The 144,179-nt window shown below is 39.9% G+C and overlaps 1 protein-coding gene across 3 annotated transcripts; it reads left to right on the plus strand.

Annotated features, from left to right (window-relative positions):
- Positions 1–9,895: 9,895 nt before the first annotated feature.
- PPIP5K1 (diphosphoinositol pentakisphosphate kinase 1) lies at positions 9,896–103,769 on the plus strand. Of its 3 annotated transcripts, XM_063448961.1 has the most exons (31): positions 9,896–9,975; positions 10,688–11,149; positions 16,237–16,432; positions 17,399–17,489; positions 18,110–18,195; positions 18,517–18,671; positions 18,775–18,876; positions 18,975–19,136; positions 19,882–20,003; positions 22,343–22,444; positions 23,230–23,316; positions 23,828–23,903; positions 25,496–25,605; positions 26,959–27,044; positions 27,384–27,509; positions 30,877–30,998; positions 31,690–31,872; positions 32,362–32,503; positions 33,484–33,707; positions 33,895–34,022; positions 34,737–34,851; positions 36,562–36,669; positions 37,687–37,803; positions 38,489–38,653; positions 53,292–53,441; positions 56,870–56,960; positions 61,975–62,103; positions 74,970–75,032; positions 94,492–94,629; positions 99,334–99,444; positions 100,266–103,769. In XM_063448961.1, the coding sequence occupies exons 2-31, from the start codon at positions 10,994–10,996 to the stop codon at positions 100,748–100,750; spliced, it is 4,128 nt and encodes a 1,375-aa protein (XP_063305031.1). In that variant the 5' UTR covers positions 9,896–9,975; positions 10,688–10,993; the 3' UTR covers positions 100,751–103,769. The 3 variants fall into 3 exon arrangements, with proteins under 3 accessions (XP_063305031.1, XP_063305029.1, XP_063305030.1); XM_063448959.1 differs by lacking the exons at positions 9,896–9,975; positions 10,688–11,149; positions 16,237–16,432; ... (2 more) ...; positions 61,975–62,103; positions 74,970–75,032 and adding an exon at positions 86,280–86,465 and having other exon boundaries at positions 18,587–18,671; XM_063448960.1 differs by lacking the exons at positions 9,896–9,975; positions 10,688–11,149; positions 16,237–16,432; ... (2 more) ...; positions 53,292–53,441; positions 74,970–75,032 and adding an exon at positions 86,280–86,465 and having other exon boundaries at positions 18,587–18,671.
- The last annotated feature ends 40,410 nt before the right edge of the window (positions 103,770–144,179 follow it).

A 144,179-nucleotide genomic window follows, 5' to 3' on the forward strand; every position in this document is an offset into this window, starting at 1 on the left:
AACTGCTATGTTTACATTGCAGGATGAATCCACCCTCTGTCTAGTGGCTGTCTTCCGGACAGCCGCTAGATGCGCTTCTGCGACGGTGGATGCGAAATTCGCATCCAGTGTGCAGAACGTCCATAGGAAAGCATTGAGAAATGCTTTCCTATGGACTGTTTGAATGCGCGCGCAGCTGTTGCCGAGCATGCGCATTCGGCTCCACTAGGGGAGGAAAGGTCACCTGCGTCAGCGGGGGAGGAAAGGTCACCTGCGCCGGCGCTGGATTAAGGTAAGTGGCTGAAGGGTTTTGACCCCTTCCGCACTTTGGGGGGGGGACCCTGAGGGTGGAGGGGTCCTAAGGATGATACACTATAGTGATTCTTTAACTGAACATGTTTATTATTTATTTTTTTGCGAATATTTTTTTTTATTAAGGTAAGTGCACAAAATATACATGCTAGTCAGAATTTGTTAGGTTTTCAAGAATATATGTGTGTGTAGTGAATGCAGTGTGTGTGTAGTGGATACAGTGTGTTTGTGTAGTGTGTATATAATGAATGCAGAGTGTGCGTTTGTGTAGTGTGTATATAATGAATGCAGAGTGTGTGTTTGTGTAGTGTGTATAGTGAATGCAGTGTGTGTGTAGTGTGCGTAAAGTGAATGCAGTGTGTGTGTGCGTTTGTGTAGTGTGTATATATAATGAATGCAGAGTGTGTGTGTGTGCGCATTTGTGTAGTGTGTGTAAAAAGGGGGGGGGGGCATTTATTATTTTTTTTTTAATTACATTTTTTTTAATAGTTTTTTTTTGTCCCCCCCTCCCTGCTTGTTACCTGGTCAGGGAGAGGGGATGTAGCATTCCCTGATAGTCCGGTGGCATGGACTGTGCAGTGGGGCCCAGCAAGCTCTTACTTTATTGGCTGATACCGATATTGCCGAAAATACCGGATATCGGCCGATAATCGGTCGATCCCTAACTTAAACCTGTCATTGCAGGTATACTTTACCATAATTGATTACACATAGACTCAGGAGACCTAACACATCTTCATGTTGGAGCTTTCATTTCTCAATGGTAGAGGTAACTGGTACCTAAGGCCCAGGTAAGTTGTCAAGCCGTTGGCAAATGGTTTGACTACGTTTGGGGTGCACTAGGGCACACCTATCATCATAACCACTGCAGTGCATTGTAGTGGTTATTCTGACCTTCTCAGCAAACGATTGAATGACATGAATGGCGTATAGAAGCTGTATTCTGTTGAGCCAGGATGAGAGGAAACTTGGCGACCCTCAGGAGACCCAAGTAAAATGTGTATAAATAATTTATTTTAATTTATTTATTTTTTTGTCACATTGCGCCAAACTCACAGAGAGCTCATATCGTAAGACTGGTGAAGTAAAAAGCTGCAGTATTTTCTAGCTACAAATATGTTTATAGCATGCCTGGATTAATTTGGGATGCTTTATATTCGTAAGATAGCAAAGTGGCTAGTTTACATTTTGATAATTTTTGTGTCTGAGTTGCTACCGAGAGCAGTTTATTTTTAGAAGACATTGTAATCTATCCAAATTATGTTGCTAGGAAACATTGGGTATGCACTTATTTATTTTTGACAAAAACATTTTTTTTTTTTTTTATAATTCATAATTCTAAACAAGCATAATGAACAAATAACATAAATATGAGCAAAAAGTACTATATCCAACATGAGCCCTATTTCATCTCCCGTAGAAGATGTTTGCTAGCATGGTGCGAATAGAACCAGATTAAGGTTGATCCTTCTGCTCTTTGATGATTATCTGCTACCTGAGTAATGGGATTTACTTTAATTGATTATTGCCTTACAGGTTCAGGTGCCCCATTCACACGTAAACTAATCCAAATGACCTTGCCTTGGAGATGGCCCTATTCAAGTAGCAGGTAAAAGGACGTTGCTAAGGGACCAATTGACGGCATTGTATGCATTCATTCTAATCTTTCAGGATTGAGTCCTTGGTCATTTGTTGTAATGAAAAGATAGAATGAGATTGCTTTTCATAATGTAGTGTGTGAGGGTTTAGTTGAAAACAATGACACCTAGTAATCTCAGAACAAATCCTGAAGGAAACTTCATGAAAACTCGGGTTATAGATGTGTATAGACCTTTCTGGGGCTGTATATACACAGTTTTTCCTTTGTGCTTTCCATGTTATATGTATTCACTTGCACACCTAATATGCTGACTCTTTTCTTTGATGATGCATATTGCTGCCAGTCCTTTGCTGATAGCTGGTCAATCTGAGCTAAATCACCAGGGTTTTTATTGGCATTCTTCCAAGAAATCCTTAATCATGGTGCTGGTGCCAAGAACCATGGAATTTAAGTCTAATTAAATAGCCCACAATATTTATAATCATTTCTCCTTTCTTGTTGATGGCAAGAAGCTGCCATAATGCAAGAGGGGAAAATTAACCTTCCTCTCCAAATGTGTCCTTACATTCCCTAGAAGTGGGCCGCCAGAGGACAAACCTGGGGCAGTAGGATAGTTAGCAGTGTGCTAAAGTCTGGTGGAACTAAATATATTTTACACAGCACGTTGATAATAGGTAGCAGATATTTTCAACTATAGATGACCAAAACCTAAAACAATTACTTTCTTTCAGAATAAAACAAAAAAGCAAGCGATTACTGAACATTTATTTGGAAAAATAAAATAATGTATGGCTAGCTTTTAAATCTGTGACAAAACAGTAATTGCTTGTACAGCGTTCTTAAAAAAAGTACAGATATGTTTTTGCTCCTAGGAATAAAAGTTGGAGTGAAAACACAAACATGTAAACGCAAACAGGTTTATTTACTACTTTATTTATTCAAAGTTAATTTCAAATTTAAGGCCAAAAAATTCAATTGGCTTGTGACGGACCGCCAGCCACCTCGACCGGGTGCCTCCGTCAGTCGATGTTCCTAGTGCTCACCGAGGACTCCAAGTACTCCATCAGACACCATCAGTACTGTAGCTCCCTGGCTACCGTAGCTTGGCTGGGGGTGTAGCCGTCCGTTTCCACTCCGGACCAAACTCCTGGATCCAGCTCCCAGTGGGAAGGCCTCTCCTCCAAGAGAGTATAGCAGGTATAGCTGTGAAGCTCTTACAAGAGCTAGTGGTTATAGCTTGTATAGCAGGTCCCTACAAACACGAGGCGAGGCTCTATGTTGAGGGTAAAGCAGGACTTGTTTAATGGTAGCCACACTGGCCTTTTATGCAAGTCCCCATGCAAGGATGACACTCACATGGACCTTGTTGGGGACAGGGACACAAACTGACAAACCAATAAGAACAGTGTTACGATGCATGACACTCCCACACACAATACAATAAGCCTTCCCCTTTACTTAGGAGATAATTGAGTCCAGCAATATACTAAACTCAAATATCTCCAAACACAAAAAAACACACATTTTTACAAAACACCCAAAATACCTTAAAAACCCCATTCCCTGATAGCCCTGATCTGGGTGACCAACATATCCAAAAATCATCCAAATCAGTTCATGGCTTCAGAAATTTTATGGAAGTCATAGTTTTTACCGAACGCAGGCATGGTCCCATAGCCGAAAATAGTTCCATAGAATTGTGGCTAAGTGCCGCTGGAGGACCAACCGGGAACTGCAAAGTCTTCAGGCCGAAATTAGTTCCATAGCTAAGTGCCGCTGGGGAACTGACCGGGAACTGCGCAGTTTTCATGCCAAAAATAGTTCCAGGGCATTCGCGGCTAAGTCCCCCTGAAGTCTATTCGTGGTTTTGGTCCATGCGAACAAGATGGCTGCCACCACGTGTTCGAATGGCTTCGGGAGTTCGAAGTGCCCCTTGAAAGTTCGAATGGTCCTGTTAGCAGTCCCAAGAGGCACAAATAGTGTTTTCAAACAGGGTTTAACACAGGGGCCATAGTCACAGGGTAGGAGACTGGCAGGTATGCCCCTCCAAGGACCCGTGATTAGGTTCAGTTCGTCACATGGCTATTTTAGCTTTAAATTTGAAATTTCGTTTGAATTCTCACTTTAGTAAGTAACCCTAAGTATCAAGTGTTGCGCTTTGTTTTAATAGTTTGACTGTAAGATTACTCCAGAAAGATCAGGTTAGGTGTTAAAAACAAACAAATTGCATCTCAATATTCAAAGTGTGTTAAGCAAGCATTATTGCTGTATCCAAATAGGATGATGAAATTGTCTTGCCTGCTTTTACTAGCTCAAGGTAACCTTGTGTAATTATGTGTGTAGTATTTTTCTCCTCTAGACTTGGAAGGCTGACACAACAGCTCACTGTCTGAAAGTTATGTAACGCTACAAAATGTAATACTGAAGCATAGATTTTTTAGATAAAAGCCAATTAGTTCATCTCATTTGCACACTTCCTATTTAAAACAGAGCTTTTATTCTTGATTCCTTCTCTGAGTACATTGTGTTTATTTTTTTTAACTGTAGTCTTTGTTCTTCTGCTATGTAGTATGTTTTGTAGGTTTACAAATATTTCTGTAAAAAATAAAACATTATTAAAGCATTAAATTATGGATTGTTTGCAAGTTTTATGAATAAAATGCACTGTGCTGCAGTAGGTACCAGAATGTGACAGGCAGTAAATGCAAGTTTGTATGGTTCAAATGATTATAGTTTCGTCTGAAGTTTTGCTTTGTTCTGTATCTAATCTCAGAGAAGCTGCTTTGCACTAGCAGGCAATTAACAGAATAACTTGATTAACACACACTTCTATATAGGTAGATATATATACACTGATCAGCCGCAATATTAAATCCACTGACAGGTGACGTGAATAACATTAACTAAATCATTAAAATGGGAACTCTTAGGTAGCAATTTTAACAGTCTAGACTGCTCTTGAATTTTCTGTGTTGTAAGCAGGCAATATGTGCAAGTGAAAAGATCTGAGTGACTTTGACAAGAGACAAATAATGATGGCTAGATGACTTTATCAGATGTTCTCTGTATGCAGTAATTCGCACCTACCAATAGTGGTGCAATGAATGACAACCTTCGAACCGTCGTCAGGGTCATTGGTGCACAGCGAGGTGCAAAGGATAGACCGTCTGGTCCGATCACACAGAAGAGCTTCTGTAGCTCTTGTTGAAAAACGTGATACTGACCATGATCGATAGGTGTCAGAACACACAGTGCATCGCAATTTTATTTGAGTATGGGGCCACCGTCCGGTCAGAATGACCATGATAACCGCTGTCCACATCTGAATGTGCCTTTAATAGAGAAGTGAGCGTCAGAACTGAAGCAGTTTAAGCATGTGTGGGATAGGCATAAGGCTATCCTAACTATAAGATAAGGCCAGGGACTAATGAAAGTATTTAGAAAATTGGGCAGACTAGATGGGCCGAAATGGTTCTTATCTGCCGTCACATTCTGTGGAGCAATGGAAGAAGGTTGCCTGGTCTGATGAGTCACATTTTATTTTAGATCAGTTGGATGGCCCGGTGCAGGGGCGGTGTTTACCTGGGGAAGAGAGGGCAGCAGGTTGCACTATAGGAAGAACACAGGCTGATGTTGGCAGGGTTATGCTCTCGGCAATGTTCTGTTGGGTCCTGGCATTTTTGTGGATGTTACTTTAACACTTGCTACCTCCAAGAGGTTGTTGCAGACTTAAGATTCTCTTCATGGCAATGGTGTTCCCTGATGGCAGTGCCCTTTATCAGCAGGGTATTGCATTCTGCTACAATACAAGAAAATGGTGTTGCCTCGGCCTCCAAATTCCCTGATCTCAATCTGATTGAGCATCTGTCTGAATCAGATCCATGGAGGCCTCACCTCACAACTTGCAGGACTAAAAGGATCCACTACTAATGCCTTGGTGCCAAACACCAGAGGACATGGTCAGAGATCTTGTTGATCAGAGCTGTTTTGGCAGCACTAGGGGGACCTACACAATATTAGGCATGTGGTTTTAGTGTTGTCGCTGATCAGTGTATATGTTTGGAAGCGTCATAATGGGTTTGATGTCAACAAAACAAAAGACATTCAAGTATTGAAGGTTGTGAGAGAAAAAGCTCCTCTAGTGGCTGTCGGTCTGACTCTGTTTATGGCCAAATGTAAATATGGCTGGACTGCAGGAACAGGGTCTGTGTTGCTGTTTTCTGTATAGTCTACTGTTCAAAAAAAAAAAATATAAACTGTCTGGCCCTTTTTTCACACAACTAGTGCATTTGACAGCATATCTCTGTAGGTAAATTAATATAACAGGAAGCACACAGTGTTACGTCTCTGCAGTAGGACCAAGACCAATTGGCAGATTTTGCAGATTAGAGGCAGCTGAACTAGAGATCTGATATAGGCAAATGCAAGGTTTTGCTTGTTGGGATAAAAAATATTTGCAATGTCTGATCTAAATGTGTCTTTGTTAGGGAAATTGTTAAAGGAGCATTTCTACAGGCTAGAGATGCCAACCATGCTTAATGCATTATATAGATAATGTTACAGTATTTATAATTTAAAGAAAAAATCCACACAATCCACAATGTATGTTCGATTTAGATGTACACTATAGTCAGAAGAACCACTACAGCTTAATGAGTGGTTCTGGTGTCTATAGCATGTCACTGCAGTCTTAGCACTGTAAACACTGCCTTTTCAGAGAAAAGGCAGTGTTTACAATATTGACTAGTAAGACGTCTAGCAGCAGTCCCTGAGATGTCCACTAGAGTTGCTTCCTAATCCAGTGCTGCACAGTGTGCATCTCTTTAGGAAATACTGATTGGGAAAGCATTGGATTAGTTGAGAATATCAAGATTTATGATCCTAGTCATGAAGGCGAGACGGGCATGTTGTGAGTGAAAAAGTGAGTAAAATCATCTTTTCACTGCACGAAGAGGGGGCTTGCCACCTAAACAGCCACTTCAGCACTATAGTGTCAGGAATGCATATTTGTATTCCTGGCACTATAGTGTTACTTTAATGTTACCTGTCGCCATTGAGATTAAATGCGTTGAATTTCTTTCTTTTTTTGAAAAATGAAATGTATTTTCAAATGTTGTGGTCTCATGTGATAAATAATTCAGTGACCAATTTGTGTTTATAAATGAAAAAAACCCACAAATAATGGGAAAGTGCAACCCCCACATTTGCTGGTACGCCTTCCGATTGACATCAGCCTTCTATTATTGAGAACTGACTTCATAGTCCTGTTCTCATACAATCATGTTTGTGGAATATTGTGCTGTACTGTCTTTTCTGGAGAACATCCAGAAGGCAGCTCTGTATTCTCTTAATCGGTCCGTAGTGAAATAACTCCTGGCAAGCAAGGCTGTCAGATATTATAGAGAGACCATGATAGCTTTGATGGATACTTAGAGGTAAGTGTAGAATAATGTATCTTTTTTTCTTATTCACATGGTTGACCAAGTACGCTTTAAGGTGCACTCCTTCCTTGTATTTTGTTAAAGTGCTTGTAGTTGACGTGTGGAGAGAATTCTGGTAGGAATAGTAAGAGAACAGAGATTTCTAGTTGTTCCTCATCAACCTCCTGGTTTAAGGGGCCATTGCAAGAATAGTATCCGAGCCTTGTGCTATACTCCTTGGTTACCCCTCTACCATACCTCCCAACATGTCAAATGGATAAAGAGAGACACTTTCATTTTAGGGATGTGAGTCGGGGTGTGGACAGGGCCATTCAGACAAATTGTACGTGACTTACTAATAACATTCTAAGCCGCTAAATTGTAATTTAAAATAAGAACAATGTGTCTTATTTTCACAGACTGATTTTTAAATTAATTTATTGTAGTTTGAAGACTCATTACTGTGGGTATTATTGCTGTGGAGCTCTGTTATACACTCAGACACAACAACAATATGGAGCGCCTAGAAAAGATGGCCATTAGGATAGAATAACGGAACAGAGGGATTTGAGTGTAAAATAAGGACTGTTCCTCCTAAATAGGGAAACTTGGCTGGTATGCCTTACTTTGCACATGTGCCTTTAAAATGGTAATACCCATTTTTTGTGAATTCTTTTTACATGCGTTAAATGGGTGGTAATATGCACTCAGGTTTTGCTTTTAGAAGTTACAGAGGAGATGGCCCTTGTCACTCCTCTGTTTCCTGTTAATTACGGTATCTCTAAGGACAAGCAGTCTAGATCCATTGTATTGCTCTTCACATGTGTGGAAGTTGTAGAATTTGGGACATTTTTTCATGCTCTCCTTCCTCTATCTGCTCTCTCATGCTCATGTGATACTTTGTCATTCCTAGCTCACAAACCCCAACAGGCAGGATTATATGAGATATTTTTCAGTCCTTTCTCCATGGAGCTGCAATAGCCATTTACATTTACTGTTAAAGACACAAAGAAGGCAATCAGGGTTATTCAATAAAGTTTGAATTGCCAGGAATTTAAGTCAATTTTAAAACTGAGGCTGAATTAGAAAAATTCCCAAGTCCGTTATGTTTTTGATTTATGTAATTTGACCTTACACTAAAAATTCACTTTGAATTTGAGCAGATTCTCTCTTTACTGAATAAACAATACTAACCAAACACATATGGGAACAGTCAGTGAAGAGGTGCTTACAATTTAAAAGGCTGAGGTACAAATACACAGAAGATTGTTTGGTACAAGGGAGCAGTAGATATGGGAGACAGCAGAGAACGTTCGTAAGGGATGAGGAGTTAAAGGGCGCGGTGATAAGCTTCTATAAAGAAGTGTGTTTCGAAGGATTTTTTTGATGGACTGCAGAGACGAGGATGATCCAATGTGGCGTATTTCATTATAATTATTCTAGTAGTTGTGGTGCAAGTCTTTGGGTGAGGTTTCACTGTCATATAAGCCATAAAAATCTGTCTTAATGTAGATGTCAAATTGAAGACCGCTTAGCCGAACAATGCACTGGCATTTGTCAAACTGCTCAGGGACTCTACCCAAACTATATAAACTGCAATAATTACCTTGCAGGGTTAAGTCTTCCTCTTTATGGCTGTCTATCAGAGGGACTTCTGGGTTCTTAAAACCTGAAAAGTTGTTTAAACGACGCTGGACATCCTTGCGCTATACATGAGGACCTCCAGCGTCGCCGGAATCCCCATAGGAAAGCATTGAATAATGCTTTCCTATGGGGAGGTCTAATGTGCGCGCGGCCATTAAATCTCCCCCACCGTCTGATTCAGGTAAGTTACTGGAGGGGTTTTAACCAGCAACATGGGATGGGGTGTGGGAGGGAGAGGGGCAAAAACGGATATGTTTTCCTGGCACTAGAGAGTCCCTTTAAATGTATTTCTCTTTAATTTGGTTGATAGTATTCATTTATGATAACAGGCTTTCTCACCCACGCTTTATTGACATGATTATGAGTAAATATAATAGTGCGGATGCACATACGGATTTATTTAAAAGGACAGTATCTATTTGGTGTTTCAGGATAGCTGATCAGATGCTCCCACTTAACTCTTTAGTAAAGCGTATTGCCAAGGTGTTACTTGAGATCGACGTGCTTCCTCCATTCTGCTCTTCCTGTGGTTATGTGTGCCTGCTGCTTCTATTTACAGATACATAGCTAGATGTAGGCGAGCACATGATACACTGATGTTCGCTAAAAAATAAATAAATATGCAGCATCCACAAAACTGAATTCTAATAATTACATTACTTTCAAATCCATGTTTGCTTTTTGAAACTGGAGTTTGAAACAAAGCACTGGTATATGTACTGTGCTGGAAAATAAATAAAGATTCTAATAGAGTTTAATGATCAATTCCATGTAATTGCCTCTTGGTAGACTTTGGTACAAGTCAAGCAATCTGCATGTCTAATGTACACACTATATGACTGCACACACAGCATTCTCTGGAGGTGGAGCTCAGAACGGTTCAAAACACAGGTTATCAGGAAGGGAGAACTTTAACTCACCTCTAAGAAAGCGTTTCTCCTTGAGCTCATGTTTACAGTGCTTAGGGCGCTGAGTGTGTTTTTATTTTATCTCAACTCTTGGATGGAGAAACTGTCCCTGGTAAGTAAAGGACACTCCAGAAATGTTATTCTAAGTTTTACCCTGCTATATCATTATAAGACATAGAGATTGCAGAAATTCAAAGGCCGATAACATGCTCAGTGCTGAAGCCAGGTATGTGCCAGTATAATGATCTAGTGTTCACTGTGAACAGCAGATTGTGTAAGGCTAGATCAGTCAGGAAGATGGAATTATGAATAGCTACAAAGAACATTTTCTCACCTCTCTATTGCAATGTTAAAAAATGTAGCAAACTATTCCTTAATTTAGTATATTGGTCCAGGTTTGACATTTTGCATCCTCATAATTAATGTAAGATGAGTTCTGTAATGTAGGTAAATGCACAGCTTAATTAATATTTGCTTATATTAGTAGAAATTATACACACACACACCTTTTTTTTTTTTTGCAAGATCAACAATTTGAGTATACTATTAGTATTATTCTAATGTAATACACGAAAATGAGTTGAATGTACATTGTTACTCTAGGAATCCTTCTTAAAAGTGCTATATACATTGCAATAGGATATTGTCAGCTGCTGTAATGTTGAGTTCTGTTTTAGTAATACAGTTGGCTTGTATGATTCAAACTTTTTGTTGGCTGAACTTTTTTACAAATGTTTATTTTTTTCATTATCCTATGTATTTAACATTTAACTCATTGATACTGATGTATTTCCTTTTTTTTAATTTTTTTTTTCGAATTTCAGAAATCAATGTCAGGCTTATGAAGCGAAAGGATTGATAGCTAACTCAAGTTTCATTGACATATCTTGGAATATTTAAGTTGGTACCAAGATGCATCAATAACATGCATGGGACACTTGGACAACCAAAGCATGTCAGTAACTGGTGTCTGTGGAGTAGATTTAAAGTTTTGGCATCCATGTGCAATTCCTTGCCTGTAACAACTACATTCTGAAGCTGACGCCTTACAGGTGGCTACTTCCCCTGTTTTAAATCTCATCTTTCTACGTGATGGTTTCAGAGCGGGATGTTAGGCTCAGATTTTTGTGATGTCATCCTTGACCCCACCCTGCGAGGGCGACAGCTCGACACCCAGATTTTTTGTCGGTGCCCGAGATGATGAGACAGACTTTGTGGAATCAAACATGAATCTAGACGAGGTTGATTTCTATGAAGAAGAGGAAGATGAAGAAGAGGAAGAGACGGTAAGGGATTTGGTTTATTTAAAAATGTAACAGAGTTAACAAATTCTGAGGCTTTCTGTATGTCCATTAAAAAAGCAAAACGTTACAACCTGCAAGCAGTCGAGGATTAAACTTGCATGTGTGGTGGTAAGTTGTTTAACCCCCCTAAGGACGGAGGCAATTGTACACATTCAAATCAAATCAAAACCTGGGGAGAGCGCTCACACATATTATATATAATTTTGTTCAGGAAAAACAGGGCTTTCATTTCACATCAAATATTCATATATGAAACATAATTTTGAGAAATAAAGACATTTTGTGATTTTTCAAAGCTCTGCGTGACATGTTAAATGTGAATGTCCTAATGTTAACAGCAGGCCTTTCTGTCTTTTTAGAATGTCACTAACCAGTAATATTTTATGTATATAACTATATATGGGAAATATATATATAATTTCCCATATATAGTTATATACATACACACACACACACTCTCACTCTCTCTCCCTCCCTCCCTCTCTCTCTCTCCCTCCCTCTCTCCCCCTCTCTCCCCCTCTCTCTATCCCCCCCCTCTCTCTCTATCCCCCCCCTCTCTCTCTCTCTCTCTCTCTATCCCCCTCTCTCCCCAACTAATTGCATATTATAACGAAAAGAATCAGAATTTTCTTAGAATCCACTGGTGTACATAATGCATACTTTGCTCGTTGACCAACCTGTAAGTTGATATCGAGGTGATAAGAGTGAATGCATTCCTCATTTCTATTGCTGTTAACTGGTTACCTGCAGGAGATGCTGACCCCTCTGAACTCATGTCGTATCTCTTTATCTGGGTTAAAAGTTTGTGCTTTTTTGTTGTTTGACCTGATAAAGTGCTAATTGGCTTAACAGACATTTGACACTTTCCTTGCCCCATTTTGTTTTCTTGACACTTGCTGCCAATTTTATGTAATATAAACAGAAGTTCAATTTACAGAACAAATGTGATCTTGTGTGACCCCCATGCTGATGCATTCTTTGTCGCATTTATAGTTGGCTGCAACTCTTGACCAAACCCACCTGTGCTGGAGGAGAGGGCTATAGTGATTGCAGTCCCTAATGGTTTGGTGTGAGTGAGCGGGGAGTTCTCTCAGCACTTGATATGTTGCTTTAAAAAGCAGGTGCCAGATATGACATCATGTTTTGTACTTGCATCTATTATTTTTTACCAGCAAGAGGTCTAACTGTTCACTTAGACCATATCTCCAGGAAAAGAGAATTAAAAAGTAAAGTATTTCATGTATCTACACACTAGATTAAAAAACAAAAAACAGCTGGGTAAAGCAGAAATGTTGGACTCTGGCCTCTGGTTTACTATTCCTAAAGAAGGCAGGAAAACTGCTGACAAACATTCCAACCTAGGGATTTACTAGCGGGAGACTGCAGAACACAAGCTTACCTTGTCTTCAGAACTCTGCACTGTTGTTACCGCTTACCAGAGACCTTTTTTTTTTTTTGTTGCTTCAAAGATGTTACACGTTGTTACATCCAAGCTTGGCAGTAGGTGGTACTTCCCAGATAAGGCACCTTTATCTCTAAAGGTAATATGCAGTAATATGGGACAAGGAAAGTAGGTTATCATTTCCATGTAGTTGAAATGCTTCTTATTTTCTCCCAGTTAGGATAGGCTCTGGTGGTTTATGTGTAAAGAGCTATTTTGGGGCAAATTACTGAAAGTGGGACAATTGACAGGGAAGCCAAATTATTCTCACTGCTGACTGCTACAATTTAAAATTGTGTCCAAAAATTTCTCTTCATATTCAAGCGGTGATTGCTTCTGTGCATTAAAGGACCACTCTAGGCACCCAGACCACTTCAGCTCAATGAAGTGGTCTGGGTGCCAGGTCCATCTAGGATTAACCCTGCCTGCTGTAAAAATAGCAGTTTCAGAGAAACTGCTCTGTTTACTTTAGAGTTAATCCAGCCTCTAGTGGCTGTCTCATTGACAGCCGCTAGAGGCGCTTCCGCGCTTCTCACTGTGATTTTCACAGTGAGAAGACGCCAGCGCCTATAGGAAAGCATTGAGAATGCTTTGCTATGGACTGGCTGAATGCGCACGTCTCTTGCTGCGCAAGCACATTCAGCCGATTACATCAGAAGAGGGAGGAGAGTCCCCAGTGCCGTGAGTCCCCAGGTGAGTGTTTAACCCCCTTCTTCCCCCTTCAGCTTGGCGGGAGGGGGACCCTGAGGGTGGGGGCACCCTCAGGGCACTATAGTGCCAGGAAAACAAGTTTGTTTTCCTGACACTATGGTGGTCCTTTAAAATCATGAAACCTTGTTTAACCAGTGTTCAACAGCATGCAGATGAGCACTTGTCATATAACATGTTTATAGTATTATACTACATGACAATTGTATATGTTTTGAATTTTTCTTTCCAAAATAAGGAAAAAAAATTAGATAGATATAGATTGTGGTTTTCACAGCAGTTTAGGGAAGCGGCCCAAAGGAACAAGTAGATGGTACAAAAAAACTTTCATTTACCAAAGGAATTCAACAACCATCCATTGATTAGCTACCGTAGGAGAGCTAATCTTAGAGATCTCTTGGTTCACACTGACCAATATACCCACATAAAACTACAACAAACATATACCAACGTCGAATGCTTCAGATTAATGTAATTCGATGACCACAGGCAGAAAGTTTTCTCTCATGCAAGATCGGGGGAAGGAATACAAAATCAGATATCACATCACATGTACTACAACACATGTGCTATATCGCATCGTATGTCCATGTGGGCTTATGTACATCGAGAGATCCTCAAATGCTATGAGGATGAGGGGCCACAGGTCCTCTATATGTGCAGCACTGGCTACCAATGACCAGTTTTGTTTCCAGAGATGAACCACTCCGTATCCTCATTGATATTGACGCATACCTAATCAAGACGCAGTGTAATCACATGTAGGCTTATATAGTCATATATACATTTACATATACGTGTAGTTTCTTAGATTATTTGGTATGAGTTTAGCAGTAAAGCCGCAGAGGTATATTCTGATTTGCAGTTTTTGTAAATAATTAACCATGTTTTCTCTACGTATTTCACTTTTATCCCTATTTCTTTGGGGGCCTTTTTCTTTAGATTGTAAATCGTTCCTTGTGTGATAAATTTGCTGTGGTATGGGGTGTGACATTATCCTATTGATGGATATCTATCCTTTCAATGGCTTTTTAATGATGATATAAACACTTGGTGCACTGCAGCATTGTACATATATAATAAAGATTTTATTTATATATATATATATATATATATATGTATGTATGTATGTATGTATGTATGTATGTATGGAGAGAGAGAGAGAAAAGAGTAATCCAGGATGCACTCACAGGTCTTTAAAGGACCACTCTAGGCACCCAGACCACTTCAGCTTAATGAAGTGGTCTGGGTGCCAGGTCCAGCTAGGGTTAACCCATTTTTTTTATAAACATAGCAGTTTCAGAAAAACTGCTATGTTTATTAATGGGTTAAGCCTTCCCCCTAATCCTCTAGTGGCTGTCTCATTGACAGCCGCTAGAGGCGCTTGCGTGATTCTCACTGTGAAAATCACAGTGAGAGCACGCAAGCGTCCATAGGAAAGCATTGTAAATGTTTTCCTATGCGACCGTCTGAATGCGCGCACAGCTCTTGCCGCGTGTGCGCATTCAGCCGGCGGGGCGGAATGGAGGCGGAGAGGAGGAGGAGAGCTCCCCTCCCAGCGCTGGAAAAAGGTAAGTTTTAACCCTTTTCCCCTTTCCAGAGCCGGGCGGGAGTGGGACCCACTCTAGTGCCAGGAAAACGAGTATGCTTTCCTGGCACTAGAGTGGTCCTTTAAGGCTGGTGAAATGGTGCTTTATTAATAAGAAAAATACATACAGAAATCGATCGACGTTTCGACCCTGCCAGGTCTTTTTCAAGACCATTTTCATTATATGTGTTTATGTGTGTACAAATGATACCCAGCTCACTCTCTCATTAACTAAACAGCAATTGAATTCAAAGTTCACAGAATGTAATTTTTTTAAACACCTCACCTAGACAAAAATAATAGAGGTTTAGTTTCAGTATATGATCATACATTGTGTAAGTCTTACACAACGTCAACGTACCCCATTCTTGGCAAGTCTTATCCTTGCAACTTAATACCTGCTCTTATGAGACACACACAGACATACACACAGACATACACACTGACAGGCATACATACACACACACATACACTCACAAATTGACATCTTTATTTTCATTTATGTCCACCCAGCCTCCCCACCTTAGGATGGTGGTCCAGTGGGGATGCTCTCTAATCTTCCTGCAGCTCGCTCTCTTGCGCGCTCTCTGTTGTGATGCCGGGGCCGGATTGACGTCATATTCTGGCTCCCAGCATCATTAGACAGTGTGAGGGAGCAGAGTGGAGCTGCAGAAAGATTATTACTCCCTCGCGTGCTGCCTTAGCCATGCTGCGGGTGGGCACCTGGCCCCACCTCCAGTGCTCCCCACGGCTTGCCGCCTACAGTGCTACCCCGGGGCCGGTGGCTACAGTGCTCCCCATGGGATTTGTCAAGCCCTGCACTATGGTCTCCAAAACAACTTTAGCTTAATGAAGCTGTTTGGTGTATAGATATTGTAACTTAAATAGTCTTATAGCAACATTATTTCCATGGCATTGCCCCTATAAATTATTACTCTCCACAGAGGGATTTTACTATCCCCCCTTCTGTGTATTTCATCATATGTCGTTCTGGTGTTCACCTGCTGAAATCATTTATTTAGTTATTGGATTTGTTATATACCCTAATTTACCAACAAGTTAGTTGGGTGACAGTATCCCATTTCATATATATCGTTATTTTATATGTTTGTCAATTTTAATTATTTCTAGGGATAACTTGCACTCCCAGTGAAACATTGATTTTCTTTTTCTTTTCTCCTCTTTTTTTCTTTTTTCTTTTTGAAAATCAACTTTTTAGGGGTTATCCCCCATTTCTTTAGTGTTTCTCATTCTGTAATATTGGCTCGTTTTCTGTTTGTGTTTTTTTGCCACCGCTCATAAAATAATCCTGATTTGTTGGTCTACTTCTAGCCTCCCGAGCGCCAGATTGTGGTTGGAATCTGCTCCATGACCAAAAAGTCAAAATCTAAACCAATGACTCAGATTTTGGAGAGACTGTGCAAGTTTGAATACATCACTGTAGTAATTATGTCTGAAGATGTCATCCTCAATGAGCCTGTGGAGAACTGGCCCATTTGTGACTGCCTGATATCTTTCCATTCCAAAGGTAACAGTGCTTGCACACTAATTCACAATTCTTATCTATGTTCTTGACAGGTTCCGTATCCTTATTTAGAGTGGGTCGAAAGATAAAATCACTCTTAAATTATTAAAGGCTTCTTGCCTTTCAACGAGCTAAATGAAATGTAAATCCAATAGTGTGTACCTGGTAAAAGGTATTGCCCTAGTAGATACTCATTGTTAATAATTATATTCTCTCACCCTCACTCTCATTCTCTTCTTCTCCCATTGTATTTTGCTTTTTCTTTTCTTTTTTTCCTCCTTTTTCTCTTGCTCTCCCTCTTTCTGTTTCTTGTTTTCGATCTCTTCATTTCTTTTCTTTATTCATTTTTTGCCCTCTCTATTGTACATTCTCATGTTATTTGTTCTCCTAAGTTTTCTCTTCTGAACTTTTTATTTCTACTTTCAACGTTCTATTTCTGGTCCACAATTTCATTCCTGCTTCTCCTGCACCTTTTGTCTGTCTGTCTTTATTCCTTTATTGGTTCTTCCCTATAGATGTCTGTGCATATGAAATATATAAATATATTTGTGTATTTGCATATTTTTTTTTTCTCTACTGGCTAACTATTTCATAATCCAAATTCACAAATACAACTTGAATGTGGTGAATAGTTACATATGTCATTTTGTCTGCAATCAGATTACATAGATGCCTACAATGTGCTAGTTAGTGCGTGGTAAACAAACCTGTTAAACATTACAATGTAATAGAATGTTAACTGCATGGAACCAAGTTTCAAGGGGTCACTAACAGCACATCAGGATAATACTGATGAAGTCCAAGTGGCTTTGTGTTATGAGTTCACTGTGCTAGTACAGAAGGCTTGTTTTGTGTGTCTTGTTAACCTTGCACTGTACATTACCGTGAGTGACTTTTCAGTGTCATGGCTGAGTCCTTTTTAATATCAGTATGTTAGCATTTTAGTTCTTGCTGTTCAATCCTCATTAGGGTTCCCTTTGGACAAAGCTGTCGCTTACTCAAAGCTGCGCAATCCATTTCTTATCAATGACTTGAACATGCAGTACTTCATTCAGGACAGGTAAGAGATTTATTGCATCCTGACTTCCTCTTACAAGCATAACTAGGTTACATAGGTTTTTTTTTTTGCTCTCTCTATTCGTTGTTTACTAAATATCTCTTTCTATCTTTTCAGACCTCCATTGGTGGTAGACTTGCCAAGAGGCCATTTTTAAAATGTAGATTTAATTTTTTCCCCCTCAAATCATATAGATCAAAAGCATCCTTATGACCCAGTTCTTTGTTCCAGAAACACAGGAAATATTTAAAAATATGAAAATCCATGCATTTAAATAATCCATGTTTTGTGTGACAACAGTTATTACTTACAGGCTGGACATCCGCAGTATGTGTACCACACATTTCCTTTAAATAGCGATAAGGGTTAATCGGGAATTGTTACTGGAGTTATTGTCTAGCTGTCACAGTGCAGTTATTGTAGTAAGATACATTTCATAGGATGCAGAGTCACCTGAATGTTATCTGAATGGCTGACAGACCATTATGGACAAGACAGTTCATTATGGCTGCAGTGGGAAAGATTTGTCATTACCGAACTATACATTTGTGTCTTTTCAATGAATAATTTTTTTGCAGTTCTAGTATTGATTTATATTATGCTACCCTTGTATCTTTTTATAGGATCGAAGTCTACCGGATTCTACAGCAAGAAGGGATTGACCTTCCTCGTTATGCTGTGCTGAACAGAGATCCCGATAAGCCAGAAGGCAAGCTTTATAACTTTTATACCTTATAGTATAGTAATACACTCTGCACTTCAATTGATTTAGACAACACTACAATGCAGCTCACAATCTTACGAATGGGACATAAGAATAATTTGCTGTCATATGACAACATTGGGATTTGGCAACATTTTGAGTCTCAATAAATATCATTTTAAATTTATGAACAAGGATTTGTTTGTCTCTTTGTGTACAACTTTGTCAGATTCATTTCTGATTTATATATTAAGGTATTTGCTTTAAATAATTGTTGAGGTCACATAAATTCAGTTTCAAAAAAGAAACCTTATCGTTAATCCATAGAATGCAGTCTAGTGGAAGGGGAAGACCAGGTCGAAGTGAATGGAGAGATTTTCCCAAAACCCTTTGTAGAAAAGCCTGTCAGTGCTGAAGACCACAATGTTTATATCTATTACCCAACATCGGCTGGAGGAGGAAGTCAGAGGCTCTTTAGGAAGGTAACAAACTCTCTGAAAAGTAACAACACTTACATTGTCACATACTTTTGCATGCATCATGCCTTTGCATATTAATGCAGTATATTGTGTTTGGCTGTTATAGATAGGCAGTCGTAGCAGTGTTTACTCCCCAGAGAGCAGTGTTCGGAAGACAGGGTCCTACATTTATGAAGAGTTCATGCCAACTGATGGTACCGATGTTAAGGTACGAGGGCACAATGCAATTCCTTATCATCCGGTTACCAATATCTAAAATAGAAAAGTGGCAGAATTTAATGACGATAAACATGTCCTGTTTCACAGGTGTACACTGTTGGTCCAGATTATGCCCACGCAGAAGCACGTAAATCTCCTGCTCTGGATGGGAAGGTGGAACGTGACAGTGAAGGAAAGGAGATCCGTTACCCTGTTATGCTAACTGCCATGGAGAAGCTGGTTGCAAGAAAAGTCTGCCTGGCTTTTAAGGTAAGGACAGTAATATTATTACATGAGCTGAGTCTATCAGTCGTGTTTATGATTATTTGTACTGCTGAATTATTCAGGAAGCAGAATAAGTGTATATTACTTTGTGAATCTGTGAGGGAAATCCAGAAAACACTGTCAGAACACTGCTTTTCATTTCCTTTTCCATCAATTGCGGTTGCTGTAATCATCTTCCACAAAACTTGGACATAGGTTTTGGGTTGTGTCTCTCCCTTTTATCCCGGTTCAGCAGTTGTATCTCTCCTCTTTACCCCGTCTTACTTATCTCTTTCCTCCACCATACTTACTTGCGTCCTCCTTCCTGCGTCAGTTTACCATAAATGGCTAAACACTGTGGCTGGCGCTGGCTGGGATGCTGCTGGCTTTGTTCATCTCTTTGCCAGTACTCCGGTCCCACATGGGCTCTGTGTGTAGGGGGAAGGGATACAACAAACCAAACACTTAAGCTTGGCTGACCCCCTTACTGAATAAAACCGTACACTTAAATAAGAAAATCTGGGAATTGTCCCCAGATGGGACATGTGTCCTGTCAATAAAATCAGTGATGGTAGCTCTTTGTATTTCAGCTGCCATCTTAACAGTCAAACAGCAGTCTGACCATTGTGGGTATTGCAGTCCATAAAAGATGCTGTGCTGGAACTTAGCATTGACTGCCCTATATATATAGTGTGATGCAATACTTTGTTTAAGGAAAGAACGGTCACGTGTTTACCATCCTGTATTTCAGCAAACAGTTTGTGGATTTGATTTGCTGCGAGCCAACGGCCACTCATTTGTTTGTGATGTCAACGGTTTCAGTTTCGTGAAGAATTCGATGAAATATTATGACGACTGTGCCAAAATACTGGGGTATGTTAAGCTGCAATGATGCATGTTGGAAAGCACAAGCAAAAGGTGCACAGCATATCATCACTTTTTAAGCCGTTTTGTCCTTGTAATCTACAATTACCTATGCCCAACTGTTTGTTTACCACCAAAATTCCACATTCTATGTATTCATTAGTGAGCACAAGGTAGGTCCATTGGATAAAACCTCACCCTTCGTGTATTGGGCAGCTAATGAAAAAATATCCATGTTTTGCAAAGCTGCTAAGAATATTTTTTTTTTTTTTATATATATATTATGTTTACTTAACTTCTATATTTAACATGTGCATGTTTGGTTTGGTTTGAAATATAAAATTTAGAAATCCACATCACTGTATTTGCTTCTGTACTTGCGCTGAATGCCTCAATCTTGATCTCCTGTCTTTTATTGTTCTAAGATTTGTTTTTATAATAGAAGCCTTTGCCTATGTTAGTGATATATAATTCATAGTATGAATAAATTGAACCAGGAATGAGTGCTTGGAAAACACACAAAGAGACATGAATTGCTGAAACTGGAGATGTGTGCACATTACCACTATTCTTGAATGCCCTTATTAACATCGTTGGGAGATTATTCTGTGTATCTACTCCCTATATGTAAAGTAGTATTTTCTCACACTGCTAAATTGTCAGCTCTTCTAATTTTCTTATTTGACTCTGTCCAGGCTGGAATATTTGAGGGCATTATTAACGATTCCAGTCATTTCTTGTCAGTTATGTCCTTAAAAACTATATTTTCCTCTGAAAATAACATTTAAACATTTTTTTTCCGTGTTTTATGCCAGTTCATACTTAATTTTCCAGAAATTAGCCCATTCCTCCAGTGCTCCATTTTTTTATGGTCTAAACAACCTCTGGCACTCCAGGTTTTGAGGACTACATCTCCTTTAATGTTCTTTCAACTATAATACTGGCAAAGCATCAGGGGAAATTTAGTCCACAACCTATGGAGTGCAGAGGGTTGCCCACCCTGGTCTCGAATATGACCGCATCTTTGGGTCTCTTTGACAGCTTTAGATTATTTTACATTCTTTTGAGTGTGGCTGTTCAGAATCTCCATTTATAGTTCAAAAAAATCTCCATTTACAATGTTGTACTCTTATACAGTTCTGAAAGTATTAGAATTTAGATAGGCCCTTTCTTCCTATATTACTTTCACTCCTATTCCTATGTATTGCTATCTAGCAGGCTATTTCAGATCTCTATTCAACACCCTGTCCTTTTCCAAAAACCTGCATAATGAACAAGTTGTGTGGGGTCACCGTCTCAACATCTGCCATTGCCAAAGTAATAAAGGGCACGGGATAGAGTCCTGTGATTTCCACTCACATACCACAACTTCCTCTTTCCATTTTCTAAATTATACTGGTGTTTTCCTTTGCTTTGTCTTGCAATCAAGTCTTTTAACCATTCCCTCCCAAAAAATGGGCTTTCTGGTGTAAATGTTTTTTTTAGTATGGCAAAACACACAAAATGAAATTTAACCAACATATAGACATTTTTTAAAAATGTTATTTTTTTCTTGTTTTTATTAAGCTGTGTTTAGCAAAAAGTACCAATAAATAGGGTATTTTACAAATTGTATTCCATTTATTTTTGTCAAACCTTCTGTAGATGACAAAAATTGGATTTCTGGTTCTATGGCATTTCAGAATCTTTGCTTAAACATGGGATAACATATCTCTTAAATGTTTAATTCCCACTCTAATATTTCCCTACAAGGTTAACAAATTGCAATTATCTACACAGTGCCATATTCCTCAACGCTGTACAATAGGTAAAACAAGACAAACAATTCAAACCAACCACGTTTGACATGCAGAAACTGTAGGTAAAGAGTTATCACTAAATGTAAAATTCTAGTTTTATACTTTATTGGCTATTATCTGAAGGTCCTTCATTTGCTGAAACTGTGCCGAGTCACGGAAATCTGGAAGTAGCCACTGTGTACGTCCTAATAAATCCTCACCCAGCAGGAGTTTATGGTATATGTAGGTCTGCAGTCTCAAGTAAGTTCCTTCAAGAAATGATTTGAGAGAAATAATTCTGCAACATGACAGAATCTGCAGAGTTGTTTCTCTTGGATTCCTGATGATTGTAATTCACATTGTGTTCATTAAGATATATGAGGCCGTTCTATAGTCCCTTACAGAAAACCACCATGCAGGTTATTTAGCTGAGTTGTAAAGAAATGTCTTCCTGCTTGCACAAACTAGAGTTTGTTTTGCAAACTGTCCTTTTCTAAAAACAATGACAAATTACGTTATAATGGAACATTCTCTTTCTCTAACGATTTTTACATTCTTGATTTCTTTTAGAAATATAATAATGAGGGAGTTGGCACCGCAATTCCACATTCCTTGGTCAATCCCCACGGAAGCAGAGGATATTCCTATTGTACCAACCACTTCCGGCACCATGTAAGTACAGTCAGGGATATATTCCTGTTAATATTATGTCCTATAGATTCCATTTAGGATGACGTAATGACTGAGCAACTGAGGCCTGGTTGGCATTCCTGGTTACAAATTTTCCGTGTAGCTTTATGTGTGTAAATACAAAAGTCATGATGCTTGTCTAGATGTAAAGGCTGTTGTGTAGTGGTTTTTTGTAGTTTGGCTGTCCGCTTTCTATTGTAATACCTGTTTCGCAACTGTTCAGTATAATCGAAGCATGTGTTGAAACATCAATACAGCTGTATACTTGAAACAAAAATAAAATGCTGCTTTTCGCTAGTGTGAAAGCTTTAACGTGTTTAAAATGTAATAAAAGAAGCTATGAAATGCTGCACATACAGAGTTTAACCCCTCTGCTGCAGAAAGTGTCACTCCACCTCCAGCCTTGTCATTGGGGCATCATTAGTCAGCCCTGAACAAGAGTTGTAGACTTGCATGTGTCAGTTCTGTGCATGTTTGGCTGCCACCCATGTCCTCTGCTCAATACACCCTCTCGTCTGTTGTAGTCTGACTTATGCACATTTGCTTAAGTCAGACCACAACAGGCAAGAGGATGAATTGAAACATAAGCCCAAACAAATATTTTTGTGTTTCAATTAATATTATGGAAAAAATACCCTATGTTTATTCAAATTTAGAGTGTTCCTTTAATTATAAAGTAGTCTTTGTAATGTGTAAGCTGGAGACGTTGTGCATTTGCAGGACATGGTATTATTAAAACCTTGCTGTTTACTTTTCCCATTCATTAGGATGGAATTGCGATGTGTAATTGCAATAATTCGCCATGGTGATCGTACCCCAAAACAGAAGATGAAGATGGAGGTTCGGCATTCAAGGTGAGGACAAAATGTATAATCATTCATAAGGGAAATATCTCAATATTGTTTGTTAGGACTGCATTTTTACAAGTTAACTAGGATGTGTCGTGAAATGGGCTGTTTCGTTTTAATGAATTCTTCAATACATTTTAAGAATGATGAGCAATGTGACTTTGGCTGTCTTTGGTGATAAATCTATAATTTTATAATGATTTACTATTTATCCAGCTAAGCGGTTATTTAAACCAGATTTGTTCAGTTATCAGATATCTACATTTTGTTACTTTTTGCATCTTCTTGCTGTGATTATGGCAGGGAAAGGGTTATGGGAGCTGTGTTCCTTACAGATGTATGTGAGGTACCTGAATAATTGTAAAAGATGTGTAGCTTTGTAGCATCCTGAGGCTTTGGCTAGAGAATTGAATTATGTCTTGCTACTCTATATGCCTTGAAATAATTTTTACTCTGTTGATTCTGATTTCTATTGAGAACGCTGCTTTGGTATTTGTTTCTCTCTTTTTACATTTAGGTTTTTTGAGTTATTTGAGCATTATGACGGTTACAAAACAGGGAAATTAAAATTGAAGAGACCAGAACAGTTGCAGGTATGGCTCTTTTTTTGATGTTTTATATATTTTGAGTCTGAATAGTTTTTAACTTGTTAACTCCGCATTGACCGGAAGTTTGATGGGGAAGGTAAGTTAAGAATAGTATCAGGATTTACTTTTACATTCATTGAAGATGGATAATAATTTAAACAGTAAAGATGTTCCAGACACTGCCCTGTACAAAATAAAGCACAGAGCTACGATATCAGACTAAATAGACAGTTTGTTTTTGTTTGCCATAAAAATACATGCTTGCATTACAGTATGTGTACTGTAGAATTCCCACTTGCATTGTGAGTGTCATTTATTTTCCAAATTGCTGATATTGATTGGCTAATCTTGACTGGGCTAATCTTTGCTCAAAACTCTACGCCGTCAGTACTTTCCAGTGTGGATGGAATTGATATTGACAATGCAGAAACATATATCCTGCATTATCAATGTTTCTGAGGAGGTGGTGGTCTGTGGTTTGGATCAGCGTGTTCCTAAAGGGCTTGATATTATAGTGAGGGGATGCTGTCTGAGCATTCTGGGCAACAAACCTCTACAACCAGATGTATTAGTTTTGTTGCTTAGAGTGTCTCTGATGTATTCATTTACTGTACTCAGAATAAAACAATACGGATTCCATGAACACATCTACAAAAATGAGTTGCATGTTATCAACAGCTTCTTCTCATCCTCCGCAATATCGGTCTACAAGATATTGCTCTCTCCTTGTGCTCCTCCTACCTCTCCCAGCCCCCTTTCAGTGTTGGTGTCCCCCAAGGTTCAGTCCTTGGTCCCCTACTGTTCTCCATTTATACTGCCTCCCTTGGTAAACTCATTAGCTCCTTTGACTTCCAATATCATTTCTATGCGGATGACACGCAAATCTGTCCTCTCTTGATCTCTCCCCATCCCTCTTGACTAGTGTCTGTGACTGCCTCTCTGCTATTTCTAACTTCCTTAAACTAAACTTGACCAAAACTGAAATTCTAGTCTTTCCTCCCTCAAGTGTTGCTACTCCTGTGTCTGTCTCCCTCTAAGTCAACGGTGCTAACATCCGCTCTACCTCTAAGGATCACTGCCTACGTGTTCTCTTTGACTCCAACCTCTCCTTCATGCCTCATGTTCAGTCTATCGCAAAATCCTGCCGCTTCCATCTCAAAAACATTGCGCGCATCCGCCCCTACTTAACGCCAGATGCGACTAAGGTTCTGGTCCATTCTACTATCCTTTCTCGCCTTGACTACTGTAATCCGCTTCTCAGTGGTCTTACGTGCTCCTTACTTGCACCGTTACAGTTCATTATGAATGCGGCGGCGAGGCTCATGGATTTCCTGTTTCTGCTGCTCTTCTTTTAGAATCTTTAGAATTGTTCTTTATACATAACTCCCAGTGCACAATAATCCAATATTACCAGTGCTTTTTTTTTTTTTCTATGAACCAATCTTCCATCGTGATACTGTTTGTTCTAACTCTTAGTTGTAGGAACAAATTTAATATGTGGCTCAATGAGAGCAGTGCTCTGTTTGACTCACTACTATTTACCTGTGGTGTCCTTGTCACTATGTATCTAATATAATCCCCATCCCCAATAATAACAGGAGGTGCTGGATATAGCCCGACTGCTCCTTGCAGAACTTGGAACTCATAATGACTGTGAGATTGAGGAGAGAAAATCTAAACTGGAGCAGTTGAAAACTGTCCTGGAAATGTAAGTAAATGGCCCATGATCATTCAGAAAACAATATACAGTGTTTTATTAGATTTTAAAGAATGCTTAGGTGGCTTCCATGCTCTTGCCGCAACTGTGTTTTGTGTTTTATTTCTGCACAATAATGTTTACAATGTGTTATTGGACACCTGCCTCCATACATAGACTTCTTGCCTGATGCTGCTCTTCAAAGCAGTAATCAGGAAGTAGCTGATCAATTTCAGCTGCTCTGTCATATAAAAAATATTTGGGCGTAAACTCATAGCTTACACTTTTACCTGCATAGCGCTGCTTCCACCATACATTTACATAAGAGCACTGATCACAATAAAAATCGCTTAAAATTCTTGAAAATGGAAATGAAAGTAGGATAATGACATATATGTAATAATTTAAAAAAATAGCTTTGCGAACACTACTTATTGGGTTAATCTAAATATAAATATTAAGTGAGTATTATGTAGTGAGTTATGTGCTCCTTCTTGAGGTACAATAGCAAATTGCAGTATCAATGAATTAGTAGCAGGAAGATAAGTGTGTTCAGTATCTCAATGTAACACTAGCATGAATAGACAAGGAATGTCATGTAATTATTTTGCAGAGTGTATGGGCTCTTGTGACCTGGTACAATAATAAATATATATATATATAGATATATATATATATATATATAGAGAGAGAGAGAGAGATAAAATGTGTATCTTGTAATACTTTTTTTATTGGAAGCTTGGATTTTTTTAATGACAAGCTTTCGGGAGAAACTCCCTTTCTCAAGTCTGAAGCATTTCTGAGCAAGACGACACATAGAATTCAAAGGCCACTCTAAAATGTGCAGTTTTATCACACAGCACAATGCCACAGATGTTGCAAGTTTTGAGGGATTGGCATGCTGACTGCAGGAATGTCCACCAGAGCTAATGCCAGTGAATTGAATGTTGTGGCCAGCCTAAGGCACACCTATGCAATAATCATGCTGTCTAATCAGCATCTTTATATGACACACCTGTGAGGTGGATGGACTATTTCAGTGCTCACTAACACAAATTTATGAACAATATTTGAGAGAACTAGACATTTTGTGTACATTGAAAAAGTCTTAGATCTTTGAGCTCACGAAAAATGGGGGCAAAAACAAAAGTTTTGCATTTATAATTTTGTTCAGTGTGTGTGTATAAAATATAACATGTTAAAGCCAATAATAAGAAATGTTCAACATCAGACACGCTTTGATTTGTGACTTGAGACTTGTCCAAGACTAAACCAGTTTAGTTTTAGAAATGAATTTGCACGTGTTTGACAAGAGATAACTCACATCATTGGTAATTTCTCTCCATTCACCCCTTCTTTGCCCAGGTACGGACATTTCTCTGGAATTAATAGGAAAGTGCAACTGACATATTTGCCCCATGGGCACCCAAAACCATCCAGCGAGGATGAAGGTGAGGATGCACTTACCATTAACTGCATTGGAGGATCACCTCATTTGTACATATATGCTGGCTTTCTAAGCAATGTATCGTCACACCACCTTGCACTAATGTGCATTCACCTACATCATTAATACGAATAAAGCATTTGTTATTTATCTAGTATTGCAATTGTTATATTCCTTCTTTTAGTAGTTTTTGTTGGTGTTTACCAAAACAACTTATTGTGTTTAAATTGTGTTTAAATTCAACTGAATTAAAGTTAAAATTGCTTAGTTGGAAAAGTAGCAAAAATTTAAAGAGAAAACTATTTTAGCAGATGTGTCCAATTACATTGACTTGTCTGTACAGATGCTCGAAAGGATTCCCCGTCCTTATTGCTAGTCCTGAAATGGGGTGGGGAATTGACCCCAGCAGGGAGAGTCCAAGCAGAAGAGCTGGGTCGTGCTTTTCGTTGTATGTACCCAGGAGGGCAAGGTACGTTGTTTTATCATTTCCATTGCTCTGCTTCATAGCCTTCAGCCGTATCATGATTTTCAAGTTTCATTTACCCTTCTATATTTTGCTCAACTTTCATTTATTGTAGCTTAAATTTTCTACTAAATCTGTTTTACACTCTTTCAGCAGTCTTACATTGTTTTTCTACAGCCTGTGAGATTTTTACTAATCTTTTCACATTTGTTATTTCACTCCGTCTGCCCTTTCTTTGTTCTTATAGCAGTCTCGCTTGCAGTATGTGTTTATTTACTAATATGTAGATCATTAACCCTTCGTCTTTAGTGAACGGTCTCTTTTTCCAGGTGCCCTCTCTTTCTTTCTGTATGGTTTCTCTTTGCCCCCTCCTGATATATCATGATATTGTTGATCGTATTTGGCAATAAACAGCCTGCATCTCACCGTATTAAAGTCCTAATTGATAGTTTCATTCTTTGTTGTCATTTCTTTATTTTATCAATCCATTTTAGTGGATGGTAGAATCCCCGCTTTGGGCTGTAGCTCTCCCGACTTTGGTAAGACTTATGAATGCCCGTGTGCTCTGAATAGTTCCACTTGGGAAACTAGCTGTAGTTAAATTAAAACTAAAAATCGAGACCTCTTTATACTTAACAGTTCCCTCTAACTGGTTGCATAGTCAGGTTTTTTTTTTCTAAATAGGGGCATGGAGGAGGCCACTGGCGAGTTTTAGAGCATGCTCTGTGAAATATGCAACTCCTTTGGACCAATATGCACACACTGATATTATTCAAGAATTAAAGGGACACTCCAGGCACCTGGACAATGTTCAAGCATATTAGCGCTCTAAGAGAAACTAGGTTATTAAATTCCGATTTTAAATGCCTTTAACTAAGGCCGTAAAAATATATACCCCTATAAATGTTGGCAGCTGATACGTTTTTGCAAATAAATTCTGTGCTGTGTTAAATTCTGTTTCTCATCTAGTTTCCAAAATGTTCCAGTATAATGGGAGTTGCATGCACAGTAGTAATGACAGCTTGTGTTTAAGTAATTTTTAACCCAAATGTAACTAGCACCCTGGTCTCTGCGCAGCGCTTTTCTTAAGGCTTGAATGCTTAGCGCTACCCCCATATGTATTGGAGAGCGCTGCTTAGCTAAAAATGTTCTGCCACTTTTCTATTGCCACCAAAATACACAGCATCAAGGGTGAAAGCTTGCAAAGTGGAAACTTTATCTTTTCCTCCTCCCCCCCCCCCCCCCCCCCCTTTTACGAAATACATTACGAAAATGAAGAGGTTTTCTCCAGCTTGGAATGTCCCTTTAATAATAGAGTTAAACAATGTTTCTGAGCCATACATAGTCTTTGTGTTTGCATATGTTATTTCCAATGGTATTGTATATTTTAATATTCACATGTTTGTAATTTAAAGGGAATGTAACCACAAACTAAAAATGTATAATCTATTTCCAAAACCATATGAGCATCATTACTACAACTTGTCCCATGAGTGTTTTTGAATGGTATGACTTACCTGCAACTCCCAAATACTCCAGGTTTGGCATTTTCACTGTAATGACTGGAGCATATGTTAATAGCAATTCATTAGCTGGTGCTTCCAGGCCACAGTGAATTCAGATAGGTACAGCATTAATAGAGACAACTCACACTTTAGCTCTATCCAAGATAAGGGCTGGACCGTGGGTGCCTGGGTGAGTCAGGTGAGTTTTAACAAGGTTTAGTGGCTATGGTACTTAGAGTGCTTTTTTAAAGGATCACTACAGTGTCAGGAAAACAAAGCGGTTTATAGTGCCATGAGGGTGCCCCTTATAGTGCCCTGAGGGTGCCCCCTTCCGTGGCGCTGAAGGAGTTAAAACCCCTTCTGCCACTTTCCTTAATCCAGCGCCGGGCTCCCTCGGCGCTGGTGACCTCTCCTCCCTGTCCGACGTCAGCGGAGCCGAATGCGCATGCGCGGCAAGTGTCCATAGGAATGCATTTTGTCAATGCTTACCTATGGACGCTCTGTGCGATGGAGGCGAAATGTGCCTCCAGCGTCGCAGATGCGCCTCTAGTGGCTGTCCGGTAGACAGCCACTAGAGGCTGGATTAACCCTGCAATGTAAACATAGCAGTTTCTCTGAAACTGCTATGTTTGCATCTGAAGGATTAAAACCTGAGGGACCTGGCATCCAGACCACTTCATTGAGCTGAAGTGGTCTGGGTGACTATAGTGTCCCTTTAAATCTATAAGACAAGAGTATATATCCACTGCATTTAAGAGTAATGCCATTTGTGGCCACCCATCCTACAGGCAGGACCTATTTTACTTGTTTTGTCCTTTTTTCCTAGTCTTTCTTTTTATATTCTAGTATAAGGTATTATTTGTAAGCATTTTGTTATTTACCAACAATTCAGAACACAGGTTATGGGAAAGCACATGCATAGGAAAGTTGGACCTCCTTTTGAACAGTAACACCTAATGCCTCTACTTGTGGTGCTAGGAACAGGGGGCAAACTGTTGTGTTTAAGGGCTTCCATTTTTTTGTTCTGCGGGCTACCAAAAATCCCTTGACATATGTATGACTTTTTGGGGATTTATTAAGTATCTGAATTCTACACTGTCCTTCTTGTGACTTTTTATCTATTTATGTATTTATACCTCAAGTTGCCTAAATTTTTTATTGCGTTTTGGGTATTCATTAAGGAAATCTGTTAAATTCTGAGCCTTTCTTTCTCCTAGATTCAGAATTGGTCATAGTCAGGGAATGTTCAAATTTGCAGTTATAGTAATTAGTCAAATGCAAATGAACATTTAAACTTGACAAGTATGCGGCAAAAGATAAATCTGTTTTGTGAATGTTCCTTTTTACTATATAGGATGTTTAATACATGTTCCCTATAAACTCGGTGCACTATATCCCAGTGTAGCAATGCAGTGTACTTCTCTTCATAAAAAATGCTATAGCATTGCATGTACATTTTATCAGCTACTTAGTAGGATGAAATAAAACAAAATAAATGAGCATATATTCGGATAGAATCATGTTTTTATTTATTTTGTATATAGTTGTCAAGACGTGCTATTCACAATGTGTCTGTTTTTTTTAGTCTGGACATGTTAGTGTTTTTTATTTTTATATATTGGTTTTGTTTTATTGTTACATTCCCTTTAATGTAAAATCTGCCGTGTCTCCCTCTCCCTGCCTGATGTATGATGTCTCAAACTATTTTAGACAATTGTTTTCCAGTCTTCCGTTTTCTGTTCTGTTTTTGCAGTGTTCCTATGGAGATCCAGCCAGGTTGTAGAACATCTAGCATGCAACCAGCTACCCTATAATGTTTCAATGATTTGTGCCACATGTAATTATGCACTTTCCTAATATACTTGCAGGAGATTACGCTGGTTTTCCAGGCTGTGGACTCTTACGATTGCATAGCACATACCGTCATGACCTCAAGATATATGCGTCAGATGAAGGCCGTGTACAGATGACTGCCGCAGCTTTTGCCAAGGTGAATATGAAATAAAGTATATCAAGATACATCTGGATTAAATCATTATAAGAACCATTGCATAGGCTATAATGCATAAAGTTGCTCTCTTCCCAGGGTGGCTTATAACAGCAGCGATTTGTACACTCAGTACTGTGTGCTATCTTAAATGAGAGAGCTCAATCTAAATTATGGATAGATTTATAGATAGCACATGCCTTTGTTTGCTCAGACTCTGGCTACATACACTAATAGCTTGCCCTTGGGTTAGTCCCTAATCATGTCTCAAATAATTTTAGTTGGTTCATGTGAGTTATTTCAGTGGGAAGTTATTCTAGCTGAATATCCAAATGATTGAGCCCACAAAGGCATTTGAAACATTTGTATGAAGTTATACCTGTTTCCATCAGTTCTCGCCTGTGTTTTAATAATTGATGGTCAATGGCAAAATAAGGCAAGCAGAAACTTGCTGTATTTTATACCTTTTGATTGAATTTAAATTACAACCCTAAGGTGGCAGTTACACTGTAGCTTTTACCATGCTGCAACCATATTGCTTAATCCCACCCACATTTGTATATCCTTTCCCATCCGTCATTTATGCTGCTCCCATAAAGATATTTTTTGTTACTTAGAGTGTAGTCATTATGCTGTTGTTAGTATCTTACACTCTTTTACAATGTAACGGCTATCATGTTTTGGGTGTTTGCAGGGACTTTTGGCCTTGGAAGGGGAACTTACTCCAATTCTAGTTCAGATGGTAAAAAGCGCAAACATGAATGGTTTGTTAGATAGCGACAGTGATTCTCTCAGCAGCTGCCAGCGAAAAGTGAAGGCTCGTCTCCATGAGATAATGCAGAAGGACAAGGAGTTTATCGAGGAGGACCAAGAAAAGGTAATTCATACTGAGCTCTAGGTAAATATGAAAACATTTCCCATGTTAAAGGCCTTTCAGAAAGGCCAGTTGCATATTCGTAGTGCAGGGTATAATGCAGCTCGTTTATTTCTAACTTAAGATAATGGCAGTAATCATTAATACTTTATTATTCTGACCTCCTCAACCTTTACTGCGATGGCGCCAGCATAACAATTATCACGTCTACGGCCATGTCTAATAATGCAGCATCCCACAAACTTTGATTGTCTTTGGAGACTTGGTGGCTGCATTGATCTTGTTGCAGGTAGAGGAGGCCATTTTTAGGTAAGTGTAAATTTAAATCTATACACGTTATGGTAATGGGACCAGCAATGTTTATAGATTTAAGGTTATACCTTCCTGAGTATGAACTTGTTATTCACACATTTTGTAGGTGTTTCACATTGTTTCAAGGTGAGAGCTGTGTTCTTCTTGCGCCAATCTATTATACGTTTCTGTTTATCCCAGCTTTCACCTACATGCAGCACATCTCTGCTCAGCTCTATGGAGTGCATCAAAAACCCAGTGAAAACATGCCACCAGGTCTTCTCCCTCATTGAAAATCTTACCGCTCAGATAAGAAAACGGCTGGAGGATCCCAAGTCAGCAGGTCAGCTATCAAGAGGCTATTTTTCCCCACCTGAGTTAAATAATGTCAGCATGCCAACCTCTATTGATAAATAATCATCTGATGGATGTGTTTAAGATCACAATGTCCTCTCATCCTACTTTAGTTTATGTGGTATAACTACTTGGACTATATGCTTAGTCGGTATGATATTCCTCTGATGTTCGGCATTATGTACATAAATGATATCTGTTTGCCATATCATAATGCATATTTTAAGGAGCGAAAATGTATACATTGAAAACATTTCAGCAGTGCAACAGTCAGAGTGTCACTGATAGAGGAATTGGAACACTGAATACCAGACTATGTATCTGACATGTCTTTATTTTGAATGTTGCTTTCAAGGTGTTTTGTCTTTGACACAATTGAGTAATTTCTTTCTGTTTTGTTTACTTTTTAAAGGAAGTTTAGTTCTGTCATTGATAAATGTTGAATGCTATGTGTTTCCCGCTATGTTTCACTGGCTGGCTAAGCATTCAGGGGAATGTAGTCCACATCTGAAATGTTGATTTTCCTTGGCTGTCATTGAAGACTTTGTTTGCTATGCAGCTCGATCTAATCATGGTGTTTCTGTATACATATGTAGAAACTTTTGTTTGTCAGCTTTGTGTCTGAATCCAAGAGAGGCACTAAGACATTGTGAACTAAAATGTATGGCCATTTTAGCAGCAAGTTGGAATGAAACACACTCAGCAATAGGATAGGTGCACCAAGTAGGGGAAGGGTGGGTTTCCAGCATTTCAATAGAAATAGAAAACCTGGACGTCCAAGTGGCAGAATTTATTTCAGGAATAGGTACAGCAATGTTTCGGCTCAATATTTTAGCTTTTATCAAGGCTTGATAAAGGCTCAGATATTGAGCCGAAACATTTCTATTTCAGAATGACAATATATGACATGACTCAATCCATACAGAGCTGTGCAATGTGCTGCATCCTAACTGGGTTGCCTTTTCTTAGATTTGCAGTTGTATCACAGTGAGACCCTGGAGCTCATGTTACAGCGATGGAGCAAGCTTGAGAGCGATTTCCGCATGAAGAATGGACGTTACGACATCAGCAAGATCCCTGATATTTATGATTGTGTCAAGTACGATGTCCAGCACAACAGCTCTCTCAAACTGGATGGGACAGAGGAGTTATTCAAGCTTTCTAAATATCTTGCTGATATCATAATTCCACAGGTAGGCTTCCTCCTCATAAGACATCAAAGAAATATATTTAAACTACACTGCTTAACACATATCTAATGCCTGTGGGATAGTAAGATGGCCTTGCACACTTTATAGTGTGATTTCTGAGCTATGTCTCTAATGTTTGTATCTCATGTTTAAGCTAACTGATGTATCTTTCCTTATGAATTCTTAACAGGAATATGGGATAACCAAAGAGGAGAAGCTAGAGATCGCGGTAGGATATTGTCTGCCTCTCATAAATAAAATTCAGCTGGATCTTCAAAGAACCCATGAAGATGAGTCTGTAAACAAACTACATCCCCTGTAAGATTCTGATGTCATACATTCTTTCACATATAAATAGAACAAGGAATCAAAAACTGAGACTGTATGTTGTAAAAAATATCTGTTGTATGTTGCAATAACAGCCATCTGCGAGTTAGTTTGCACAGAGGGACAGTGCAAAGTTTTCAGTTAACTATACTTTGTACCTATGTTTTGCTCATTACATTGTTAAATCAATAGACACACCCGCACATTATTGCAATAAAAACATGAACTGACTGATCTGAATATAAATTGATTTTGCAAATTTGAACTAATTCTGCACACAGTTGATTCAATCACATACAAATCATTTAATAATCATGTAATACTTTTAAGTAATGTTAGATAGAATTTGTGAATCATCTTATTGTCATCGTACGTACTGTTCAGATTACCCAATAAAGGCAAAGTGAAAGAAAAACAAGATTGCATTACATGTTCTTATCTGTGACCCTAATCTGTAATCTGTTTCATAAGCAGGTTTTTGTGTGTTCTGTTAGGTGACAGAGTCCTAATATTATATCACAAGGCCTACAGCATTGTAAAGTAGTAAGATGGCCGTAGAATTCTTTTGTTCTCTCAGATCCTGAGCCTACAGTTGATGGGCCCTTCTGTTACAATATTGTTTTGTATTTAATTTAATGTTTGTGTTTGTATACGTATCTAATTATTTGTGCTTTTTTACATTTAATTTTTTTTACTTTTTATTAGGTATTCAAGAGGTGTCCTGTCTCCCGGGCGACATGTCAGGACTCGGCTCTACTTTACTAGCGAGAGCCATGTACACTCTTTGTTAAGCATTTTCCGATATGGAGGTCTCTTGGAAGTAAGTGCGGTTTACAAAAAACATGTTTACCTCTCAAATATTCTGAATTCTCATGATGTTAACCACATGGTAAACATTTAGAACACTCACACCCGTCTTTCTTATTACTGTTCTGAATAAAGAAAACCTCTGTGCAAGATTCTAGAAGAATTACTCTACTTTTAGAGCTTTATCCCAGAATCATTTTTTATACATACTTCGTTCACCATATGTATAAACTCCTCAATAAACTATACTTTAAAGTTATTCTTCAAGGGTTTTCAGACCTGTCCTCATGCACGTCTATTTATTTATTTAAGATATACCTGCTTTAAAACTGCTAATAAAAGTGATCCTGTGCATTTATTTCTTTTATATTTATCTGTAATTGCTTGTCTTAATATGTGATTCTACAGTAAGTATTAAACTTTAACGTATCCTGTGTATGTGTTTTATTAAAACAACACAGGGCTGTATGATATTCGCACGTAAAGATGAATGGTGATTTGGTGAAACGGTAAAGCTGAGTCTTTACAAATATTTTGGTTGCATAAAGAGGAGTACCTCTTCGTATGTTTATGCCAGCTCATAGGTGGGCTCTGTGTGATAGAGAATCTTCTGTCCTAATGTTAAAACATTTGAATGTTGCACAAATAGAGCTATTGCACTATATCCACTACACAAAACTGAAGTGTCCTTCTAAAGAACACTCCAAACAACTAAGCTGCTTAGCTTGTTGAAGAGCTTTGTGTGAAGAGTGTCCACTTTCAATATTGACACACCTCTAAATGAAAACACACAAAATTTTGTTCTGCGCTCAAACTCCCACTACTCTTGGGGGCGACAGCAGCGGCTACTGTATACATTAGCCCAAATATATAGAACAACATCTAAAAAATAGTGTAAGCTCACCTGCCATGTTAAGGCAAACCTCCTGGTTAGTACTGTACTAACAAACTACCTTGCAGTTTTCAGCCAAAAAGCAAAATCTCTAACGAGGTAGTAAAGGGAATTTTTTTTCTCCACTGTTACACCCCATGGCTGTCAATCAGTTACCCGGTCCTGTTACTTTCTGGTGGTAAAGTTTAGTGGAGCTAAATTCCAGAGGCAACTATTTGAACAGAGCACCTGCTTTGCAAAGATCTTTCATTGAGCTGCATTAGTAACTCTGTGATTGGACAGCCACAGAAAGTTTTGACTGGGGAAGAAAGGGAGAGCTTGCAAAGGCAGACAACAGACATGGCAAAAATGTGCACTGCACATTGTCAACAGACGTATCTGCTTCTCCCTTGAAAGCTCTTCACTCTCCTTTGCCCTCTACCACCCTGAATAAAGCCGTCCCTTCTCCCAGTCACCTCTTTCCCTCCCATCTCCTTCCCTCTGGCAGCTCAGAAATGCGCATGCACCTTGAGCCAGTAAAAATAAGTCAGACGGTGGTGCGCCAGCAGATCTGGGGGGCTTTGCCCAGTGATGGGTAAAGTTAAGCAAACTTTAGATTAAAATGGACATTATTATACTATTAACTATTAAAAAGAATTGGAAAAACCCTTTAAGCTTTAACATATCTTCTGTGTAGATCTATGATTATTACCTACTATTACCTTCCTGTATATACAATATAACAGTATTTCTGAACTTTAACGATTGTTTTTGATTATATTCTTCATAAGCTCTTAAATACTGTATGTATGTTGTTTTACCTGGAGTTAATCTGTTTTGTGTCTCATGTAGGAGCAAAACGACCAGCAGTGGAAGAGGGCTATGGACTACTTAAGTGCTGTCTCTGAGCTAAACTACATGACTCAAATTGTGATAATGCTGTATGAAGATAACAATAAGGTAAGACATATAAGGTATGACATAATTAATCTACAGCTCTACCGTTTGGCAAAATGATATGCACATATTGTCATGGTGCCTGATCGGCACCTCAGTAAGGAGGGAGACCTGCCAGAGCCTCTCCCTCCATGTAGCTTGTGGATTCGCGGCTGGGTCCAGCGTGAAGAGGGCCGCCGGCCGCTGCTAGACGCCGCCCACAATGACGTCCCTAGTGACTAGAACGTGCGGCGTCACATTTTCGCTGTGCACGCACGTTCTGGGGTCATGGGACTCAAATTAGCCAATAGCAGGGTTTACTGGGTTATTTAAACCCAAACCTGTAGTTGTTCAGTGCCCTGTTGTGGTTTCCATCCTGTTGGTTTTCCGAGAGCGCGTTCCTGATTCTGATTATTGTTTTTTGATCTTGGCTTGACTTGACTTCCCGTATTTCTGGTATCTCTGACCCTTTTGTTTTTATCTTTTCATATTTGTTCCTTTCTGTATTCCTTACCTCAGCTTGTGACTGTTTATTCTATTACGTTAATTCCGGCCATTCTAAGTCCCGGTAATACGTTGTTACTGTTTGTATTTGTTATGTGTTTTACTTAATTCTGCGTGTTTGGCCACTGGTTCGTCCTGACACATATATTAAAAGGTGTCAGACATCTAATGCTCCTAATTTGTTTATTTAGCAAGTGCAGCATTATTCACTACATTGAGAATTGTCAGGAATTTGCCAGGGAATTGCAAATGTTTTGCCCAAGTTGCTTTGGCTATTTTGGAATTTGCAGTTTCATTGTGAATTTTCAGACATTTACTGTTTAGTGAATAACACTGCAGGTGCGAATCTATATGTAAACTGTCTTTTGTTTAATAGTATAATATAATGTTTTAAAGAGAATATTGTAAAGCTTTGTAACAAACTCCACTGATGTCTCTTTCTGCATGTTGTGAGGTGATAAGGAAGGATAATTGTCCTGTAGTGTATGATATATTTTGCCTTTCATGCTTAAAGACTCTGCATTTGTGTGTTTGCAGGATCCCTCCTCAGAGGAGCGATTTCACGTGGAACTGCATTTCAGTCCTGGCGTCAAAGGTTGTGAGGAAGATGAAAAAGCCCCCATGGGGTTTGGTTTTCGTCCAGCATCAGCAGAAGTGAGGCTGACTCCAGACTTGCTGATTAATACGTGCTTACTCATAAAACGTTTTAGCAGGATCCTCATTTCTTGCTTCTATCACGTGAACGTGATACGCTTTATTTCTTTTTTTAGATACCCTTTGCACAGTGCTGTGGAATATTATGTTGTCACTCTATATCTGTGAACTGTAGAAGCAAACTGTGATTAAAATATGTTATTGAATGGGCTATTTAATTTTATACAATGTTAACCTGATGTTATAGTGTTAAAATATCCAGACTAGACCATTTCACTCCTGAAGGAATATTAAACTCCTGCTTATACATTCACTGGCCAGACAGAATAATAGGTTTGTGGTTATTAAAAACTGGTAAAATGGTATCACCTCTGTAATAGGCACATCTGTTACAAACATACAGCAATTATAAGGTGCCACGTACCCTACAGGGTATATCTCTATTAGTAAAACCCACATTCTTTTTTTTGTCCTCCTTTCTACATAGCAATAACTGTTAAAAAACAAACAGATTTTTCAGTCTGCTTCATTGTAACTGTCTTTAGGCAGATAGCTCTTAGCTAGACAATTACACTCTCTCTTTTGTTACACTGTTTGAATAAGTGAGAAATGTCAGTGTAGCTCTCTGCTAAAAACCTTTCAGAATAAATGCATATCTTCCAGCTCATATATGTGGTTTCCACAGAATGAAGACAAGAAGACAGATCAAGGGAGCTTGGAAGACTTGTCAAAAGTGAAAAGTGTTGATGAGGTGGACAGATCCCTTCTGATGTCGCCCCTTCCAACAGAACCAGTAGGCGTTCATCGCAAATCACCGCTGACTCGCTCCAGGAAAACTGGTTCAATGGAGGTAAACTCGGCAGATAATCCGTATACATTCACTAAACTTTGAATTATAGAGAATTGAAATGGAAAAAAAAGCCAAATACAGCTATATAAGCTGTTTCTAAAGCTGAATTGGAGAATTTCTACAAGTCTCAGTTTTCTGAATACACGCATATGTTTTACGCTGTTCTATGTTCTTACATTTATTAGCTAGTGCAGGATTTCATATAATCGTGTTATAGTTTACTAAAAATATCCCACTTCATGCTAAACCTGTCATGGACATATGTGTGTATAGTTTGACTATTCATTTACATTTATAACATTTTCATTTTATTATTGTATCCCTTTTGTAAATATTTGATTAAGAAAGTAATTTATGAATAATTTTACTCTAAATCTAGTGTACGAATGCTTGCATGATGAGTTACGGTTTCCGAAACCCCTGAGAACCAAGATTGTGGTCAAAGTATAGGGTGCTGTTGGTGACTTATGGAGGCTTGTAAATACTTAATTGTGGAACCCTGGATGCAGTGTGGCAGGGCATGTGCACACCACCAAGAGTAGAACCAAAAGTTTTATGTGATCATTGAAAAAAGTGCTACCAGGAAATATATCCAACAGAGATGTCAGTCTGACACACAGACAATAACATCAACAGCAATAAATGTATAAGTAAGGTCAGTCAAGACGTGACCGGATTCTAAAAGTTCAAGTACAAGAGATCTGAATGGAATGTCAGAAAAATTAGCTAGAACAATTATGTATTTGCCATAGATTGATGGGTTTGTAATATACTTAGGAAAGGTACATTTCGTGTTATTTCTCACTATCCAGGGGAGCATATTCTAATGGGGAATGCTCACGCTTTAAAAAGGAGGAACACAGACTGTGTTGGTTCAGGAGCAACAGACTGAAGAGCTTGAAGGACTTGGTATCCAAACAGGTTATCAAGAAATGATCTCTGATTAGTTGGTAATGGTGTATAAATGTATCAAAATATTCCCAACTGCCAACTTTACAGATGCTTTTCAGAGAGGACTTTGCCACATGATAAGCCCTAGATATAGCTACAATGTCTCGATGAAGGGAAGAAAGCTGGTAATGCCATTTCCAGTTTCAAGTGGAATCCGTATACTAGTTTTAGGAGAAGATTTCAGTTCCAGATAAAGAACTACTTTGTCTTTGTTGAAAACACTAGATGGAGACTTGCAGGATAGAAACAGTTACTCACACATTCTTGTGGCTGAAGATAATGCCACGCACATAAAAAAAATCTTCTGAGATAAAATAGAGAAGTCATCTCTAAAGTTTGAAAAGGAGGGTTTATCAGAGCCTGCAAAACAAAAGCAAATCCTCCTGATTTCTGCAATCTAGTTCTGGACTTTAGGTGAGTGGATTGCATTTAATACTTTAACTGTTGAGTCCAGGTCTACTTCTGCCTGGTTATCCGACTGTATCCTGATCTGGGTTTCTTAAAAAAAAAAAAAAAAAGACTCTTGAAATAACAAAGGGCATTTGGCACATAGTTTCAGAACATTGAAGCGTAAGGACATCTCTCAAGGGGAGAAATACCCTGTACTGCATGTTGTCTGAACATGCTGTTATGTAGAACACATTACCTTCAGACAGCTCCTAATCTAGAGGTTTGCAGAAGAAATGTACGAAATTAAATAAGACTCATTACAAAGATCTCCCTTTAACCCCTTAAGGACACATGACATGTGTGACATGTCATGATTACCTTTTATTCCAGAAGTTTGGTCCTTAAGGAGTTAAATTCTGAACCCAATTCCACAATGGTTGGCACCAAAAACTTTTGAGCCATAGTATGATGCACCTCTGATCTTGCTTCTAATCGAAGATGCTTTTCTGGAGGTTATCTCACCTGCTTGAAGAATGAGAATTGAGACATTCATTTCCTAGTAAACACTCGTGGAGATACAAAGTATATTTTCCCTTCGTATAGTGGCAGTACTCACAAGTGGGATGTTCCTTCCGGTCTTGGACAAGAAGCTCCCCCTTCTTTGAGTTTTATAGCTGTGCTCCGCCTGCTGCCTCCATAAAACCTGCAAGCCATAATCACACACCAGTTCTTCTTGTCCCGGCAACGGGAAGGACAGGTTCCCCAGGTCTGGTGGAGAAAGGTGCGATCAGCACAGGCTGCTGATCGGGGAGGTGAGTGCCCGATAGCTCTCCGGGCAGGAACTGAGTGGCACAGTACTTCCGGTCTCGCGTTACGGAACGCGACCGGGTACTGCCTTTTTCTGTGGCTTCCACGATGATTTCCCGGGCGGTCCTCCTCGTTGGCATTACACATGCGCACAGCGGTGGAACGCACGCCCGGGAGGAGTTGCGTTCCACCAAACACGGAATCGCGCTACTGCGCATGCGCGAAACTGTGTTTTGGCGCCAAATTTTAAAAATTCAAATATAAAGCTGTGCAGAACTTTTCTGACTCCAAGGGTGGGTGTACAGTTCTGGTTCTCCATGTCACCAGCTCTCCTACACGGACCTTAGGTGATTTAAGGTGAGATTTAACTCTTTAAACTCTCCTTTTATTCACCTATAATTATGCATGCTTCAATTTATTTATTTATTTTTTATTATTTATTTTACTATTCTGGTTCCACAGATATGTCCAGTCCTATATCTCCGGATAAAGCAGATAAAGACAAAATGTCAACATCTGTCCCCAAAAAAGCCACAAGCAAGTCTAAGCACTTATGTTGTTGGAATGTGCTGTACCTTTACCTGATGGATGTCGCAAAAAGACATGTAATCAGTGCTCTACAGAATTGCTAGAGAAAGCAAAGCAGACGGATATGGCATCCTTCCTGGGCTGGTTTCAGGGAAATTAGTCCCAGACATTTGAGTCTTTTAAAGATGCTGTGAAGAAAGAACCGACTATTCAAGAGAATGCTGCTTAAAAAATGTAGGAGGAATAGATCTCCTTCAGTGTCTGACGTCTCTTCAGGAGAATGCTCTTTTTCTTCACCTTCAGATATTTCCAGCCTGGCTTCAAGTGTGGAGGAGGGCTTTCCACCAGAAGAGCTGAAGAAATTTATTAAAGAAGTGGCAAGGGTAAGGTTAAAGGTTTTCCAATGTCTCCTAAAATCTTGGATCTCCTTCATAGAGAATGGAAGAATCCGGAAAGACTTGCGTTTATTTCAAAGCATTTTAAACTGCTGTTCAAGCTACAGTCTGAAGAAAAATGGGAAGATCTTCCTAAAGTGGATATTCAGATTGCCCAGCTGTCAAAGAAAACCACTATACCCATTGGCGAAGTCTCAGGACTTAAAGACCCAATGGACAAACGAGCCGAAACTTCATGTAGAAGAATATTCCAAGCCGCAGGATATCAGTGCAGAGCCGAAATTGCAGGTTCAGCGGTTCTCAGAGCTCAGAGCATTTGGCTGCAAGCCCTGGAAGATTCCCTTATGGGAAAATCCAATACAGATCCTTCCCATCTCATGTTCCTACTGAAATTATCCAATGAATTCCTTTCGGATGCCTCTGATGAGTTTCTTCGTTTAGAAAGAATTATGGGGTTGTCGTCAGTGGCCAGAAGAGCGCTTTGGCTACGAACATGGACAGCTGATTCAGCGTCTAAGGCAGCCTTATGTGAATTACCCTTTGAGGAACAAACTTTTTGGTACTCCTTTGGAAGACATTATAAGACAGATGTCGGAAACAAAGAAAGCCCTACCTCTGGAATCAAGAACCCAGGGATATGAAAGATTTCAGTACAAGGGTCAGCGGTCCTTTCGTTACCAAGGGCGGTTTCGCAGGTTTCAAAAACATGGTGGAAACAGCAGCCAGTGGTCTAGACATGAATCCAACAGGCAAGACAAAAAGAGGAAGTTTTGACGCCAAAAGAGTGGGAGGACGCCTTCGGTTCTTCGCCCACGAATGGAAAAAGAGTACTTCAAATGGGTGGATTATAAGAACAGTTTCAGAAGGTTACAGAATAAAGTTTTCGTCAAGACCACATCCATCCTTCCTACTGTCAAGCTATCCTTCAAGGGTAAAACCAGAGGCACTCCTAACAGAAGCTCTTCTTCTTTTAAGAAAAGATGTGGTAGAGAAGGTACCCAAACATTGGGAATTTCAGGGAGTTTACTCACGCCTTTTCCTGGTTTAAAAACCAGATGGATCCTTTCGGCCGATCCTAGACCTAAAACAAGTCAACACCTGCATACCGTACCAGAAGTTCCGTATGGAAAGTATTCTGTCTGTAATGCACATTTTACAAAAAGGAGATTACATGGCAAAGTTAGATTTAAAAGATGCTTACCTCCATGTGCTGGTTTCAGGATCTTCCCGGAAGTTTCTCAGATTTACGGTTCTAACAAGAAGGCAAAGGATTCTCCATTTGCAATTCAAGGCTCTTCCCTTTGGCCTGTCCTCAGCTCCTCGAGTTTTTACAAAGATCCTGGCACCTTTCCTGGTACCTTTCGTAGAGATACGTCTGAAAGGTATCTCGATTGTTCCATACCTGGATGATTGGTTCTTGAAAGCCCAAACAAAACAACTGCTAAAACTTCATCTCAAGATTGCGATGAAGGTTTTAAAAGATCACGATTGGATCCTGAACCTGGAAAAATCCAAGTTGACTCCGTCACTGAGTCTAGAATTCTTGGGTCTTCGGGTAGAATCACAGTCCCTCTCTCTTTTTCTACCAATAGAGAAACAAATGAGGATTTTAAAAGACGTATCAAAGCTGCAAAAAAACCTAAGCTCAATCAGGGATGCTATGAGGTTACTAGGCCTCCTCACTTCTGCAATCCCGGCAGTAGCCTGGGCAAAGGCAGAATCAAAACCATTACAATGGGACATTCTTTCCCAATGGACACGAAAACAGGAAGATCTAGACTCTGCCTTCCATCTATCCGAAGTGGTGAAAAGACAACTGAACTGGTGAAAAGACAGAAGCAACATTTTAAAGGGCCTATCGTTCGCACAGAAACAGTGGATTACGATAACCACAGATGCCTCCCAGACTGGTTGGGGCGCCCATCTAGGTTCTCAGTTCCATCAAGGTCTTTGGAACAGAGAAGAGGCATGCGCTTCCTCAAATTTCAGGGAATTAAAAGCGGATTGGAAGGCTCTGGTTTCCTTCAGTTCAGTCATCTCCAATCAGACAGTGAGGATTCAGTCGGACAACTCCACTACAGTGGCTTATTTGTATCACCAAGGAGGCACAAAGGTAAAAGCTCTACAAGATCTCTGCTACCGCATAATGTCTTGGGCCCAAGCGAATCTTCTCGCAATATCAGCTACCCATATCAGAGGGTCTCTAAACATTATTGCAGACGACCTCAGCAGAAACCATTGGTCTCAGGCAGACTGGGCGCTATCAAACCAAGTTTTCTTGGAGCTGGCTTCACGCTTCGGCAGAAAAGTACAAAGAGTTGCTTCTCTCCAAACAGGAGATTACCCAGATGTCCTAGAAGGTCTATCGATCCCTTGGAACTTCGACATGGCTTATGTTTTCCCTCCTATCGCTCTTATACCACGGATTGTTCAGAAAATAAGATGGGAGAAGGCAAGAATTTTGTCAGTCCTGCCCTGCTGGCCGAACAGAAGTTGGTTTTCAGAAGTGGAAAACATGACCATATCACGTTGGCCTCTCCCAGTTTCTTCACACATATTACAGAATGTGACTCTTGCCGTAGAAACCCTGGAGATGTTTCACCTGACGGCATGGTTGCTGCAAGGATGATCCTTCAAGGTCATGATCTTTCAGACCATTTATGTGACGTTTTGTTGTCTTCTGTCCGCTTGTCCATTTCGAAATCTAATTCAGGGTTTGGATGAAGTTCAGAACCTGGTGTTCACTTCGAGGTTCGGATCCTGCCAAAGCCTCAGTCCCGGAAATTCTTTCTTTTTTGCAAGATGGGTTTAAAGCCGGCCTAGGGGTATCTACGCTCAAAGGCCAGATTTCAGCTCTTAGTCACTTCCTGGTTCGTGACATTGCCTCAAACATGCTTGTACGAAGGTTTATTAAGTCCATACGGTTGAAGAGGCCTCCCAAGTCCCTTTCCTACCTGGGATTTGTCTCTGGTGCTTCAAGCCCTTTGTGAACCACCGTTTGAACCGTTACTTCAGGTCCCGATCAAGCTGCTTACCTTCAAGACGGCCTTCCTGGTGGCTATCATCTCCGCTAGGAGAATAGGTGAGATCCGAGCTCTATCTTCTTCCCCGGAGTTCACCATATTTCATCAAGAAAAAGTGGTCCTGCATCCCAGGCCTTCTTTTTTGCCTAAGGTTATCTCTAGTGCTGCGATTAACCAACCTATTATTCTGCCGGCCTTTTGTCAATCACCTACATAAGATCTGGAAAGAAAGTGGCATCTCCTGGATGATAGAAGATCCCTGAAGATCTACCTTCGGAAGACTCAGGGGTTTAGATCCTCAGATCATCTCTTTGTCTAGTTTCAAGGCAAATACAAGGGTTGTGCTGTCTCCGGACCCTCGTTGGCTAGATGGCTGACAAATACCATCAGGTTGGCCTATCACTCCAAAGGGATTCCTCTTAGATTCCCGTTAAAGGCTCATTCCACTAGGGCTATGGCAACCTCCTGGGCTGAAAAAGCAGCAGCATCACCTGAAGACATCTGCAAAGCGGCTACTTGGTCTTCCTTACATACCTTTATCAAGCATTATAGGCTGGACATATTCTCATCATCTGAGGCTGCTTTTGGGCGTAAGGTGCTGCAGGCTGTGGCCTGCTGAGTCCCCACCCTTTATTTTGTTGCAGGGATCTTGCTATATCCCACTTGTGAGTACTGCCACTATACAAAGGGAAAAACAGTAATTTTGCTTACCGTAAATTCCTTTTTTCTTAGTATAGTGGCAGTACTGGCTTTCCCTCCGCTTTAATATGGATCAAATGAATTTGCATTATTCAGTCTCCGTTTGGTTCTTTTTTATTACTGGTGTGTGATTATGGCTTGCAGGTTTTATGGAGGCAGCAGGCGGAGCACAGCTATAAAACTCAAAGAAGGGGGAGCTTCTTGTCCAAGACCAGAAGGAACATCCCACTTGTGAGTACTGCCACTATACGAAGAAAAAAGGAATTTACGGTAAGTAAAATTACTGTTTTTTTATTTATAAATTTCGTGAATTATACCCCAAATTTTGCTCTGCTTTTCATAGAGTTTAGGAAGTGATCTCACCCATTCCTTGTCCTAAAGAAGATGGACAACTTTACATTTTAGATCTCATTGGATGCATTAACAACACTGTTTAATAGGGAAAACCCAAGAAACCTTTCTTTTTGATTGTCAAAAAAAAAGGAGAGTTTGCATTTAAAAGGTCTAGATTGCTCGAGGTACCCCCTGATATGCATTCAAGCTGGAAGAGTTGTCTTCAGATGAAGCTTGCTATATGAAGCATTAGACATTGAACACCCTTATGCTGTGCAGTTCACTGGACCAGTTTACATTCTGCTTTGTAAGCATCACAGACTTAATTCCTAAGCTTCTTGCTATGGATCATTGCATTTATGTTTCTCCCAGGGAAGTAAAAGTTAAATTTCTTACTTGAGAGTTTATTTTCTTTGCCAGTCCTCTGGCAGTACATAAGATTTAGCTCCCTGAATATGTTTGTGACGAGATTCTTTTATGAATTCACTGCCTATCTCTCTAGCAAGGGGATGTTCCTTAGAAAACTAAAAAGGACAAATCGTTTCAGGTAATACTTTATACTTTTTGATTGACTGTTTTTTAAACATTTTTAGAGCAGAATTACTTTGTGGTATTATGCTTTTATAACTGGTGCAGGCATAGTTCAGAGGATAAGTTATGTTTCAGACGAGTACCCAAATTGCCTTTGTTACAATGATGTTGATTTCTAAAATTACAAATATCTGACATGCTCTATTTTTATTTATTTGTTTTCCTGCTTTTGATTTGGTATAATTTTGTATGACCTAACTCTTACAGTTAGTGGATAATACCACGCTGAGAGTTTGAAATATAAAAACAGACAATAATATCCGGAATTACTCTTATGTCAAACTCTGCTTCCCTAGATGTTGCAGAACATCAACTCCCTTGATTCTTTGACAGTCTATTGCACTGAAAGACTTATAGGAGCTATAGACTATCAATATCTGGGGAGCCATGAGACCTATAGCAGGATATCCCTACTCTAAGCTAGTACTGGACACATTTTACACCATTACGACAGAATGCATCTCTATGGAATCAAAGCAAAAAACAGAGAGCATAAGAACTCTAAGAAAGGGCACATACTCCCTGACTTCCCCTTTGGTTAGACTCCATTCAGCTCTCAAATAAGATTATGCTCACTTGTGCCATAGTGAGAACCTTTACTGTTTATACAAATCTCCCGCTCATAAAGGCAGTCCAGATCCGAAATGCAAGCAGGTTCCCTTTGCACAAGGGATACAGCAGTCACGGACGATTGTATTCAAAATAGTGATGAATTAGGGCGGTGGAGCATAGAGTTTTCTATGGTTATCTTAAAGCAGTCCGTCCATTTAATTTTGTACGTGATTTGTATTATTGTTTCCAAGCACTGTCACTCTTTTAGTTTTCATTACTGTATTGATTTATGTGACTAGGTGCTTACTTAGTGCATTACTGCTCATTGTTTGTGGTAAAGTCAGTTAATTGATGGAAATGGATGCAACAAAGGAACCATAACAGGTTTTTACCCCATGTTATCTGCTTCTTGTAAACAAGGAGGTAGCTTGTGATGAAGCTTCTGTTCTCCAACTGAGTACCTCTGCCGAGTCAGCTTCCTCTCTGCTACCAGGGACTCTGGATTATTTCAGACCCAGTCACTGAAGCGTGATTGGGGTCTCTGAGGACCTCTTCCTCCAGATCAGCCTGCATGGTTATAGCTCTGGAGACCTTCTCTCCTGTAAAGCAGCCATTAGCTTTGTACCCACACATTAGACGAGACTGAATGTTGGAGGTAGAATGCTCTTTATTGCACAGGGCACAGCTATGATACAGAGAAGTTTTGATTCATCCTGCAGGAGGTTCCTCATACAATGCTATGCACAGTGCCACTCTGCCTGGGGGTAATTAAGTTAGCCCCAGCCAACACGATAAGTTCCCTACTATGTCTTCACAGTTCTAGAGGTACAACACACAAAATGTCCCCCAGAACTAACTTTCCCTGGACAACAATCTCACACATTATATATCTCTGGATAGCTAGTCACTGAGTGCCCTTGCTGTCTAAATAGCACCTTGATCGGAGAATCCGCACCCGAGCTACACCATGTTAAAGTTTAACCAGGAAGCGGTTATTCTCTGTTCCGTTGAAGAGGGCCAGGCGTGCAGCGGTTTTCCCGGTCTCAAAAAAGAGTTGCTGAGGCTCTGGGGAAAGGAAAGCTCCCAAGTCCTAGGTATCCTCCGATGCCCCATCATTTCCCCACCTCCCCTCGAAATAGCGCCCTATTTGGTGGTCAGGGGACCGAGAAATACACAATTAAATGTTCACCAGAATGCAGCCCAGTCCTGAACAGTTGCAGAGTGATTCAGGGTATCTCCTAATCAGGAGCTCGATGTGTAGGACGAGTTTAGGCGATTCCCAGAGGTCCTTAATTCCAGGCTGAGAAGCAAGATAAGCACCGAGGGCCCCCATATCCCACCCCACAGTGACAGTAGTCCTTTCAGATGTTCTTGGGATCAGGCCCATAGTCTGTGGGCAGCAGGCTGGTCTCCAAGCCTCTATAAGAGTCAGTGGCATGGGAGCTTCCATCACATAGCTCAAATTGAATTCTTTAACAGATAGCGGGACAATTTCAGGAAGCTATTTGGGCAGCAGTTAATCATGGGAGGTTTTGTAAGCTTTAACAATGGAAACTGATGTAAGACTTACATTTTTTCTCTGTTATATCTGCTTTGTTTTAAAGCCTAGAATCAAAACTCACAAATAGGATCAATTCTATGAACATCGAGTTGACCTGAAACTAAAAGGCTGAGACATCAACTCACTATTAAGTACTTGAAATTCAAAATGACTAAATATAAGGATAAGTCTTAGGGCAGCAAGAGCTTTAAAAATATTACCTAGATTCTAGCTCAGTTAAACTTAAGGATTTCATGCACCCTGTTTTTTGTTCACACCAGCTATGTAAAAAGTGACATGACTCTACACAGAATTGTTGAATGATAGAAAATGTTAAAATGTAATAGCACTTTATTCTGACTTGTGACCAGTATGGTACCGTCGTTCCAGGAACCCACACCTGGGGGGACTTGCCCAGCGCTAGAATTACATGGTACCATTGCTCTCTGCTAGGAGACTTTTTTTGATGTCTTAAGTTTGTCTTGCTGAGCAAAAAATATCAATAGAAATCTTAGTTACAAAAAGTAATAACACTAAATCTGTTTCATTTTTAGCATATGGTTTGGAAGTAGAAGCTATATATCTATAAAACATTTGTTTTAGTTTGTTAATTTCCTTTGTAGATTCCACTTTTTTCCATATCCTTGCAGGGTTTTTTTTTGTTTGATATATAAACTGTTTCCAAAGTCTCCTTTCACATCTAGAAATATGTATAATCATTCGCCGCCGTTATAGAATTTTAGAGCAGGCACTGATTTTTATCCAAGAACTTCAGATACTTTCTGCATTGATTTGCATCTTTATATATTTTCCTTTGGTTCTTGCATCAAGTGTACATTTTCCAATAAAGTGCCACTCCATCGTGGAATGTTCATATATCTCTGTGCTATTTAGAGCAAGTTAAAAGTAAGGAACTTTTTTTATTTTAATATATAAACAATTGTAAATAGCCATGTGAGTGGAGGTTTTATTTTTTATTAATTTTTTTTGTTACATATTTATTTTCTAGTGTGCTGTTGAAAATGTTATATATATTTTAAAGGATCACTATAGGGTCAGGAACACAAACATGTATTCCTGACCCTATAGTGTGGAAACCACCATCTAGCCCCCCTGGGTCCCTCATGCCTCCATAAATATAGCAAAATCTTACTGTATTCACGCCTGACGCTGTAGATCTGCATGCTTTTGCCTCAGAAAAACAAACAGTCTGCTGACATCATCAGAAGTGGTAGCCTGACCCAATCACAGTGCTTCCCCATAGGATTGGCTGAGACTGACAAGGAGGCAATAGATCATAGAGATGAATTGAATCAATGAATCTCTATGAGGAAAGTTCAGTGTCTGCATGCAGAGGGAGGAGATACTAAATGTTTGGATGCATTTTAGGCAGCCATGACCCAGGAAGCACCTCTTGCAGCCATCTGAGGAGTGGCCAGTGAAGTTATCACTAGGCTGTAATGTAAACACTGCATTTTCTCTGAAAAGACAGTGTTTACAGCAAAAATTCTACTCACCAGAACAAATTCGATAAGATGTAGTTGTTCTGGTGACTATAGTGTCCCTTTAATTATTGTTTTTCATTTTATAATTTACTACTACCCCAATAGTGTTCATACAAAAATATCCAATAAATAATAGTGTTGACACAGATTTGTCCAAAATAATGGAGCAGTGCATATTTCTCTTTTAAGAATAGCACAATAACTTGGGTCTTTGGGAGTCTTAGTTAAAAAAACATGGCAGTCTGCAGCAGCATTCTATGTGCTTAGTTTAAAAAATAAAATACGATTTGAAAATGATTACTCACTTGCTCTTGTTGCATATTTGCAGCACACCTCTCTCTAGGTGGTCTTTTTTTTTTTTTTAATGTATTTTGGAAGAAACAACCACATGTTCTCTATAGAACAAGGTTTTTGAAATGCATTTTATGCGCACATTGAATTGGCCAAGCAAGGTTTATTCTGGTTAATAATGGTTACCTTAAGGCTTGGAGATTGGCTGGTAGGTAATTGTTATGATTCACACTGCAAATGTTGAATCTCCGTCAGTGTCAAGGTAGTTGTATGTCAGAATAACTTGTATCACAATATGTGGCAATCATTAATTAGCCTGTTGATTATCTCTCCAATTTTCTATATTGAAGACTTTAATCATGACAGATAGGAAATCAGCATTGACTTCCTGATAGGCATCATAAGGCATCATATACAACAGATAAGTTTATCCTAAAAGTGCATTTGAAATTCACTTTAAATTCTCACTTTAATGAATAATCCTTATGGACTAAGCCAATACAAATTAAGAAACGTTTGCTAGTAGTAGTAGTAGTATGAATGCTGAAATTGGACAAAAATAGATATACTACATGACTGCTTGTACTGCAAGCAGTGTACTACATGCAAGCAGTGTACTACATACTACATGTACTGCAACGCATCTCACAGATTGGAGCAGCCCTATCAGAAATTGCAAGCCTCAGGCCAAGTATAACCGGTCTTTCTTAAAGTAACTAAATAAAACAGAATTCAGTGAAAAGGTGTAAATAGTTCAGAATAATAACCATAGTAGCTAAACTGAGTCATGTTTGCCACATCTCGGGTATGGCTGGATGAAAGTCCCAGTTGTTCCTATGTTCTGTCTCCCAAACCAGGTGCTAATAAAATCGGGTTTTACTATTTTTATCACAATATTAACATTACCCCAAAGCATTAGGGGCTTATATACTAAGCGCTTACATTTTTTTATACCAATGATATGTTGTTTGGCTTGTTTTGAGGACATCAATGTTGCCACTAATCACCTGAAAATGGGGCAATTCTTCCACAGTGACAGAGTCCAAAACTCACCTTATTTTAATGTTTTTCCAATGACCTTTTCATCATGGTTGTTAATTCACATGACAAGAGAAGAATGTTGGGTTTGTAGTTGCTAGACTGCTCTCTGAAGAGTTCAGGCTCTGCTTGATATCCATTGTGTCCTCCTCTGAGGCTTTAACACAGGTAGTAACTGCCTGTACCTCCGCAGACAATAAAGCAGTGTCAGCTGCAACCGTTTTTGATTGTCTGCAAATAAATTGTGGATATCTTGTTTGGTGGCCGGGGATGAACTATCTAAGTCCGTGTGGCAGTGCTTACTGTAGTAAGGATATCTGCTGCCAACTCTCCTTCAGCAGCCCTGTCATGTGACTAGGAATTGCAGGCTCCCAAGTTAACTCTTAGTACGTGGAGTTCAATATAGTAGGGTCCCGATATCTCTCTTCTCTTTTGCCATGGCTGATTGATGCTTCTGGGATCTCCAACCCATCTCTCCTACTATTATTTATTTATTACTTCCTATAAAATGCTGTCCTTTTGGACATAAGTTGTGGTCACAGCTTGTGGACTTGGCACATCCAAAAATGTTTACATGACGGCTCACTAAGCACCTTGAAATATCTTACATTTCTCTGTTGAAATTAGGTTGGATTTATTATTATATTTTTATATATTTTTTTAATATTTTCTCTATGTATTATTTATATATTATTATTATATTTTTATGAACACGATCAATTCTTTGACATGTGACAAAAGTTTACATTATTACAGAATACAGAAATCTGTACATGTTGTGTTAATGTTTGTTTTAAAAGGTTGCCCCAGGCACCATGACTATTTCAGTGATATGAAGTAGCCATGGTGCCTTCACTCTGTTTTGCAGCATTTTGCTGTGGAACTCTGCAGATACCGAGTTTAACCCCATGGGTGCTGGAGTGCCATTCATTGGCAGTCAGCTGACTCTGTCAGCCAAATTAATGATGACAGGATTGGATTCTGTAGCTCTGCAGAAGCCGGAAGCAGGTCACCCAGGAGAAGAGAGAGCTCAGAACTTGTCTGTGACCCAGATAAGATGGCAAACTGTTAACTAAACAGTTTACCCCATTACCGTGGAACCGGGCAGGGTACTCCTGGGATCATAACCACTACAGCGAGCTGAAGTGATTATGCTGTTTGTAGCAACCCTTTAATTATTATTCTTTTTTTTTCAGTGCTGTCTGCACTAAAAATGGAAGCTGTTACTTTGTCTAATGGTTTTTAACCTGCACTTCGTTCTGAATAGCAAAGTTTGTACTTTGTCTGCATAACCCATTGCAGTGACATTTCACTTGTGTTACACACTTGAGATTGAGACAGTTAAGAATACATTTATTGATCTTGTCTTTTAGAAAGAATGCTAATTATGCACAATTACCTGAGATATTGTTACCAGTGTGAATATAATGCAACATTGTTTTCTATTGACTGTCAATTGCGCCAGACAGACAGCAAACCAAAAACCATTAACACCATTACATTATGGTAATAATCCCTGCGAGGATTTATAACTCCTCTAGTTTAGTACATTGCAGCAATTTCATTCAGGTAAAGATTTAAATGAATCTTTACATGGTATAATAGTGCAGGCGCTCCTATATTGCTAAGTGCTGAATTTATATTTTTGGTTACTTGTATATGGTGTTCATTTACATTATGTAGGCTGTACAGTAGTCAGAGGGATGTTATGGTAATAGTTGCTGATTTATTGTGTTTACAGGCATCAGAAAGAAGGGAGATGGAACCTGTAGAGCTCCTTGCAAAATAACCTATGCGATGAGTAGAATTTTAGGTGCTTGGAGTATACTGTGTTTTATAACATTGTTATATCATTTCATATTTTACCAGTGTAAAGCTATTTTCATGTTGGTTCTAGAATGGTTTTAGTTGGCCTTATCCTGCTTAATGGAGGCAGTATTTGTTCTGGTTGGGTACAAGTGGACTGAAATGTTCTGTCCACAAATTTGATTACAGGTGGTGAATACCAAAAACACAGGGAATTTGGAGTTCATAACCAATAGAGGGCGCCGGAGGAGAAGATCGGGAGATACCCATCACTCCCCATGTTCCATCACTCTGCAATCCAGGGCCATGTCCATCACTAACCTGGCATCATGGCGACAGGTGTCTTTTTTTTTTTTTTTTTACATCTAGCTACCCACACTGGCCATCCCACCTTCCCACCTACCTTTCCATATCTTCCATCTTCTCTTCGCTTCTGGACTCTTCCCTCGCTTTTCCTTTTAAATCATTGATGGTATCTTTGGGGCTATCGGCAGTGTAGAACATAAGTATAGTAAATATATTATTTTTTAAAACATCACTTTTTTTTTTCCTCTCAATTTAAATATAAATTAATTTTAAAAGTAGTAATATTCAGTGTGAGAGGCCACTCTTTTGTACTTAAGCTTCTATGACTGATTAACAAGACTATAGGTCATCAAAATCGTGAACATTAACACCTTCGGTCCTGGGTCTAGAGACCTTACTTTTAACAGCACAGCTATTTATAATTTAAATGATGAAACTGGAGCTATCACAATATAAATTAAGCAGTAGATAGTATATAATTTGTTTATAGCTGGACATTCTTATAAAAGTTTTACACGCTGCCAATTGCCTACATCAAGCCACTTTTGGACCAGCAATTTGAGCTTACAAACATATGAGCTGAATTAACCATATCCCATATTCAGTAATGGACTCTGAGACCCACATTTTATATTTATGATTAGCATCTGTGATGTAGCTCTACCGTAACGGCAGCATCTACCTTCTTATTGAGTCAATTGGCCATGCTGCAGCTTCAGTGCTGAGGCATTATTAAACAATAAGCTTAACCCCTGTCACTGACCTGAAAGCTTTCGTGCCATTAAAAAAAACAAAGAAACGCAAGAATTTTCTGCATTGAATGGTTAATTTTACTTTAAAACACTGCAATTGATCATGAAGCTAAGTGTGGAGTGTTGCTAGATGCAATTAGATTGTTAGCACATTGATTTTGTACACTAAATACTCAATTTTAGAGATCGTTCTTTGCTAGATGCCCTCATCATCACTGGTACTGGCTATCCTTTTCAAGCAGTGTATGCTCTAGCCCAGTCATAGGCAACCTTTGGCACTCCAGGTGTTTTGGACTACACCCCCCATGATGCTTTGCCAACATTATGGGTGTAAAAGCATTATGGGGGATGTAGTCTACAACATCTGGAATGCCAAAGGTTGCCTATCCCTGCTCTAGTCTATCTCCTTTTTTTTGTTGTTTTTTGTTTCTTTTCTTCCCATTCCTTCTTTCTTTTTTGATGCTGTCTGCTTTGTCAGAGTATGCAATCCCTGTGCAGATTGTCAATGCCTTTGTTTTGTGTTGTCTGTGCCTCACGTTTACAGTGCTTTGGAAAATATGTATCATTACTGAATTAAAAGACAATACAACTGTACTAGTTATACTCGCTGAATTGTAAGGTTCATTTGTTTCTATTTTTAACATTTACATTTTAGGACTGTGTTCGAAATTACTTATGTCACCCTAATCTTCACTGACGAGACATGTTTTATGAATATCTGTGACTATTGATTATATTGGGTAACAAAAAATGACCATGTGCCTCGCAAGAATAATTTCAACTGCAAAACTAAAAAAATATTTCAACCTAAAACTTTCTTTTTTTAAGGGGTTTAAATAAATGTCAAATTATTAAATAAGGAAACCAACCAAAGTAATAAAAATATAGGAAGACATAGGCCTGATTGTATGGGAAATCTAAATTCAAATGGTTAATTACTCTTAATCTTATGCAACTATTTAGCCAGTATCTATACATTGTCTGATGGATTTCTAGAATGTTACTGTTAAGCAGCTATTTCATGGTTCCTTCTTATTGCAAAAAGTATTTTACTTTTGCCTTTATGATATTGCAAGCAGGGTCACCAAGTCCCTGTCTCTTTTTGAACATGTCATTTTAATGCAAGTCTGCACCCAAGCAATCAGAGTAAGGGAGTCCTTGAGTATTTCCACACTCAATGTACCAACCAAGCAGTTCTATGTTTCTGACACATACGTAATGGTTTAAACATATTCCAGATTTAAGAACCACCGTGCAGTATTAGCTAACGGATTATGTTAGTCAAAGCATTAGCAATTTATGATTATATTAAACTAGCCCACAGAGTATACAAAAAGTCCCTGCACTCAAGACCAAGGTCAAATAATGCACACGGGTAAAAATGTTTGTTTTATTTTTATTTCAAAACTGGGGGAAAGGAGAACAGGGAACAAAAAAGTTAGCTGGGCGAGTTTCGCAACAAACACTACCTTCTCAGCAGCACCTCTTTAAATGGTTTGCGTCTATTTGCTCATCTTCCCGTAATCGTGATTCATTAACTGACAGTGTTTAGTTATTCTTGGGGCTCGCTCCTTTGATTACATTTTTGCAAAGCATTCTGGAACTGAGAACAGGGAGTAGTGCTTTTCCTATCTCTTAATACAAAGCCCAAAAAATACTACACACAATTGTTGTTTTGAGGCCACAGTATGTTTTATACACATAATCGTGTGCCAGTTTGAACCTGACACACAATTGCCATTAATCGCGGTGGTTTTGACACTTAAAATTCATTTCATTCACTAAATTGAATCAAGCATAATGATATAAGAAGCAGATCCTTCTCTTTTCAGAGGCAAGCATAATATAGCATTTGGTAATATTTTCTCATTTTTGGAATTGTGTTAGTCATGATTAGTATTTTCATGAATCAGCCAGGCCTCCCATTGCTTCGTTCATTCATTCTTTATGCGTTCAACATATGGAATTTTATCTTTGCAGGGTTTTCACACTTACAGTTAGAACGTATTTTAGAGATGGTGTGACTAGTCCAAGACTCTTAGAAATGCAGTAATTAACTTTGCTCTAGAAAGGTCTGCATGGTAGACATTGCAGCCATAGAGTGCTTTTGGTTTTATCACAACACTTTTGTACTTCTGTAAAACTAGTCTTTGTTTGTTTCTTATGTCTTCTAATGAAGCAGTAGCAAAGGGAACAGTACACTCAGTGCATGCATATTTATTGTTTTAAGGATTCTTATTGTCTTACTTGCTTCTTGTGCGTATACATGTAATATTATTTTAAATACTGTGAGCTAAGACACTAACTCCTGTAAACGGTTTATATCTTAAGGTTTTCATACAGTACCAGAATTATGTCGTGTTTTGAAACGTGTTCCATGTCTCTCCTTTTCGTCCCAGCTACATAACACATTTAACATTTGATTTTATTTCCTGTACTGTAGCTGCATCGCTTTCAATCAGATGAAAAATCATTGTTACATTAATTATTTACTTACTTTTGCAGGTTAAGTATTGGGCTGTTTTATTTCCGACACATGGAAAGATATGAATGGCTATGGTCCTTCACCCAATAGTAAATAATGTTTCAGTCTTTTTGCTTTGCCTCTTTTGCCATTTACTTTGTTCTCTGTAGAACGCTATGACAATTTGCTGCAATGGCAAACGGTAGAATCTTTCTTTTTAAAAATACAACCTGTTTTCCCTCCAGGTTCTTTCTGAAACCTCTTCTAAATCTGGTGGTTATCGTCTCTTCACCTCTTATGCCAGACAACCTTCAGACATGAAGCAAAGCGGATTAGGTATGTCAGTCATGTCCTGTCTCATGTGGTCCTGTAATGTAAATGTGTTTTATTTTTTATTTTTGTGATCTTTTGTTAATATATTTTGTTTTATATGAAGTTCCAGCAATTTCCTTTGCTTAGTATAGGTAAGAATGCAATGTTTTGTGGACCCAGGACATACTTAAAAACAAGAGAAATCTCAATGTATCTTTCCTGGTAAAATATTTTATAAATAAATAAATACATTTATAACTGTGGTATGGTAAAACCTAATTTCACATAATAGTAAAGTAAGGATTAATGATCCTCTGTTTCACAGTTCTTGTCAAATTGATTTGAAAGCCGATTGTCACTTTTTGAAACTTCTTTAAATATGTAGAATTTGTTGCAGTGATTTTTAACCCCTATGTCTGCACTGAAAAATGGGTCCCCATATTGTTTGATTGGAGCCCATTGGTTAGAACAGGCATATCATAATCATGGGGCCCAAAACACCTGCTGATTATGAACTATTCACTGTAGCCATGCTAGTTTGGTTGGTGCAAAAGAACCCCCCGCCCCCACCCTTTTTTTTGATACTGGGAAGAATCCAATTAATGGGTTTTGCCAATTTAAAGGAACAATATAGCGTTAGGAATACAAAACTGTCCCTCTGCCCTGCCCCGGTGTTAAAAAAAAAAAAGGTTAAAAACCCCTTTAACACTTACCTTAATACTAGAGCCAAGATAAGTCTACCCCTCCAGCGACATCTAATTCATGGGGGACCTAATATGCATATGTGGTGAGCGCCATGCGTGCTTTTGAACCTTAACGTTGTCCATAAAAATGTAGAAAGACCCTCTAGTGGCTGTATGAACCCTGCGATCTTAAGAAACTGCAGTGTTTTATATTGCAAGGTTAAGGAGACAGGACAGTGGTACCTAGACCACTTTAATGAGTTGAAGGGGTCTGGGTGCCTATAGTGTTCCTATAGCTTTCTTGTTAGGTGAACACTCCAAGCATCATAACTACTACAGCCCGCAGCAGTAGTTTTGAAGCCCTCTAAGAATAAGTAGTCAAACTGTAGTTAAACTATTTAACAACTGTCCTGGGATCCTCTGGGCACCAGCCACATTTTCCTCCGGAGCCCAAAACCTCATGGTTAGCAGCTTCTGTTAATTCTCCTGTGCTAAGTCTGCAGAGTAGGGCCTGCTCATTAGCTTGAGAGCATTAGTGAGTTAAAGCCCTGCAGCACAAATGATGGGATGTGTTGCACAAAAGACAAAAAGGGGAAACACTGGAGCTCTGTGGCAGGGATCCGCAGTCCCCAAATACAAACTAGAAAAATTACTCCACTAGCACTCCTACATTGTAGGAAAGGCAGTCCATCCACAAAATTGGACAGCCCTAAAGCTTCCTTCCATTTGTGGATCGTATCAGTCTGTTTATATCATGCAGAAATGTGTCTTATTTGATCTGTGTGTATATTACATCTCATTACTGTGTGTTTATACATCCCCTTTCATTATTGCTTGAACATACATATTAATAGATATATATTTTTTTGCTGTCTGCTGTTGTGGATGTTCATTTATAGCCTTTTATAAGTTTCCTTCCAAATGTTCTCTACATGTAGGGCCTGAACAGAAAAAAAGACCTGAGTGAGGATCACAAACCTTGATGTGTGTGTCTGAAAATGATAGATTAGGGCTCCCTTATTTTAATCACCATAACTACTAAAGCTTTTTTCAGTGGTTATAGTACATGTATGGTTGCATTGCTTTCACTCAGGTTTTTGGAAAATAATTTTCAAGGGGTTTGACAGAATGATGGGGCTTATCTGTAACCCAAAAAGAGAGCTCACTTAAAGATACCTTGATAGATATAACCATAACCACTAAAATGAATGGTTTATGTGCCCAAGAGTGTCTCTTAAGCAACATTAAAACCAACAGACAGCTGTACTTAATTAAATCAAGGTATTCTGTAAGCATTTCTTAACCCCTTAAGGACACATGACGTGTGTGACATGTCATGATTCCCTTTTATTCCAGAAGTTTGGTCCTTAAGGGGTTAAAGGGACACTATAGTAAACCAGAACAACTACAGCTTAAAATAGTTGTTCTGGTGTCTATATCTGGTCCCTACAGGCTTTCTAATGTAAATACTGACTTACACAGAAAAGGCAGTGTTTACATTGCTGCCTAGGGACACCGCTAATGACAGTCACTCAGATGGCCACTAGAGGTGCTTTCTGTGTGACTGTGCAGCAGTCTCCACGGTCTGCATGGAGGTGCTGAATGTTCCCCATAGAGATGCATTGATTCATTGAGATCTATGAGAAGATGTTGATTGACGCAGTGTGACGTTTTGCCTTTCATGTGCAATAGCCTCCCAATGCATTCCTATAGGATAGTAATTGGATTGGCCGAGATCGTCATATTTTTGTGTGTGTGTGTGTGTGTGTGTTTTATCACAAAGTCAGTGTCAGAGTGGCAGGCTAATTGAGTTACATAACCTATATTACTAATTGCTGTATCTGTGAGAGCAACCTTATAGAGGTACTGTATTTATGGTGAATTTTTGGGAGGCTGCTAAATGATTCTCCCCCCTCCCCCAGTCATTCTTGTCTCATCTTTTGTACAGTGTGCATTTACAGAGTTTTCATGTACAGTCCTTTCATACCATAAAATTGTCTTGTTTCTGTTTTAGCATCACTATCACATCAGCTCACAACCCCCATTCGCCTTCTAGCTTATTATCATGCGTATTGTCCTATAATGTTTCTTTTGTTTTTAAACATGTTCAGTTTTTTATCACTATTGCCTTTTTTTTTTTTTTGACTGTGTGGCATATACCAGTTGACAGCAGTAACTAGTACCTGTGTGCCAATAGCTTTGTGGTTATATTACCAATTTTTTTTTGCATGTAATTTGTCAGACCAATTTTCTTTGCAAATATCAGGAACAGATAAGCTAAAATCATGTTACCAAGCATTTTTGGAATTCTGATTTTCCGTGCATTTTATGTTTTCATCCTATTTTAGTTTTATCATTCTCTTTCAGCTGGTCATTTTCTGTCCATGGCTTAGATTATTTTCTCTAAAATGTCACAAAGCACCATTTCTTTTGATTATGGTTCCTTTACTTATTTGTACCATTCATGTTTTAGTTGTTTGTGTCCATTGTTCGAAATTTTGCTTTTAGTTATGTAGCCCTAGTTATCGACACTCCCCTGCATCATCTATTGCGTGTTGCAGCAATTATCTTGTACACATTGGCCTGTCAGTGTGTGCCATGACCACAACTTTAAAATATGCTCATCACGAACCAGGAGGGAACATTGCTAAATCATACACTCATTGCATATTACTAACACTTTATTTATTAATCAGAAAACTGATTTTTTTTTTTTGTGAAGTCAAAGGCAAGTAGGTGATTCTAGCCTTAAACATGACTTTCAATATAACATACAATTTCCAAAGGCCCTCTAATGTGATGGCTTGGGCTACATCTACTTTCTTATTTATTTTGCTTATTAATTTGCTTAAACGTTTTTGGTCATAGTACACGGCTCCTGCTTCTTTACATGTCTTGCCTTGCGTAATCATGCATTGTTTTTATTTTTGTGTTGCTTTTTGCATCTCGTGTCTGGTTTGCTTTTTGCCGCCTTCCATTCAATTCTATAAATGAAATGAGAACAATCATTGGTTTATGGTTACCTGAGCTTCCTGTACAGATATATTTTTTCCAGTCGGCTATTTTGATTAATTGAGCAGATTTTATATTACTTTATCTTTATTACTTCTCTACCCGAATTTTACGCCAGTTTATACTTCTTGGAAAATCGCTTTATTGTTTGCAACATTAATGATGCTTTTCTTAGAAATTGTGCATTTTCATTTATGCGAACATTTGAGAACAGCATAATAACTGCTTAATATCAGAGAGATGTTTGTAAATGTGACCCATGTGAAGCATATCCTGTAAAAGGCTGAAAGTCTGTGGATCGATCCCCTTGATATTCAGGCATCTGTGCAGATATTTTTACAGGTTGAAAATAAAGCCATGCTAATACATGCAGTAACAGATTGCTTTTGGGGAAAAAAAGAGATTAAAAATAAAAAAAAACAATGCATGTAAATATAGTACCTTTATCAAAACTGAAAAAGTCTTATTGAGGTACTGTGTAATTTTTTTAAAATGCACTTTTATTGGATAACTGTTCTTATAGAGCAGGTTTTGAGATACCCCATCCTTAATCAAGTTTTAAGCATGCCTTGTATAACGTGGGCTTGAATTGCATGTTACTTTTTGTTCAAAAATGCGAAAGCCTTATTAAATCTATGACGAGATACTGAAATATTCTATTGATTCTGCAACAAATTTCTGAGACATTTTTGAGAAGCTAATGAATATATATAGATCTGTACAATTCTAAATTTGATACTCAAAAACCTAGTTGCCAGTAGCTGTGCAGTCTCAGAGCCCTGGGGTGGCTGCATTGACCTCCCAGAGATGCTCGTGAAGATAGGGAATGTTTGAGGTTTTTCACAACTCCGATGTAAGCCTCCTGTCCATAGCTTTAATCATTGAGAAATATACTTGCATTGCCACCTGAGGTCAGTGAGTAGAGATCCTAAAGATCATTGCAAACTACACTGCATATGAGCATTCTTTTCCTTATTATTATTTTGTAAAACATTTATTATGTTATTGTATTACCCATTTATGACATCCCTATGCTAGATGCCATTTTCCTTGAGATTATTATCCATAGTTTATTTATGCCAATGTTCCCATGTCTCCCTTACGAAACACAGTCTGCTGACATCGCCGTGGAGCTTTCTGCTGTGACCCTAACTGAGTTTCCTGCTAAATGAGCCAATAGTTTGCTGTGGTCCTAAATAAATCCTCAAGTAACAGTTTTATTTCAGAGTATGCTGAGGAAGCACAAAAATGAAGGTGGTCCATCATTAACCATGGTGATGTGTCTTTAATGGCATGATCTAGATCTGTGTGATTACTAATCCGCAATCCCCCCACCTTTCCAGGATCACAGTGCACTGGGCTGTTCAGCACCACAGTGCTAGGAGGCTCCTCCAGCGCTCCAAATCTACAGGACTACGCACGCAGCCACCGCAAAAAAATCAGCGCCGCTGCCAGCCTGACATACAAAGACGGTACGTGTGATTAAAAGCCACCTGCACTATGTATCCCAGCCCAGTGTTGTGATTTTAACTGTTCAGTCTATGGAAAGGAGGGAATCTTCTGCATGCAATTAATTCAGTCCTAGTGATCTTCGTCAGTCCTGACCATTCTCTAGCAAATGCTTTGGTAAATGGTGCACGATTGCTGATAAAACAGGTTCAGAAACTGCTGCGAAATTTTAGAGGCCAAAAGACTTTTCAAGGGTTGCTTTAAAATAAAGGCTGTATTGTATTATATAGAATAATCTGCTGTCTGTCGCTGATGTGCATTGGGGAAGTTAACATTCAAAGCAGAGTGAATATCGTCTATCAGCCTTATTGACATCTTGACATTATTTTCATTCTGGTACAGCTGTTGTCTTGTATGTGTAATCAGTTAATATTACCAAAATAGCAGGTGGGAACAGGTGTTTTGATGGTGCCTGAAGTTTCCTCACGCAGTGATTTTAGGCTTACATCTCTGATGAGCCACTTGACATGATATAATCCTTTGCATACACATGGAAATATGCTTTGCTTAAGCAAACTTTGAAAATCGTTTGAGGATGTGGTTATTATGCAGAAACACATCTTGGAAAGGAGAGGTTGCAAGTGAAATAAACCTCACAAAGGAGATGTAACCAGTAAAGAAATAATAATCCAATTTTACTGTATTTACTGTATTTTCTTCAGTCCAAACAGATAAACAACATGCAGAGATTTACATACAGATGTAGCATCTGATTTACCTGTACTTTCTTCTTCTGGTTAAACCAAAAGCCCCTTAAAGTCGATTTATCACCTTGAGATAAGTGCGTACATTTCACTAAGTTGCAAACTACAATACATAACATTGGTTAGCTTGCTACACACTTTTAAAAATATGAGAAGTAAATTAATTTCTTCTACTATTGCTCCTACCCCTGTCCTTGGCATGACTCATTTATTGGAGCGATTATAGTGTGCATACCTCAGAATGCTTACTATTTAGGCAGCAGTTCCCCACATAGAAATTTTTGGGAAACGTTTGACACTTTTCTGTTCTTTCTTTTAGGATTTAATGAGAATCACTTTCACATGTTCAGTGCTTCCCTATAGAAATTATTGGGAATTGCTTGCACATTCTCACCATTTCACCAGAAATTAAACAAATATGCCAGGGGGTAAAGAGGATGTCATTGGAGAAAGCCAGAGTCTTTAGTTTTGCTGGCTCAAAAACCGTCACCTAGATCAACAACATAGAAGCATTTCACATTTTTGCTTTTTGTTTTTTTGGGATTTTCAGTTTTATTTTCTACATGATTATTTTAATGTAAAAGTAACAGAATATATTCGTTCCTGCTTGTGTTTGTGAGATCACTCATATTGTTATCCCAAGCTTGGGATCAAAGTGACTTCATCCAGTGATAGTTTCAGTAGAGCATTATCTGATGACTCTGGTGACCATTTTCTGTCTCTACCCCATTAAGCAAATGCTTTGTCTTAGAGTATTACTCTCTATAGCAACTATAATCTCATTGAAACTGTTTGTGCAAGCATTACATATCTAAGTTGAAGAGGGTGTGTTCTTTTGCTAGGTGAAGTTTAACTTCATTTGGGGTAGATGCTGGCAACGTAGCTGGTAGCACAGCAGCAAATGTGCCAATTTCAATACTCTAACACACAGATTGTATTAGTATTGCTTACTGGCAATAACTTTAACTTAATTGTGTATACATGTCCTCATCACAATGGGCTCTTTAAAGGCTTGAATGTCTTACACTTTCCTCTCAACTCTACAGACTCTGGATATGTCAGTAGGACATTTCAATTCACTCTATGATCTTTATTGGATTAAAAAGCCATGTGCAGTGTATTCAGATATGTGACAATCCTACATTTTTATCCAATATCGTACTCCGTCTTGGGTTAACTCTAGACCTCTTGTATAGGTTACAGTGTGAGAATATTATAACTGCAGTGATTGTGGTATACTCATCCTGGGGAAGCTATGCATCCCTTGTTATATACGCAAAATGAAATGCATTATGTATTTGACAATAACAGCTCTTGGTGGACACCATTCATAGGAGATCAAATGCTGACAGAAGGTGTTTATATACCAGATTGTGATGTCAGAAATAAAACACTATTAGGAGTCAAGTATGCAATTTCTTTTTGACACAAATACACATTTATAATTTAATTTTGTAATGTAAAATTAAATGTAGGACATAAAGACATGATGTTCATTTTCACAAAATTTTGTTGTGTGTGCCAGGAGGCCCCTCTTATCTTCTCCAAGTCACATTTGAATTAGGACCCTTATTCATGCATTACAACAATCATGGATTTTATATGTGTAATACTTTAGCTCCATGTAACTGCAAAACACTATAGCATCTGTTGGCCAGGGTTGTTTTTGGTAATTTTTCTCTCTCTTCTTTAGTCTTTTTTTATGTTCATTAGTACTTTTGTGTTTTTTTAATATACCTACTCTTTCATACTACAGTGTTTCAGTTTTTGTCCAGGGTCATCTACCATATATACTCGAGTATACGTCGACCTGAATATAAGTCGAGACCCCTAATTTTACCCCAAAAAACAGGGGAAATTATTGACTCGAGTATAAGACTAGGGTGGGAAATGCAGCAGCTACTGGTAAATTTCTAAATAAAATTATATCCCCCAAAAATTATATTAATTGAATATTTATTTACAGTGTGTGTATATAATGAATGCAGTTTGTGTGTATATAATGCAGTGTGTTTGTATGAATGCGGTGTGTGTGTGTATGAATGCAGTGTGTGTAGTGTTTGTGTGTCTGATGCAGAGTGTGTTTGTGTGTCTGATGCAGAGCCTTGGTGGGGGGTGGGCATTTTTATTATTTTTTTTTAAATTATTATTATTTTAAAAAATTTTTTTTATATATTATATTTTATTTTTAAATTATTATTATTTTTAATATTATATTTGAATTAAATTTTATTTAAATTTGTATTTATTTATATTTTTTCGTCCCCCCTCCCTGCTTGTTAGCTGGCCAGGGAGGGGGGCTCTACTTCCCTGGTGGTCCAGTGGCATTGGCAGTTCAGTGGAGGGGGCTGGCAGAGAGCTGTAACTTACCTTCACAGCCGCTCCTGTCAGCTCCCTTCGCTCTCCTCCGGTCGGCTCCCCTATCAGCAAGTCTCGCGGCCGCGCGGAGCGTTGCCACGGTAACCTGTGGCAACGCTCTGACCCCGCGGCTCTCGCGAGACTTGCAGAGGGAGCCGACCGGAGGAGAGAGAAGGGAGCTGACGGGAGCTGCTGTGAAGGCAAGTTACAGCTCTCTGCCAGCCCTCAACAGGACTGCCGGGCTTGTAATGAGCCCGGCGGTCCTGTCTGTATTATGGCAATGTAATTTGCCATAATACAGACACTCACTCGAGTATAAGACGAGTGGGGGTTTTTCAGCACAAAAAATGTGCTGAAGAACTCGTCTTATACTCGAGTATATACGGTAATCCCTTTGCATTATATATACATACAACATTAAAACAGTGAAGTGTGTGTGTGTGTGTGTGTGTGTATATATATAATGCAAAGGGATTGAATAACATTGGTTATATCATTGCGGGAGTTATGCTAGGCAGTAAGTGAACAGTCAGGTCTTGGATTTCATATGTTCGAAGTAGGGGGGAAAAAAAAGGCAAGCAAAAAAATCTGAGTGTATTTGACAAAGGGCCAAATAGTGATGGCTAGACGACTAGGTGAAAGCATCTTCAAATTGGAAAGTCTTGTAGGGTGTTCCCAGTATTCAGTGGTTAGTACCTACCAAAAGTGGAGCATGGAAGGACAACCAGTGAACCACTGTCTGAGCTGAGCATGTTCTAAAGGGATACCTTGGGTTTTGACATTCACGTGGATATTGCTTTGACACGTAACACCTCCCTGTGGCTGATCAGTGTATGTATATATTTTTTTTAAGAATTGTCTATAGCAAGGCTGCGGAGATCCTACTGTTTTGGCAAAGGGACTGTTCTTGAGGTGATCTTGTAGTAGGTGTGATCACCAATGCATCTGTCTTTCCAGGGTTAGTCCTGTTAAGCTTTTATATATTTTGGCATAGAAACATAAAACTTTGCTGAGCTTGCTCGTGCCATGCAAATACTCAACCATATTATAGTTATTTAAAAAAAAAAAAAATGTTTTAAAGTATTTTGGAAACAAAATCAAGCCTAGTATTTACCTTTTGACCCACATAAAATTAATTCACATACTTGTGGATGAAGTGCGAGAAGTAGATTTTAGTTTTGGATGGAAGTACAGAAAGGAAGGAATCTTGAATTCTGGAGTGGGTGTAAAATGGAAAGAGTGATACATGTCTGAGTAGAGAGAATACATTAGTAATACACCAGGTCGGGTTTGATGCTCCCTAACCCTGAGATGGCCTCATGTGGTTTTATTTTCATTTTTAATGTTATAACATAACATCATAAGGGTTGGGTTCCATTAATCCTAGTGCAGCCACCAGTTCCTACATCTGACAGTATGCAGAACATTGGTGGGAGATGCAATCTAGAACAGCAGCAGCAGCTTTTTTTCAACCCCTCTCCCTTTATTGATATGCCAGGAGTGGAGCTATGGAGAATAATCTTACTGTCTCTACCTCCTTCTCCTGACATATGCTTAATGGGAGAAGGAGTAAATTAATTATATCAACTGCCCAGGGTTGTTTTAGCGATTTTTGTTCCCTCTTCTTTAGTCCTTCTTTTTTTTCTTTTAAATGTTCATTAGTACTGATTAGTTTTGCTTAATATGCCTAATCTTTCATACTACAGAAATTCAGATTTTGCCCAGGGTCCTCTTCTCCCTTTGCATCAATGTGCATAATTATAGATCTCTCTGCATGTTTTTTTGTTTGTGTTTTTTTTTTCATTGTAAAGTGTTCTGAATATGAGGCGCTATATAAGAACTGTTAAATATAGTACTTCTTTACAGGATGTAATGACTTTCTAGGTGATGTAGTTCATCTGTTTTCTATGTATAGCAGATAGCTGTTAATTGAACTGCAAATCTCAGAAAACCTTGCTGTACTTACAAAGCACTGCTATAGAAAAAGTAAGCTTAATTTACTTTCTGGTTTGTTGAGAGCTCGTTGCAAATCCTTCCTGACTTGAAATTTTGAAAGAAGAACATGGACGTAAGCATCTTTATTCAATGGTTTTGCTTTTTTTTTTTTTTTTATTGTACATTTTTAGTTGTAACAATAAATTTGACAATTATCATCAGAATCATACATCTTTTTTTTTACTAAGCATTTATGTTCAATACATATTATCAAAAATAATTTGCCTTCCTTGCTTTTTTTTTTTCAATATATCATTCATAAACAATATTGTGAACATATCATTTTCATAAATGGAAATAAGTAAGTTAATAAGGAAAAAGAACAAAAGAAAAGAAAAAGGGAGATGGTCAGAGAGTAATCATATTATACCTTTTGTTTATCAGGACCATTGAATAGTTCTTATTTAGTTCAGTACTGGACCGGGCACAGCTGTCGAAATTCAGAGGAAAATTTCGCTTATATGTTATCTGAGTTTGGCCAAATTAAATGCTTCATTCCATTTTCCCATGCTATTTTCCAAATTTTATTCTTTTGGTTTGCAGCTCGTCTAGCTGTTGTTTCAGATAACCTATTCACCTCAATAAGCTGGACACACTCATCCAGTGTTGGGGCTATGTTATTCCTCCAGTTCCGACTTATAACTGTAAGTGCAGCAATATTTATATGGTATAAAAGATAATTTTGTTATTTTTGGGGGATAATTTTGTATCAAGAGGGTTTCAGGATTATGCGGAATATGTATTCCCGTTATTTTGTGCAGGAAATCTGCCACTTTCTTCCAATAGTTTATTATTTTTGGGAATGCCCACCAAATGTGGAGCATGTCTCCACGTTCTTCCTGGCATCTCCAACATTTGTCAGCTATCTTGAAATTAATTTGATGTAAACGCTTTGGCACTAAGTACCATCTATATAAAATGTTTCTTGATAATTCTATATGATTACTGCATAATGTAATTTTTTTATATGAGGAGAATAGTTTTTGCCAAGTTTTTTCTTCAATCGTGATTTTTTTTTGTGGTAAATTTCTGTTTATTCATGGATTTCAAGTTGTATATGCAGTGTTAAATATGGACACGCAGGTCCGCTAAAATAACTTTTTAGAGTATTTCCTGAACATGAAGTAGGTGCAGAAGAAAAATAACAGTGGTGACGTGCAAGTCACCCAACATCTGTCAGCAATCGTTTCAAGTAGGGCTTGCAGGTCCTACAACATAAGTGAAGGCGGGCCTTGCCCCTTAGCGAGTGGTTGCGAAAGCTATTCAGGGATCTCTATTGTAGCGGGTGTTATCCCTGACCTGCGACTTGGTATTTAGTGAGTCAATCGTGATTTTTAAGTCATGTTGCCAAGCCCGTATAAAGGGTAATTGATAAAAAATTCAGGCCTGCATAAAGCTTTGATATAATTTTCATAGGTGCTGCCTGCTTTGTAAGTATTTTCTCGAGGCTCGTCAGCTGCTGCTCATGTACAGACTTATACACTGGAGTATAATATCTCAATAGCCACATTTTTAAGTGTAAGTACGAGAAATATGCTATATTTGGAAGATTATGGGTTTGTTGAAGTTGTATAAACTCTACAACCTTATTGTCTTGAATCAATTGCTAAACATAATATAAATTATGTGTTTTCCAAAGCCGAAAATTAAAATGTGGTATTATGGAATGGAAAGTAGTGATGGTCATTGCAGGAGAATAAAGATTATGTGTGCAATATTTGTATCTATATGCATTCCAAATATTTAATGCTAAGGCTAGGAAGCATAGGTATCTTTTTTGGCAGAAGATGGTTGGGAAGCCACAGCAAAGAAGAAAAATAACGGCCCTATTGTAACTATTGATTAAAGATTTACCCATTGTGGTGGTTTTCTCAGTATTTGTGCTATTACTAATGAGTTGATATTAGCTGCCAGATAATAATTTTCTATATTCAGTAGACTAATACCTCCATTTGAAAAATGACAATACAAAATAGCAGCAGAAACTCTCACCCTTTTTTAGCCCAAATAAATATATCATCTTGACAGCAGTCATTCGGCCTGACCAAAACATAATTTTGTTTCCCCAATTGGCCAAACGTGTTGTAATATGGGTTTGTAGTTCCATAAAATTTGCTTAATATAGATTATTTACTAAAGCCGTAAGTTTTATCCCCCAAAAAGTTAAATAATCAGTCCTCTAATCAAATTGGAAGGTATGTTTGAAGGGGTTTGTAAAGATATATGTGGTACATTTAAACTCAAAGCATGTGCTTTTGTAACATTTAATTTGTAATAAGAACAGTGGCTATATGTCTCTAAAGTGGAAACAACTGCCGGCAGAGATTCCCTTTCCCATTCATTGTTTTGATGAATTCATATTCTGTGTATATTAGGATGATTTTGAATTAGAATAGCAAGTGATTCTAATGCTAAAATATTTAATGTGGGGGGTAAGGGACATCCCTGTCTAGAGCCGTTGGCTGTATTAAACATTGGTGATGTAAAACTATTATTAATGACCTTTGCTACTTGGTTGCTATACAACACCTTAACTTTGGTGGAAATTGGAATTTTTCTAATACTGCAAGGCGGAAGGGCCAGTGCAACCTATCAAAGGCTTTTTATGTCTAATAATCTGTTGGATTTTTTTTTTTGTTGCAAATATATATATATTTTTTTAATTCTATTTTGTAGGTGCATGTTAACAAATCATGAGGTACATTGACATATATAATGTGTCATATCTGTATGCGAGCTTGGTGGTTATACATAAGTTGGCTAGATGAACTGCACCCATTTTATATTTTTTTGAACAGGTTGTGTTACAAGATCTGTTATTATAACCAGCACATACAGCTAGACTCACATCCCCGAGATAACTTAAACTGTCATGTGATATTCCTCCTTTGAGGTTGAGTCTTGGTGTCTACGCGTTTGTGGTATTTGAAAATAATAGGAAATAAAAATTGAGAACAGAGGGTAAAATCAAGAGGTATGCCAGTTGAAACCTTAGTGCTGCATCTACCAGAGGTCCCAAGGTAGGTAAGTAGGGCATTATAGGCCATTACGTGAGCCCCTTATATGTGTAACCGCTGTGGGCTGGTGCACTTTGAAAACTGTATTGCATAAACAAGGAGCACAACCCCATGAATATATGAAAAAAAGTTTATTACATGGGTCAAAATAATAATCTCTCATACATAGTATCAATGCATAGAAAGGACAGTGAATGCCCAGTAAAGAGTACAATGTAATAACAATAGATTCTTGAGTTACATGTAAGCAAAGTACATAATGCATGAATAATTACATATGGGTGTACTAAATGGTTGTATGAGATGCCAAGTTCAAAAAAACCCCAAAAAAGAAATAAATCCCACCAAAGTAACCACAAAAATAACAATATACCAGACCTAGTGAGAAGAAGGACAAGAGTCAACCAATAGACCAATTCAGTGTCTGCATGCGGTTGCTGCGTGAGCTTGGACACCCTGCTGGTTAGTGTGAGTACTCCACCCCACTCACTTGTTCAGTGATCTGGCGAACCTCCTTCTTCAGGGTGGCAATGTCAGCGTGGAGCATGTTCTGGAGTTCCTGCATCCTTTGCTGGAGATCCTGCTTTGTTGCAAGGTTATTATCCCCTGTTACTCTGATGGCTGGGAGCATGGTGTCGTGCTCACCCTTCGCCTGCTGTGCCGGTGATTGTACTTGCAGTGTTGGCTTTATCAGAGCGGTTATGGCCTCTGTGGCGGCCATCTTGGGTGGTTCCTGACACTGCAGTAGCATTCCGATGTCCGGCTGTTCATTTGATGAGCCCGGCTGCAGCTTTCGCTTCATTGCTGTGGAGGTGTCAGCAGGGGTCCACGCGTTGTCCTTCTCAGTGTAGGGGTCGTAGTACAGCAGAGTGCCTCCGAGGCCGAAGGGAGAGAGGCCCTGCTCTTGCGTTTGGCCTTTCCAGATCTTGGGGGTTGAAAAAAAGGCATCTATCTGCTCCTCTTGGTGCCCCCGTCGGTTTTCGTGCAGAGTCTGCCCAGATGGTGAATACGTTACGAAATTTTCACCACCACCAGGGCCAGGTGATTTCCCAAATGGAAGGGCTTTTATAACATTAAGAATTTCTTCAATTGTAATAGGAGATTGTAAACATGCTTGTTGATCAGTTGGGAGGTCTATTCTGGTGAAAAAATTTGAAATCTCAGTGTCAGTTGGTTGGTGAGTGTGTGCATCATTTTTTAAATTATAAAAGTTCTGTAAAGTATTGTGCTAAATTTTCAATAATATGTTGTGGGTTATAAAACAAAATTTTCTTTGATTGCAAAAGATAGGGTATTTCTGAGGATGCTTGCTGTTTACGTAAACGTGAAGCCAATAATTTTTCAGTTTTATTGCTATGGGCATATCCCCTGGTTTTTAATTTTTTTAAAATATATACCATTTTATTCATATGTAGTTCATTAAGGGATTTGTTTATTTTATCTATTGTTTTTTGTAATGCTGGTGTGGAAGCTAAATATTGTTGTGCAGTTGTATCTCTTAATGCTCGTAAAAGTGTTAGATTTTGAACATCTTGTGTTTTCTTAATCTAGGAAACTTGGTTAATAAAGATACCCCGCACGACTGCCTTATGTGCAAACCATTGTGTAAAAATAGAAGTGTCCAAAGTTGTATTAATATTAAAATATTTTTGTAGCTCTATTTTCACTTTATACCTACATTTTTCATTAGTTAACAAAGTTTCATAAAGTTTTCAGGGTGACGTCCCCTTGTAGGAAACTCCTCAGTGATTGTAAATAGGATTGGGGCATGATCCGACCATGCAATGTCGGCTATGGTGCAATGTGTCACTCTATAATATAGGAGTAGAAATAATTATATGATCGAGATCTGCCTTGGTTGTCAATTTTTGTCTTAAGCATTTCAAATGAGAGAGATTTATGGAGAACAATAGATAAGCCCCTTGCTTTAAATGTATGAGCAGAATGATATTGCATTGGGTAATCCCCAAAGGCAAATGTTGGTACTTTGAGTTTTACAAAGTGCGTTTCTTGGACACATATGACATCGGCTTTAGCTTCAACCCGAAGCATTCTGCTTTTATTAGGGGTATTTTTTGCTATAATCCAGCAGACATGTTTTAACGAATCAAAATACCAATTTACGAACTCAGATTTCCATGTATGAATCATCCCTATTACATCCATCTTTCTTAATTGAAGAATTCATTTTGAGGGGTCTTTTTAACGATATGTCCATATGGGTATACAAATATACTCTCTAGGGGACAAGGGAACGTAGATAAACCTTAGAGTAGGTATTAATTGAAGATTAAATACAATTCTGAGTACCAGTATGAAAGAAAAACAATTAAATAAATAAAGCATATACAAAAGCTCCATATGCGAGCAATTCGTGCAAGATGTATGCACTGTGGGTGAAATAGGACCAGTATGTCCTATTGTAGTAGCATGTCGGGCTCTAATATACTGTATAGAAGGAGATCACATTATTCCTAATGGTTGTATTCATTTTTAACCATATCCTATAACGAATATTTTTATACTGTGCAATATTATTTAACCTTAACTGAAATTACATCATATAAGAAATAAAAGAAACAAATTGAAATAAATGTAAAGTAATAATATAATAATGTAACATTATTTCCTTACCACCAAAAAAAACAAGTAAATATTATCAGTGAATATTTTTTTCCCATCTTAGTATAAACTTATCTCTCTTATTTATTTATTGAGCAGGGCCCTCAACCCCTCTGTTCCTGTGTGTCCAACTTGTCTGGTTACAACTACATATCTGTCCGTCCACCCATTGTAAAGCGCTGCGGAATTTGATGGCGCTATATAAATAACATAATAGTTTACATGTAAATGGTGGCTATATCACCATCATAAGAACACTTGCTTATTTTAATGCATTTATTATATCATTAATTTTCACTAAAAAAAACAAAACAACTTTTTGACTGTTTAGTAGATATACTCCCAAAGAAAATACTCCTATCCTTTATTTTTATTTATTTTTTTGCATACTTCTTGGGAGGTTATAAGAAAACCTAATTTTTCAATAGCTATAGATTTAGTATTTGCAGCTGTAGCAAACCCTTCTTTTTTTCACCTGCATTGATGAGGGTCATAGATATAGATATACGTGGCAGACCAACCAAGTATTTGCACAACTGCCCCGCCAGATTCTTCTCAATGAGCTGTGTTACCGTTATTGATAAGTCTAAAGGCTCAGAACAAGCACCTGTCCCTTTAGCTCCAGAGAGCTAAGCTATGCAGAAAAAAACAACCTCCTGCTGTCTGATAGACAACTGAGAAAGGTATAACCTGGAAGAATCTGCACTTTTGTGAATTGAAAAAAGGGAGTAGGCTTTTAAAATATATATATATATATATATATATATATACACAATTCATTTAATAGTGTAAAAGTAAACAAAACTATTAATGCTGCAGCATAATAGCATTAATATGTGATTACAGGAAAGCAATATTTAATCTATAGCAGAATTTTCTATATTATTTTTATTAGATGAAAAATTAAAAAATAAAGGTTTTCCTCCAAGGAAGAACAAGTTTTATTTGGTTCACTCCTACTTTATGATTGGATATCTCTGTAGCAAGTAAATCATAACTTCTGCCCTTTGCAAACATTGACATCCAGTGAAATCTTCAAGCACATTCTTTAACCAACTAATAGGAAATGTCACTGAGTAATTTAATGTAATTTAATACCTGGCTTTGTATGAGACCTGAGGGATTTTGGACCACCTAACAGCAGACTCTCCAGCCCAATAATGTTGTTGGCTCAATTTTAATGACGGGTTTGTTTGCAAAACACCAAAGTGTAGGGAATTAAAAATTGCTAAACAAAAATTAATAAATACAATAAAAAAAAATCTCTAGTATGGTCGCTTTTGGACAATTTTTATCTAGATTGTGCAATTCAGTTTTTAATTCTTTAATTCAATGTTTCATGAATAAACCCTACCTACACTAAATGTATACACTAAATGTATGCAAAACAGACCAAAAACAATTCATGGTGCGTTTCTTCTAACCTTGTTGTACTTCCGTTTTATGGTCTAAATCTGAAATCTAATGCTACCAAATAAAATTAAAGGATCTGAATTGAATTGTTCTGTCATAAAGTCCACTATTTTGTTTTGGGGTTTGTTATGCTGTTAAAAGTGATAGTAGTGTACTATGTACATCTGCTTTATGGGGGGGAATAGAATATGTGGATGTAAACCACCTCGCAAAAGGAGTAAGCAGTGTAGCAACAAAGCCTATGTTTAAATGAAGGAGTACGTGCGTCAAAAGTGGGAAAAAAAAACATACATGAATGATTTACTACAAAAAGAGGCACTTTGCTACTTATAAAAGCTTTTCATTTGCATTACTTTTTAAATTGAAACTTGAACTATACCAATAGACCTACAAGTGAAATTTACTTACCTTGCCTAAATGGTTGAAATATTTAATGCCGTTATGATGTACGACTGAGATTTTGGGTGAGAAGGGTATTTTGCATCAGTACAGTTGATGAGCATTACAGACACAAACAAGCTAACTCTTTAATCACGCTGTTCTTCGGAATCCAGAAGTTTGGAGTAGGAACGTCATGGAGAAGCTACGGATCGATTGTGGGCTGTTAAACAAGCTGTGCTTGCTATACATTGTCTCAGAGCCCTGTTGTGGTGTATGTTCTTGTCTTCAGTTTCCAAGGCCAGGATGTTAATGCCAATGCTTGTTTTTTTATTTCCTCAGAACTGTTGTCTATGCCAGCTGTAAAACGATTTTCTGTGTCGTTTGCAAAGCATCCGACTAATGGTACGTGCGCTTCTTTGATTTGAAGTGTTGCCTCACACTATTAACCCATTTTTTTTATCTCCTTATTTTTATTCTGTTGCCATCCCAACAACTCCTGTACATGTTGATGTCGTGATGTGGACCTTGCCTCTCCTCTTTTCTCCATCGTTTCTGTTACTTCTCCAAGTGATTTATTTTCTCTTTTATATGCCGTATTGTGTTTTCCTACCACTTCTCATTCATATTCCAATTCCTTGCAGTAGCAGATCTGCCCTGTTCTTACCGGGAATGATAGAACACTTGGTTAAATCAGTAAGCAGAACCTACAAACCATAAACAGGGTTTAGAGAATAGATAATTATTTAACGCAGCGCTGTCAACCCTCTTCCGCCTGAAAAATGGGTATGTCATAATTATATAATCTTATGAAATACTCATTTTGACTGTGTTGGCAGGGACTACTTTGTCTCTGTACATTGTCTATGCCTGACACTTCTACACAGTGCAAAGTTACCATTGTCTAGAAATGTAATTCCCCCCAGCCATCACCAGTCTATGGGATCCTCCGTAGACCTTAATGCTGCACTCTCGCACATGCGCGAGAGTACAGCAGTGAAGAGGACCCACTGGAAGATGGTCACGCCCATGAGAAACAGGCTCAGTTAAGTAGAACTTACCTTTTCCTGCCCCTTCGGCCACCTGATCCCCAGCGGCTATGTCACCGTCTAGGATCTTTGTAAATACTGCAAAGTCCCCAGATGGGACAGTGCCACGTAAAATTGGTTTTGCAAAGTCAACATTTATCAAACCAAGCAATTTGGTTTAACTCATAGTTTCTCTTTAATTTACAAACAATTGCACTACTAAAATATTTTTTTTTAATGATTACCATAAATAGCATTTTTGTTATACCTTCTCCTAAAACAGCTTCCCATGAAATATTATTTACCTTTGAATTTAAAGGTAAACTAGAAGTCATGCGCTTAGTCTCATATAAAAATTAGAATTTCTTGCACTTTAGGTGTCTGGAGTTTTGCCTAAGCAAGTTCTCCAGTAAATGGTATAACACACAATTAGACAGGTATTGGCTTCTGTCCTGCAATTTTTAGGGCTTTTGTTCTCTGTACTTAATTGTCTATTTTTCCATATCTTTCTGTTTTCAGGGGAATATTTCCAAACTAATGTTTGTTTGTTCGTTTGTATATAAAAAAAAAAAAAAAAAAACAACAATCAACATATCTTCTGTTTTTCTTCTTTTTTGTTTTGTCCATTTTATTTATTTCTCTTAATATTTTTATCACACTTTCAGTTTCAGGCGATTTTTTTATATACTAAGTGGATCTGTTTTACATTTCACTGAGCTTTTTTTTTTCTCTCTCATTATAGTATTAAATTAGACGATTATCTGACAGCGCTCCCAGTTTCTCTTCTCTCATCAATTGGTTTGTTCCATTGAGAACACTACTACAAAGCATAGTACACCACATTCCGTGGCTATATACATTTTAATAATCTAGTTTAATGTAGGCATCCCACTGAAATAACAGTTTAGACTTGTGATTGTTTTTTAATTACACTGGTAGTACATTAATGTGTTAAAATGCAATGGTGCCATCAATAAGTGTGTAAACTCACTCTTTGTAAAACATAAAAAATAAATAAAGTTAGCCCTTTAAATAAATAAAATACCAGGGGAAGGCTACTCATGGGGACATAAGTATAGTAAAAATATAACACATTTTATGCCATGAATCGTAATTACTGGTAGGCTGACTTAAATGTATTATAATCTACATTTATATTATATAATATACATTATAATTATTTAAAATTATATATAATATAATTTATTTCTTTGTGCTCTACTCAGGAGACTAAGTCTGAGACTTGGAGGAAGCATGTCAAGTCCAAAATTCACTAAAGGGACACACTAGGCACATTAACCACTACAGCACGCAGTTTGACACTTTGCTCGGTCCCTTGGCCCTTGCGGTCCTTTTTTTAACTCATATTGGCAATTAATAAATTAAGTCCAAACAGGGACAACATTTGTACTGCTAAAGTGGGACCCATTTATATTGCTTAAGCAGGATTGTTTAAAACCAGTTTGACCCCATACCGAGTGACGATGACAGGGGACACCCTGCAATCACATTTCAAACAGCAGATGGCCAGTCAAACTCAACATGGGTAACCTCTAAGATTGGAAGCTTGAGAGGTTTATTCACCATTACAGTTTTTATTACTCTTTAGGAGTAATCATACCTCTCAAGAGCTCCATTGTTAAAATGATTATGAAGGTAGAGACATAAATGAAACATCCTAGCATAGTATACGTTATAAAATAAAAAAAATCTAAACCAGCGACAAAAATGAGTTAATGCCTGTGGCTAACTAAATAAATGGAGACTTAGTCTTTCTTGTTTATTAACTCGATTATGAGTCATGTTTCCTCTTTTTCTTTTGGGAATATGGACGTCAATTTGTATTTTGTTTTCAACTCTCTTTATACATATCATCTTTTTTTTTTTTTTTTCTCATGTCAACATCTTCATTCAGCCTTCCATTTGTGTAGGCATGTTTTTATCTGCCTTTCTCTTCCCGATGGCAACTTGAGTCATGTCTTGATCTTCAGAATTAATATTGACCGTCTGCATGTGTATGCTAGTGCTTGTGCAATTATTATCTGTTAATACTCATGTTTAAAACTGCATGCTGAATGTTAAACAACTAATATTTTGACTAAACACAGACTAACACAATTACTAAGTATTTTTTGAAACCTCCGGTGTTCTAACCGTACCAAACTCAATATACTGGCAAATTATCGTGCCACACCAATATAATAGTTATCTTTAGGTTTTGGTTTATGTAAAGTTATATCTTTGTTCATGAAGCAATGATGGATTTAGGAAATAAACCATTATATTGCAGATATGTTTCTGTACCTGGCATACAAAATACCCATTAATTATAGAAAGTTTTTGTTCTGTGCCTTGTATACAAAGTGGCAAAAGTTTATTCGTGACATGCAAACAGAAAATCACTATGAAATATTTAACAATCCACTGCAAAAAAAACCCTGCATTTTTGGCATAAAATATTTTATCTACAGTCAGTTTGCTAAATCTCTAAGCCTAAGGTGATCTGCAGAGCAAAAAAAAAAACAACTGCATGTTGTCTAGATTGTTAGGGGCTTGGAGAGCCTGTTTTTAAAGTATTTTAATAAAATATATGTAGATATTTTGCTTGCCTATTTTGAATGTAAACATTTCTCAGCTTGCACTAGATCGACATTTCCTGATTATTTACATTTTTTTAATTTTTTTATTTTGTAACTTTTTTTCACTAAATTATAAAACTACTATTAGATGTTAGGACAAGTGTTAGATCTCTGGATGAATCTAACCAGATACATTAATAGACAAATACAAAGGAAATAGAAAGGTAGGCGGGGGAATATGGTGTCCCGCTGCCATTCAATTAAAGAAAAATGACATGAATTGGTTTCCGCATTTGGTGGTGACAATATACAATAGGGTAGAAGCATATGAGTGTGCCATAAGTGCAGAAATATATCAGGAGTTATATGTATAACCGTGGTATATGAAATTAAATCCAGATAACTTGGATTATCAAATGTGCATATGGCAGAAGGCGGTCAACCACGCAATCAAAAAAGAAAAGAAAGAAGAAAAAAAAGAGGGAGAGGAGTCACTATTGAAATTCTTTACTTATGTTGAATTAATTTTAAAGTGACATATTTGCAACTGGAGTCAGTTGGTTCTAGTACTTGCTAGTACAATTTGCTTGGGATACTTAATGTTAAAATGCGTTTAAGGTCAGGTGCTATTGGTGATCCCCAATAGGCTTTGACTTACTAATATGTATAGGTTTTCCCTGCTTCCCCAGCCCTGTGCAGGTGAGGGGGGATTATTGACTGACCGTGCACCTGTAACCAAGTAATAGGAGATCATTTTAGGTCTAGTAAACAGGCAGTATTGGAGTCGGGTACTGCAAAAAATATTGTTTTGATACTTGCAAAAGGAAGTCTGGTGGGAGCACTGGAATAGTGGGAAGTGATTTTGAGTGCACTCGCTCTTCCCAGCCAATTGATATGGGAAAGTTATCATCTGTGCAGGTCAGTTTGCACTCTTAATAGAAGTAGTGGGACGTTCAGGATGTGTAGGGATCTGTGTCCCTAGTAGGACAGGGCTTCATCACACCAGGGGAACAGGAACGAGACTTGAAGAGATTGCGTCAGTATATGTAGAAGCAAAATCCCAGAATTTTGGATTTAGTGTACGGTAATTAATCTTAAGAGAGAAGCCACCTAGCTTTTCAAATTCTGCCAGCACTGATGACAGAGAGATGGACCGGCTCAACAAAGTTAATACTGTAGCAGATCATCGTATCAATACTGTATGCTGCTATCTTTTGTTGCTTCCCCTTCAACTCAATGCCCACTACCCCTGTATTTGACTTTATCGCATTTATGAATGGTTCCAGGTTGAGTAACATTTCAAATAGGAAAAGCATGAGACAGGAATCCATTTACTGTGTCCCTCCTCCCGCCATGGAGGAGTACAGTGAGTCAATCCAGGCAAGCATGTGTATGCCTAGCGCAATTGCCCCATTAATGGACATGTTGCGTTAGTCTATCACCTCCTCAGTAGGATTCAGAGTGAATGTGGTTGCCCAAGTGAATCTTACTGGTGTTGGTTTTCTGTCTTTGGTCTCTAACATTTTACAGTTTTTTGGGCAAACTCGTAAAAAGGACCTTTAAGTGTCAATTGAACCCAAAGATTTAAGAGGTAATTCTGTTCAGAGCAATGGGAAGTCAGGCGTAGGAAGTTTGCCTAGCCAGATTTCCTTTGTGAGCAGCTTTAAGAGTAGCTATTTGGTTCAGTAGTGAGAGGATCCTCTTGTTGCATTGTTTTGTACAGGCAGAGGTGAGCTTCTTAAACTGTCTGCAAATCGCACACTTGTAGGCCTTCCAAATTACTGGAGGAGGGGGTGTTGGTCAGTACATTTTTCTGGAAGTACTGGGTTAGGCAAGTTTTTATGTCTGCTGCAAGTAAATGGTCGTCTATAAGAAATTCATTCAGTTTGCCAATTAAAAGCCTTTCAAGCTCCTTGCTTTTACAGTAAGACAAGTGAGGGCAACAGCCATTTGTGCGCTTAAAAGGGGTGAAGAGAGGAAGAAGATTAGGGATAAAGAGATGCTCCCCAATTTGCCCCGCCTCCAATGTATTAAGCCCAGCCGGGGAGCAAGAGCAGAGGAGCTATCCTTCCCCTGGTTGTACCCTGACAAGGGCCCCACAAACTGTCACCCATCGCCTCGTCCCATTAGTATATAGAGTACCTCCCTCATTCCTCCTTTACCATATGCGTAGTGCAGAACTGAAAATCGTAAAAAAATTAAGAAAACAAAATAAGAATTCACGGTCTCTTTTATGGATTGGTTATGCATCCGAGATCACGGGTAAGGGGCTGTGAAAGACAGGGATCCCATCCTTTCCTACCCAGTGAGCTATTAGAGCCCAAGCGATAGTCTCTATCCTCCCTGATCCCATCTCAACCCACCATCCCATATTGCAAACACAGGGTTCAGAACAAGGCTTGATGTAAATCTACAGGAAGATCCATTAATGTGTCCTCCCACGTCTTCCCCCTCCCATCTGAACACAGATTTAAAGAACAACAATATGTAAGTGTATCCAATAATAGTGATTGAAGTTCCAGGCTAACACATAGTATGTCAAACAATTACAGGATTTACACTGTCAATTCGAAAACCGTTCCCGGATGTCACCATATCCGTCTGTTGGCAAACTCACGAATAGAACATGAAGAAGTAGCAGCTTAAGGTTGCTGTGTAGAGGTCAGGGAGCCTCTATAGACATTTCACTGCAATAATATTAGGACAAAAGTGTGTGTGACGGGGAGGTGGTTTCTCCTCTTCCCTTGTGTCTTTCTTTTTTTCAGATTTTTCCCTTTTATTATTTATTTTGTGCAAAACAAACTATTACAGTCCTCTTACGCAAGTCAGGTGTGTTGGTCCATCAGTAGTAAGAGTTAAAATAAAATAAAAAAGGAACATTTTGTCTTGCCGTGTGTGCCAGGTTAGGGCACATAATCATAATCTAAGGGAGCCTGGTGACCTCATCTGAGTGTTGAGTGTGTCTGGAGTTCCACTATTCCTCTGGTAATATAGGGCGATTCACCTGTAGTGGGGTGTCTTGGCAAGATAGGTAACTGCGTCTGCAATAGAAAATGTTGCTGGTGTTTTTTTTTTATTATATATACACTTTGATAATTGAGTAGCTTGACTTAGAAAGTCACATGATATTCTCTGCAGAGTAATTTATGATTTTAGGTAAATTATTGATGTAAGTTTATGTTTAAGATTTTTGTTTCCTTTTTTTTTTTTTTTTTTTTTTTTTTTTTAAACTGGTTTTCTGGCCACTGTTTTGTAAAAGACTATTTTCCGTTTGTCAGTTCCCAAGAAATCAAGGTTTTGTTCCTTGACTCGAGTGACAGCTCAATAAAAAGTGAGAAATTGTAAGGGACAAGTAGAACACTTTAAGGAAGACATTGACAACTCAATACAAAGTGAATAATTGCATAAGACAATGAGAAAGCTGCAGGGAAAGGCAATATATGAGGCCAATATTGATTTATAGCCTTTCTTGCTGTTTGAAACTGGAAACTGGTTCTATTTGGTATTGAGAAATATTTAAGAAGCAGAATTTATGTATTTATTGGAAACCAGGCACTTGATTTCTGTCCTTTGTCATTTGCGTAATTTTTTTATTGCAGCACATCAGCAGATTCTGCAGTGCTGTACAAGGGGTCAACAAATTGGTTGTGGAAACACATATTTTTTTATATTGTTTGATTTTTCTTTTTTTACCGCATTTCTCATTGAAATGTTTAGTCACTGTGTTTGCTGTCTCTGAAGTCACTGGTTAAAAGAACGAATGTTCCATTAGAGGGCACGCATTCACATGTATTGGGAGTGCCATGGACATGCTACAATACAGTCCCTATGACAGCTGTTTACAGCATTCGACTTGCGTATTCAGTTATCGTTCCACAGAGAATCATGATTATAGTGCTGTAACTTAGAAAGTAACTGGCTAATATATAAGATTGCACACAAGAGAAAACCATGGACATGAATCAAAACTAGACTTGACAGTTTATTTAACTTCTTATATTCTTAAATAATGTAATGTCAGAATTGGTAAATGTTTGTATCTTATAAATACCCTGCCTCTATGTGCACTACTTAAGTTTGCAAACGTTCATTTTCTTTTTGTTTGTTTTCTTCTATATTATCATCCACTAATTACATATTACATATTTATTTGATCCATCTGTCACCTGTGCCAAGCACCACCTGCGTTGTCGAAGGAAATTACATTAAAGATGTAATAATAGATCTGTGTGTATACTCTATTTATATGCATTATGTGATAACCAGATTTTTGGTTATAAGATCAGAGAAAGGTGACCCTCTTAGAGATATTATCATCAACTTGCTTGCTTTATAAAAAGAAATCTAAATGTACATCGTAACCTAGGTGGACATGACTGAAGTCCATTGAGTTAAAGCTCCAGCCTTATATTTTTATGTGGTTGTTTTTTTGTTTTGTTTTTTAAAGAATGCAAAAAAAAAAAAAAAAAAACAGTTTGAAGATGTGACCATGTATGCCACAAAAAGGCAGCAAATATGTGTTAACTTTGCAATAATATGTTTGCTGTATCTACTAAACTGTACTCTTTTACTCTGCATGTTTAAAACTAAAAAAAACCCAATGGTGACTGAGGCGGGCAGGGAAAGGCAAGTTATACTTACCTGCACCTGGCAATCGTGGATGCTGCCATCTTCTTTTTGGCTCTTCAGCTGAGGGCTTAAGTAAAGTGTAGGAAATATACAACTTTTTCCCTTTTTTTTTTTATATGTTTTGACTGGGTTGAGATTTCAGTGAAATTCCAAAACAGTCAATAATGTGAGTATTTTATCTTTATGAAAAACTAATTTTGGATGGGAAAGTGACAAAGACCATTTTAAAATGTCAGACAAGAAATTACAGACCTGCTACCTTGAAAGGTGCTATTTTGTAATATTTTAAAAAACTGAAGAATGCAATTTGACTTAAATTACATTATAACATTGTCTCTTTCTTTGTGCATGTGAGCAACAGTATAAACCATGTGTTTGCAGTAAATTGATTAATTTGGCTTAAAGAAGACGATGGCTGGCCCTGTAATCTCAATCAGGATTAGAAGCTAGACCCCTTTTAATGTTATTTATATAACTTTTTAGTCTGTTGGCCACATGATCTGCTACAGAGGTAGTTGAGATTGACCCTGTGCTATATGAATGTTGTCTTGCAATATACACCTCCCCCTTGTAAACCTATAGGTGTGGTGCCTACAGGACTATTATAGTCCTAGACTACTTTACTAATCTGTGACTAGAGTGTTGTGTAATAAAATGCTATATGTCTGCCCTATTTTAACACAAACCCACAGGGTAACACTCTAGAAGAGTTACAGAGACAATGCTGTACAAGGTAAGTTGGGGAGAGGATTTAAAGGGACACTATAGTAGAAAATGGGTTACACTAGGGTAAGAAAAGGAGGAAGATTATTTAATTGTGGGGCTTATAGAGCTGCAAGACAAAGGGGGTTGAGGCATGGGGGGAGGGGGTGACTGCACAAATATATACCAAGCAATAAACTACAAGCTCAATAATAGAGATAGAATTCGCTTCATAGGAGGCTGGGCTGTCAATATAAATAATGTTATTACAAATGGTCTGAAAGATTTGTAAGCAAAGCAGGTAATATGAATTTTAATAGTATCGATGGCGAAATGTCCTTGCATTTTTGTTTGTTATAAATGTCATTGTTTAAATTGATCCATCTCAGAGGAGAAGGCTCTATTTGGCACAGAAATATTCTGTAGTAAAAAATAAAAAATTCTTAGAAAGTGACAGTTCCTTATTTCCTTGCCTGAGCAAATGCTGAGGTGAGTAGTGCAGGGGGTAAATGCACCCAATGTTGCACTTCCAAATTCAGGCACAATCATTAACCCTTGGTACTCTGACGGTGCTCATGCAAGCTCAGGCATCCACAGAGAAAATCCATACAAAAGCATCCGTGTTAAGGCATTTCTTCCACTATGATTGTTAAATTAATTTGGCTTTTGCTGTACAAACATCTAGGCATTCCATTTAAATTAGATGGTAAATAGAAGCAAGATTTATTTTCTTAATTTTTAGAAATGCACATACCAAAGCAAACTTTTAGTTGTACATGAGACAGGATCGCCTTAAGAATTTTTAATGTCATATTTGTGCTTTCTTTGCAACTTTTAGCCATTTTTTTTAGTAATGGGGCAAACAGCTTTACAATGCCCTCTTACCTGGTCCTGCCAGATGCATAGGTTTCCATGATGGTTCCTGCCAGGCCCCTAGAGTTCCACGAGGATGCCCATCCTTCTGCTCATTTATTGGTTGAGAACACCAGCTGACTGCATCCAGCCAATAAATAAGTGTATGTGCACTCCACTGCCGAAATAAAAAACAGAATCACTGTTTAGTAGATATACCCCAATGAAAACGTGCATGCATTTAATTATGCATTTTGTCACTGGGTGTATACCTAGAAACCACATGCAAGAGCTGCAGTTCTCTTTTCTGAAGCCTTTGTAAGCCCTCCCCTTCTGACCCAGCCCTGTCTTTCTGGGGCTGTCCAATCACAGACTTCCCAATGCAGCTCAATGAGAACTCTTTGCACGGGAATTGCTCTGGGCAATTGAGCTTTGCTCCACTGAACTAGCCAAACCAGGAAGTAACAGAACCAGTTGTCTGATTTGACGGCCGTGGGAGTGTAACAAGGTGCCAATTTTATTGCAATCTGCATTTTTTTGTAAAATGAAAAAAAAGAGTACACAGTCTTTACACATTAAGCACTTCGGCAAGCTAAAGTGCTTTAAGTGACCGGAGTGTCCATTTAAATATGCACAGAATTGATAGAGCTTTTGTTCCAGGATAGCTAATGATACCCTAATGACACTCTCAGAGTTGGAGTTACACCTCCGACAGCAAAGGGGTTTAACTCAGATTATATAAAATGACAAATGTTTTGCTTTACGAGCTTTCAGCGTATCTGATACCATATTTACTTATAGTCGTCAGGCAGTCTGAAATAGCATTTGTTTCCCTTTCCCATCATCCTCCCCTGTACATTGTAGCTTAAAATCATAGTTTTCTCAGTTGATATTCTGTTTTATTCCGTGAATGGTCACTTCCTTTGGTGAAATGAGCATTGTGAACAGTGGTTTTATTTGGTGTTAACTTGGTTTAATACCGTGTTGCATGGATATAGAACGTTAGAAGCACACAATACATATCTGGAAATGATCAGCTGAAAGAAACATGATTTTGCTTTAATAGCTAGATTCCCCCGTAAAGGTCTGCAATCCATAATGACTTGTGCATCATCTAGATTTTGATTAAATTAGTGCTTTGTATATTTTGTGTTAATTGTATCTATTTGTGTTTTTGTTTAGTGTTGTTTCTGTATGTGTGAGTTATACTAAATCAGAAATGTTGATGTGTCTAAGATTTTGTGTATAAATACAAACTTTGTCGGGAAGACCAAAGAATGCTACTGCTTTCATGTCACTGAAATGTCTTACATTGTTATGTATGTTTGAGACCTGACTTAGCATCATGGGAACAAAGATGGATTGTGACAAATGTTGGTAAAATCAAGAGAATCAAGCAGTGTGGCTGTAACCTTCCTTGCTTCCTTTAGGGATTGAGTTATTTAATTACACACATTACTTTGGGACCACGTTGGCTGGTCGAACAATTTTAGTTCTTCTAAAATAGAGGGACATATGTTGCATGTTTTTTTTTTCGGGGGGAGGAGGGATAGTTTGTTTGTGTGTGTGCATTCTGTAAAGACAACATGTTTCTCGCATTTAAAGAGACTCTTTATGTCAAAGTGAACACATTGCAAGTTGCTATGTTTCCTTAATCATTTACATATTTCTAGTGTCCTGGTAGCGTTTTCTATTTTTCCACTTGTAGCATGGTTTGCAAGGCTCACTTCTCTGGAATATTTCTCTTTATTATCGTTTTTTTATTTTATTTTTTTGGTTTTCTTTCATTCGTGTCTTGCTCCATTTTGCCATCCTCACGCTTATCTTTTTCCTTGTTGCTTGTTACGGAACATTTACTTTAGAATGCCTGGAAGAAAAGGAGGTCGCCCAACTGCTGCGACGCTTTTCCTCTGAGTACCCTCAGACTAGCAACGTCTGCCTGGATGGGGCTATGGCCCACCACCTGCGCCAATGCTACTATCACCTCCGTCTCTTCAGGAACTGGCTGATATCGGGCCAGGATGATTTGGATTTGGATTGCTTCTACGGTACTGCACGCTTGCAGCTGTACCTTATGCTGTGGTGGCCGAGACAGTTAGGTTGTCTGCTTTATGGAATGCAAAGAGCGCTGAAAAACTATACCCCCCCAAAGTACAAAATCAACATTATCTGTGTCCGTCTAGCCATTAACTTTCCTTCATTGTCCCTGTTTCCCTTCCATGCACTTTGCTGAGCTTCTGTGCATTATGTTGTTGCATTGAGTTATGTATGGCTGTTTAAAAGCTGCGTCTGCCGGGTTGCTGTATATTTGTACTGAAGCAAAGTAATTGGCATTCAGTGTAGAGTTTTCTTTGAGTTTTATTTTTGTGTTCTAAAAGCATTTTGCTAACTAAAACAGTTTAAAGCACGCAAATATTGGCCTTTACAATTTGAAAACTCACCTGGAATCAAATTCTTTTTTTTTTTTTTTTTTTTTTTTTTTTGTGTGTGTGTGGAGATACTAGCATAACTCTGTATAAACAACATTAACATGGTCTGAGACCATTTCAATTTATTTTCCTTTTCAATTTACTGTTACTATAACTTTTACATACAGGAAACCTATAGAGAGAGTATGCATAAAACAAATCATTCTCTGATTAAATAGACCTTTAATATGGATGTAAAAAACAAAAGAGGGGAAAGTGGAGAAACCCATGAGTCAAAATGACAATGTTAAAGGGAATCTGAAGGCACTGTAACTGCTTCATGTCATTGAAGTAGTCATAGTGTCTGGAATGCCCTGGCGCAGTTCTTCCATTCAGCATCAAGCTGCTTTTAATTTTTTAATTCAACAAGAGACTTCAGCAGCCCATCCAGCAGCAGTTGGCGGGTATGACTTGCTATGAGCATCAGCTGACAGCTTTCAACCTATCAGAATACCCATTGCTGATATGTATCTCTCCCTTACCTTTGTAGGGGCCAGGTAGTGGGTAGCCAATTCACTGTGATGAAATGGTTATAGTGCTTACAGTGTCCCTTAAATGATTTCTATACCAGTGAGTATCACTGCAGCACAAAGGTGGCAATTGCCATGACAAGATAACATACCTTCCAACATTTGGGGGGGGAGGGGGAGATCAGGATGGAATGGGTGGGCCCTCAGAAGCCGGCACTAGTGACGCAAGCCATGTCACTAGCGATGCCTATAATGGGCATGGTCAAGCCCATCCAAAAAGGAGGTGTGCAGATAACCTGGCCAGCCTTCAAGATCATGATGTTGCTGAAGTGCTTCCTGCATGTGCTGCCTGGGAACACTTGCCTTGTGTGCCCAGATGCTGGACACCACAGGAATAATAAAAGAAAGGTTCCCGAAATCGGGACTGTCATGTCCTGACTGTTGATCTCTGACTTCCCGAGATACACAGGGAGCGCAATAGGCAGACAGCCAGGATATAGATTGGCAATCATGTTGGTATATTCCTAATGGATTATCAACCAGGTAGCAACCTGGCCACTGGTAAGTAATGTTAAAATTCTTGGGAAGTGACCGTTTCCATTTAAGAGAACAGAAAATATAAATGAAATGGATTTGTTTTTCCGATACTGCTATTTCTCTCTCTTCTCCACTTGACAGTTTTGGTGCCATGTGTTACTTGGCATCATTTATTGGAGGTGGTGTGGGGAAGTTGGTTTGCTTGACATGGAACACTTTTGATTACATTCTGTATTCCATATTCCTCTTCATGAAATTGCACTCATTCTGTTAGTGACTACACATAGAAATAACTTGTTCTATATAAAAGTGGCGGAACTAATGTAGAGATGGCCCCGGTGCAGGAAATATTTGGTGGCCCTCTCTAGCTGTTACCATTGTAATGCAGTGGTGCATTTGTGTGTAGTGTTTGTGTTTGAATGCAGGGGTGTGTGTGTGTGTTTGTATTTAGTGTAGGCTTTTAAATACAGATGTGCTTTTGTGTGTAGAGTTGGTGTTTCGGAGGTTTAATACAGGTGTGTGTATGTAATGTTTGTGCATGCAGGGCTGTGTTTGAATGTAGTGTTGTCTTTTGAACATGAATGTGCATTGTTGTATAGTATTGGTATAGTATGAGTGAAGGGGTGTCTTTGTATATAATTTTGGGGTTTAATTCAGAGGTGTGTCTGTATGTAATGTTTGTGTTTGATGGAATGTATGCATATACATATTAACACAGATATAAATACACATTAACACACATATAAATGCATATAAACACACTGACACATGTGCACACACCTTGACACAGATAAACACTCTGACACAAACACACTAATGCACAGATAAACCCACTGGCACATACACACATACATATACTGGAACATCGATACATACACTTGCACCCACATATACACACATTTTGACATACACACAGATATACACACACTGACACATCCACACATACAGATAAATACTTACACACACTGACACAGGTATGTACACACACTCAGATACACACAGACACATAGGTACACATGCAAGAGTGTTTTTGCAAGCAGTGTTGGCATTGGGAGGCAGGGGTGTATTTGTGTGTAGTGTTGGCATTGAAATGCTGGGGTGTATGCATTGCCACACTCGTATACACACACTGACGCAAATATGCACACACACTCAGATACACAGGCACACATGCATACAGACACAAACACATGTAAACATACACACATATGGCCAGATGCACACAAAGGTATCCACAATCTCATATACTCAGACGCAGGTACACACACATATAAGTATAATTTTACATGTTTTAGCCACCCTCCTGTTTCCTTACTTTTTGGGTGCCTTTCTTGGGGTCCAGTGGGAATTGGCTGACTGAGGCTGATGGGAGTCTGAGGCCCAAAGTTTCTTCAGTACCTCTCCTCCTCAGTGTGTACCTCCTCCTCCCCATGCAGCGTCCTGTTAGTTGGGAGGATGCGATCTGAACTCACTTCTTTCCTGCAGGTCGTGGAAGAACAATCAAAGTGACAGGGACCTGGTCTGGAGCAATATTAAAGGGTGCCACAGCCCACCAGTAAATTTTCTAGTATCCCAGTGAGCTAGTCTGTACCTGGTTGTGGGCAGCGGGACAATGGGGCTGCTGCTTTGGATCCCCAGGAGTAATGGACCAGAGGCAGCTGCTCAGTTTGCCCTGTGTTAAAAACTGCCCTGGTCCCAGTGATTTTATATGAGAAGCATCTAATTAGACACACGTCATCACTAATGATAACTTCACCAATGGTGGATCAGAGTTTCAAAAAGTAGACTCTTAAGGTTCTGGAATAAGGATGTTTGCCTCTCTTAAACACCTTGAATGCTGACATTGAAAGGGGAATGTCAAAACTGTAAATATATGAAGAAACTTCTAAAAGTCTCTTTCCATATATGTAGAATTCTTTTTATTTATAATTTTTTAGGAGTGTTTCTTGAGTACCATCAAAGCTGCCGTAGGCATTAGTGGTGAAGCTCAGGGGTACATTACCTCCGATCCCAGAACCATTTGGGAATGGTCTCTTCCTGGCAGCCTAAGAGCACGCCTCCAAGGCCCTATTGAATTTGCTCTTTAGTTCCATTAATTCCCGACCGAGCCCCCTGTGATGACATCAGACAGAGCTGGGAGGAGTGACTGCCCTGCCCGTCACTCCTCCCAGCTATCAGAGAGCCGCGTGGGAGGAAGGAGGGAGTCAGAGTGGGACTGGACCCCAGGGAAAGTCACCCTCCTGCAAAAGGTAGGAAAGCGGAAACATTTTGTATATGTGTGTGTGTCTGTGTGTATGTGTCTCTGTATGTATGTGTGTGTGTCTCTGTATCTCTGTATGTATGTATGTGTCTGTGTGTGTCTGTTGGGGATGTGTGTATATGTGTCTGTATGTGTGTCTCTGTATGTATGTGTGTATGTGTTTGTTATTGTGTGTGTGTCTGAAGGTATGTGTCAGGGGTGGGGGAGGGGGGCATGTGTTGTGGACGCCACTGCCAGAAATCCTCACTTTAATAAATAACCCTGTAACTGGTCAGTTACATGGAAATCTTTATCCTGAAATGTAGAATTTATAGGCAGTAGATAATTATTTTCCACATGCAGTCTGATTTGTTATTTTTTTCTAAACTAAAGAGAAACCTCATTTATCTTAAAGGACCACTATAGTGCCAAGAAAACAAACTCGTTTTCCTGGCACTATAGTGCCCTGAGGGTGCCCCCACCCTCAGGGTCCCACTCCCCCCGGGCTGAATAGAGAGGAAGGGGGTTAAAAACTCACCTTTCTCTAGTCCCGGGCTCCCTCGGCGCTGGGGACACTCCTCCTTTGGCCGCCATCGGCTGAATGCGCATGCGTGGCAAGAGCCGCGCACGCATTCAGCTAGTCCATAGGAAAGCATTATCAATGCTTTCCTATGGACGCTGGCGTCTTCTCACTGTGAAAAGCACAGTGAGAAGCGTGGAAGTGCCTCTAGCAGTTGTCAATGAGACAGCCACTAGAGGCTGGGTTAACCCTAATGTAAACAGCAGTTTCTCTGAAACTGCTATGTTTACAGCAGGCAGAGTTAACCCTAGATGAACCTGGCACCCAGACCACTTCATTGAGCTGAAGTGGTCTGGGTGCCTATAGTGTCCCTTTAAACCTGTGCTCCTTCTGCTGTCCCTTGAACTAGACTAAAGCCACAGTTAGTTTCGTAACATTCGTTATCTTTGTTTATGTTCTTGAATATTTTTTGTGATTCTCTCATTCATGGTATAAATTCTGCAAACTCACACCCCACTGCCATACATTACCTGGTTTTTCATTAGTCGTGTTCCTGGCATTTTGTCATGAAAGGGACAAAACTGCTTTAGTCACCAGGTGGAATTCAGTTCTGCAACCATTATATACTTCTGCAAAAGATCTGCTTTATTTCATATCTAATTTTCTTGCTCTGAGTGTCTGAAAACAGGGATGGCTCTGCAGCTATTATACCATGTCTGCTTGTATGCAAGTGGAGCTCTTAATCTGAGAGACACTAAGCACCAACATCTATTGATCTTAATGAAATGATTTGGATACATAGAGTCTGCCCCCAGCACTGAACTTTTCTTATTAATGCCACTGTTGTTTTTTTGTACTTGTCACACCTTCTAGTGTCACACAAGGGGCTCTACACTGAACTGGATACACTAATTAGATCATTTCAGTCAACATTTATCTATGTGAGCCATCATCAAGGCTGGGGTTTGTCATACGTTAAATCGCCTCTGTTGAATGGGAAAGGGGAAATGACAAAAGTAAATATTTTTCCATATACATGAAAATGGATCACTGAATTGACTTAATCCACTTATGACTATTCATTTATTTTTTATTGTATAAGATCTCGCTAAGTAAAACGTGCTTTCCACACTATGCCTTATTAGGTATCAGCTGCACGTCACTGATTCGCACCAACATTCACTAAATGCAAATGGTATATTTACTCTCTGTAATCGCACGTGAGCTAACACGTGTTGAGATCTGAGCAGGGACTAACCAAAATCATATAATTTGTATCCATATTTTAACACGATTCATTGTCTGAGTAGATCAGGTGGCAGGGTTACTAATTTACATACTGATATGATAAATAACTGCAATTAATATGTAATACCATTCAGTATATTTTAAAAGCTGTGGTAAGGTAATTTTCCTGGTCATATAAGGAAGAAAGGATTAAGACCGTTTACTCACTAAAGTGATAATTCAAAATAAATTGCACATTTAAGGCAAGATTAGCCAAACTCAAAGCACAGCTTATTTAGATCAGCTATTGTGACATTAAATTCGAAGTTCACTTTGAATTCTCACTATAGTAAGTAATCATGTGTAAGTACAAAATATACTGCACATTTCTCATTGGCATTGTGTGTAAGTATCTATTTTAGACAATTTGATCATAGTGTTTTTTTAAACATAGAAATGTAAAAGTAAAAAAGCATTTTATTACACTGTGGGAGTTTTTTTGTTTTGTTGCTGTTTTTTTAAAATTAGTTTTGTCCTTGTTTGCTCTCACAAGCCGTCTTAGTTAATTATTTTTGCCTTTGTTCTGTTCTGACAAGTGTTTGTTTAATAATAATTGCTTGCTTGCATTTTTTTTATACATTGTTGGATGAGATAAACCGTTTGTTTAAATTTAATGAATGGTGCAACAGACAAAAGCAGTTAATTGTTGCAAGGCAAACGTCTACTCTCACATCCTATAAATGCACTGTAAATCAGTAATTAGATGTACATTTGGGATTATGTTTTATAGATGCATGTGAAAAGATTTCTTTTTGAAAAGTCTTATACTAATTTCTCAACCAGTTATTTCTTTTAAGGATTGTGTGGGAGGAAAGATCTACAGTGTGTGTATTATGACAGTGGCTATAGTGCTCAAAGTCGTTGGGTGCAAATCCTCTTAGGGTTATTAAACATCCACTTTGGGAGTTTTCAGCGGGAGCTACTTGTAAAACAATTTAATGTTTATTATTTGTTTTATTTTCATTTGATACCCTCAATGATGTTTCAGTTGCAGGGGAGGGGAACTTTACAACTTTGCATACTGTCCATTTAACAGATACATCTACCATTTAATGGGCCTGGCATCTTTTCATAAACTAAATTTTAATCTTGCCGGAATCTTGCCTTTTGAATTCAAATAGAACTTTAGTGATTAGACATGTCCTTACTGACCAGATCTACGTGAGAAGTGACCCTTGAGGCATTGCTAAAGGGTAAACGTAGACTGGATGAGACCACTGCTTAACTCTCTTATCCTTTAACCCCTTAAGGACACATGACGTGTGTGACACGTCATTATTCCATTTTATTCCAGAAGTTTGGTCCTTAAGGGGTTAAACACAGTAATACAATATTAAAAGTTGAACTTTTCTTTCCATTGCGCTGTTCTATTTATGCTGATTTTAAAATGTATTTTTAATGGAATGGTTTGATGCAAGTTTTATTTGTTGCAAGTCCAAGACTAACCTGCGCAGTATTTAAATTTCTGTTTTGTCGACAAACTATTGGTTTATTAGCACTATATTCTGTATTTGATTTATGTATAATAGGTAAAGTGACATTATCACTAAAAGGGCACAACATGCGGGTACTGGACAAAAGTTTGTGAAACATATTCTTAGCACCAGTGTAAATTGAGGACTAAAAATGGTAAACGTAGTAAGTGCCAAAAGTGAAAATGTGGCGGCACTGAAAACTCTTTGTACCATAGCCACTGCAATAAGCTATAGTGGTTGCCATACTTAGAGTGCACCTTTAATTCAAATGAAAAATGTTTTATGTTGGGACATATTTATACATATTTAATTAGGGAGGATTGCTTATCTGCATGAAACATTCTGAAATATCTATAATGGCACATCACATTTAAACTGGTGGGATGCTAAACATCCAAACATCCAAACATCCAAACACGAGACACTGAATCATTGATATTTAAAAACTGAAACGTGCATGTTCCAGATTTGTTGTTTTCTATAAATGCGGTATGTATCCTATGCATGTGAAATGCTGCTGTCTCCAAGGAATATAGCTGAATGTGAAATGGAGTATGTTTCTACATTGGCATAACCCCTATGAGTGAAAAATGTTGATTATTGAAGGTGTTAAAATAGACTGTGGCGTTTTATGGCTCCTTCTGTTCTGTTTATTTTAATTGATTGTCTGGTAACCTACTCCAAACTGTGACACTTCAGATAAGCAAAGCTTACAATCGGTATTGTGTATATTACACAATAAAATATTAAGTCAAACCAGTGACTGTAATGGGTAATTGTCAGTAGCTGAACTAGTTTAGAACAAATACCAGGTGCACAAATAGGAAAGTAAATGCAAATCTTGCTAAAATAAAGAAAAATCTACCCATTACATAAAATATACAAAATATGAATGTGCGCCCACAGACAGAAATCGGGAATTGAACAAATGCATAAAACAACAGAAAAAATTATGTCTATAGTTTATCATGAAGGAATTACACTGATGTGTGCTAAGAATGAAGGACGTTTCACAGAACGTTTTCTTTATTGGTGCGTAAGTGGAGTGGCGTTGACATGGTTCTGCTGTTTTTGGCAGGTTTTGAGGGTTGCTCTATGGTGCCCACCATCTACCCATTGGAGACTCTTCACAACTCCCTGTCCCTCAAACAAGTTAACGAGTTCCTGTCCCTGGTTTGTGAAAAGTTTGCAGAGACCCATTCAAGATCATCTTCAGGTATGTGCTAATGCATAGTTACTTGAAATTATTGTTCTTATTGAAGGGAAGACATTTATATAAAAAGTCCAATGTCTATTTGTCAGAGAAGGAAACTGTTTCTTGCAGTTCAGGTGTGCTCTCTTATAGCCTTCTGTACTATCATCATTTTCTCATGTTCTTTTAGTTTGTTGGGAGTGGGTAGAGTGGGATAAATGCTCATTCTTTACATAAAGGTATGAAATGGTACAAACAATTAATTAATAATTCTAATGCCAAAAAAAGCCACAAAAAAATATATAATTCTCCATATTTTCCATATTTAATCATTTGTACATTCAGGTGTTTATAAAAGTGCTGCGACTAACACCAATAAACAGTTGTAGTATTTGGTAATAGTTTGTACATGTCACCATGCGGGCCGACAGATTGCCTGAACCTGCTGTGAAGATAAGTTGCAAACGACCGTCAGAACCTACAGAGCAGTAGGTAGGAAGAGTTTCTTGGAGTATCTAACCTGTCTGAACTGATGTAAAGGGAGTTGTCTATAAATGAGGTGCTATAGCTGAATGTTTTGTAAGTGACTATTATAGTATAGTGAACTGCCATATTCTGAGCTGTTGGCATGACATAAAAGTAAACATTTAAATAACCAAAATAGTTTAAAATCATTTAATGTATTTCTAAAAAGAAATTTTAAAGTGGGACATACAATTATCAGCGACAATATTAAAACCACCTGCCTAATATCGTGTGGGTCCCCCTTGTGCTGCCAAAACAGCTCTGATGCGTCAAGTAATGGATTACACAAGACCTCTGAATGTGCCCTGTGTTATTTGGCACCAAGATATTTTATGTCCTGCAAGTTGCTAGTTGGGGCCTCCATGGTTTGGAATTGTTGTTCTAGCACATGCCACATATGCTCAATTGGATTGAGATCTGGGGAATTTGAAGGCCAATGCAACACTTTGAACTCTTTGTCATGTTCCTCAAACTAATCCTAAACACTTTTTTTGCAGTATGGCAGGGTGCATTATCTTGCTGCAAGTGGCCACTGCCATCTGGGAACACAATTGCCACATTTTTGCCAGGACTCAAGGTTTCCCAGCAGAACATTGCCCAGAGCATAACATTGTCTCCGCCAACCTGCTTTCTTCCATAGTGCCATCTCTTTCCCTAGTAAATGATGCACACACAGTCGGCCATCCATCTTATCTAAAAGAAAATTAGATTCATCAGACCAGGCAATCTTGTTCCATTGCGTCATGATCCTTTCCTAACACTCCCCTCATTGAAGGTGCTTTGACAGGGGTCATCATGGGCACTCTGACCTGTCTGTGGCTGCAAAGCTCAATACACAGTAGCTTTGTGTGGTCGGACAAGACAGGCTTGCCTTCGCTCCATGGGTGGATCCAGAGTCCAATCTCAGGAGCGGCACTCTGCCAGGCTTGGTTAACATGAGATAATCGATAAAAGATGTTGTGTTGCTTAAAGAACTGCCAGCTTACAATTAAAGACCCTTGGTTTAATTTAAAGAACAGACAAGAACAATAAATCTCATAAAAGTGCTCTTTGTAAATTAAGAATCACATACAATTCATACCTAGTAAGTTTAGCAGCTCACGTATTTTAAAGGGACACTGTAGGCACCCAGACCACTTCTGCTCATTGGAGTGGTCTGGGTGCCAACTCCCACTACCCTTAACCCTGCAAGTGTAATTATTGCAGTTTTTCATAAACTGCAATATTTACATTGCAGGGTTAACTCCACCTCTAGTGGCTGTCTATTAGACAGCCACTAGAGGTCACTTCCTGGGTTCTAGCACAGGTTTCCTGTGCTAGAGCGTCGCTGGACGTCCTCACGCTGTGTGAGGACCTCCAGCGTCGCTCAAAACCCCATAGGAAAGCATTGAAATGATTTTTCAATGCTTTCCTATGGGGAGATGTAATGCGCATGCGCGGAATTTCCGCGCATGCGCATTAGGTCTCCTCGGCCGGTGAGCGAGATCAGTCTCGCCCACCGGCCGACGTAATCACTAGGAGGAGCGTCGCGGAGGCGGAGACAGCGGCGAGGGACATCGCCGCTGTCCCAGGTAAGTCACTGAAGGGGTTTTCACCCCTTCAGTAACCGGGGATTGGTGGGTGGGAGGGAGAGGGACCCTCCAGTGCCAAAAAAACGGATCGTTTTTCTGGCACTGGAGTTTCCCTTTAAAAGAACACTATAACTTTAGGAATACAAACCTGTATTCCTAACAATGTAGCAATGTAGTGCCCCTGTTCCTGGATATATATATATACGTCTCCCTTCCCCTTTTCCACTAAAATTAATAAAATAAAGCTTTTTACTTACCTTCCAGCTCTAACAGTCCCTTGGTGCTGCGCACCTCTCCAATGCTTTCCTATAAGCTTCCATATTACGTGGCAGTTTTACTCGGTCAGTGCAGTTTAAGTGCATTTAGTGGCTATTAGAAAGATAGCCACTAGATGTGAATTTAACCCTTGCAAAGTAAACATTGCAGGTTCCAAAAACAAACAAACAATATTTTACATTGCAGGGTTAAAATGACAGGACCACTGCACCCAGACCACTTCACCATTTGGGTGACTATAGTGGTCATGGAAACAGTAAAATGCTGTACTAGTAACACTTTTTCCAAATATGGTGCTTGGAGAGTTCCTCTAAATAAATTTAAAAGTAAAGGAGCATTCTCACTAACCTTTGCTGTCTTCAGCTGATGATACTGGACTGTCAGATGGCTGCTGGCTGGGCAGGTGGCTGGCCTGTCTTTCAGGATGCCAGACGACTGGTTCCAGGTCCAGAGTGCTGTTACAGTTTTGGTAAGTACCATGCCCAGATATCAGCAGGTGCAGTATGGCTGGCCTGAGTGGGCACAGGCAGCTGGCTTTCTTGGCAGGCACTGGATGGCTGTTAAATGTCAGATAGCTGGCATGAGTGGCCACCAGGCAGGTGGCTATCCCCTGGCCTTGGGCTCAGCATGGCGGTTAAATACCAGATGACTGGCCTGAGTGGCTACTGGGCAGGTGGCTATCCCCTGGACTTGAAAGGCACTCAATGGCCTTTCTTATGCCAGCTGGATTCTGGATGGCTGGTCCCTGGGCTGGGTGGGCATCAACTGGCAAGGCAGACACCAACTTGTTGACTTGGGTGGGCAGTGACCAGCTTTCCCCTGCTTAGGTGGCTGTAGTCACTGGACAGCAACTGGGCAGAGCTGGGCAGCCTGTTCCTGACCTGACTGGCCACATGCTGGTCACATGGTGACAGTAATGAAGGCCTGTGTAGTGTGCAGGCTGGTGGCTACTAATGCATGCCAGCAGGCAGTTGCACTAGGCTGGAGCTGAGTGGTGGGTTAGGGCTGTGCACTCACTGTGCACTGTGACTCACCAGGTCCTTTGATGGTCCCCATTGCCTCCCTTACTTTTAGTGAAGGGAGGAGGTCTGCTAGGCCAATCGGAGGAGTGAAGTCGGGACTATGACTTCACCACCATAGCTCCGCCTCCTGCTCTGATTGGCCTAGCAGCGCTGAGCATGGGAAACTCTGCCATTGCGCCCATCGAGAAGGAGAATAAGAAAGTGAATTTTCTCCTTCTCGGGCTGGGGACTACCACACACTGCCACCAATGGTATTAATATATGAGCATATTTGTTTTACCCCCCTTGTAGTTTCTCCGGCAGCTGAGAAGTGCTGCTGTAAGCTGGAGTAAACTACAAGGGGGTAAAATAAATATGCTCATATATTAATCCACTAAGATCCTCTTTATGCTTTGTGCCCCCCATTTGACAGCCAGCTCAGGGGTGGGCAATTGCCCCGTTGCCCCCTCTCCCTCCAGGATCTGCCACTGCTTCGCTCCCCATGTGCACCAATGAACCTTGGGCGCTCATGATCCTAAAGCTAGTTCACCAGTTGTCCTTCCTTGCACCACTTTTGATTGGAACTAACCACTGCATACTGTGAAAACCCCACATGACTTGCCGTGTTGGAGATGCTCTGACCCAATCATCTAGCCATCACTATTTGGACCTTGTCAAAGTCACTCAAATCTTCTCACTTGCCTATTTTTCTTGCATCCAACACATGAAATTCAAGAACTGACTGTTCACTTGCTGCATAATATATCCCACCCCTTGACAGGTGGCATTGTAACAATACAATCAATGTTGTTCACTTCACCTATCGGTGGTTTTAATGTTGTGGCTTATCAGTGTCAAGTGAATGAACCTATTTACTGTGTCAAGTGAGAGGACTTTTATGGATGCCAAACCTATAAATACTTCCAGTATGCATTTGGCCATAATATGCATCTTTCTCATGTTATAGTTGTGCCTCATTTATACATAACTACCATAGTTTCTTCTAAAAAATATAGATACTTTCTAAACTTGGTTATCAACACTCCTCCTGATTAATTATTAGGTATGAAGGTAGTGTGTTTTACTATGTCTTCCTTTTAAATTTTTAGTTCAAATCTTTCTTTATTAACCTGCTATAAACATTTATTAATATCAAATTCTTAAGGGCCATTTGCATGGTTTTAGCCCACCATTTATGTAATTAGAAGGTTAAAGAGTAACCCTGTAGAATATGTGAGAAGCTATTGCAAAACCTGATTGTGTCAGATTAGCTCAAGGTTGGAAATACGTTAGTATCACTAAGTAGTAAGGAATTTATCTACTGATAATAAATATGCCGGTGTTTTTATTATCAGGTTGTGACTCCATGAATTCACGACGTACATCAAGTGATGTTTATCTCCCCCAAAGAATCCTCTCCTCCTCATCGCTTCCCTTGCGCCAGCGCACGGAAAGACCTCCATGGTGTAAGTAGATTGGATTTAATTCTTCTTCCACACTACCCTAAATTTAGCCTGAAAGCTTTCCAATTTAACATACTGAATGGAATTAATTAGTGAAACTCTATAATTCATTTTTGTTTGGGTTATTTTACACTATCCACTGTAGGGATAGAGACTTTGACATTTATTGGGAGGGAAATGGGCCAAGGAATGAATGGATAGGTGAACAGATTTTATGGGAGTTGCTGAAAGTGATAGAAAATTACATGTGGGGTACTCATCAATCAGGTAAGGTAACACTGAGTCTATGCACATTTCTGCGTACATACAATTTGTTCTAAGCCTTCATCTAATTTCTCCATCCTATTTACTTTTTGCCATTCCACACTATTTCTGTTTTTTCCTTCTAACACGTGTCCTTTCTCAATCACCTCATTCCAGTGTCTACTCCTTACATTTTGTGTGTGATTCCATGGTCTTCTTTAATTCTTAGGTACTCTACAAAATCTTTTGTTTGTAATGTAAACGTAAAACTCTTTATTACAAAGTGACCTGTTGTGTTCTCGGACTACATCTCTGATAGGCACAGCCAAACTTCAGTGCTGGCAGAACACCATAGGAGTTGTAGTTTGGCAACTATTGAACATTCACAATCACACATCACTGTATATGAGTTAATTATGAGATATTATAAGTTCTATGTTTGACTTAAATTTGTATTTGGTGACTAGCATTTCTTTTTCCATTTTGGTATCCTGAAAGTTTCCATAATGTAAACCCAAATACATAAAATATACAAATGTTAGCAATAACGATAACTAATCAATTTGAATTTCAATTTGCAGATAGCAGTGGTCCTTCCAGCACTGTGTCAAGTGCTGGACCCTCATCTCCGACAGCTGTTTTGACTGATTTTGCAGTACGCTTTAACTTTATCGATAAAACATCACTAAGTGAAGAGCAAAGGAAAAAGCTAAATCTTGAAGATCTAGTTCAGTCACATACACCAGCAGGAGAGGACTCCAACGGTGAAGAGTTGTGTCATGAGGCTACTCAAGGAGAAGAATGCTATTGTAATGATCCTGCCAATCTTGCACAGTTAGCTTCTGGTGAAGTACCAGCAACATTTCAGAATTTTAATGCAGATCAAATGCATTTAGGTCTAGAGCCACCCGGAGAAGGATCGCTGCCAAATCTTGAACATTCAAAGGGATTTTGTAGTACCCAGCACATGACTTCTGACAGCCAAAGGATTCCCAAAGAGCAGTCTCCAGTGGCCGAGCAATCTTTAACAGAGATAACTATGCAGGGACAAGAGACCTCACTATAGGTTTAATTCTTTAACACAACTGTTCTCTGTTTACGATTACGTGATAATTTTCTTTTTCATCCAGATTCCGTGTCCAGATTGTGAAACCAAATTATATCCGTAAATATGCTTCAACTTGCAGACATTATGTAAAAAAAACCTCAAAGGATGTTCTAATGTCTTCTGACGATTTCAGTAAATATGTAATTTACTGCTCAAATAACAATTGAATCCGTCTTTAGATGGGCTACTGCCCTACCAATTCTATTAACATCTACCTATATGTTCCCTGGTTTCTTGCAAGGTTGATTCACTATGACATTTTTCTCAGACTTTAAGGAACTGTCTGCAAGATGAGTAGTCCGTTCAAGGCCACAAATTAAATGAATGTGTGGCCTAAAGATGTTGGTCATCCTTCACAAATTGAAGGTTCCTGGCTTGTCAGCATTGTGTTATGCATCCCATTGCATCGTTTGGCCAGAGGAGGTACTACAAATTATTTGTGAACAGCTTATTCAGTTTTACCATGCATATATACTTGCTGTGTGACAAACCGCTTTATATGACAGGAAACTGGGACATTGTTGCTCTTCATTGAAATCATTTTCATAGAAGCCTAGATTTGGTGAATGGCATTCTGGAGAAATACGTTTTCCACATATATACTATAACAAACTGAAGACTCGCTGAGTGCTTCCTGAGCTCAGCACGGAAATGGGTATGGTTTGTTTTTGGGTTTTTTTCTTATTTTTTTTTTTCTTGTTGTTCTTTATTAAAAAAAAAAAAAAACTTTGTTGGACTTTTCACTTAGTCAAAAAAAAATCAAAAAAATCTTGGAGAACACAGAAGATGGCAAAAGCAATCACTGACTTTTTGTAAGCTTTGTAATTTTTATTTTTTACATTTTTTAATGCCGTGGTCCACCCAGGCATATTCCTTTTGGCATTGGAAGTGCCGTTGCCTCTGTCTCGCCAAAGCATAGAAAATGATGCTGTGCACAAAGCGAATACATGTAGGGGGTCTAATGATGCACTATGTTTAGCTGCTTAACATGGTCACTCTAACATTATGGCCACAGTAAACTTGTATCTGTTATCAATGGGCTTCTACTTTCACAAGTCCAACAGATATATTAAGACAAGTACTAAGTAATGTACACTGGTGGAGATAATTAATAGATTGTCTGTTAATCAATGTCAAATGCTACTCTTAAAACAAACCATGTCAAGATGTTAGCAATTATGATTTATTTTTTTGAAGCAGTGTTTGAGTTGAAATGTTTTTCTCGGACTGGTCTCTTGTTTTAATTGCCTACAGAGATGAATTTATTACAGTGAGCAAATCCATTTGCTTTTACCACCCCTATTTACACATACTTTATGCTCATGGTGTTGTTGCATGCAGAAAGCCTATTTTGTATCCATCATGGGTTATTTATTTTTTTATTCTAGCAATATGCTAAGTGGTGCAGCAGCAGGATCATTCTGTTGGTTTCCATGGTGATTGCTAAAGTTTTACAACTTTGCCCTAGAATTAGACTTTATAAATAACTCTGTTTTTTTGTTTTTTTTCATGAGGGTATCTAGTCACATTCAGGGTACTGGTCCAGCTAAACATTTAATATTAACTTTTTTGAGAATGTGTTTTAAGGACAAATTTCGTATTTTGGTAGTAAAGCTGGGCTTGGTATTAATATAAAATGGTCAGGATATTCGGAACCAGCTCATTTATACTGTGATTTATACCACTTATGCCATATTACAGGATTGCCTGTCTTTTTGGACATCCGTCCAGTAAACGATTACATTGCATTTGATTTGAATTGCAAATAGTACTTTATTTGTTACGAGAGCATTATTGACCGAACATAAATGTAATTTTAAAAGGTCTCAAAGCCATAAACGGACATTCGCTCATATAGAAGTCGACTATACTGCCAAGGGGACATCTCTTACAGATGCAGACATGTTTATATTGAGTAGTTTAGGGCAGCTAATATGATTATTGTGGGGATAGGGGAGTCTCCAAAGGCTTCGCTTATTCAAGTCGTATTTAAATACTTGAAAACACTGCAGATTATTTTCTTATAACTCAGTGGCCAGTTGAAGGACAAAGCTAAAAACTTGGGTGCCAAAGCAAGCCGAGCTTTCTTCTTCTTTTATTATTATTATTATTATTATTATTATTATTATCATTTTTATTAAGCCCCATTTGAACAGGTACGTATAATGCCTTGCAAGGATGGGGTATGGCAGTGGATTGGTTCTGGCCATTTTTGGAGAGCTTAAGACACTTTGCTACAAAATTATTAACTCTATTTTTTGGGCATATTTATCAGCTCTCTTCATTGCTATAAGCCAAGCTCTGACATCATATCTCTGCGGCAGTCTCCAATGCAGTATTGCCAGTGAGAGCCAACTGTAAGAGAAATTCCCTGCTATGCTGCTAAACACCAGATATAGAGTGGGTTCCGCGGCTCCTGGAATTCAAAGGCTTGATAACTGCACTTTTTATAGCAGTACTTTTAGGTTTCTCTTGCAGGAAGTATTTCTGTAACTCACGCAGAAAAATATTGATCAACATGCGACACCTGAATCAATAGAATTTGCAGTGCAATGTCAGCATTGTTTGCATTTGAGAACCATATTGATTGTTCGGAAAGTCTTTATCTAACCCTGTACGTATTACAGTCTACTTAAGAGAATAGGTCTTGCCTTTTACACTTCATAAGAAAGGGAAAAAAAAAATGATGGCTACCGGTTTTCAGTCAAGATTTTAGAAGTACATTTGACCTTGAACTTTCCTCTGAAATGTGGTGAAAATCAATGTTCAGATTTTTTTTCTATAAAAAACTTGTTTACTCAAATCAAAGAACAAAAAGGACAGCCTGAAAATAAGATGTTTCACCCCAAACCCCCGTTTGCCCTGTAAAAAACGGAAGCCTTAATTGAGAGCTGTTGTTAATTTGAACAGATATTGGATGTATATTATTAAAAAAAAAAATGCTATTTTCAGAATAAACTTGCTAGTAAAATTTAAATGAGATTAATCTATATTATATATAAAAATATAAAACTATATACAGAAACATTTGTTTTAATTTATATGTTTATCCAAAATTTACAGACCATTTGCCGCTGTGCTGCATATACAGAACGTAGTGTCTGCTTTCATTGTATACCTATTTGTGACCAGTCGATGTACTGTCAACTTGCAAACCTCTAGGGGGATTGAGCTTTGGTGAGCCATTCATCTCCACTATGGCTTTTACATCACTTAATATTGGTGCAGTAGTTTCAAGTAATTTGTCACTTTATATTGTGGTTGTTACTGCGAATTCTGAAACAGTGTAATAACTCTGTGTGTGTTTATGATAAATGTTTGTTTTATAAACTGTGTCAGATGATCATTAGTGGTTACATTGAAGAATATAAATCCAGAAGGGAACTTTATTGAGAATATTCATCCATCCATATATTGTGATATTGAGTTCAAACATGTTTAATTGATTTCTTTTTCATCTCTATTACCTCTGTAAATGCAGACCAGCATACGTGGAAAATCTTTAGGGTCTTATCTTTTTTTCACAGGTAATTGCTGCCCTTTAAGCACTCCACCTCCTTTATCAAGAATGTATTTTGGTTCAGTAGTCATTTCCTCTTATGTTTAACCCCTTAACCCCTTAAGGACACATTACATGTGTGACATGTCATAATTCCCTTTTTTTCCCAAAAGTTTGGTCCTTAAGGGGTTAAGGACACATGCCATGTGTGACATGTCATGATCCGCTTTTATTCCAGAAGTTTGGTCCTAAAGGGGTTAAAATGGCAAATGCTTAGCAGCACAGGTTGTACCAAGCCTCGAGGACTGCTGATGAGATGGGAATACAAATTTCGCCCCATGAGTAAGAAGTTCTACTGTTGTAGAACTATCTAGGACTCTGTTTCTAACGAGTCTGCAAAGTGAGTTGTTTATCAGGAAAATGTTATAGTTCCTCTTAAATTTTTAATAAACTTTCTGGGAATAACAGTGCATTCTGCAAAGCATTTCTATCCTGACATGGAATTATTTTGTTTCTGCAAAACAGTCATGGTTCCTTATTAATATGAATACAGGTTCTTATACTGTCAAAATACGGTACGCAGTACTTGCTCGCGCTCTCTCTGTGATTGGAAAATCTGTTTGGTATTTTTTTTTTTTTTTAGTTAAATGTTGTAAATGTCATTAGTCGTCATATACCTTCTCTTAAATTGTGTTTGTGATCAGGATTTTATCACAAAAATTAGGGTTTTTTCATTCTAATTGCTCTATATTTTCATGTTGAGTACATTCTAAATTACTCAATAGCTGTAGATATGTCAATTAGCTTATTCACTGTTATCAATATATTACAATGATACTCCAGCAAAATGGTTTTTAAACTCTGCTTCTATTGCTACTGCACATTCTGCGTTGTATTGGCCACTGTCCTCGGAGGAAAAACCGCGTTACTAAAAGCATTACGCTTTCGAAAATATTATCTTTGCCACATTTTTATATTAATTGTTTCATACTGCATTTTTTTTTGTTTTATAAAACAAATAGAAAACAATTGTCATCTAAATATACAAAATTTGAAAAAGTTTATTAAGCAGTTTTATTTATAATTGTACAAACTATAATTATATACCTGTAAATTAGGTTTTAAAGTAATGTGACACTATTTTTTTTTGTTTGTTTGTTCATTTTTATTTTACCGGTTCATTGGGATCTCAGCTGACTTTGTTGATATCTATTATCCTTCAAAAATAGCCGTTTGTCAAGCCTCCACATTGTATACTGTTCTGGGAATTGGAGACTCATCTGCTCACATACTGGCTTAGAATAAGTAATTGACTTAACTCGTGTGAACCATAGGAGCATACAAATGGTTTTATTGTGTATTGATTGAGTCACAGCACTCCTGTGTAAAAGCAATAAAGTTGTTTTTGGAAAATGAGTAAGATATATATATATATATTTTTTTCCTTTTATTTTTCTTCCTAATGACATGGTGTATTTTATTGTTTTTTGTTAGTTTGTTTTTTTCTTTTTACTGGATGGGTTAAATACTGCTTTGCCTTTTTTGTCGTTTGTTGCGTTATGTATGTAACAAGTCAAATACACATAATTCTGCAACCCACTATAACTCACTGCTGAATATGTTATTCTAAAAAAGAACACATTTCTAGACCGCCATACTGTATATAAAGTCTTTATTGATCTGCTTTAGGCTGCTCAATGAAACAAGTATCAAAGAGATACTGCTGTGAAAATGTATGTTAATTCACCTAGATGTTTTGTTTGTTTTTTCTTCCACAATTTTAAGAAACATAATGCATATCATGATCTGGTCACTCTATAGGTAGCTATGGGAAGATTTTAGTGGAACGTGCTGTCAGCAACAAGGTCTAGACTAAGAGAGGACATAATGCCACGATTAAAATAATGCTGGGGTCGTAGAAGAGAAATAGACCACCATGGACAACCAAAATTTATAATGCAGAAAACTTGTGTGTCTCAGGCCACAGAAATAACTTGCTCAGTATGAGCCTGGAGGGCTGAGTGAGGGATACGAACTCCAGGCCCTAATGCTAGGTATGATGCTTAACCTATACCCACCAAACAATATAGTGTACTCAGCGGAGTAGTTCTATTTAGGATCCATGTAGTGGTGCCCCACCAGCCCCAGATCTGCGGTGCGGACGTGTACCTGGGTCTCCCATCCTCTTCAGGGTGTGACTGTGTCGACAAAGAAATCTACAAAATTGAGATATGACAGAAAGGAGATGGGATTTAGCTCAGCATAATGAGGGTAGGGATCAAAGGAGGTATGTAATAGTAAGAAAACTTCACATAAAGTACAAGAGACTAATGATAATTATTAAATGTTACTTATATAATTACTTATGCAAGGAGTCTAAATAACAAAATGGGAGAACTAGATTCTATAGCATAGACTAAGCAATATGATATAACAGGCATAATGGAAACATGGCGGGATGAGACACATGACTGGGCAGTTAACTTAAGGTTAGACTTTTAGGAAATATAGAAATAACAGGAAAGGAAGTGGGGTATGTTTGTATGTCAACCATGAGTTAAAGGCAAGTGGAATGTAACAAGAAAAATGTGGAAGCTTTATGGGTAGATAACTGCTTGGGGCAAAAGAAGGGGAATCCATTATTGGTTGGGAGATGTTATAAACCACCTAATTTTAATATTGATGAGGAAGAAAAGCTGTTAGAGCAAATTGAGAAAGCTGCAAATCTGGGTAACACATTAATTATTGGAGATCTTAATTACCCAGACATAAATTGGGATAGAGGAACTAGTAGTTCAGCAAGGGGAATCAGGTTTTTGAATGTGTTAAACACCTTCATGTCACAACTGGTACAAGCATTAACTAGAAAGGATCGGATTATAACAAACAATGTTGATCTTTTGACAAACTTTAATGTAGGGGAAATTGTGATCACAATATATCTTTTGAAATAAACTCAAAAAAGTAAATGCATATGGGGTATACTAAAACCACTTTAAAAAGGGTGAGATTAGGGCAGCTTTACAACATGTTGACTGGCATAAACTCTTTAGTGAAAAAAACAGGAAAAATTGAATATCTTCAAACAAATATTAGAAAGGTACACTTCTCAGAATGTGCCATTGGGTAATAATTATGAAAGAAACAAATTGAAACCAATGTGGCTTAGTGGGAAAGTAAACCACAAAATTAAAAATAAGAAAATTGCATTTAAATCCAAGAAATCATAGGCATCCTTTACAAGATATAAGGTAACCAATAATGCATGCAAAAAGGCGACTAGGGGGGGCGGGCCGCCGAGCCGCATGGAAGCAGGCCATCAGAGCTCCAGGCCTGAGCCGCACTAAACGGCACTAAACCCACATATGCACTGCCTCAAAGCTGGATATCAGTGCACGACTAAACGGAGAATCATCTCCGCTCCGGTTCAACACCAAATATGACCTTAACAATGCACAGGGAACGCTGAAACTCGGTCTACCAGCCTCCATAAGCAAGTGCACATGTGCGATCCTAAAATGGATGTATTCCCTGCCAGACACACATGCCAGAAACATCTGCTGCTCTGGAGGGAAATGCCGGCTCGGGACACGGCCCCGTCCCCCCCCCCCCCCCTCCTCGGCCGGCAGGGGTAATCCCGGCCACGCGGGGACCGCGGACACCGAGGAAGGAGCTCCTGACCGGTGCCTGTGATGCTGCCCAGCAATGGCAGAGGCTATTTATGTGGGACCCGCCAGCAGACAGACGCAGGGAAAGGCTAACCCATGCGTGGGGACACACCCTGCACCCACCCTTTGACCCGTGGTGGTCGGAGCTGCGGACGGTCTGTCCGGATGGCCTGGGAGCCAACACCAAGGCCGCTCGACATCCGGATGAGGTGGGCACCCGGAGGAACTTGTCCCCACCGCTGTGAGCCTGACGGGGCTGGGGGGTACGCGCCTCCGGTGGACCGGTGGCTGCGGGGCCGTGCGGCTCTGGCCCAGTAGCAGCGGCCGGCGATGGGAGAGGCACACAGAGCGGACCTTGAACCTGCCGGGGTACTGGAGGTAGGGGGGAGGTGCAGGGGACACTGGGCATGTGGACTCTTTGGGTGGAGGGGCCGCAAACTTCAGGATGCCCCCGAGTGCCCACCGGACCAGGGTGCGTACGGGGGGAGGCCTGGGCCAGTCTGGGGGGCCGTCCAGGGCCGAGCGCCCGGAGAGATGGAGGGGCGCTGGTTAAGTCCTGACCAGTGTGGGTGACCCGGACACATCCACATGACTAGGCACTGTTCCCACACAGCCAGCCAGACTATGCAACACTTCCAACTGCACACAAAGTTTGGATGGAACGGTCAAGCACCTGATAATGCCACTGGAACTCATTCACTGAATCACAGGATGCTGATAAGGCCCTGGATAATTTTAATTCTGCAACTCGAATCAGTCTTGCTAAGGCTACTTATGCCATTGTTTCCTTTTGTTGTTTCTGCTCCTGCTATTTACATTTCAAAGCCACCCAGGGCTCCTGCTTAATGCCGTTTATTTTTGTTGTTGAATAAATAGCCAGATGGATGTACAACATGATGTAGGTCAAAAGGCTAACACTTTCCATTAGGAAGACGCACGCTACACATGTAGCTACACGACACTAGTACTGCGGTCACAACAGCTAACCTAAGGATTAGGGCCTCTTCATACCTAAGCTTACGTCACCATTCGGGCCTTACTCCGATTATAATGCAGCAAGGTATTGCTAATAGATGAGTGTATGACCTCACAGATTAAGCATATACTACAGCTTACTTTACATTAACCGCTCCTCTACACATCAACGCCCTAAGCCCATACTGGTTTAAGTTAGCAGTACAATTCTGTATTCATAAAATGCTGTTAATTAAATCAAAACAAATAGCGCATTAGCTCAGTCTATAAAGCTCATGTTGTAATGCCTACAAGTGTATCCGTACAAAGTTTAGTATGTGTTTAAGTCTATGTTTTGATCAATATGCCTCTGCACAGGCGATAATCTGCATTTCTCCTCATACGCTAACAATTAAGCCTCTACGTAGGCGACTGTTCACCTTAATGTTTGGTATAAACTACTGCTTAAGCCCCTGCGTGGGCAAACGCTTGCCTTTTTCGAACCAGTTTGCAATATGCATTCCTATGTGAAACAATAAAAATATTCAAAACAAAAAGGCGACTAGGTTAGGTAAACTAAAAAGTGAAGGCAAAAGACCGCAAAACTAACCCCAATTTTTTTTTTTTTTAAGTATATACATTCTAAAAAAAAAACTAAAGATTAAAGTGTAGTTACACTGAAAACAGATATAGGTGTGATAGTTAATGAAGACCAGGAAAAGGCAGTGACTTTAAATAAAAAAAAATTCCTCCGTATATACCAAGGAGGAACCTATGGCAAGAGATAGGCAAATTATTGCTTCAAAAAACTTGCAGAAAAGTTGTGATTGGATGACAAGATGCAGACAAGGTGCTACAGCAACTAAATAAAATTAATGTAAACAATGCTTCGGTGCCTCACGGTATTCACCTACAAGTCTTTAAGGACTCTTTAAAGGACCACTATAGTGCCCTGAGGGTGCCTCCACCCTTAGGGCCCACCAGGCTCTAGGGGGTGGAAGGGGTTAAATTTACCTCTTTTTCCAGCACCAGGCGGGGAACTCTCCTCCTCCTTGTTGTCGTCATCGGCTGAATGCGCATGCACAACATGAGCCGTGCACGCATTCAGCCAGTCCCCAGGAAAGTCCTATGGACGCTGGCGTCTTCTCACTGTGAAAATCACAGTGAGAAGCTCGGAAGCGCCTCTAGCGGCTGTCAATGAGACAGCCACTAGAGGCTGGATTAACCCTAATATAAACATAGCAGTTTCTCTGAAACTGCTATGTTTATAGAAGAAAGGGTTAATCCTAGCTGGACCTGGCACCCAGACCACTTCATTAAGCTGAAGTGGTCTGGATGCCTAAAGTGGTCCTTTAAGGAAGTGTGGAAATAAGTGAACGTCTGTTTTGAATCTTTCAAGATTCTTTTCTTTCAGGAATTGTACCGGAGGATTGGAGGAAGGATGATGTGGTTCCTATTTTCAAAAATGACTCAGAATATATGCCTGGGAATTATAGACATGTGAGCTTTACTTCTGTAGCTGAGAAAGTATTTCAAGGGTTATTAAGAAATATTATTCAGAAATTATTAGCACAAAACAGCTTGTTTTTATGAAACATAGGTTATGTCAAACTACCGTAACTTAATTTCATTCTACGAAGAAATAAGTAGAAGTATAAATCAGTGTGTTGCAGTGAATCTGATTTGATCTAATTTTGCCAAGGCATTTGATACAGTTCCACACAATAGGTTAGTGTTTAAACTAAAAGAAACTGACCTAGATGAAAATGTGTGTTCTTGGGTAGAACATTGGCTTAAAGATAGAGTGCAGAGAGTTGTGTTTAACCCCTTAAGGACACATGACATGTGTGACATGTCATGATTCCCTTTTATTCCAGAAGTTTGGTCCTTAAGGGGTTAATGGTAAATTTTCTAGGTGGACAAGTGTTGTGTTCTCCAGGATTCTGATCTGGGACCACTTTAAGTTAACATGTTTATAAATGATCTTAAAAAAGCATTGAAAGCCATTTTTCAGTATTTGCAGTTGACACAAAACTCTGTAAAGTAATACAATGTGAGCGTTTTATATCACTGCAGAGGCATTTAGATAGATTGAGGGGACTGGGCAGTCAATTGGCATATGAAATTCAATATAGTTCAATGCAAAGTTATACACTTTTGGATAAAGAATGCACAAGCAACTTACATCCTAAATGGTATTTAATTAGGGATAACAACAAAACACGAGAAGGATTTTGGAATTGTTATAGACAACAAGTTGCAATGTCAATCAGCAGCTGCCAAGGCCAGTAAGGTATTGTCATGTATAAAAAGTGGCATTAAAGGACCACTCTAGGCACCCAGACCACTTCAGCTTAATGAAGTGGTCTGGGTGCCAGGTCCCTCTAGGATTAACCCTTTTTTTTATTATAAACATAGCAGTTTCAGAGAAACTGCTATGTTTGTAATAGGGTTAATCCAGCCTCCAAATCCTCTAGTGGCTGTCTCACTGACAGCCGCTAGAGGCGCTTGCGTGATTCTCACTGTGAAAATCACAGTGAGCGCACGCAAGCGTCCATAGGAAAGCATATGAGACCGGCTGAATGCGCGCGCAGCTCTTGCCGCGCATGCGCATTCAGCCGAAAGGGAGGACCGGAGAGGAGGAGGAGAGCCCTTTCCTCATCCCAGAGCCCGGCGGGAGGGGGTCCCTGAGGGTGGGGGCACCCTCAGGGCACTATAGTGCCAGGAAAACAAGTATGTTTTCCTGGCACTATAGTGGTCCTTTAATTGTCAGGATGACTATATCATTTTGTCTCTTAACAAATCAGTGGTAAGACCACACCTTGAATATGCTGTGCAGTTTTGGGGTAAAGTATATTCTGGGCCAATACAAACCATTGTATGAAAATTTATTCATAACCAGCACTACACATAGGGCACAATATCACACATTTAGACGGAAAGAAAGGAGATTATAATCTAAGGCAAAGGAAAGGTTTTTTTTTTTACACAATAAAAAAGGGATGTTGAATTCTCTGCCTGAAGAGGTGGTTTTATCAGAGTCTGTACAGATATTTAACCCCTTAAGGACACATGACATGTCATGATTCCCTTTTATTCCAGAAGTTTGGTCCTTAAGGGGTTAAACAGCAACTGGATTAATACTGGCAAAAATATAATATGCAGGGCCATACTTTTTCATTTATGGGGTAATAGTTTCTTGATCCGAGGAGCGATCTGAATGCCTTTCTGGGGTCAATAAAGATTTTTCAACAGCAAAAACAGATGTCAGAAAGGCTGAACTTGATGGGCACACGTCTATTTTCAGCCTATGTAACTGTATAACTATTTAATTACCCAGTTGTAGTTAAGCCTATTCCTCATTCATACAGCTCTTCTATTAATATACTAGTATAGAACCTTTCCAATGTTTGTCACAAGTCAACAATTGATAAAATGGTAACATTAGTGACTCCTATCGATTTCCATTGAGCAAAGTTTCTCGACTGGTAATAAGTGTCAGCTGAAAATATGAGTGTCTTCCATAGAGATTATCAGAAGAAACACTTCCGGATCAATTCATGTAGCCAAATTTTAAAAACTGTCCAAGTTCGTTCTGTTTCATGTTCGCTAGTTTGGCCTTAAACTTTAAACTTCACTTTGGATTTCCGGCATTGCTCTCTTTAGTGATTAACTCTAAAATAACACCATGTTTCCATTCCAGATGGGGAGAATTTCCATCATGTCTTAGGCAGGCGTTCGCTTACTAATCTTTAAACCTGTTTCAGCTTGGTATGAAAACTTGGAATGGCAAATTAACGACTGCAAGCCCTCAATACATTCTATATCCTGAAAAAAGAAAGCATTCTACATTTTAGTGCATTCAAGGGAACCTTCCACCCCAGAAAAACATCAGCCCATTTAAGTTGTTATGGGGGCAGGAGTTTGAGTACCATCTTGCATTTACGACTTAAACCTTTTTCCAACTGTTTAAAGGGAATCTCCAGTGCCAGAAAACAATCCGTTTTCCTGGCACTGCAGGTCCCCTCTCCCTCCCACCTCCCATCCCTGGTTGCTTAAGGGGTCAAAACCCCTTCAGTGACTTACTAGAGGCAGCGATGATGTCCCTGGGCGCTGCTTCTTGGTCCGCTCATGCTCCTCCCCGTCACCACGTCAGCCGGCCAAGATGACTGATTACGCCCGCACGTGCATTAGACCTCCCCATAGGAAAGCATTGAAAATGCTTTCCTATGGGGATTTTAGGGACGTTGGAGCACAGAAAATCTGTGCTATAATCCCGGAAGTGCCCTCTAGTGGCTGTCTAGTAGACAGCCACTAGAGGAGGAGTTAACCCTGCAATAATTACAGTTGCAGGGTTAAGGGTAGTGGGAGTTGGCACCCAGACCACTCCAATGGGCAGACGTGGTCTGGGTGCCTGGAGTGTCCCTTTAACCCTGTTGGTCCCCCAGCGCCTGACACCACTCTTTCTTGACTTCCTTCCTTACAGCCGCTGCAGTATAAGGAGGGTTATCCATTGATAGCCATTCACAGTGTTCCAGCACTTTTATAGTGTTCTGGTAGAGTTGCTATACAAGGAAATACAAAACAAGCCTTTCTTGATGTACTTTACAAGACAGTAGATGCTATGTAATGGTTAGTGTCAGTTGGTGTAGATGTCACCAGTATCAGCCACTACAAATAACAGCTTTTTACCAAGGAACATGGAAATGAAACCTGTTGTGGGGACAGAAGGCAGGCTATTCACAAGTTTTAGAAATATCTTACTAGATACAACAAATGGTTAAGCTATTAGTTACTTCTCTTACAGCCGCATTGTATAAAGCTAATAGTTTACCCTATGGTCCATTGATGTGGGAGTGAAATTTGCCTTCTATCCATTTCATAGCTGAACCTGCCCACTTTCGGGCAGCGATTTCCACTTCTAGAGCTGGTCCCAAGCCATTATCTCCTCAGGAGGTGGAACAGGTTAAGCCTCCAATCCACTTACTTTCCCAAATAACATTTTTCCTTGGTGCATCCTTTTACAACTGACACTTAGACTAGAATATAAGAAGTTTCATTCTCCTTTAAACCTTAGTCCATGACGATAGTAATAAATAAATTCTCACACAGTAATTCAGCTGTACCAAATAATGGATTTTTTAAAAAAAAGTTATTTTTGCTGTGCAAAATAATACATACAGTCTTGCCATGTCCCAACAGCAGTTTACAAGGAAGTCAAAGTACATAGCTTACATGTGGTAGGGCATTTAGTAAGTACATGCACATTTTTAAAGGGTTATAATGAGAAGCTGAGAAACATACTATATGAACATGCTAGGTATACACATCTAAACTTTGCTTTAAGTATAGATTTGCAAAGAAATTAAAGAGCTAGACATGTAAATAGGCAGATATCACAAAATATTAAAGAGAACAAGCATATAGCAATCTGCAAGGTAACCGGGTGATTAATACCCAAAGGAACCCCATGCTAATTGCCTGGGGAGAGAATCAAGTAAGTGCTAGACTGGAGGTATCATAATAAGTCAGAGTCTAAATGCGATGGTTAGAAGGTGTAATGAAGGGCCCAGAACACTTCCTACTACTGTCCGGCATCTTAGACTAACCAACACCAACCAGGGGTATAGCAGAGCCCTGCAGCTGAGTGATTCGAGTGTGGCACAAGGGCTCAGGTGAAGGCCGCAGGAACAGCAAGAAGGAGCATGAAGATGGGCCTAGATGTGGCATCCGCGATCCCTCTGGCAAGATCACTTCTCTGGGTGGTCCCAGGTGATTATGGCTCCGAGGTCAGCCTGCTGATAAGTTGTGCCTGATTTTCCAGTGGCCCGGGCGTGTCTGCCTTACTTGTGGTTGCCTTGTGCCTGGGGCTGCTTTCCTGTACCTCAAGTGCAGCGGTAGGTTCCGAAGTGATCTGGCTTGTAGCTTCTGTGACTCATAGTGTTGGTGACGCCTCCTTATCTTGCTCCAGAACTCTTAATCTCTTTCAAGCTCAGAGATGGTGTCAGTGCTGGGCTGACATGTGGCGTCTGCTATCTTGTTAGACCTGCCAAGCAGGCTTATTTGATGAGGTACGCCCGGCGGACTGATGAAACCCTAGGTCCGCAAGGGTATGGACTGGGATCACCCAAACTGTTCCAGAGGGGGAGACAACGGGGCACCAAGTAAGATAAGCGTGGGTTAGAAGGCATCTCAGGCCCGGAAATCGTCCGCCTCTCATGCACGCTAGGCCTCCCAAGGCATTCTGCATATGTCGCTAAAACAATCAGGAATTCCGGCTGCAGCTTCGTTGTGGTGGATCAGCCTGATGAGAGTTGTGGTGGGACTTAGTGTTGCTTGTTTACAGGGACATAGGAGGAAATTATATCCCATATATCAGAGATTTGTCGAGGAGCTCTCTCTGAACACAGCCGGTCAGCATGCAGGTCAGGCCCTGCCCCCCATGGATTATTTTAATCATTATCACTCTGTTACTCTGAGAGCTACTTGAAATAAATGAAACCATTGCTCTCATTGCCTCATTCACTACATTGTATAGACTCTACAGCTTTACACTAAAACAATGATCAAAGCAAACCAACACTTAGATTACATCAGAAAACTTGCTTTACAACATGACTGAAGGGAGTTTCACAAAGAGGGGTGAAAAAAGAAAGTCTTTACCAACTCTTTAAAAAAAAAATCAATCTGAGCAGTAAAGCTGGGGACTCCGTATTGGACATTCCAACTGACTTTGTTGGTGGTAACAGTATGGAACATCCCATCTGTTACTCTGGTGATACAATTTTAGTGCATTCTGTTTTATATGGATTGCGGTACAGACGGTTCATCGTTTGTGTTGGTGAAACTGATCAGTTGTATTTGGTGATATTGTTCAAAACGTAAGAAGGAGAAACGGAACAAGAGTGACTGCACGTAAAAGGAGATTGTGAGCACTGGCTTCTTCTAAAGAGGATTTGGAGGAAAATCTCCCAGCAGAGCTGCCGGAGTCTAAAACAAAAATGGGATTAAATATGTGCAGCGAAGATAGAGTCTGCAATAAATGGAGTCTGGGGTTTTATTTTGTAGATCAGGCTATCTCAGGAGGACACATAACACATGGTTATTCTGTTTGGCGATATTGTTTTATTTAATACAATACTGACAATGTACATTCCCGCAATACTGTATAGAGCAGGGATTTTTAACCTTTTTAGTTAAAATCCCTTAAAAAACTTAAAATTCACACCTCTCCTCATTTCCAGAAGCAATTAGTGATGGATAAATTACGTAATCAATATGTAAATTTTATTTTAACATCATCAGATACACAGAAATAGTAAAGAAAATGTAGCTGTAGTAGTTTTGGTGACCATAGTGTTCCTTTTAAGAATTGTATTTTTGTCGTTGAAATTAAAGCTTTGTTAGTTTAAAATAAAACCCCAACTTTTTAGCTGGCTCCTAGATTCCAAGCAATTTGTCAAGCACTCTGTTAACTAAGCTAGCAATAATTAAGATTAAACAGTCTTTGAAAACTCCATTGTTGCAGTCATTCAGACTGTGCATTGCAATCGAACAATAAACGGTCATAGGGTGCGGTGTTATCGTGTGACTGCTCTTCTACTGTTCTTGTGATTGTTGTAAGCAAGTGTTGTGAGTCATTTCCGGCACATGGGTTTGGTACAAGATTAAACTAAACGGACAGTTAGTCTTCATTTTACCAAATACAACCGCACACAACAACAGCAGGCTACATTTTACCAAACACTTCGATTATATGATTTTTGATTATCCAGATGCTTCCGACATTTCTTTTGAATCTGGATATTGTGACAAAACTGTATCTAAACTAAATTAAAAAAAAAAAAAAAAAAAACAATTAGGAAAATGTTAATGAGGAACATCACACCTCCCCAGTAGAGGCACACCTCACAGGTTAAGAACCCCTGGTATAGAGCCTGCAGTGGATGGGAGAGAAATGGCATCATATCTTGACACTTTCCCCTCCGTTAGGGTAGTAAATGGTTTATTTATTTAAGGAGTGTTTGGTTTCAGAAATCTCTCTCTGTTTGTCCAGATTTCCATTTCTGCTGAGATTTCTTGTTCCTGTTGCTAAGACACGCGTTGCCATGGAAATTTCTTCTTTCCCAGTATATTAGAGCCAGGGGGAAAAAAAATCCATCATTGTCTTTCAGGGAACAGCAGCCTTATTGTATTGTGTTAGATGCTGCCACACTCCGTATTGCTTTTTGCTCCTAAGGAAATGCAGTTTAGACCCAGAGGGGGTTTCTTCAAAGCAAACAAGCATCTTATGGTTGAAAACAGTGTGTGGTTAGTAAGGCCTGCGCTAGAGGGAGATATTACTGCAAGCGGAATGATTCAGCAACTCTTCCTAACAAGTGGCACACAAGCAGAATTTTACAACACTGTCTCTATAGCTGGCTTATAAACCTTTACTTTTATAGCGATGATATCCCAAGGGTATCGCTGGCAATGTTATTCTGTAAACACATTTTTCCTGAGCCTGCCAAACACCCTGTACTAATAAGATTCCTTTCTGCTGTCATATCGTTCCTCTGGGATGAAATTAATTCCGCAACATTCCGTTTTAATATTAAATAATACAATAATAATTACCTGGCCAAATTATAATGCTTATTGAATACACTGGAAATAGGGGTTGATGTGGTCTTGAGGCTCAGCTATTTTATTGCCATAACTCATGACGAACCCAAAGTTTTCTTTTTTGATATGCATTTTAATTAGCCTTCATAAATCAATAGTTTGTTCTCCCGATGTGAGTGAGAAGATGAATTCCCAGGTTCTCCTTTTTCCTTAACTATGATTCACTATTATATTTCTTTGATATTACATGAAATTTGCTGGTCAAGTTTCCTTTGATCTTAGGCCTGTACAGGAACACGGACATCTGGTGTGCCCAAGATTGGCAAAGTAACGCTTCATTTTGATAAAACCCTTCTTTAGAATTGCATTACCTCTGTCTCCCCAACTCCTTTTGTCATATTATTATAGGGAGAGGATTGAACTATAGTGGCTACAGCTGTTGACCAAGAGAATAACTTTATAATAATCTTGGGCAGACAGGAACACTTATGTCCTTACGTTGACATTGGTGTTGCACTGACTGTACTACATCATATTTACCACAAAAATGAAACATCTAATATATAAAGCATATTTTGTTACCTATGGCGATAAATCAAATTACTGAAGATGTTTTACTTGTATATGTGCATATGTGTGTGTCTGTGTATGCTGGATATAGACCTTCGTGCATATTCTGTAACTCTTGGAATAAGTAATTATTTTACTCTCCCCTTCTAGCACCATCTTCTGCGCTGTTTGCCTGTTTTTTTTCTCTCTCTCCCCCCTCACTCTGTGATCTTCACACAAGATATTTACCTCTGTGAGAATGGTGTCTATTTTCTATCAAACCTGTGTCTTATCTGCACATGTCGCTTTAACCCCTGTATCACAACTCAAATTTGAATTCTGTGTGTCGTCTTGGCTCAGAAATGCTTTAGACTTGAGAAAGGGAGGTTCTCCCGTGTCAGGGTACCTGAAGTCTCTACCTCTGGGAGAGGTAGAGACTTAGACGTCTATCCATCCGGACGGTCTGTTTCCCCTGTTCCTCGCGGTCCACCCGGTCACATAAACGCCGGCCGCGAGGGAGTCACTTCCTTTTGTAGCATGACGTCCGGAAGTCGACGTCATGACGCCAACCCGGAACGACCTGTCACTCAATTGTTTGGAGACTAATCAGGACTCGTCGGAGGCGTGTCTACCCTTCTGAGCCAGGGTATTTAACAGTGCTTCTCTCATTTGCTCATTGCCCTGTCGTGGTTCTAGCCTGCCTAGTCACACAGTGCTCTGGTATTTTCAGTTATCCCTTTGGTTCCGACCCGGCTTGTTTGACTTACTCTGTTTACCTCTGTTATCCTTTACCCGGCTTGTTCCTCGCTTACCTGTCCTCTCGTTCCCTCGACCTCGGCTTGTCTCTGACCATTCTCTATATTCTCCGTACGTTAGTCCGGCCATTCTAAGGTCCGGTATACGTATCCTGTACCTGTTTGTACTCTGCGTGTTGGATCCCTGTCCCGATCCTGACATTACGACAGGGCCAATGGATCCTGCAAGTACAAACAGTCAGCTTGGCCCCTCTGATCCTAGGTTCGAAGCCATGGAACACAGAATGGATCAAATGGCCCTAGCGCTACAGGCGTTATTATCTCGTGCCAATAGTCCACCAGAGGAGACACGTACTACTTCTATCTCCCCTGTAAGTTCTGGCCTAGAGGTAGCCACTGTAGGTAATCCAGATTAGTATCCACTTTGAATTGCAACCTCGTTCCTATCCTACAGATAGGGCAAAGGTTGGATTTATTATCACCTTACTCATTGAGAAAGCTCTGAGATGGGCCAACCCACTATGGGAGAACTATAACCCGTTAGTATATAATTATAATGCCTTTGTAGCTGCCTTTAGAAGAACTTTTGACCCCCCTGGTAGAAAGGTCAATGCAGCCAGATTACTGTTGCGCCTGAGACAGGAGAACCGAACACTTGTGGATTATGCACTAGAGTTCAGGTCTCTGGCGTCAGAAGTTAAGTGCAATGAGCAGGCTTATATAGATGTATTTTTGAACGGGCTATCAGACGTAATCCTTGATGAGGTTGCTACTAGAGAACTCCCTGAAAATTTGGAGGATTTAATTTCGTTCATTTCTCGTATTGATGAGCGTTTAAGAGAGAGACAAAACACTCGAGAGAGGAATCTTAGACCTTCCTTTAAATTAGCTCCCGCATTTCAAAGTCCTGATTCCACTACCTCACTGTTTCCTGAACCTATGCAGATAGGCAATACTCGCCTCTCAGAAGAAGAGAGACAGTACAGGAGAAGAGAGGGATTATGCATGTATTGTGGAGTCAGAGGTCACTTACGCCTGAATTGTCCTAATCGCTCGGGAAACGCTCGCACCTAAGTTTCTCTAGAGGACAGGCCTTGGGTGTTTCTATTTTGTCCTCTACTCATAATTATAAAGATCACAGGCTTCTGCTACCAGTTTCTTTAACTTGGGAGAAGGGAGTACTAAAGACTATGGCTTTGATAGATTCCGGAGCTGCTGAGAATTTTATCGACCAAGCCTTTGCTACTAAACACACTATCCCATCCCAGTTAAGGGATACACCCTTGGCCGTTGAGGCCATAGATGGTAGACCTTTACTTGAGCCTGTTATCTTCCGTGAGACCATACCCGTTAACTTAACTGTTGGTATCTTACACGAGGAAAAGTTATCACTTATGCTCATTTCGTCCCCTTCTGTCCCCATAGTCCTGGGGTACCCTTGGTTAAAAAGACATAACCCTATTATCGATTGGGAGTTAGGGGAGATACTCTCATGGGGTCAGGGCTGCCAGGAGAGGTGTTTACGCAGGGTTTCTCCATTGGCTGTAATAAACACACCAGGTACTTCCACTCAGTCTACAGAGAGACAGATACCGTCTCTCTACCAGGACTTAAAAGCAGTATTCGACAAGAAGAATGCTGATACCTTACCTCCACACAGGTCATTTGATTGTAAAATTAAGCTTCTACCTGGTACTATGCCTCCGAGGGGCAATGTATATCCTCTATCCACTCAAGAGAACTCAGTTCTAGAGGAATATATTCGTGAGAATCTAGAAAAAGGATTCATTAGGAGATCCTCTTCTCCCGCCGGGGCTGGGTTTTTTTTCGTTAAAAAGAAGGATGGTACTCTGAGACCTTGTATTGATTACCGAGGTTTGAATAAGATAACCATCAGAAATGCCTATCCGATTCCTTTGATTACCGAGCTGTTTGATCGTTTAAAGGGCTCTAAAATTTTCACCAAGTTAGATCTCAGAGGGGCGTATAACTTGGTGAGAATCCAGCATGGACACGAGTGGATGACAGCGTTCAATACCCGTTATGGTCACTATGAATACACGGTTATGCCATTTGGTCTTTGTAATGCTCCGGCAGTATTTCAGGATTTGATTAATGAAGTTCTTAGGGAGTTTCAACATGATTGTGTTATTGTATACCTGGATGACATACTTATACACTCTAGGGAGATTGAGACCCACCACAGACAAGTCAGAAAGGTATTGCACAAACTTCTGCAACATGGCTTATACTGTAAATTGGAGAAATGCAATTTTGACCAGTCTCAGATAGACTTACTTGGTTACGTGATTTCTGGGGAAGGCTTTAAGATGGATCCTGACAAACTCCAATCTATTTTAGATTGGCCATTGCCTAAGGGACTCAAGGCGATTCAGAGGTTTATTGGTTTCTCTAATTATTATAGGCGCTTTATTAAGGGATACTCTTCTATTATTGCGCCTATTACCAATATGACCAAACAAGGGGCTGATACTAAGACCTGGTCTACTGAGGCCCTTGTTGCTTTCAAGACTCTCAAGGAACATTTTGCTTCTGCCCCAATTTTAGTCCAACCTGATACGACTCTGCCGTTCTTACTCGAGGTCGATGCCTCTGAGACGGGAGTAGGTGCTGTTCTGTCACAAAGGTGGACAAACCGGGGTGGACAAACCGTTACACCCTTGTGTTTTTTTCTCTAAGAAACTATCTGGCCCTGAAAGCAGATATGACATCGGTGACAGGGAACTGTTAGCGGTCATTATGGCTCTAAAGGAGTGGAGACATTTATTAGAAGGGACCTTACATCCTGTTACGATTCTAACGGACCACAAGAACTTGTCCTATATTGGGGAGGCTAAGCGCCTATCCGCCAGGCAAGCTCGTTGGTCCTTATTCCTGACTCACTTCAATTATGTGCTTACTTATAGACCTGGTTCTAAGAACTCTAAAGCCGATGCTTTATCTCGCCAATATGAACCGTCCACTATAGCTGAGCCAGTTCTTTCCTCGATAGTTCCTAAATGTAATATCATCGCTAACACGAATCTCAGGATTCATTCTCCGTTGCTTGCTGAGATCATGAAGTTACAACATCTAGCTCCTAAACAGACTCCTGGGGATAGACACTTCGTTCCTCCTGCTCTCCAACTGGAAGTGTTACGGTGTTTCCACAACAGCAAGGTAGCTGGGCATCCTGGCATTCGCAAGACGTATGCTTTAATCTCCAAAGATTTCTGGTGGCCTGCTTTACGTAAGGATGTTAAGGATTTAATCGGTACGTGTGAGGTCTGTACTAAGACTAAGCAACCTCATACGCTCCCATGTGGATTTCTGCATCCCTTAGAGGTTCCAGAGAAGCCATGGTCCTGTTTAGCTATGGACTTCATTGTCGATTTACCTATCTCTAAAAAACAGACTGTTATCCTCACCGTGGTTGACAGATTCACCAAGATGGCTCACTTCGTTCCTCTGCCTAAACTCCCGTCTTCCCTCGAATTGGCAGATATTCGCAAGGGAGATTTTTCGTTTACATGGGATACCCTCCCAAATTGTGTCTGACAGAGGTTCCCAATTTGTTTCCCGTTTTTGGAGGTCCTTCTGCTCTCAACTGGGTATCAAATTGAATTTCTCTTCTGCCTATCATCCTCAGTCTAACGGAGCTGCTGAACGCACCAACCAAAAGATTGAACAATATTTACGTTGTTTTGTTTCTGAACACCAGGACGATTGGGTTGGTTTGATTCCTTGGGCGGAGTTTGCACACAACAATCTCATTTGTGATTCTACTCATTCAAGCCCCTTCTTCATGAATTATGGCTTTCATCCATCTATTCTTCCCTCGGCTTCTCCTTCCCAAGGCTTACCGTCGGTTGATGTTCATGTTGCCAATTTGAGGAAGTTGTGGGATCAGACTCGACAAATTCTTCTGCACAATTCTATGCTGGTTAAGAAACACGCTGATAAACGTAGAAGGGCGGCTCCGGTGTTTGTTCCAGGTGATAGAGTATGGTTGAGTACAAGAAACATTCGTTTAAAAGTGCCTTCCAGGAAGTTCGCTCCTCGTTATATTGGACCTTACAGGGTGCTGACTCGAATTAACCCAGTTGCGTATCGTCTAGCTCTTCCATCTGCCTTACGCATCCCTAATTCATTTCATGTTTCATTGCTGAAACCACTAGTCTGTAACAGATTTTCCTCCACGGTCTCCTCCCCTCGCCCTGTTCAGGTGGAGGGTCAGGAGGAGTATGAGGTTAACGCTATCATCGATTCTCGAATCTCCCGGGGGAGAGTACAATATCTGGTCGATTGGAAGGGATATGGTCCTGAGGAGAGGAGTTGGGTGCCTCAAGAGGATGTTCATGCTCCTCGTCTCCGCAGGGCGTTTCACTTCCGCTTCCCATCTCGTCCCGGTTCATTCCGCCCGGTGGGCGTATCTGAGAGGGGGGGTACTGTATGGGTACCTGAAGTCTCTACCTCTGGGAGAGGTAGAGACTTAGACGTCTATCCATCCGGACGGTCTGTTTCCCCTGTTCCTCGCGGTCCACCCGGTCACATAACCGCCGGCCGCGAGGGAGTCACTTCCTTTTGTAGCATGACATCCGGAAGTCGACGTCATGACGCCAACCCGGAACGACCTGTCACTCAATTGTTTGGAGACTAATCAGGACTCGTCGGAGGCGTGTCTACCCTTCTGAGACAGGTTATTTAACAGTGCTTCTCTCATTTGCTCATTGCCCTGTCGTGGTTCTAGCCTGCCTAGTCACACAGTGCTCTGGTATTTTCAGTTATCCCTTTGGTTCCGACCCGGCTTGTTTGACTTACTCTGTTTACCTCTGTTATCCTTTACCCGGCTTGTTCCTCGCTTACCTGTCCTCTCGTTCCCTCGACCTCGGCTTGTCTCTGACCATTCTCTATATTCTCCGTACGTTAGTCCGGCCATTCTAAGGTCCGGTATACGTATCCTGTACCTGTTTGTACTCTGCGTGTTGGATCCCTGTCCCGATCCTGACATCCCGAAAGCTTGTCATTACAAAATTCTGTTAGTCCAATAAAAAAGGTATTACGAGATACAAATTTTTATCTAAAAAATAACAACTGTATTTAGGCAGATTAATCATCATACATCTGTATTTAGGGAGATGTATTCATCAGATTTCAAGATTCCATATCTTAATTCCTAGAGAATGTATTGAGGAGACAGTTCAGCTCAGATTGTGAGTGCTATGTTACAAACCAACAAGGTCCGGATTACATTGTTGAATTGCTACGTATCAATCGCAGCAGCTAGTACTCCCCCCCCCCCCTCTCTCTTTAGCTCAGACAAAGGGATAATTTTGTTGACTTTACCAGAGTAGGGAAAGGATATGATGGTTCTGTCATTTAGGGATACATGGCAACCATAAGATGTTATTGTGTACTGCGTTACATAACAGATCTATCCGTGGAGAGTCTAAGAAGCTGTAAACCTGTAGCATCTTTTGAGATTTCTGTTTGTTTCCCTTCCTAGATTGTCAGGAATTACTTGTTTTAGTGTAAAACTCATGTACTAGATAAAACATCAACTCAACTCTGCTATTCTGGCCCATAATGAGAAATGCTCCGCCGGTTTCTAAAAATTCACTGTTATGTGACTAACCCTGTGTGAGTGTTAAGACTGATGTTTTAGCATAAAACGTGTTAATTGTGCCCTGATCCCCTTGCCTTTTGTAACTGCCTGACAACCATTGCTACAATGATAAGTTTGCCAAATGTCTAGAATAATTTATTATGTTAAAGTGGACTTGTCACCTAAAATAAACTTTACATTAATCAACTGAGCATTCAAAAGTATCTAGATATGCAGTGCTGAACTGCTTCAAAACAGTTTTATTAACACATTTATCTTGGGTGCCATGGTTTAGAATTGTGCATTCACTTTCAAACAAATTGTGATTTCTCCAAATTGTGGGTGATTGACAATTCGTCTGAAATATGTAACTCTAAAAGCTAAAACAGGTATAGAACGAGCCATTTGTCGATCAGTCTATGGTGCTAACAAAATAGATGATTGATGGTTGGGGGACAGCAACAGAATGTTGATTTATTTACAGATCAAGTAAGAAGTGACCAATAGAGGGGAGAAAAATATAAAAATGATTTTTTTTATATATAATGTATGGAATTGCTTCTTTTATTTCCTCCATTGGTTACTTTTTAACCAAATCAGTCTACTGCAAAATATACACTTGTCAGCCACAACTGTCAGGTCTGCTGCCCCCTTACCTCTTTCCTCCAGTGTTCCGTCCCACTGCGCGATTGCACACAGCGTGCCCTTATGTTCGACTGAATTCTGACAGAGTTCAGAACACAAATATGACGTAAGACGTCAAACTGGAATGGTCAGTTACCGTCCATGAATTATAATTCCAAGCTGACCTGGACCAATGGGAGTTCAGACCTGCTTATATATATATATATATACACTTACCTCTTACATTCCTTGTCACCCTGTTGTGGTTCTTGTTAGCCCAATAGCGCGTTACTGCAGTACTTTTTTCTGGTAATTATGCTGGTTCTAGTTTATCGTTATTTCTGTCTTCTATAATCCTTTGACCTCCGCTTGTGTATCATTTACCGTGTATTCTGTATCCCTTTGCTTTTCTGTTAGCCCGGCCATTCTAAGGACCGTTATATGGAAAGTTTATTTGTTGTGATTTGGTGTGTGTGTTTTGTTTCCACCCAATCCTGACAACAACATTAAAACCTAATATCAGGTAGATGCCACTTGTGCTGCCAAAGCAGGTATGATATATTGAGGCATGGACTCCACAAGACCTCTAGACTTGTCCTGTGGTATCTGGTACCAAGTCATTAGCAGCACATCCTTTAAGTCCTGCAAATTGCAAGTGGGGCCTCCATAGATTGGCTTTGTTGTTCCAGCATATTCAACAGATGCTTAGATTGAGATTGAGACCTGGGGATTTTGTAGGCCTAGGCAACACGTTGAACTCTTCATGTTCCTCCAACCTTTCCTGAACAATTTTTGTAGTGTGACAGGGTGCATTTTCCTGATGACAGAGGCCACTGCCATAAGGGAACACCAATGCATGAAGAGGTGTATATGATCTGCAACAATCTCTAGGTAGGTGGTACGTGCCAAAGTACCATTCACATGAATACCGGGACCCAAGGTTTCCCAGAAGAACATTGGCCAGAGCATAACAGTGCTTCCGCTGGCCTTCCTTCTTTCCATGGTGCATCCTGCTGCAATCTCTTCCCCAGATACACAATGCAGACACACCCAGCCATCCGCCTGATCTAAAAGAACACGTGATACATCACACCAGGCAACCTTCTATCATTGGTCCATGGTCCAGATCTAATGCTTAAGCATTAAGTTTTTCAGCAATATGATCTACAGTAGCTCTTCTGTGTGATAGGACTAGATGGGATAGCACTCGCTCCCCAAATGCATCAATGCACCTTGGTTGCCCATGACCCTAATGCCAGTTCACCAGTTGTCCCTACTTGCTCCACTTTTGGTAAGTACTAAATACTGCATACCATGAACACCTCACAAGACTTGAGTTTTTGAGATCCTCTGACCCAGTCTTCTAGCCATCATTATTTGTCAGAGTCACTCAGATCTTCTTGCTTTCCCATTTTTCCTGCTTACAACAGATGAAATTCAAGAACTGACTGTTCATGTGTTGCCTAATATATCCCACCCCTTGACAAATGCCATTGCAATGATATAATCAATATTATTTACATTACCTGTCAGTGGTTTTAATGTTGTGGCCCATCAATGTATACATAATGTTTATATTATGTATATTTAGCAGTACCCTAATAGCTGTATTTTTACACTGTTTTGGTTCTTTCAAAACGATCACATAGACAAAATTTATCTAAACCGAAACGCAACATGGAGGAAATCTGATTCCCAGAAACGAATATTTTTTCAGAAGAATCCATTTGGTTGAGCTGAATGTTTTCGCCAAGTAAGTCTACTTCTTAACCTGTATTGTCAAGGTTAAAATGAAACGATTTATTATAGTTATTATATAATGAGACATGGCGGCACTAAAACTCCAGGGAATCCTAGATGTGTAGACCAACTTCAAACACAAACTAGGTTCTTGTTATGATAGCTTGCTAGAATCCAACTACTGAAAATAATACATTTGGCGTTCTATTTGAGATTGATTAGTGATTGTATAGATTAATTTTGATTTCTAGAACTTTTAGGTATATTCTGTCATGTTCCTTCACACTCCAGTTACTATTCCCCATTAAGTCCATTGTTCCAGTGATCATTCCCATCTAGTTCTATTTACCAATTACTATTACATTACTATTCTAATCATGATGCCCTTATCCTCTACTAATCCACTTACCATTACTTCATCTTTTTACTGCCCATTTATATCCTACCTCCAATATGTATTTCCTTATCTACTTCAGTGTCGCCGATGGCCTACATCACTTCTCTGCTACAGTTAGTAAACTCTTATCTATTGTACTGTTCTAATCATCTTAATCTTATATATATTTATCCACTGTCCAAGTAACCATTCTATCACCTTCTCCACTGTTCTAATAGCCCTTTCCAAACCTTCGCCTGCTTCACTGCTCCACTCATTGTCCCTTAGCTACATGATCACTCCAGTTACCGTTCCAGTTACTGTTATTTATTCTTTATTGTCAGGTTTTTTTTATTTGCCCTTTGATTTTTGTCCCAATGTATTTTCAATAATGTTCTTTTAATATCAATGTTTCTGGCATTGGAATAAGAACAATCCCAAAAATTTAAAATGTGCATAAAGTATTCTTTGTTTTAAACACGCTCAGTTTTCGTTTATTTTTAGTCTATAAATAATTAGATTTAATGCATATTGTAGTTTTCCATGTATAAATGTGACATATGGTTCATGCAGAGTTTTTTTTTTCTTCATCTTAAATTGTAAGATCCACTGTTGGTTATGATTCCTATATAGTCCTCAATGAACAGTGCATATTGCCCTAACCTCTATCTGAATAAATTTCATGTTGTGACACTATCTGTTCAATTGGTTGTTCTGCCAAAATAATTGATTCCTGTGAAGTGTTGTTCACAGTGATTCTCATTAATTACCTACAGAACCAACTATACAATAAAGAGCAGAGATTATCATGGAATCTCTGACTGATATAGCAAACATCCCAATAAGCGCTCCATGATAATGTTGCTGTGATATATAATCTTTACCCTTTAAATCCAGTACATTTTCCGAGGCTTTTTCAAGGTCAAAGTTGAGAAACCACTTATCTAGACATTAAAATACTGGTTAGAAAATGTATTAATGTAACCTTATTCTAAAGGCACTGCAAAATAAGGTCATGGACAGTGGTATCTCTTCAAGGATATAAGGTGTACATACATCCCTATAATAATAATATGGGCTGCCAAAGTTCTGTTTTTTTTGTTGTTTTTTTTTTCCCAATTAGATTTGAGGTCCTCCAATCTTATATTATTATTATTTATATAGCGCCAGCAAATTCCGTAGCACTTTACAATGGGTAGACTAACAGACACGTAATTGTAACAAGACAAATTGACGCACAGGAACAGAGGGGTTGAGGGCCCTGCTAATGAGCTTACATGCTAGAGGGAGTGGGATATAGTGACACAAAGGGGATAAGTAGGTGTAATGAAATAGGTTGCTAGAAAAGTATTCACTGAGAACGTATTATTATTTTTGACAATTGCAGGAGAGGAGTCATGGAGGTGGGGGGGGGGAGGGGTGAATTAAAACCCGCCTACAGTTTATGCTTTCCTGAAGTGGGTTTTCAAAGATTGAGTGGAGACAGGGTGAAAGTCTAACGGAGAAGGGAAGGGAGTTCCACAGAAAAGGTGGAGACCTGGAGAAGTCTTGGAGACAAGCATCAGATGTGGGAGTACGGACAAAGGATAGACGTTGGTCTTTGGCAGAGCACAGGGGCCTTGGCGGGACATACTTATGTATTAGGGAGGATAGGTAGGTTGGAGCAGTATTATGTAGGGACTTGTAAGCAAGCACCAGAATCTTAAACTAAGCCCTATATCTAACTGGAAGCCAATGTAGGGACTGACAGAGGGGGGAGGTACGGGCGGATAGGAAAATGAATTATAATATATTGCAGCGGTGCAATCTGGGAACACGTAAGACCACTGAGAAGGGGATTGTAGTAGTCAATGCGAGAAAGAACAACGGCATGGACCAGCACCTTAGACACGTCTGGTGTTAACTAGGGGCAGATCGGAGCTATGTTTTTGAGATGGAAGCGGCAGGATTTGGCGATTGACTGGACATGAGGTGAAGGAGAGGTCGGAGTCAAAGAGAACACCTAAGCAGCAAGCCTGCGAGGAAGGGGTGCTGGTGGCGCTATTGACTTGGAAGGAGACAGACACGGGAGTAGCAACATTTAAGGGAGAAAAGGCCAGAAGTTCAGTTTTGGACAGGTTGAGTTTAAGGAAGTGAGCAGCCATCCATTTGGAAATCGCGGCGAGACAGTCAGAGACACAAGTCAAGATGGGTGGAGAGAGATCAGGAGAGGACAGGTAGATTTGTGTGTCATCTTCATATAAATGATAATGGAAGCCAAAGGAGCTGATGAATTTACCAAGGTAAGCAGTATAGATGGAGAACAGTAGGGGACCAAGGACAGAACCTTGGGGAACGCCAACAGAGATGGTTTGGGGACACAGGCGTGCACAGCCTATTGTATAAGGGTGTGCACCCTAAAGCACAAACACACACGCCGTGTATATATATATATATATATATATTGTGACAAAAGTTCTCATTTCCCTTGGTACCTTGTCCTGGGATTGGGGTGTTACACACAGTCTTTTCAGGCTTTAGAGATACTTCACACGCTGGATGAGGTAAAAGGACTTGCTCTTTTTATTGTGGTTCCAAAACAAATGCACAGTAAGCTATAAAAGGTTGTAACAAAATATATAAAACAAAATCCTTTTCAGGTGAGGTAAATTAGGATTGAAACTCTGGAACTGGACTTCTCACCTGTAGGTTCCAGGCAACTTCCAAAATGTGGAGTGGAGCACTGGCCCACCCTACTCTGCAAGTGCTCCACCCCAGGGCCCAAATATACACATATTTAAAGTGCAATATTCATTTTAACATAACACATTTCCCTGGGGGTAATTACACAAAGTTGGAACCTTGCAAAATCTGGGGAGGTACATAGATTCCCTCCAGCACAATTCCTTGCTTTCGGTCACAATATATATATATACACACACACACACACACACACACACATATACCGCTGTGTGTGTGTGTGTAATGGTGCTGTGTGTGTGTGAGGGCGCTGTGTGTGAAGGCGCTGTGTGTGTGAGGGCGCTGTGTGTGTAAGGGCGCTGTGTATGTTGTCAGGGTATTTATATCGGCAGACATTTTGTGCTATGATAGAAATTAAAATGTATATTGTCAGAGTCACTCTGAACAGAGCAGACTCCATTTTGTTATCTTCAAGCTAACAAAAGACACAAGATTTCTATCCCTTCTGTAAAACTAACCACTTTGCCAGAGCTTAAGGAATGCTTAGTATATACAAACCTGTTGATAAGAAATGAGAACGGGGGATGGACAGACTGTCTAAATGCTAATGAAATATAATTAATTCTAAACCCAGACATTTATGACAGAGAAGATTAAATAATTTAATTTTACTTTTGATATTGTATAACGTCCCATTGTAAGTTTAGGGGTCATACTTAGTTATAACTGTCATATTAGAAATTATAGCAGAATTTGCCAGACACATAGTCTGAAGAAAGCCCAAAGAAACTCTTTAAACTGACAGAAAACTTAAATTATATATAACCATAAAGATAAGCTAAATGACGTCAAAATAGCCACCAGGAAAAGTAAACTCTTTCCTGGATAGGAATGTTTAGTGGGACGAGACTGCCCTCTATAGACCAAATACTTAAATTGCTATCTGGAAGGTAACCACACCTCCAGTTTTCTATTGGTCTATCACCTAGTGAATTTTCCCTTTAAAAAGTTAAGACAAAGGGAAGAGAGAGGTAGGCAAAGGAAGCAAAGAAGCAAAGAGGTGAACAGTCGGGGGCAATGTAGAGAAATCCATGTCAGATATCCACTCCAGGGCACTCAGAGTTCTTACACACCATCACACATCCATTCAGTTCCTGAGACTACCTACTCATATGATGAGAAAATCTACCTAACTGGTAATTATACTGGTTTCATTTAATTAATCTAAATTAATTAAAATTTTCTAATAGCATGATATATGACTGGATAAATTACGATCAGATTTCGATATTTAGAAATCTTAGTTACTAAAGAATATATAGTTATAATATTCTATTCTGCAGATAGAAAGGAATAATTATATATATTAATGTGACATATCACATGTTAGCATATCGTGATATTTATTCAGGTGTATTGATTTGCTCTAAAATAAGATAAAATATCTGTTTAGGCAAGTTAAAAATTCTGCTTATAGAACATGGTAGATTACTCTTATTAGATGGTTCCAGGAAATGACTAATGAGCTGGTATAAATGTTATTTTATTTAAAATCACATCAGAATAGGTCTTAATTACCTAGGAGGTCTAGCCAGCATTGAAAGGGTTATTCTAACTGTCAGCTAAAGTTTTATGGCCTTAAGCTGCAAGCTCTGTGTCTGTGTGTAAGTTTCACTTTCGTTTCTCTGTGAAGTACTATAGTACTATCATAAATCATTGTCAACCATTGGAAAATGTATTGCCATTTGTATTGCATACTCATGTTATACTGAATATTCATTGATTATTATCACGCATGTTACATAGTATTATTTAAATTGTCACAATAAATTGTATCTATTTTTATAACAAATTGTGATTTTATTTATATGGAATACATTTCACTTACACAATAACGATCTTTGGGATTTGAGAATTGAAATAGTGGGCAATTCTCAATTTTACCACATGACAGGAGGCTTCATATTTGCATATCTTTCTTTACTCAAAACTCCAGCAGCATAGAAACATAACAACCAATCAGAAAAAAATGTATGATGCCCATAAAAGGCCCTGTCTATTACATCACTTCCTCTTTCTTTGCTGCTCCAGCCAACATCAGGTCAGAGTATTTTGCCTCTCTGGCAATTGCTTAATGTACCTTGTTTGTTTAACCGTATATTGATTTATTTTTTCGATTAGTCCTACCTTGGCCCCCTTATCCCTGTCCCTTCACTGTGTGTTTTCTGTTTTTCCCCCCATGTTAGTTTTCCACCTTTCTGCCTGTACCCGCGAGCGCAACGACTATCAGTGTCGCGTGCGCCTCGCGGGCCGGCCCTTCTAATTTTGTGGGGGTCTGTATGGGGACGGGTGGAGGGAGGCTGGGGTTATCGGTTTTTGTGATCTAATCCTCTTTGTTTCGCGCCGCGCGATCGCAGGCCGCGGAGCACCTTCACACGCGGGCAGCGGCCATCTTGGATCTCGCGGCTCGCGAGATACCGGACGGCCACCTTCCCCGCTCGCTCAGCGGATCGGAAACTCACCTGACCACCGGGCTCCCTAGTGTATACTTTGCTCCATGTGTTTTTCACCCGATTGTGATTTGCCTCAGTGCCTGCCAACAATATACTGCCTCAAATTATAATTACATGCATGCATTAAAGGAGACACAATAATTTCCAACACAGGACCTTCATGTCTCCATGCCCTACTCAGGGTCATACTGGATTACTATACCCTATATAAGGTCATATCAGCTTACTATACCCTACTTAGGGTTATACTATACATTACTATACCCTTCACAGGGTCAGACTATATTGCCATACCCTGCAGGGTCCGGCTATACTTCTATATCCTGCACAGGATTTTACTATATTACCGTCCCTGCCCAGGGACAGGCTATCTATACGCCCTACACTGGGTTCTACTGTATTACTGTACCTTACCGTACAAACTGTATGTGGGTGTCCTCTGGGTAATTTTTCATGGCACACCACCTGGGGTGACACCCCAGATATGCGTGCTCGGTCACTCACTGACCTTTATCATTGATGTGGGTGTCCTGTGGTCTACCACGGCACACCACCCGGGGTGAACCCCGATTACAGGCACGGAGGCTTAGGCCTCAGCTCATAACCGATTACCTGTTGACTGTGCACCTAACTCTGATACAACTGTGGTGAATCTGGATACACCACTTCCAGACATTTTTTTCCTATCTGCTACAGTTGCAGGCACACACCAACTTCTCTACACTACTTACTGACGGACGACCCCCAGTTGTACCAGAAGTCTGGCAGTGTATGTACTAACCCACCGTTACATCTCCCCACTGACTCTTCCTTTCGCCCTACAGGACGAGAGAAGATTTTACGAGTCATGAAGGACACTCAGACCAGCCAAGATTTTCAGGCTATGATTAACGCCGCAGTGGCGGCCTCGGTGGAAAAGGCCCTACTGAGGGCACTACCCCAAAGCCAGGGCGACACAAGCCCCCCAGAACCAATGGAGGCCTCGGGATCCGAGCTCTCCAAAGCAAAGAGGCAAAGGAAGGATTCCCCCCGTCCTCAAAGACAAATTACCCGCTAAACGGAGTAAGAGCACTGAAAGACGACTGCCTACACCCCGAGCACTACATTCCTCAGACGAAGAGGATTCGTATGTACCACACGCTTTAGACGTAGTGGACGAATGGCACGGGGACGGCTCGCCATCAGAGGAGGAAGAGTGGCAGGATCTACCCCCCACCTCCTCGAGATACGTCAAGGAGACTTTTCTCGGCGAAGACGGAAAGTTCACGGACGACCAAGGGAACCCCTTGTTCGACCCACGTACCATTCGGCACCCACGCTCTTCCGAATGGACACTACCAGACCACTTGACGAACTTCATACACTATTGGCTACGCAAGCCTCTCGAGAAAGACGTACGAGCACGCCTCAGAGCCGAATGCCCCAGACTACTGATACTGGACAAAGTAGCGCTTACACCCGAATTTGACAACACAGTAGTGGTCTTCATGTCCCGTTCAGGATGAGACCCGCGTAAGGGTGTAGAGAAAGGCATGAAGGCGGCACAGGACAAAGTGCTGGACCTACTCGGCCCCATCGCTGAGATATTATTTTTTGCAGACCTGGCACTCAGCCAGGGCTCCCAGCTCGACCCGAACATCATACGGGAATGGGCCCAACGATCAGTGTGCCTTCTAGGCAACGCCAACGCCGCACTGTGCACAGAAAGACGTAGGTCGGCTTTGATCCGAATAAATAGTAAACTCCTGGATCTAGGTGCCAAGGAATTCGGACTGAAAGCACAAGGGCTCTTGTTTGGCGATGCTTTTATCTCGGAGTTAAAAAAGCATGTGAATCTTTTCACTACCTTGAATAAGGCACAGACCTCGCTCAAACAGGTTTTCCACAACCCACCGGGAAGAGGTGTTTTTGGAAGGGCTGGTCGGCAGAGGAACCGAGCCACCAGCCGTTTTTGGGCGTCAGGTTCCAGACCTTTTTCACAAACCCCAAGTTTCTTCCCTTCCACAATGCAAAGACCATCCTCGTACCGAGGGGCAGGAAGGTCGAGAGGCTTCAGGGGCCGAGGACGCGGCCGTTTCTCTAATGGTGAGTCCACCTACACACCAAAATGTTTCCAATTTTATAGCAGGCAACCTGTCCTTTTTCTTACAGAACTGGAAGCTTATTACCAAAGACGCCTGGGTACTCCAGACAGTGAGAGGCTTCGTCATAGAGTTCTCAGCACCACCCGTTCAGACCACCCCTTCCCCCCCCAATCCACATGTCAGCGGAACAAAGACGCCTGGTAGACGAAGAGATCCATTCACTCTTCAAGAAAGGCACGATACAGTACGTGACAGGAGGGGAAGGCTTGATAAGCAACATCTTCCTGGTCAAGAAGAAAACTGGCGAGTACAGACCAGTTATCTATCTCCGACAATTCAATTCCTACGTGACATACAGAGACTTCAAAATGGAAGGAATCCACCTCCTTCAAGACCCTCAAAACGACTGGTTCACGCGCCTGGATCTCAAAGAAGCATACTTGTCAGTACCCATGGACATCGCAGCCGCAGTTTTCTACGCTTCCGATGGCAAGGACAACTCTGCCAGTTCACGTGTCTGCCATTCGGCCTCAGCTCTGCACCGTGGTGCTTCATGAAGCTGCTGAGACCGGTGATGGCTCATATCCGGTCCTCGGGCATTCGATGTCTGGTATACATGGACGATTTGCTAATCTTCTGCGAATCCGCTTCCAGGCTGAGATTGCAGACAAAATTTGTCGTTCGCTTGCTGGAATCCGTAGGTTTCATGGTGAACAGACAAAAATCGTCTCTCTCTCCCTCCCAATCAGTCCAATTCCTCAGGTTCAATATCGACTCGAAGGAGTGCGTGCTTCGGTTACCCCAGACGTAGATATCCTCGATACGGAAGGAAATCAGACGGGTACTGAAAATGGATACCATAACGCTCAGGACCCTCGCCCGGATCGTGGGACTTCTCTCCTCCTCCATACAAGCGATATTCCCGGGCCCATTGCACTACAGAGCCATGCAACAGCTGAAGGCGGGATACCTACGCACCGGACATTCATACGACAGCTGGATCCTACTGTCGACGTAGGTGAGAACGGAACTCCGATGGTGGTTACTGCACATTCAAGCATGGAATGGCAAGGTGATTTTTGGCCCTTCTCCAGACTTCATCGTGGAGTCGGATGCCAGCTTATGCGGATGGGGTGCACACTGCACAGACGCCTCCACGGGAGGCCCGTGGCATGGGGAAGAGACCGAACTCCATATAAACTGTCTGGAACTGATCACGGGGTCCTTCGCCATCCGCAGACTGGCCAAGGACAAATCAAAATGCTGCATCCTACTCCACATGGACAACGTGTCGGCAGTGCAGTACATCAACCGCCTAGGCGGGGCCAGGTCTCGAGCTCTGACAGAAGCCATGAAAGACATTTACAAGTTCTGCCTCTCACGGAACATCAAGCTACAGGCGGAATATCTACCGGGAATCTCCAACCTGACAGCGGACTGGTTCTCGCGTCACTGGCGAGACACCAGCGACTGGACACTCAACAAAGAGATATTCCAAGAACTGCAACGATGGAAGGATCCACTTACAATACATTTGTTCGCCTCCAGGACCAACCACCAACTACCGAGGTACTACAGCTGGCTCCCGGACCCGGAACGCGAGGCTACGGATGCATTTCTACAGAACTGGCCCACTCAAGGGGCGTATGCATTCCCATCGTTCTCCATGATTCCACGGGTGCTACGATATGCACGCAACCACAAGATATCACTACTGCTCATTGCACCCCTCTGGCAGAGCCAACCATGGTTCCCAGATCTCCTGGAGATGTCGTGCGAGAACCCGCTTCTGCTCCCCACCAACCCTCAAATTCTGACGGGACCTCGGGGGGAGGCATACTCCCTCGTCCTGGAAGGACAACTGGAACTAGTGGCCTGGAAGGTTTCAGGGGCTCCTGGTCAGTCCACGGCCTATTGCAATCATCTAAAGACCTCCTCTGGGACTCATGGGCTCCTGGCACCAGGAAATGCTATATTTCCACATGGTCGGCCTGGAGCGATTGGTGTGTGGAAAGGGATTCCGATCCCTTTACAGCACCTGTCCCACTGATCCTTAACTACCTATCACACCTGTTCGCGTTGGGACGATCGTATAGATCCCTCAATGTGATCAGATCCGCCATATTGGTGGCACACGTCCCGATACAGGGCAGGCCGATAGGCCAAGACCCACTGGTTTGCCGGCTACTGCGGGGTGCCAAATTAACGAGACCCCCAGCTCCCAGATATTCACGCCTCTGGCAGGTGGAGGTGGTGTTGAAATTCCTTAGGGAATGGCCGGACAACCTCTATCTATCACTGAAGCAACTCTCAGCGAAGCTAGCCCTCTTATTATGTCTCGTCTCTTTCAGACGAGTGGCAGACATCAGAGCATTCGATGTGGACGGTTTCTCCCTCACACCAGAAGGGGTTACCTTCAACATATTGAGACGCACGAAATCAGACTCAGCGTCAGTGTCATACCCATATTTTGGAACAGACCCCAAATTATGTGTAGTCAGAACACTAATGAGGTATACCGAAATCACGAACCCTCTGCGAACTTGTCCAACGGGTCAACTCCTGATTTCCTATGTAAAACCTCACAGACCAGTGTCCACAACAACACTGGCCAGATGGATCCGCTGGATACTATCTTTAGTGGGCGTTGAATCTTGCTTCGGAGTGCACTCAGTCAGAGGGGCGGCGGCTTCCCAAGCCTTATCGGCCGGCGCCTCTCTGGCCGACATTATGCGCTGCGCGGATTGGTCGCGAGAGAGTACCTTTAGGACTTTTTACTTTCGGCAAACTTCCCATGCTTCCTTCACATTAGTCAACTCGAAGCTTTAAAAATGCAAATATGAAGCCTCCTGTCATGTGGTAAAATTGAAGATTATATTAGCTTTAGTGTATTAATAATCTTAATTTTAGTAATGACAGGAGGCGAATATTTCCCACCCTATAGGATCCCTCCCTTAGGTTTCTTGTGTGGATGTGTATATACTTTAGCGTTCAGGAAGACATGTATATATCTGGTTATACATTTAAGATTTAGACAGGTACCTTAATCGAATGTTTTAGTGGGTATGATGGAAGTATTGTATTGGTATTGGTATTGGAAGTATTGTATTGGTAATAGAATGTATACCTATGTCTGTTAGTGACAGTAAGTTCTAGTTAGTAGACGGATAAATTGATCTTCAGACAGCCATGGTGAAATCAGTTTCTTAAGATAGATTGCATGCGGACAAAATTATCATGCCAGAGACCTTTCACCTTTTTCTTTTTCTTGCAGTATGAAAAGCTTCACAACAAGACAAAGAACCTCTCTTACTACGGCTACACCACGGAATTTCTGGAGTTGGATGTGTTTCTATATTGTTGAACTGTTGACGTTTTCCTACGGTTATGTTTACAATTGTTTTGTCATTTCGCTTCAAAGAAAGAGGAAGTGATGTCATAGACAGGGCCTTTTATGGGCATCATACATTTTTTTTCTGATTGGTTGTTATGTTTCTATGCTGCTGGAGTTTTGAGTAAAGAAAGATATGCAAATATTCACCTCCTGTCATTACTAAAATTAAGATTATTAGTACACTAAAGCTAATATAATCTTCAACTGTTTACTATTATTATCCCATAAATATCCCCACAATGTAAGAGTGCTGTATGTGTGTGTAAGGGTGATGTATGTGTGTATAAGGGTGCTGTATGTGTGTGTGTGTGTGATGTTACTGTGTGTGTGTATGTGTGAGGGTGCTGTTAGTGTGTGTGTGTGTGAGGGTGCTGTGTATGTAAGGGTGCTGTATGTGTGTGTAAGGGTGCTGTGTGTGTGTGTGTGTGTGTGTGTGTGTGATGTTAGTGTGTGTGTATGTGTAAGGGTGCTGTTAGTGTGTGTGTGAGGGTGCTGTGTGTGTAAGGGTGCTGTTAGTGTGAGTGCTGTGTGTGTAAGGGTGCTGTTAGTGTGAGTGCTGTGTGTGTAAGGGTGCTGTTAGTGTGAGTGCTGTGTGTGTAAGGGTGATGTATGTGTGTGTGCTGTATGTTTGTGTGTATTGTGTGGGGGTGAGGGGGCCGTTTAATTAATATCCCCCCCCTCCCTTCTTACCTTTTGTAGGGAGGGAGGACTGTGCAGCTGCCGTCCCTGGTGGTCCAGTGGTGAGTGAACTCTAGCCCCGCATCCTGCGGGGCTAGAGTTAATTCTCGCGAGATCTGAGTGTTGCTGCGGTAACCGCGGCAATGCTCCGACCTCGCAACAGGAACCCGGTGGAGCTGCTGGCTAGAGCTCCCCGGGTCCTTTCCTGCCTCCCTCACTTCCTGTGGGTCGTTGAAGGAGATCTTTGATCTCCCTCACAGGCCCATGGAGGGAGGCACATAGCGCGGGCCACAGGGATTAGGGTGTGCCTAGGCACACCTGGCACACCCCGTGCGCACGCCCATGTTTGGGGAGAAGAGGCGTAGCCAGAGAAAGAAACACTGAAAAAGCGCTGGGAGAGGTAAGAGGAGCACCACAAAAGAGCAGTATCTCATAGACCAAGATTACGGAGAATGAGAAGAAGCTGTTGATGATCAACAGAGTCAAGGGCAGCAGAAAGATCAAGGAGAATTAGGATAGAGTAATGGCCACAAGATTTAGCAGCGATTAAATAGTTGAATACTTTGGTCACAGCTGTTTCAACAGAGTGACAAGCGTGGAATCCAGACTGAAGGGGGTCAAGCAGAGAGTTGGATTCGAGGAAGTCTGTCAATCTCGCATACACAACTCTCTCTAGAATCTTGGGGGCAAGCAGCAGTAGCGATATAGGGCGTAGTTGGATGATGAGTTGGGGTCAAGGTAGGGCTTTTTCAGAATTATGGTTGCATGCTTGAAGGGCAAAGGAAATGTGCCAGAGGAAAGGGAGAGATTGAAAATTTTAGTGAGAGGAAGAGCAAGAGAGGGAGACAGAGTGCGGATTAAATATGAGGGAATAGGATTGAGGGAGCAGGTGCTGGGGTGGGAGGACCGGAGCAGAGCAGAAACCTCTTCCATTGTAGTAGGTGTGAATGAGCATAGAACAGTGGAGTTAGTGGGGTTGGGTGATGTATTGGAAGGGAATGGAGAGACATTAGAGATCTCTTCCCTGATTGTAGAAATCTACTCAGTAGAGATGTCCCGAACAGTTCGCCGGAAACTATTCGCCAGCTAACATAGCTTGTTAGCGGTCGCCGCGGCTGGCGAACATATGCGATGTTCGGTCCGCCCCCTATTCGTCATCATTGAGTAATCTTTGACCCTGTACCTCACAGTCAGCAGACACATTCCAGCCAATCAGCAGCAGACCCTCCCTCCCAGACCCTCCCACCTCCATGACGAATAGGGGGCGGACCGAACATCGCATATGTTCGCCCGCCGCAGTGACCGCGAACAAGCTATGTTCGCCGGCGAACAGTTCCCGGCGAACTGTTCGGGACAACTCTACTTCTCAGTGAAGTGAGTTGCAAAGTTTGAGGCAGACAGGGTGGTAGGAGGAGGGGGAGCAACAGATCAAAGGACAGCATTAAAAGTGTGAAATAGGCATTAATCTCACAGTGATGTTGTCAAGATTGATTTGGTGGCAATGTTTTACATAGTTACATAGCTGAAAAGAGACTTGCGTCCATCAAGTTCAGTCTTCACATTTGCTTTTTGCTGTTGATCCAGAAGAAGGCAAAAAACCCAGTTTGAACCACAATTTTGCAACAAGCTAGGAAAAACATTCCTTCTTGACCCCAGAATGGCAGTCAGATTTACCCTTGGATCAAGCAGTTATTACCCTACATTGAAAGATTATATCCTTGAATATTCTGTGTTTGCAAGTATGCATCTAGTAGCTGTTTGAACATCTGTATGGACTCTGATAAAACCACTTCTTCAGGCAGAGAATTCCACATCCTTATTGTTCTTACAGTAAAAAAACCTTTCCTTTGCCTTAGACAAAATCTTGTTTCTTCCAGTCTAAATGCATGACCTTGTGTCCTATGTAAAGTCCGGTTTGTGAATAGATTTCCACACAATGGTTTGTATTGGCCCCGAATATATTTGTATAATGTTATCATATCCCCTCTCAGGCAACGTTTTTCTAAACTAAATAGGTTTAAATTTGTTAACCTTTCTTCATAGCTGATATGTTCCATTCCTTTTATTAATTTTGTAGCCCGCCTCTGCACTTTTTTTAGTGCCATAATATCCTTCTTTAGAACAGGTGCCCAAAATTGCACAGCAATATGGGTGATTTATAAAGAGGCAAAATGATATTCTCGTCCCGAGAATGAATGCCCTTTTCTCATGCATGACAATACCTTACTGGCCTTGTGTAGCGGTACTTACCTTATCCGGGGGCCGGACGCGGTCCTCTCTTCAAGCCGCGCGCGGTCCTGCGGCTGCACGAGCCGCGCGCGGCTCGTCCGACTGTTCTGACAGGAAGGCGGGCAGTGACCGCGAGAAGCGGTCACGTGTCCCGCCTGCAGCTAAGAGCGCGCCGCGAATCTCGGGCGCGCTCTTAAAGAGACAGTGGGAGCCTAAATTGCAAAAAGGCTCCCATTGGCTCCTGTCATGCCAATCACCCCATACACTTACCTGTTGGGGGAGTGGAAGTGACAGGAGCCAATCACATTAGTTTGAAGGCTACTTATACTTACCCTTTTCCCTTAGTTCCTTGCCCTATCGTGGTTTCTGCTACAGTTCCCTTTAGTGCTTGTTGTGTTCAGTTGTGCTTCTCCGTATTTGACCTTGGCTTTGTATTCTGACTTCGTTTTCGCTTTATCCTATTCTGTACTGTTTGCCGGCTTGCTGATTCCTGTGTACCAGTCCCCGGCTAGTTTTCGTTTACGCTGTCTCTTTGTGCCCTTGACCTCGGATCGTTCCTGACTCTGTCTTATCCTATTACGTCGAGTCCGGCCACTCTAAGGTCCGGTAGACGTATCTCTCCTCTGTACTGTCATCTGTTAGGGCTGGATCCTGCGTGTAGGGGTATATACTCGTTACACCTTGGCCACTGCTAATTGACATTGCATATTGTTGCATAGTTTGTTGTCTATAAAAATTCCCAAGTCCTTTTAGTGTGTTGTTATCCCTAATTGCAAATTATATATAGTGTTGCTTAAGAAGATGTTAAAACTTCCTCTCCAACACTGATGATGCTGCCTTAACTGGGGTTCATAGATATTATACTCTTTTCTATATTCCCACGTACATCTTGCCTCCCTCCTGTGCATCTTGCCTTGCTTGGAACACTTGATTGCACACAGGGTCAGCCTTAGGGGTGTGCGAGCTGTGCGGATGCACAGGGCGCCATGGAACAGGGGGCGCCCTGTGGCTGACACAGCTCGCACTTGGCCAGTGTCAGGGGAGCTAAAGCAGGTACCCGGGTGTAGGATTAATTATTCTCCACCCAGGTCTATAAAAAAAAAATTGCGGCAGTGGTGGCGGGGTTTAATGACTGGTGGAGGCGGGGCTTATCGCGAGGCGGAGGTGGGGCTAATACATACCCGAAGCCCCTGCGCAGGAAGAGGGACGAAGGAAGGACAACAACCAAGTGCATCCACTCCCTGCTGTGTGTAACTGTTCATGATTGTGTGTCTGTAACTGTGTCTGTGTGACTGTCTGCCTTTAACTGTGTGTTTGGCTCTGTGACTGTCTGCCTGTAACTGAGCATGTGTGACTGTCTGCCTGTAACTGAGTGTGTCTGACTATCTGCCTGTAAATGAGCGTGTCTGACTGTCTGCTTGTAACTGTTTGTGTGCCTGTCTGCCTGTGCCTGTGTGTGTGACTGGGGGGGAGGGCACCGTGAAGCCTTGTCGCACAGGGTGCCTAATGGCCTGAGGCCGGCCCTGATTGCACACCTCCCCTATGAAACACTGACACTAACTTTATGCCAATGCAGTGGCATCTAAACAGTTACTGTATTTATTGTTCTGTTCTTATGTTTTTGTAGCAAAGTGAAAGGTGCAATTGTCAGAGGTATGATCACAGCAACTACAGGGCATGCACTGTGCTTACTGTAATGGAGATCAGCAGTACTACCTGTGGGAACATTCTTCTTCTTCACTACCCTATCACTTAGCTGTTGCCATAGTGAGTGCCTAGGTCAATTCCTGCATCACCCAGGAGGACCAGGAAAGTCTCCGTCCCATGGTCCTGCAAACTCACCATTTATTTAACGGAAGAAAATCTTTTTTTTTTTTTAAACTTGGCTTAGTTTCCATATGATTATACAATGTGTAGCTTTGAAAGTTTTTTTTTTTTTAATCTGTACCTGGCTTTCTAAATATACCTCTCACAGAGAAAGGGTTAATATTTGTACGGTTTCATTCTTTTTTTATTGGTCATACAGAAATGTCACGTTCTGGGAGGACCAGGCAGTGCTCACTTTCTTGTCACTTCAAAAGCTGCAGATATAAAAAAGCATAAAAAGGAGAATTCATAGGTGAATTATCTTTTTTTAATTTGAGATGACAACCCTAAATAACGTGATTCTCTAAATAACATGCGGTTGAGAAGACATTTAAATGATTTGAAGATTTCTTTCACGTTTACTGATATTCTGGAGATTTCCTTTCCCTGAAATACCAGCTGCAGAGCTCATTAAAATGGACCTTCCATAGACTATTCCAAGCTATTAGTATGCCTTTGATAGCTCTGTACCTCTCCCACCTCATTTAATTACACATCACAGGCTTGCTTCTAGTGCTCAGGCTATGGGACGTCACAGCGTGACCAACGACTTGCTGAAAACGATTAGAGTTGGATAGAAACAGAAATATTGCTCTTCAATTAAAACATAGACCAACGCGTTCCCTTTCACAATTACTGGATGTTGCTGTACAGCCATTACTAAAACCATCGGTTACATTCAGAGCAGACTCAGTGAATTATTGCTGTCTCATGTTTCACCTGTCTAATTCTCTGCACCAACAGTGAATGAATCATGAACACATTCGATTAGAACCTGCCTTAATGCAGCCGCAAAAAGTTATGATTCTGTTATATTGCCTAAATCAGCAGATAGGTGAGAACAAGGTGTACAAATGTTGCATGGTGACATTATTTTGTTATCAAAATGTTATTATGACTAAGTACTTTTAGTATTTTAAGGAATATAGGGTTTAGTAGATGCTAAGGTATACGTTCAGTAATGGAAATTATAAAATAAACACCATGTAGAAAAAAATCAGAGAAAGTACTTAAATAGCTTGAGACCTAAAAAGTATTGTACTTAGCACCATATTATTTGGTAGCGTATGTGGGAACGTATGCATAGTCATATGCATCTGGCAAACATAGAAATAGACAGAGGGCTAAAAATCTACCAGGACTTCCAATTTACTTAAATAAATGGATTAGTCAGACAGACTCAGGGGTGGGGGCCGGTGAGGAGGACAATAGGCCCCCCTATATTCTACTATAGGGCCCCCGCCCGCCGCTCAGGGCAGCTAAGTTCGGCAAATCCTAAATTCGGCTGCACTTTGGGGCTTCGGCACTTTGGTTCGACACTTTGGAAATTCGTCAATTCAGCTATAATTGCCCGAAATTCGTCCGAATTCACATTCGGAACGAAACTAATTGCACATGTCTAGTAGCCAGGTCCAGTGAGTGCGCATTTATTTATTATATTATATGTGTTATATTACCGCGTAGGGATGCCGGCGCCGGAAGATGACGTCATCTTTCGGCTCCGGTATCAGTATGCGGTGCGCAAGGGAGCTGAAGAGGAAGCACACATGGGAGAGTGCTCCCTCGCGCG

This window comes from Pelobates fuscus, chromosome 3 (genome assembly GCF_036172605.1).
Source record: "Pelobates fuscus isolate aPelFus1 chromosome 3, aPelFus1.pri, whole genome shotgun sequence".
NCBI lineage: Eukaryota > Metazoa > Chordata > Amphibia > Anura > Pelobatidae > Pelobates > Pelobates fuscus.

Coding starts and splice junctions, on each gene's coding strand:
- PPIP5K1 (XM_063448961.1), top strand. CDS start 10,994: ATGTCATCCTTGACCCCACCCTGCGAGGGCGACAGCTCGACACCCAGA. Junction 32,504..33,483: donor GGAGGATCCCAAGTCAGCAG/GTCAGCTATCAA, acceptor GCCTTTTCTTAG/ATTTGCAGTTGTATCACAGT. Junction 99,445..100,265: donor CACGGAAAGACCTCCATGGT/GTAAGTAGATTG, acceptor TTCAATTTGCAG/ATAGCAGTGGTCCTTCCAGC.